This window comes from Adiantum capillus-veneris, chromosome 2, assembly GCF_014529385.1.
Source record: "Adiantum capillus-veneris isolate H3 chromosome 2, ASM1452938v2, whole genome shotgun sequence".
Taxonomy (NCBI): Eukaryota; Viridiplantae; Streptophyta; class Polypodiopsida; order Polypodiales; family Pteridaceae; genus Adiantum; species Adiantum capillus-veneris.
Window position 1 is genome coordinate 49,689,200 of NC_140932.1, and position 144,179 is coordinate 49,833,378.

The 144,179-nt window shown below is 45.7% G+C and overlaps 1 protein-coding gene and 1 pseudogene across 3 annotated transcripts; both read right to left on the bottom strand.

The window, feature by feature from the left end:
- Positions 1 to 4,067: 4,067 nt before the first annotated feature.
- Positions 4,068 to 5,400, bottom strand: LOC147462753 (LOB domain-containing protein 15 pseudogene; annotated as a pseudogene).
- Positions 5,401 to 41,879: 36,479 nt separating this feature from the next.
- Positions 41,880 to 118,458, bottom strand: LOC147462754 (uncharacterized). 3 transcript variants are annotated; one of them, XM_086485298.1, is made up of 8 exons: positions 117,658 to 118,456; positions 68,055 to 68,113; positions 67,417 to 67,513; positions 67,031 to 67,135; positions 66,847 to 66,951; positions 44,410 to 44,577; positions 43,975 to 44,214; positions 41,886 to 43,890 (listed from the first exon to the last, which is right to left on the bottom strand). In XM_086485298.1, the coding sequence occupies exons 1-8, from the start codon at positions 118,027 to 118,029 to the stop codon at positions 43,651 to 43,653; spliced, it is 1,386 nt and encodes a 461-aa protein (XP_086341424.1). In that variant the 5' UTR covers positions 118,030 to 118,456; the 3' UTR covers positions 41,886 to 43,650. The 3 variants fall into 3 exon arrangements, with proteins under 3 accessions (XP_086341438.1, XP_086341424.1, XP_086341433.1); XM_086485307.1 differs by having other exon boundaries at positions 41,897 to 43,890; positions 68,055 to 68,110; positions 117,658 to 118,458; XM_086485312.1 differs by lacking the exons at positions 66,847 to 66,951; positions 67,031 to 67,135 and having other exon boundaries at positions 41,880 to 43,890; positions 117,658 to 118,458.
- Positions 118,459 to 144,179: the final 25,721 nt, after the last annotated feature.

The following is a 144,179-nucleotide window of genomic DNA, read 5'->3' on the forward strand; positions in this document are numbered from 1 at the left end:
TCACTTCTGTCCTCAAATATCAAGGGTGACAAGTGATTACTTGTTCAAATGCAGCTCTACTTTGCATTTTGAAGGCCATGGAGTTTCACTTATGTCCTCAAATGTCAAGGGTGACCATTGACTACTTCTTCATTTGAAGAGTAGTAGCTCTACTTTGCATTTTGAAGGCCATGAAGAACTCCCTCTACGTGTCGTCAATTTAACCTCTATCAACACGCTTGCATAATGAACCTCTCTCAACACTCTTTCACAATGAACCTTCCATGCGGTAAATGATCTTCGATCTCGGCACATTCGTGTTAGTGTGTGTGTGTGTGTGTGTATGGGTGTGTGTGTGTGTGTGTGAGTGAGAGAGAGAGAGAGACCCGTTGCAAGTGTGTGTGTGAGTGAGAGAGAGAGAGACCCGTTGCAAGTGTGTGTATGAGAGATAGAGTTGGCGTGCCATTTGTTGTGGTATTAGAGCGTTGCGGAGGTCTTCCACATTTGTATTGCATTAATGAAGTGCAATGAGCTTGAAAATTCATCCATGGGAGTCTAATAATTTGTTGTGGATGTCTTAGACACATTGTGTGTGTATATGTGCGTGTGCACGCATACGTGCGTACGTGTGTGTGTGTGTATGTGTGTGTGTGAGAGAGAGAAAGAAAGAGAACCATTCTATACTTTTATGTGTGGATGAGTGTGCTGAGAAATAGAGAATGGTCCATGCGAATCATGCTCTGTGTGTGTGTGTGTGTGTGTGTGTGTGTGTGTGTGTGTGTGTGAGAGAGAGAGAGAGAGAGGGATCTCACACCGGAACTAGAGTCAGAGGGAAGGGAGAATAAACATTGATCTGACATCAAGAGTCGATGAAATTTACAATCGAGAATCGAGAATTGACAATTGACATCTACAGAATCAAGAATTGACGTAATAAAAAAAGTTTGATCCACTAAATCCAAAGCAGAAAGCGTGCATACCCAAGGCAGGAGCGGACCTCAACAGATGGCAAAGGCGACAATGGGAGGCAACTCCAACAACTCTTCGATATTTTTGAAGGTTTTTACGCTACATTTTTGTGAGCTTTGTGGTTTCCTTTGGTTCACTTAAAATTTAAAAGTAAATCTTAAAATTTGTAGGTGGGATTACACATAGCTTAGATTTTTTCAACCGCTTAAAGGCAAATTAGAATTTTTGAGGCAAACCATAAAAATTTGTAAGAGGGGTTACACTAAATCGAGTTGAAGTGCAATGTTTTTTCCCAAAAACATGAAAAACTTAGCTATGAAAAATTTTAGGGGTAATTTTATTATATTTGAAGGCTTTTACAGTCAATTTTTTAATACTTTGTACGCATAGAGATAATTTTCTAAATCTGTAGGTGAGATTATACTAAATCTATCCTTTTTCGAGTATTTGTCTATACTATGATTTTTTCCAAAAGAAAATTAGAGGCAAATTTACTATAAAATTTGAAGATTTTTGCACTAAACTTCTTTGCACTTTATAGATTCTCTAAATTTTGATTTAGGTTTTTTGAACTTTGTAGTTTCTTTGAGCTTTGGAGGTGGTCTTTCAATTGAAAAGTTAAGGTTGTGATGTTAAGTGTCATTCTTTTTGCATCCATGGCTCAGTTGGAGCATGGCGATGTTGTATTTTTTATGTTTCTAATTCAGCATCATTGAGTGAGTGCTGTTGAAAACAAAAAAAATTAAAAATTAGAGGTAAATCTTGAAATTTGTGGGTGGAATTACACTAGACCTATGTTTTTTTTGCAATGTTGTGGGTGTCCTAATTTTCAAATTACATTTTACAAGTGTGTGGCCTGTCCGAGAGAGAGAGAGAGAGAGAGAGAGAGAGAGAGAGAGAGAGAGAGAGAGAGATGCCCCTTTCCTTGGCACCCAATCCTTTCTCTCTCTTTCTTTGCCCCCCCCCCCCCCCCCCCCCCCCCCCCCCCCCCCCCCCCCCCCCAAAAGCTCTTTCCTTATGTCACATGGCAGGGGCCTCCAAGGTGCATAAGATATAGTTGAAAAATTTGTAGGTGGGATTGCACTAAACCTAGGTTTTTCTCGAGCACTTGGGTACAGAATAGTTTTCTACTATTAATCAATAGTCCATTATCCATACTCTTTACAATAGTCCAGAGGGCCTCCACATGTCACATTTTTGGTTGATTTGCATGGCCCGTTTTCAACATTTTCAACAACATACAGATTGTAGTAGCCAAAATTGTGCACCTGATAGTTTGCATGTGTGTGTACAAGCTCTGTGTGTGCGTGCGTGTCACTGTTACTCTGTGTGTGTGTGTGTGTGTGTGTGTGTGTGTGTGTGTGAGAGAGAGAGAGAGAGAGAGAGAGACTTTCCTTGGCAACTTGGTAGCCCCCCAAAATGACTATGAAGCATCAAAATTTGTCTACCTCCAACCAAGCGAGGGTCATGAGAAGCCCATATATTAGCAAGCCATGGTTTTGATAGCATGGTGCAATAGTAGCAAGTTGCTAGAAATTTGGTACATTGTCATTGATTGATGAGTGGGGAGATATGACAACTCAAATTTGTTAGAAGGATAAGTTGATCACAACCGATCGACTGAAAGCACTCCATGTGAAGAGAGAGAGAGAGAGAGAGAGAGAGAGAGAGAGAGAGAGAGCGCTATTGAGCAAGTTGAAGACTTAAAAGAATTGAGAAATGGAGGAAAGAAAGTGATAAAAGAGATGTCAAAGACCTACTTGTGATTCCTAAGACTACTATTCCATTGTGTGTGTGTGTGTGTGTGTGTGAGAGAGAGAGAGAGAGAGAGAGAGAGAGATCCAATTACCATGTTTTTCTAGAGAGATAGAAAGATAGAGAGAAGGCGTACATATGCATTGTTATCTTTCTATAGTGATTCCAAGGACTACGTTTCATTGTGTGTGTGTGCGTATGTATGAGAGAGAGAGAGAGAGAGAGAGAGAGAGATCCAATTGCCATGCTTTTCTTGGCCACAGGAACGCTCGGGTCACAAACTAGTGTTATTGATACATCTTGAAAGTATTTGTCAAGATAAAGTTTTGCGATACGTAAACCTGAACTTTAAAAAATAGGTTGAGTGGCAAAAAAAATGTGATGGGACACTCGCACGCACTCTCACACAACACACAGAGCCTATCGAGTTGTTGAGGGTTCAAACTCTCCACTAAGGTCTGACTCTCTAGTGTGCAAGTATAGCATAAGGCCACATAAATCTTCATGTCAAACATACAAGGCATACAAGGCTTTCAGTATATGTTAGAAAACTAAGGGTGCATTCAGACTGCACATCACCCCAGCATCGGGCATTCCCTCTTCCAGTAACCTCCCATTCAGCTGTTGTAGCGAATGTACTTAACATAATATGGCGGAAGAGAGTCCCCTTTACACATGGTGCAAGCTGCGAGATGAAGGCTAGATTCCCTGGACACGCGATAAAGAGGGAGAAGAAGAAGAAGAAGAAGAGAGTTTTAACGTCGTAGAAAACTATCCCAAGAGACCTTATAGATCTAGCCGACGAGGAGTTGAACTCAAGACCTGTTATTCAAATGGCATCCCCAATCTACCACTTGGGTGATAGAAAGGTTATGCTAGAAGCCACCGAAGGCGGCCGACCGTACCAAATAAAACCTCAACGATTGAAGCAGGGAATCTCATTTGCTGCTGTGCAGACGAGGGTAAGAGATCAAACACTTGTCCGTGTTCTACGCCAAAAAGTACTCGGACTTGCCCCTGTTCCGAGGGGGGAAGGCCACCCGTCCTTGTGGAGGGTCCAGAAACTGAGCGCCTTTTCTTGAACCAATGGAGGATCGCCACCTCGATTGAGGGTATGAAGGTCCAGGCAGTCTGAAGTTCTGAACCCCCCTAGTAGCTGAAAATCTTCAAGATGTCCCCCCCGCCCCCCCACCCAAAAAAAAACAATAACACAACCTTCACTTCTCAGAACATGAAGGCCTCTGTGGTCAAATAAAAGAGGCACCAAAATATTCTCTAGTACATTGTAAGCACCAATTCATGCCAAATATTCAGCATTTCTTGATTATCTGTGGCACATTAATAAATTAGCTGGAGGAAAAGCAGGTTATAACACCATTACATCTGTCTACTTTGTTTTGCTGTTTTATGAGAAGCAAAAATCAATGTTGCAATGGCTTGAGTTGCCATGAGTAGGACTCCACAGCTTTACTCTGCTTAGCACATGTCAATCTGCATCGCATGATGCATGCACTTGACCTACTCCACTGCTCCTGTCGGACAAGGCAAAAGTAGAAGCTGCTGCAGAGCTTGTCATGTTGAAAAATGATAGCGTAGACGATGAGAGAGATGGCGATGTCGAAAGCTCTTTGCAATTGGGGAGAGATTTAGACAGGTGAGCAGGACTGGAGAATGTTGATCTCGATGCCGAGTATACCACATCAGTACATGGCATCATGGATGCTTGTAAATTAGGGCTACAGAACGATGGTGTAGCCGAAGCTGTGGGGTTAGGACAGGAGAAAACGGCGGTTATAGGAGAGGAGGCGTGTGTAACAGCTTCTTGTTTTGGTTGGATCAAGCTGGTAATGTAGGGAGAGCTCAATTGATAAAGCTGACTATGATATGATGGAAGAAGATGCTCGGATGGTAGTCTGCATTTTTGAGGTTCAAGAGGATCACTGCCAGCCTGTGCCTTCAATCTGCAAAGCTCAGATCTCGCCGCCATAAGCTCCTCTTGCAATTGCGCTACCCTGCATTGGAGGATGGAGATGGCACCCGCACAGCCGTAGACCGGGTCCTTCATGCGTGCATCGGCCTCGTATGCCAGAGAATTTACTGCATCCTCACGCGCGCACAGAGGCAGCTCGATGAGTAGCTTGCCCACGTTGCTGGCCCCAAAGAGCTTGTGGACATTGGCAAACTTTTGGGGGTCCTCTGGGGGGAAGTAGGGTGCAAATATGCACTCTGCAGTGCATTTTCGTCTGAGAAACTTGCATGCGGCGCACGGTGAACCGGTCGACAAAGCCATGTTGTGAGAGAGAGAGAGAGAGAGAGAGAGAGAGAGAGAGAGAGAGACACAGAGAGAGAGAGAGAGAGAGAGAGAGAGAGAGAGAACAATCTCACCTAGATATTGGCCTTCTGTCTAGTCCATGGCTGGTGTTCTTGGAGCTTAGATGAGCTATAGAAATACTATGACAATATAGGAAAGCAACAGGCTGATGAAGCCTTTCTAAAGATGGGATAAAGTATAAGGAACTGCGAAGGGAGACTCCAAACCTGAACTTTTGAAGCATCACCTGTGAGGCTGTGAGGAGGAGGAACAAGAAAGCAAGGCAACCTGCACTACTCTTGTACAGTAGGTTGTAGGCTAGTACTAGTAGTAGTAGCAGAAGTTAGAACAGGTTTGTTTAAGGGAAGACCCACATGGCCTTTTGATCATGGATTTGACTAGTTGGGGCGGGAAGGGGGGGGGGGGGGGGGGGGGGGGGGGCTCACATGACATCCTCGTCTCAACAGGAAAATATTGGCTTCGGATCTTGATTATTAGCAACATGATGAACCACAATTAGAGAGCCCGCCATCTCCCCCCTTCTCTCTCTCTCTCTCTCTCTCTCTCACCCCTATGGAGTCCAAGGCTGAAGAAATGAACCATAATTAGCCACAAGAAGATTTAGAAATTTTCTCAATTGATTGTTTGTGGCCTTTTCTAGCCACAAGAAGATTTAGAAATTTTCTCATGTAGTGTTTTTCATACAATGTATAACATCATGAGCTTATCCTCAAGAGGCACCACATACCTAGTTAGGTACGATCGTGGACAAGGGGACAATCGGTCCCCCTATCGGGCCGGCAGTCCCCAGCTCCCAATCGTACCTAGCTAGATATACGGTGCCTCACTCACAGAAGCCCCCCCATCGGCCCGGCGGTCCCCTGCCTCCAATCGTACCTAGCTAAGTATACGGTGCCTCCCTCCTCGTCGTCAGTATATGGCACGCACGGCTCCAGTCAGGGAGGATCTATGGTGGGAAAGAGAAACAGGAATCACAATACAATCTCAACGATCTGTCGGCTTGATGAACTAGGGGTGAACTCGAGGCAAAAATGATGTCTCAAGTTTACTCCTAGTTCACTCGCTTCACGGGGTGTGAGTCGAACCCGAGACTTTCGATTGCCACACCAATGCCCTACCACCACGCTAACGCGTGTCATTGCCCATGTTGGCATGGCACATGAGCACACTAGTTTATCCGTCCCTAGTTCATTTCTAGTTCACTGCATGATCCGACGGCTAAGATTAAAGCCACCTCGCCCTCCTAAATTTGGGCCCTAGATCTCCTCTGAGCCTAGAGCCGTGCCATATAGTGACAAGGCTCCCCTGCCTCACATAAGCTCATAATGTTGAGGTAAGTCACAATGTGGGAATAATTGTGAGAATTTATCCAAAACTTCCTTGTGCGCGCACCAACCACCTTCTTTACAGGTAAGTTGCATCCCCTCTGGCCTCTTATGGTTATCTCATTATCATATCAATTTTCTTTGGTGAGTATACTCTTGAGTATAATAAAGAGAAGGGGGTCCTTTGCCCATAGATAAGCTGATTGGTTTATCCAGAACTATAGTCTACACAATAGGCTATAGCATTATTATTAGTGTAGAATATAGTATAGGCAGACTTAATAGTTTATACGTTTCTTAATTTACAATAGAATAGCTGGCCACATAAAAGTCAAGCTTCAAGAGAGAGACAACATAGGTACACACGCCGCTCACTCACACACTTTGATGGCTTCTTTTTCTCTGTTGCTTCTCATGCATGGAAAGTTCTGGTGGGGCTCTCTCTGACTTTCTCTCTCTCTCTCTCATGCATACATGCTTGCATGTCCTTTTGCAATTGCAAGCTACTATCGAGATTGACACAAAGCTGACATAGCATTTTGTATGAGCGCATTCACACCGGCATTGTTTTGCCCTCAAATGCCAACTCTATCGATTTTGGCAGAATTGGAAAAGCCCCTATTCTATTACCACCACATATGGCCCTATATAGCATTCACAATAAAATCGTTCCAATAGGAAACGACAATTTTGATGATGCTCGGTGGGGGTTAACCCTATTTTGTGCGAAACCACCCTATATGACCATATGAATAGAGTCATATAGCCTATAGCTTTACATGCACCATGCAAAGCTCATCCAGCAATTTTCCACACGTCTGTGAATAATTTCATTTATCAAAGTTCAAACTTAGTGAAGAAGTGCTAGCTTATAGTTGATACAAGATAGAGCAAAAGGCTAGAGCCTCTTGGTCCAAGGTCCAGGGTTCAAATCCCCTTGACAGCTCCTTCAAACCCTCTTGATAGCTCATGTGGCATGTAGACCTTAAAAGATTGCTCCCCTAGTCTATATGATGGGTTGGCCTACCTTATCTGGTTGGGATGCTCCACTTCATAGAGTGGGGTGTGTGAGTTGTAGTTTCAAAGTTGCAGGTATCTCTCTATAATTGTTTTTAAAAGTTCAAACTTATCTTGGAATTGATGTAAACATGACAATGATATAATTTTATATTTTAGCTGCCCATTGACGCTAACAACCTAGAATACAATCTCTACGCTTATGTTTAAATTTTCAAAGAAAAAAAAACCTAGAATGCCCTACTCTGCATTTAATAAGATATACTTATGGGTGGGCCGCGGGTGTCCGGATGGATGCCGGATAATTAAGCACCCATACACACATCTCGCCCTCCTGCCTACATTGGTGCCGTTCAGAGATCAAATAATGCAGGTCCGAGAGCAAGAGAAAAAGGAGAAAATTCCCACAAAATAGAGTAGAATTATGATAAATTAGGCCAATTTTGTACAAGGTGCAACTCTACCTCCATCCACAAGAAGATTTAGAAGTTTTCTCATGCAGGAAAATAGTGTTTTTTTCAGTGTTTTTCATACAATGCATAACATCATGAGCTTCTGCTCGAGAGGCACTGCATAGCTAGCTAGGTACGATTGGGCCTGGCCCCCCACCGGGCCGGCGGTCCCCTACCCCGGAGTTATTGTGAGAATTTATCCAAAACTTCTTGTGATCGACAGAAGAGAAGAAAATGCAGTCTTGCCTAATGAAGGAACATGTAGGCAGTTTTTCTCTTCATTTTTCACAAAAGCTCAGCATCTTCAGCATAATTTGCTACCTTAATTTTAAATTAAGGATGCAATTTCCAACGAAAAATTTGGATTGATACTGCAATAATATTCTGTTGTGTACCACAGCTGCATAGCAACAAGGGTACTAGACTACTAGTTTTAAGGTTCCCGGAGTGGGCCGCTAGGGTGGCTTGTAGTACACTCCTTCTTTTGTGAAAGCGTAAAGCTGGCTGAAAGTGAGGATAGCAGCGTGCAGCAGAACACTAGTCTTTCAGAAGCCTCGCTTTCCTTAACTGCGCCGAAGTGACCCTCACAAGAGTCGTCGTTCAAACTTCAAATGCCCTCTTGTCTCGCCCCACGCTATGCATTTATTAGATGCAAATCCTCAACCAGGGAAAACTTGAAAAGGAAAAGTGTGCGCTGTGTCCCCCTGGGGCCTCCGCTTAACTCCTTACAATAGTAAAATGCCATTTGAGAGGAGATTTTGCGAAAAACTGTGAAAATTAGCTCAAATTTATCAAAATTTCCTCTTAGAAATCCAATAAAAAAAGTTTTGTTAAAACTATTTTTCCCAAACACTGCTCTCAACACACCTTTGCCTTGTATGCATGGTGAGCCCCCCCCCCCCCAAAAGACCCTCCAAACGGCTATGTGGCTGTAGAGTCCTTCATACACTCGAAAACTTTGCGTTGCCGCCAACCCGTAGCCTTGAATAGTACAACCCTCAATAGCCAGTTATAATGGTGATCCATTGGTGTAGGGGGTGGTTGAGGCACCCCCCAGCAAGAAAGCAATTGCTTTGTTGTCGTTCATGTAGTCAAACTCTCGCTGTTGCTCCACTGAACCAACGACTAAGGGGCACAAATACTCCAGTTCAGGGCCCTCCCACTGCGCCTTTAAAGGGCCTATGGGGAAGCACTCTTATGCCCGCCCGACGTTGTGACTCCCTTACACTACTCCGTGTCAACTTCACACATGCACTTGAAAGCAAGGTGCATTTTTTAATTTGTCAAGAGCGACTGAATTGGTGGGTTATCTTTATGTGCATGGGGAGGTGGATTTAGGGTTTCAAGATTAATGCCGAGATCAATGGACACACAAATGTTGAAGGAGAAGAAAACTCTCAAGTATACACAATAAAAGAAGTAATATCGCTTTGTGTACCAACACAAAACGATGATTGATGTGTTAGGGCTATGCCCCATTTATACAACTTGGGAAGGAAAAACCTCCTATTGAGGGAAAACGTATCCCAACATTCCTAAGTATGTTCATACATATCACTACCATCATGGCGACAAATCTCCCCTAGGAGTCATGTGATGAACATAAATTGACACTCATATACATCAAGTATCAAGTCCTATGAAATGTGGCCAATCCACAGAGGAAAGTATGCCCAAACCATTATCACAAACTTTAAACGACGCACCAGGCATTTCCATTCAAAAAAGCTCTACAAGGTTGTCTTGCATAGGCACATAGGGTAGAGGCGCCAGTTGTGGTACGGCCCCCAGAAACAGGACAAATAAGTCCCTTTTATATTACGCTTGATGACCAAAAAAGGCACGAAAAAGAGAAGCCCAAACGGCTAGCTGATTTGAAATAACGCCATTCCATTTGCCAGTGCATGGGCTCAAGCCTCCGTGGGTGCATTTTACCTCTTTTGGCCCTGGTTGGTGTTCTTATTCATGCCAATTTTTGATACACTGGATTCCGAAAATCGCGCCGCGACTACCGGTTCTCAAACCCGACCAATCCCAAATTATTTCTCCTGAAAGCTTGTGAAAAGGCGATTAAAATGAGCTAGGGTAGAGAGAGATTCAAGCTCGGAGGAGAGAGATTCAAGCTCCCCAAGTTACCCGTCCCCCTACTAGCTCCTCTACCATAAACCAGGCTAATCTCTCTTGGAGAGAGTCTCTCCACGATATAATGGACCTAATGCATCTCAATGTGCTTGGCATCACCATGAAACATTGGGTTCCTTGCATTTGTCAATGCACTCAAACTACCAGCGATGATAACGGTGGTAGCAACACCTGAATCATCATTTTAAAACTAGCTTTGAAAATGGTCTTGTACTCAACTTCACAATTAGAGGTGGTGGTAGTAGGCTCCTTCTCGACCATGATATACATGCATTATCGAGCATGAATGAAGAACTACTTGTGGACAACGAGTTCTAAGAAACTAGAATCCTCTAAGTTTTTCAAAGCATAAAAAGTTGGTGGAAATGATCCTTCTTTGGGATAAAAACAACCTTGAAGGAGCTACCCGAGTCGTACAAAGGCCTACTTATGGCAGTTGTCACACAAAGCATAGTTATTGGTTACTTTTTGGGATAAGTATGTCTCACGCATGGTCACACATGAATGATTCATTTGTAAGTTATAATTTTATCATAATTGCATCAATTATATCTTACAGATAACTGGTACTAGTGTGAGCATTAGTACTAACTTGTTAATGACTAGACCTTGGACTATGGATAATTCCACTCACTTGTGAGACCGCTATCGTGTCGTGGCACGTGCATAATGTGAAACTTAAAATATCTACCTCACTCTCAATGTTTTTGTTATGTGGGGCCAAATGCTATAATGTATATTGATATATGCGAAAACAGATGCCACGGTTGCAGTTGCGTCTATACCTTGTCGAGACAGCAAGGCCCTGGACATGGCACTATGTAATGTTTTGTCACATAAATATATGTCTAGTTTGATTTTAAAATGTACGAACGTAAAGTGTATCGATGTGGCACACTCGTTTTGCCTAGAAAGCTCAATGCGGGCGATCTCCATAAAAAATAGCAGGTTTTATGCACGGGCATAAGAGATGCATCTAGAGTGCTTTCCAAGTAGATAAATAAGGATCAAGATGAAATTTAAGCCCCAATGGATTTTTCCATAATTTTAGGGATTTTTCCTAGGTCGTTTGCATTTTTACGAGCAAAAAATGGCATTTTTGGGTTAAAAATGGTCATAAAATGGTTAAAAATGATCCAAAAATGGCTCAAAATGCCACATCACTCATGATGCCATGACTATGAGGGTTGAAGAAACTTTTTAGAAGAAGAATATCAGCACTTTGAGCTCCTCTGTGAAGGGAGATAAAGCATGCACCTATGGTCTATTAGTGCAATCCCGTGGTGTTCCAACCCTATATTCGAAGTTGTGAGGCACCAAATTAGGGTTCCCCTCTTCATATACTTACTTGGGAATGTCTAATAAAGTTCTGAAGATTCCATGAAATGGCTACAATGGACAATTGAAGCGTTTGTTTAGGGTTTTTATTAAGGCGTAAGAGCACTACAACTGTGCAGTTGGCAGCCATGATACATCAAATCATGCTACATCAACTGTGCAATTGGCAACCATGCTACATCAAATCATCATACACACAAAGACACAAGTTTGGTGAACCCGACGTGAAGTAGGCTAGGGTGACGATTCAAAAGCTTCATTGAAGGTCTCAAATTACATTTCTAAAGCTATGGATCAACAAGAGCAATAGGGGGTTCAATTTGATCCAATCACAATGCAAATGTTTCAAGCCTTTGCGGTGTTTATGCAACAACGGTAAGCTGCTGAAAGGAGGAAGCTTTCCTCAACCAAAGTGCTTCAATCTGTGGTGAAGAAAAGGGACCAATTTAATGGTAAAGATGTAACAAAGTATCTTTGTGGATATGTAAAGGAGATGGAGCTTCATCAAGTGCTCGAAGCATTGATGGTACAAAGTTTTGAGCTAGCTATGGTTCCTGAGGTAAGAGAACATGTAAGGGGTATTAGAAATGAGCATGGTGCAACATGGGAAGCATTCAAGTTAGCCTTAAAAGAAGATTATTTCATGGAGGACTTCGAAAGGGTGACAAAGAGGACCTTTTTAGAGTGGGTAGTTCAACCAAAAGAGGGACTTTCTCCTACCAACATTAGAAGAAATATGGACTTTGCATGGGTCTTTTAAAGAATCCTAATTTTTAGGGATTAAGGCTAATGTTGTGTAGGGTTAAGGGGATAAGGGGTATTCAAGGAGCTTGTTTTGAGTAAGCTTTTCTAGCCTTTGGGATTTTCTAACCTTTTTTTAGACATATGTAGGATGTGGACATAGGAGGTCGGTTTCTCTCTCTAACTTTTCGAAAGTGAAGGGAGTAAAGGGTGTGGCCACATCATCAAAAACATAGGTCACTAAGGGCCAAAATTTACTTTTTTCAAAAAAGTCATTTTTACTTAAAACTCCTCAACATATATAAATATCAAAAAAACAAAAATTGACCTTTTTTCTAACCTACAAGCGCTGAAGGTCCACTTTTTTGAAAACTTTGTGCCCAAAAAAAAAAACTTTTATTCTCTCCTCCTTCTCCCTCCTCTCTCTCTCCCCTCTCCCTCTCTACTCTCCTCCTCCTCCTCTCTCTCTCTCTCTCCCTCTCCCCCTTGCCCCCTTCTCTCCTCCTATCTCTCTCTCTCTCCCTCCCTCCGTCTCTCTTTTCATCCTTTGTTTCTTCACGCAACAGTTGTCATGGTGCTTGCGTACATGTAGCCGGGCTACAGTGTCACTTCACAGGACATATAGTTGGACAGTGGGTTACACTGGGACTGGTTCACACTGGACGCACCTTGGTCTGGGAGTGACACGTGGTAGGGTACCTACCTACGACCGACGGTGGTCTAGTGGACCTCGTGGCCAGGTCACCACATGGCTGACATTTATGAGCCGTTGGTGGCTCTTTACGGTGGTACATATGAGTAGTAGCGGTTGGTGATCATGATCTTCTTCTTCACCTTTGGTCCAGCATCGTGGGGAGGTAGCGAGTCTTACACAGAGCACTGCTTACCATCCCTGCACATCTGAGCCTCGACACCCCCATTTGTACTTGTGAGTCCTAGGCTGGAGCTGAGTGTGCTGCCACGCCAGAGTCTGTACATGGTTCTTTGAGCTAGTCGAGTCCACATGTTCTGGTCCACTGTTGTGTCTCTGTTGTTATCCATTGTTTCTGTGTTTCATTCTGTTTGAGAGAGTTTTCATTTGTTTGAGTGAGATTGTCACGCACATTGCACTGAGGGGCACCCACACTATAGAGAGCACGACACATTATCCGCGCTACAAGTGCTCTCATTTTGGCGATCACGGTGGGACCTCAACTGAAGTCTCACTCTGTGGAGTAGCTGGGTTCTTCGCTTCGCCTGTGCAACCTGTTGGTCTGGGCCAGTTTCACCCTTGACAACTTAATCTAGCTGGTCTAGTCTCTCGCCTTGTTGGTCTGGTCCTCTCTCGCCCTGGGCCACCCAGTGCTCGTCCTGGTCTAGTCCTTCTCATCCCTGGTCTAGTCCTTCCTTGTCCTAGCCCGGGCCAGGTGGTCTAGTCACTCGCCCTAGAGTCTAGACCAATGTTCAGCCAAGTGAAGGTTGTCTTGCCCAAGTGAAGGTATTCTTGCCCAAAGCTTGGTGGGGTTGGCAGTTACTGCATGACACATACAAGGAGGTCTTTGGAGCGTCAAAGTGCACTACTGAGTCCTCTGAAGTACTACCACAGACGGCGTCAACCCTTGGTGCCTAGTAGAAGCATATTAACCCCATCACCCATACCTACTCATACGGCTACCTCCATTCCTTTGACCGGTTCTACATCCTCCAAGTCACCTTCTCCTGTAAGGCTCTCCCCCATTTTGTTACAGCAAGCTAGTGAGCAACAGACTCAGGAGCAAGAGGCCATGGAGGAGCTCACAAGTGTTCTGGCAAAGGTGAACATCAAGTTCCCTACCTTTAAAGGTCTCTCCGCAGAAGATGCAGACGACCATGCTCGGAGTTTTGTCTCTCTCTGCAGAGGTCGTGGCCTCAACAGAGAAGACGCATACTTGGTGCTCTTCCCGTCCACCTTGGATGGTCTTGCAGATAAATGGTACGGTCAGTTCGCTGAAAACCACTTTACTACTTGGACCATGTTAAGACAACAGTTCTGTGAAGCTTTCCGACCAGGGGATTATCAAGAGAAGATTCTAGATGAGTTGGCCAACCTGTTGCTCCAGCCCAAGGAGACATTTGCAGAGCTCATGACCAGAACAAAGTCCCTGGTCGCCAAGCTGCCTCAGCAACCAGGGGAATTCATGGTGAAGAAATGGGTAGAGAAGGCTCTGCCTAAAACGTCTCAACAAAAGCTCAGAGAAAGTCTCCGTCCTGAAGCCAGTCTGGAGGACTTTGTTGCTACTGCTACTAGAATAGAGGGAGCAAGAAGGCATTTCACTAACTCTCAGTTAGATACTGCCCCTGTACTCGTGGACAGTCCATCAGATCCTTTAACTTCTTTACGCAGGGAACTGGAAGCCCTAAAGTTACAGCGAGCTCTTCAAGAGGAGAGGTCCTTCTCTCTTAAACACGAGAAGCCTCCACATCACGAGGCATTGGAACAGATTAAGCGCGAGCTAGAAGAGCTCAAGTGTCAGCAAGAGACTAAGGCTACGGTTTGGTGTAGCTCATGCCGCTCTCCAGGGCACCCTCCGCAAGAATGCCCCCTTCGGGTTTACTGCCACTTCTGTGAAAAATCTGTACATGAGGACAAGGATTGTTACTACCTAAAGGGATTGCACAAAATACAGCAAAGTCTTGGTCCTTCTCTCCAACAAGGGTTAGCACCATCATCCAACATGGTTTCCCACTACGGCCATCCCAACTACATGCCACCTTTGCTCAATAACCCTGCTATCCAAGGTATGTCAAGTACTTTCCCGACTCAAAGTTTTTATAATGCTAATTCCACCTCAACCCCTCAAAGCTTCTACACTTCAGCCTCCAACTCCATGCAGCAACCACCTCGTCCCCCGTTTCGTCCTCCCAATCGGCCCATACTCTGCTACAGATGCGGAGAATATGGGCATTTTCAAAGCAAATGCCCTCTGCCAGAAGGCTCTTCTCCGTGCCAACTTTGCCCTGAGGCTCAGGATCACTACACTAAGGATTGTCCAAAACTACGCGCCTCTACCTCTGCGAGCCCAAGTCAGAGCCAACCTGAATTCACCTTTCCCAAGATCAATTTGATAGCAGTTAATACCAATCCCAAGCCACCACTTTCTGCCCATATGATTGCCTCTCAAGACAAGTTGGAGCTGGTAGAGGAGCCAGCTGGTGTCCTCACACGAGCTCAGAGGGCAGCCCTCGGCCTCAATCTTCCAGCAGGTACAGCCCTTTCCTCCCCAATGCCTACACCTCCTCCAGCAGCTGACATGCCATCCCCTAGTGCTAAGAAAGGATCTTTTACTATGCTCTCCGATATTGATGGGGCTTTCTTAGAAGCAGTTGCTGACTTACAAAAGATCAAGGAAACTGAGAAGACACTGATCCCAAGAGAAAAACCTACAGCAGAGACTATATTGAAGAATACCTTTCACCAAGTGTCATTGTATGACATGCTTCGACTAGATGCGAGTTTCAGAAGTGACACCCTTGCAGTTATTCAGTCACTTTACCCTGGAGCAGGTCCTAGTGGCGGGCACCTCCCAGTGCGAGAGTGAGAGTCCTATATGATATCCAATCCTGTTTCCCCACTCACTGATTATAGAAGCCCTCGCCTGACAGTGTCTGTTTTGGGTCGACAATTCTCAGAAGTGATAGTGGATGGTGGATCTGGCATCAACCTGATGCCCGAGTTCACTATGTTAGCTCTAGGTCTACAACCTACTCACCCTGCCCCCTTCACAGTTACATTGGCCGACCAGCGGACAGTCTACCCAATGGGTATAGTGGACAATGTGCCTCTGCAGGTACAGGACTTTACTTTTAACTTGGATTTTGTTGTGGTTCATCTTCCACAAGTGGAGGGTGGATTTCCCTTGCTCATCGGAAGGCCATGGCTGCGACACACTAAAGCACTTCATGATTGGGGCAACGATGCCATGTGGATACATACTCCTGGCTCCCCGATGCAACCAATTTGCCTAGAAGGAGGAATGGATCCCGTCGTGCAACATAGTTCCTTGTCTTTAGCAACCAGCCTCGACTTGGAACAGCCTACTCCACCTGATGGGTCAGATGAGGATCTGTTGGAATGGTTGGATGCTACCAAATCTATGCCTTGTTTTGGAGTTTCAATTCACTCTTTGCTTGAAGGTACACCCTCTTCCAATGTTTCCAAGGTAACTAAACCTTATGAGCCACATGAGCCAGCTCAAGAGTTGAAGGTCACAGAAGATACTCCTGATGCGCTCTCGGTGAAAGCCCTCTTGATAAAAGCCGTTGAATTTGGAAAGCCGAGGAAAAAGTATATAAGCAAAAAGAAATCTCCCCTACAGGAGTTCAACCCCCTTCAAACATCAGCCCCATTGGTGTCTGCTTCTCCAACCAGAACGAAGCTAACCTCTGTGTCTAGCCAACTCCCTTCACAGAGCAGGTCCTGCTTGATGTGCCGGATGAATTCCCTACTCCTGCTCTTTGTCTTGCTGAGAATAGTTGGTTCTGTCCTCAACCTGTACTTTCATAATGCTCTGACCTTCCTTGCCCTTACCAACACACCCTCGCCCCTACCCACCCCCTCACACACTCTCGCCCCTACCCTCCCCTACTCGCCCCTACCCACCCCTTCACCCTCGCCCCTACCCTCCCCCTCCCCCTCCCCACTCTCGCCCCTACCCACCCCCTCCTTCACCCTCACCTCTACCCTCCACACCCTAGCCCCTACCCACCCTTCCCCCTCGCCCCCACCCCCTCCCCCTCTCGCCCCTACCCTCTCCTACCCTCACCCCTATCTAGCCCTTCCCACCCTCGCCCCTACCCACCCTTCCCACCCACTCCCCTCCCCCTCGCCCCTATCTAGCCCTCCCCACCCCTCTCAAGTTCAGCAAGTGAAGGCCCTTTCATTCTGCATTCATCATGGAGCTTAACACTATTTGCGGTGTTACTCGGGTTTATGGTTATCCCTCTTTTCGAGAAGAGTGTTGTTGCAAAAACAGTGGCAAGGGTCATCTGCAACTACAAGCATGGCCCAGGCTATGCAATCATACATACTGGGGTTCCTGCCTAGTTAGAGGCTTAAGGCGATTGCAAGCAGTGCAGTGTTTTTAACTCCACTTTTGAGGTATGTAAGGTCATGGGCCTAACACCTGCTTCAGAAAGATGTACGGATGCAGTACCTAGTGGTTTTCCTTCACAGTTTTTTCAGTATTCCTCACCGAGACTGTGAGCGGTCTTGTGGTGGGCAACCTGTAGCCGGGCTACAGTGTCACTTCACAGGACATACAGTTGGACAGTGGGTTACACTGGGACTGGTTCACACTGGACGCACCTTGGTCTGGGAGTGACACGTGGTAGGGTACCTACCTACGACCGACGGTGGTCTAGTGGACCTCGTGGCCAGGTCACCACATGGCTGACATTTATGAGCCGTTGGTGGCTCTTTACGGTGGTACATATGAGTAGTAGCGGTTGGTGATCATGATCTTCTTCTTCACCTTTGGTCCAGCATCGTGGGGAGGTAGCGAGTCTTACACAGAGCACTGCTTACCATCCCTGCACATCTGAGCCTCGACACCCCCATTTGTACCTGTGAGTCCTAGGCTGGAGCTGAGTGTGCTGCCACACCAGAATCTGTACATGGTTCTTTGAGCTAGTCGAGTCCACATGTTCTGGTCCACTGTTGTGTCTCTGTTGTTATCCATTGTTTCTGTGTTTCATTCTGTTTGAGAGAGTTTTCATTTGTTTGAGTGAGATTGTCACGCACATTGCACTTAGGGGCACCCACACTATAGAGAGCACGACACATTATCCGCGCTACAGTACATCACAAATCGTGTGCCTCCACCACCATGTACTTCGCACACCAAAAACGTACATATTCGCTTGTCCACTGCATTTGTACCGAAGGTCGCACCTAAGGGTGAGCAAAGGTCATCACAAGAACGTCGTGCCGTCAGTGAGACAAATGTTGATATCTAGGTGGATGGCCATTTGTACCCTTATGATCCTATGAGCCGCTTCCATCCATCCTTTAATAGCCTTTTGACATTTCTTCAATACCTTGGGAGGGAAGAAGCGGACTTGTTAGGTTATTGCAAGCGGTTGTGTATGGGTGCAGGTGCTTCTTTGCATTCGTGGATGCATGAATGTCAAGCTCTTGTGCTCAAGACAATCGCATTCGAAGAAAATATTGCCTCTTCAAAGAGGGAGGTTGAAACTCTCCAACAACAAATGCAGGAAAAGGATGCCCACATTATGAAGCTTGCCAACACCATCACATATTTGAAACAAATACCCCTTGGTGCAAGAGAGAGAAAGTGCACATTTTCATCCATTGAAACCTTTTCACTGTCAGGACAAGGATCCTAAGGAGCAAGGCTCGACCTAGGGGGTCAGGGACCCGAGCCAAGGGCTCGGACTGGACTAGTGTGGACTGAGGATCCGTATTATGCTAGGGCTAGGAGCCGGCCTATATATAGGGTGGTAGGGCGGTGGATCCAGCATCTCAATCTCCTAGGTCTTATATTCGTATCAGAGCTCAGGAAGGAGGAGCCATGGAGGAGGGGAGAAGGAGATTGGGTGCATGAGGCATGCCTGGTCTTGCTCTCTCTCTTTCCGGCGAGCTCGTCATGGAAGGAAGGGCAGCAAGTTGTGATGCATGAAGCTTCTCTCTTGAAGGATTGCATAGCTTTGCTCTCTCTCTCTCTCTCTCTCTCTCTCTCTCTCTCTCTCTCTCTCTCTCTCTCTCTCTCTCTCTCTCTGTGTCATAGAAGGCTATGGCGCTATCAAGAGGGGGGATTTTTCTCTCTCGGCATTTTTCTCTCTCTCTCTCATGATGTGCTTGCATTCCTTTTCATGCTCAGGAACAAGGGCAAGGCACGACCGTGGCCAGCTTCTGTAGAGGTTGAAAGGAGACGGCTGTGAGAATGATCACTTGCATAGAAAAAAGGGTCGGGATCCAACTCCACGAAACCTCCCGCATGTAGCTTGATGGGCTCACGCTGCAATAGGGAAGGCTTTTTGACATAGGGGCATACACCCTCACAACTTGGAGACGACACCATTGTCTTCAGTCATCCGACGCTGTAGATCCACCATCGCCATGCTATTTTCACATTTATTTTGTTTACAAAGACGATTTGGGCGCCCTCACGATGCCCTAAGGCCACCCTAAAGGGTCGCTCCCACAACATAGCAGCAGAAGGCGGTCTCGGTTGCAGGCATGGATCATGCAAGATGTATAACGTGCAAGGTGCAGCATGACAATGAACGTACATCAATCATGAAAGCAATCAGCTTGTCATAGGATTAGCAGATTTGGCAAAGTGCATAAATTTGACATGCAAGGGAGGTAAGTATGTCACTAAGGTTTAAAATTTTGCATTTGCTTAAAGTTTTCAAGTGAAATAGGAACAAATGATTAATGAATACAATAGTACCCGAAGGTGGACTACAATTGTTACCATATACATGTGGTAGTGATGTGTGTGAACACACTAGGACCGCCGAGGCATTTTTCCCCTCTTTAGGAGGATTTTTCCTCCGAGATTTGTATATACGCCCATCACTCTAGGGCTATCTATCTTTCCATTGCACACTAAGTAAAACACTCTCTATTGTGTGCCTTGAGCTTCCTTCGTCTTCTCCAAGCTGTGGGTGTTTCTCTGCAACCCTAATTCCAACAATTTGTATCAAAGCAAGTTGCATCCTCCCGGGCTCAATCGCCAACTGCTCCAGCACACGCCTGCTCACTTTCTCCCATTTCAGTGAGCTTTGGCGAGCATTTACAGGTCCACAAATATTTCAGGAGATCTCGAAGAGCTTAGTCTGCTCAGATTTTTTATTCGGGCTCATTTCGGCCTCCGTTTCCACTACAGGCAGTACTGCACATGCTATTTCGTCATTTTGTGAAGAATTTCTGTCATTGCCGTTTTCTGCATAACAGGTGCCTTATAGTCTTCTACGATTTGTGCTATATAGCACAGGTTGTTCCCGCTCCATTTCTCCTATTTTCGGGCAGTTTTCACATCAAGTGCAACATTTACCATGGATGACAACAAATGGCTGACAACAACAACACAGATGTGTTCAAGATGTTTGCTGCTGAGGAGAGGTTGGATGGGGACAATTACCCTATGTGGGCTTATATGATGCAACACATTCTTGTGTCAAAGGGCGTCTGGAATATTGTGCAAGGCATTGATGTACGTCTTGGTTCTGAGGATGTAGGCGATGCTGAGGATGTTGCACGTCTTGCTGCAAGGATTTCTACTGTTAGAGTTGTTTTGCCTACAGTAGAACAAGCTCGTTGGGATGTTAAGGATGCGCAGACTCATGCACTGATTGCGTTGTCTGTGAAGCGCACCATTGTTCCTCACATCCGTTCAGCAAAATCTGCAAAACAGGCTTGGGATATTCTAGTAGGTCTTTATGCAAGCCGCAATGAGGCCAAAATTCTTTGCTGCGTAAAGAGCTGGAGTCGAAGATTATGCATGAGGAAGATGATATGGACACTTTCCTTGCTAGTGTCAAGGATATCAATGAGCAACTCATTTCTGTAGGTGAAGTCATTTCAGACAGTTCCCTAGTGTAGACTGTTCTTGATGCCTTACCAGATTCCTACCAGACTTTTGCTAGTACTTGGAGACTTATGACCCAAGGAAATCCAGAAGTTGTCAAGTTTGATTCATTAAGCACATTGCTGTTGTAAGAGTCACTTTCCAAAAAAAACAGGACTAGACAGCGTGCAGTTGAACAGGCTTTTATTGCTTCTCAAAGAAAGTGTGGTAACAGCAATGAAGCCACTTCTTATGGTTCTACTGCGAGTGGCAAAACTTATGTTCCTAATGCTTTTGCTGGCAGCACTTCGTCTGGCAATTTTGGTGATAAGGGCAAAAAGAAGATGTGTTGCCATTATTGTAAAGCTAATGATCACTTGATCAAGTCGTGTCTTAAGTTGAAGGCCAAAGAGGCTAAGAAGAAAGAGGGTGGTTCCACTGCAAATGCTGGTTCCACTACAAATGCAGTCATTGTTGAGTCTTCTATGAAAGGAGACTATGTTGTTGATGTTGATGCAGAATGGGCTTTTAGCGCAGAGTGCACTTACAATCATGATGTCCATGATGCATGCTTGTCATTTGCTGCAGATTCACATGTGTGGTATTTTGACAGTGGTGCTACAAAGCACATTACCTCACATTGTGAATTATTCACCTCTCTCGAGTCTGTCCCTCATGGGAATTCTGTCACTTGTGCCAACAATCCAGTTCAGGGAGTTGGAAAGATTGTGCTTACTACTGCAAATGGCAGTTCCTTCACACTTGTTGATGCACTTTATGTACTTGGGATCAAGAAGAATCTCTTGACTGTATCCGCACTTGCTAGACTTGGACTTGTAGTCAAATTTGTGGATGACAGATGTACAGCTCATGATCTCAGTTTTGGTGATGAAATTGTTGCATCTGGCCTTTTGTGCCGTGGGCTGTATAAGCTCACTTTGTATGACAACTGTGGACAAAATTTTGCAAATGTTGTTGCAGATTCAAGGGCTATTTCAGATGCAAAACTTTGGTATGCACGTTTTGGTCATCTGAATTTTGCCAGTTTGCTGTGTTTGCAGAAATCTGATATGGTTGTTTCTTTGCCGCCTCTTGAAGCACCTGTCAAACATGTTCTAAGTTTTCAAAGGATGGTTCAGTTCGGGCCACATGCAGGTTGCAGCTTCTGCATAGTGATGTTTGTGGGCCCATGCAAACTCCGTCCTTGAGCAATTACCTGTACTTCATGACTTTCATTGATGATTACTCCAGGCATGCATGGGTATTTCCACTTAAAGCGAAGTCCAAAGTTTTTCTATGCTTCAAACAATTTCTGGCTATGGCTGAAAAATGTCTCGAAATGTACTATGGGCACCCTCCGTTCCGATCGAGGGGGAGAGTATATGTCTCATGAATTTAATGGATTTTTGGCTAGTCATGGGATAAAACACCAATGTATAGTGCCTTATACACCTTAGCAAAATGGTGTTGCTGGGAGGAAAAATAGGTCGCTGACGGAAATGGCACGATGTATGGTCAAAAGTCAAGCTTTGCCGCATTCTTTTTGGCTTGAGGCCATCATGTGTGCCACTTATGTACTTAACAAGTGTCCTACGAAAGCTTTGCAGTCTATTACTCCATATGAAGCATGGCATGATAGAAAGCCTTCTATTGAGTACATGCATGTTTTTGGATGTTTGGCATATGCTTTGGTGCCACAAGTGCAGCGCAGAAAATTAGATGATAAGGCTGTCAAATGCATTTATGTTGGTTATAGTGTTGAAAGCAAAGGTTACAGGTTGTATCATCCGTAAAAAAAACGTATTCTCGTTTCACGGGATGTAGTGTTTGTGGAAGATTCTATTCAGCCCTTGTTGTCATGTACTAAAGACAGTAATCTAAGCTCACAGGACATTTATGACACTTTGTTGCCTCTTTTCAGTGGTGGAAATACGAATGTAAATTCCAATGAGGCAAATGTACAGCCTATGGGGGTTTTTGAAAATGTTACAGATCAACCTATTACTGATGCAGATGTACTTGATGAGGAAAGGGCTGAAAATGAGCAGGCTAGAGGCATGCCAAAATGGCTGGTGCACACTTTACGTGATAGTAAATTGGATGCACCTTTGTCTAGTCGTACTCGTTCAGGCTTTCGCCATGCATCTTATGCATCAGATTGTTATGCTTTGGCTAGCTTACATGATGTTGAGGAGCCTCTGTCTTTTGATGAAGCACAAAATTTAGAAAATTTGATGGCTGCCATGCAATCAAAATATGATGCACTTATAGAAAATGACACATGGACTTTATGTGATTTGCCTCCTGGCAAAAAGGCCATTGGTACAAAGTGAGTTTACAAGTTGAAACGCAAGCCGGATGGTGAGATCGATCGCCATAAGGCTCGACTTGTTGCAGGTTATGCACAACAAAAATGTATAAATTATGAAGAGACTTTTTCTCCCACTTGTCGTATGACTACTGTGCATTTTCTATGTGCATTGGTAGCTCATTTTGGTTGGGATGTACATCAATCAGACATTGTTACTGCTTTCTTGAATGGTGACATATTTGAGGAAGTTTATGTAATGCAGCCTCGCGGTTTTGTCATAAAAGGACAAGAGGACAAAGTGTGTAGATGTAAGAAGGATTTGTATGGGTTGAAGCAATCTCCTCGTGCTTGGTATGAGAAAGCTGACACTCATTTGGTCAAACGAGGCTTTCGTAACAGTCCAACATAAAGCACATTGTATGTAAAGCGTGAGGATGATGTACTTCTCATTGTGGTTTTTTATGTCGATGATTTGCTGATCACTGGACCAAATGAGAGACATGTTTCTGAATTTAAGGCTGATTTGAATGCTACTTTCAAGATGAAAGATTTGGGGTTGTTGCATCATTACTTGGGTATACAGTTTAAGCAGTGTGATGGTGGTATTGCCTTGTGTTAGAAAAGTTACATAGAGACATTGCTATGTAAGTTTGGACTTGAGGATTGAAAACCTATTGCCACTCCCATGGAAACGGGTTTGAAGTTGAGTCTACATGATGCTGGCAATCTTGCTGATGTCACTCTTTACCAAACTGTTGTTAGCTGCCTCATTTATGTATGCAACACGAGGCCAGATATTCAGTTTGCAGTCTCACAGGTCAACAGATTTATGCATAGCCCAGGGTCTAAGCATTGGCAGGCTATCAAGAGGATTTTCCACTACCTTAGTGGCACTTTACATCTTGGCTTGTTTTATCCCAAGGGGGGATCATTGCCGCCAGACTTACATGCTTTTTCAGACTCAGATTGGGCTGGTTGTTTTGACACGCGAGTGTCCACAAGTGGTTTTTGTTTCATGCTTGGCAGTTCATGTATATCATGGTTGAGCAAGAAGCAACCTACTGTGGCCACTTCGAGTTGTGAGGCTAAGTACAGGGCAGTCTTCACAGCTACGATTGAGTGTGTATGGCTCGGACGCCTTATGGTTGATTTGGGTGTTGGACAGGACACTGCCAACACTATCTACACTGACAGTCAGAGCGCATTGTCAGTTGCGAGGAACCCAGTTTTTCATGCTCGCACAAAGCACATTGAGGTGCATTACCACTATGTCAAGGAGAGGCTCTCAGCAGGAGAGATCAGCTTGGCTTATGCGCCAACACAGGACAACCTTGCAGATCTTTTCACAAAGGCATTGTCTCGAGAGAAGCTTGAAGATTTCCGCAAATCTTTGGGCTTACTTTCCTTTGTGGACTGATCATGTCCTCAGGGCATGGCACTTCCCTTTACTCATGTGCCAGCTCTCGTTCACCGCATCACTCCAGGGGGGATTTGTTACCATATACATGTGGTAGTGATGTGTGTGAACACACTAGGACCGCCGGGGCATTTTTTCCCTCTTTAGGAGGTTTTTTCCCCCGAGCATTGTATATACGCCCATCACTCTAGGGCTATCTATCTTTCCATTGCACACTAAGTAAAACACTCTCTATTGTGTGCCTTGAGCTTCCTTCGTCTTCTCCAAGCTGTGGGTGTTTCTCTGCAACCCTAATTCCAACAACAATGTCGACACTCATTCTAAATGGTGACATGCAAAGACTTGTGATTTTATTTAAAACGGTCACGAGGTTGCTATCAATTGGTATTGCCATCAATTTGCATTAAGAAAAGTACAAGCAAGGCCTACAGTTGGTAAGGTACAGATGTTGGCATGGTCGACTAATTGTTTTTGTTTACGAAAACGGCAACTCAGGTACACTTTGTTTGTGCTCATTAATGTAATTGTTTATATGCCTTGACTACGACATTCTGTTCACAAAATCAAAAATTGGCGGGAATTACTTTCTGTATAACACCATCATAAGTTGCACGATGGTGCTTCCATCATGTTTTCACAATGGAGCAAGGCTCCAACAAGGCAAAGTTACCTAGCAGTAAGGGCAAGGCAGACATGGCCTCTGACTTGTAAGCCTCCTCGGCAACTTCTCTGGCGTTGATCCAATATGGTCATCGGTTCTTGTTGTTAGTTTTGGTCATGCAATGAGGAGGAGCAAGGCCCCATGCATTTATTAGCCATAGATCTTGTTACCTAACATCTCTTGATACGTCTTGGAGGGGGGAATATGTCAAGGACAACATAATCAAGCCAAGAAGGTACATGGTACATATTTTACAAGTTTTTTTGCTTTTCAATACGTGGTCCAATTCGACAAGGTCGATTATTAGTAAATTCTCAACAAGGTCAAATTTCTTTTGATATGACATTGTAAATTGGCAGGAGTATATGTTAGCTATGAGCACCAGAACTCCATGAGTATTTATGTGAAGCAAGGCTTTCCTTTCAATATTTAGCATCGCGGTTTCTAAAGTTTGGAATATGCTATTAGCCTACGAACTTGGGGAAACTTGCCAAGATGTATGGAGGTTTTTACATCCCACAAGGTGTATATGATATATATGCTAACTCACTCAAGCAGTACGTATGGCTATGATCCGGATTCGAGCGAACTACCAGAAACCTGGCCACAAGTGGGTGACAAGGTTAGTAAATATCAAGTTATGTTTGTTTTGTTTCTTCTTTTTTTTGTTTTTGGAAAAGATATCTCTGTTGTGCAAAGAAAAGTGCTTGGCAGACTCCATAAGAAGTCGTTGTAAAAAGCTGCCCAACTTCATGTGAAGTACGGCTTCTCTTATGCACCACAATCTTCTTGATTGATTTTAGATCAATGATATCGGAACATATCTTTGGCACTACATGGGTATAGCCTCACAGTTTATGCAATTCCACATTGTGATGTATCTATGCCAGTGTGATCGTGCAAGGGTGCACGTATACTAGAAGCTCACATGGTTGAGACTGTCATTGAAGCCACAATGTCTTATTATTCTATTTTTTTCTAGGTATGCATGGCATACTAGTATGATGGATGTACGACACCTATCATTGTGTACGCTTCCCTATAGCACTAGCTACTCAGTCAAGGATGAGGTCAGTTATTGATGTTTTAAAACATTTTGTGTTTATGTTTATTCACAAAAAAAGTTCCATACATATGCACCCTATTACATTCACGATCACATACAAGGTAAGTGAGTCAAGATGTGACTTATGGTACCTCTCTCTATGAGAGTGTGATACAAGTACATTGTTGTACGTTTATAGGATAAGTTACCACTGAAACTAGGCATGATTTTGTTAAAATCTTTCTATGTCAATACGGTGACTGGAAGGGCTAAGAGCGATCTATTTCTACCTATTTTGGAATGGCTAAGAGCCATCTGTTTGTAATCCATCGGTGATTACTTTCAAGATCGAACAATTCTATTCACTTGAGTACCCATTGATTCTAATGGACAAGCAAGAGTCTTTCCATTAGCGATTTTTTGGGTATTATTTTAGCACTACACACTTTAAGTGTGAAGATCAAGGCAAGTTTTTGAACGTCTTAAACTCGTAAGGTTTTATCTCTAGCAAGGTGTATAGATGAAGCCAACATTTTAGACGGCATGGTTGCTCATAAAAATCCACGATTATGGATTTTTGAGTCTGGAAAATATCTAGTTGTGACTACAATTCCAAATTTAATGGATCTCATATTTTATCTACAGCACTAAGAGTGTCTGTATGAGTACCGTGTTGGAGTAAGACCCAGCTAGTGATTATTAAATCACTTATTAAGTGTTGATGATCTATGCTTGGAACCATCACACTTGCACTTTCAAGGAAAGAAGTACACCAACTGCCAAGGGGGATAGTGAAAAATTTTAAGCTTTCCAAGTAACAAGGGAAAACGCAAGGGGAGTCACGGACACAAGCCAAGAACCAGGTGTTAGTTGAGCAGTTTTCTCTGCAAACTTTACCCAAGGGTTTTGACAATGTCCATTTTAACCAAGGCGTTTTGATTGCAAAGGCAATACCCAGGGTTATATGTGCCATACTACTTGAATTTCACTAATTTTCAATTAGTGTTCCTAGGCCTTTGCAAGCGGGAAATTTGGGTAGGTGCGTTTGCCTACAGGTAAGTGAACCATTAGGGAAAATTTGGACTCACAAAGGGGCCTTATAAGGAGTTTGACTTCCTCTCTCATGTCCAAAACGGGCGTGCGGTAAAATTTTTGCAAATCAACTCCAAACTTGGCGGAGATTTGGCAGTTAGAATCTCCTATTCAAGCTCTTTCTAATGATATATAGCACGCCATGAGATTCCTCATATTTTGAAAGATCTTATTTTTTATTCTCTAGATTCTAGACGGAGTTGTCACATCACAAGAGAATCAAAAATAGAATCTTTCAAAATATGAGGAATCTCATGGCGTGCTATATATCAATAGAAAGAGCTTGAAGAGTAGATTCTAACTATCAAATCTCCGCCAAGTTTAGAGTTGATTTACAAAAATTTTACCGCACGCCCATTTTGGACATGAGAGAGGAAGTCAAACTCCTTATAAGGCCCCTTTGTGAGTCCAAATTTTCCCTAATGACTATGTTCAACCTCCAGGTACGCATCTATTTTGGTTTTTTTTCTTTTTTTAATATGTTTTAAATGTTCCAAATACGATGTATAAACTTCTATGTTTTCATCCATTTTTGCTCTTAAGAGAGATGACAAGGTCATGTTAAGAGCCAAGAAATTTGGGTTGTAGTGTCCAAAATAAATTTATGCATACGCAGTTATGTACCCACTTGTAGGGTTTGATTTGGCACATGTTGTCACATAGGATACAACATGGTCTAGAAACTCAAGGAGTTCGGTTTAGCCAGTGTGGAGCATGGCTAACGAGGGTCCCTCTTACGCACGTCGCATGCGTGTTTACAATTACCTCCACACCTAAGTACATCTCGTACTTGAAGGATGTTCTTTTTTCAGAAATCCTTACGTGAGCCATATTCCACATGTGGAGAATATGAGTCGTTAGGACTGACAGTGGCACCGCTACTTTAATTATGTGTTGCGACGATGTCCCTAGGTGCTGGTCAAATCCGTTTTCTAGACCATTTTCAGCACATCGTATCAAGAACAATTTCAGTGGCTAGACATTGTTGGATACTTAGAATCACTTGTTAAGTTACAAGTGTTGTTAAACAACTCTAATGGATGGTTGTTTATGCTTATAGTAGCAAGGCTATGTGTTGTTAATGAAAAAGTTTCATTGTTTATACCTAGAAGTGATTTATGTTTCACCTTCTATTATGGTTCAAACATTTCAATAATACTTTCAAATGATTGCAGTACATACAGTTTAGTTCTTTCTTGAACCATTTACACTCCTCTTTCATGTGTGCTATTGATGAAGGAAATTTGGAATGGCAGCCTCTACACCAAAACAAACTCCATTGCGCCACAAGGGAAATGAGATGAGGGCACCACCTAGTCTTGTAAGCGTGGACTAGGACCGCTACACACACACACACACACACACACACACACACACACACACAGAGAGAGAGAGAGAGAGAGAGAGAGAGAGAGAGAGAGAGAGAGAGAGAGAGAGAGAGAGAGAGCTATCACTATGAATGAAGCATTAACCTTAGTGTGTGTACAAGGAATGGATAACTTCAAGCACTCCCAACACAAATAGCATGTAGATTACTAAACAACAACTCAAGAATTAGCCAAAATCACATCAAGCACTCTCACACATACATAAAATATCTCTCTTAATTAATATAAGTAAGAGGAGGGGAGGTTACTAGCATAAAACAATTTGCACTCTAGAATGTGCAAGAATAGAGTGAATGAATGAGCTTTATGGGCTCATGATGAGTGATACAAAGACTCAATGGGGCTGAGGGAGACTTGAAATTACAAAGGGGGGGGGGGGGGCTCTTTATATAGGAAAGAGAGTGATTAGGAGTGAGGTTAAGATCCAAGTGCAATTTGTACAAATGAAGCTTGATTAGGGACATTCAACCAATGAAGAAGCTCCTTCCAAGTGATTTGTTGACCAATTTGCAACTAATTGGCTCCATCATCACTTGTGTTGTCTTCACTCCTTCCTCCATAGCTTGACTCCAAGAGCTTCCTTATTTTAAAATGTAAAGAATCTACATAAAATCAATGCATATCTAGTAATAATAGAAAGGGGTTGAATGAGAACTTATGAATTACAACAAGATTAAGCATGATTTGAGAGGTGATTAGAAGAGGAATTTGTGATGGTTTTTTGAGCTTGAGAGAGAGGAGGAAGTAGGGGAGGGTGAGAAGGCTAATGGCTGATTTTTAGAGAAGGACTCAATGTGGAAAAGGAAGGGTGTGTGTGTAAAGGTAGAGGGGGTGGTCTCCACCGCAGTTGAAAAAACTGGCGTCCGCCATTTTGGCCATATCTCCTAGACCGTAGATGTAAAAATTATAAAAAAAATATGGTCGGAATCTCCAGCTCATCAGCTACAACTTTGATGGAGACAATTTTTCTTGGATCGGAGTGGAAGTATTTTTTTAAAAATCCAGCAAAATCATGTGTCTGTTTCCTTCCTTTACCAAGTCTTCCACCTGGGTCCCATCTGTTTGAATCATCATATGGCTCCAAAGCCATGATGATATGAGCCACTCATGACCCTTGAATCATGGGTGCATGGCTCCACAACCACATCATATCTTTTCTTTTCACATTTACATATTTTTCCTTCCCTTTACCACTAGGTTCTACCTTTCACCTCCGGTGAACTAGTCAAGGAAAAATTCCCATCAAATCATTTTTTGAATTTTTCCAAGAGGTTGTTCTCACTCTTTCTTTTATTGTAAACCTCTAGAAGCAAGGAAAACCAACAAAATATAGCAAACAAAAATTTGTGATAGGCTCGGATCACTATGAGCAGCACATTCGCCATAAGTATTGGCAAATATGATCATGGATATGCAGTTTTGGATCTTTTTTTGCTAAATGCATGCACACTAGGTGTTATATGCCCTAGTGTTTAGCAAAGGCTAATTTGGAGCGGCATGCGCATTCATCAGATAAGTTGCTTATGAAGTATTTTTCACTCTATGTGCAATATCTCTATGAGATTACTTTTGGATATACCAATCACCAATAGAGGTCATGGTTCGGTTTGGGTGCTTGTGGATCTTTGAAGTTAACCAAGATGGTTATGCATGTCATTTTTGATTCGTCAACAATATAGTGCGACATTGTGATCCCTGTTTACTAGTCATTTTGGAAGACTGTCTGTAAACTATGGGGCAACACATCTCAACACTGTCAGTATCCAAGGGGATAGGAAAATTACACAGTGTAATCTTGTGCTAAAGGATACGGGAAGTGCATACATTAGCACCAAGCAATCCGATTAGAAAGCATTTATGACTCTAGTTGGAGTTTGCTTACCATAAGTTAAAGAATGTTTGTGACTAGGTTTAGTCTCTTCATGTTTAAGTCGGGTTCTCAACCTTGAAAACTAGTTATGGTTGGGTCTTATATGCACATTCGGGTGGAGCACGCAAATGACGAGTGATAGCCACAAGGGGATTTGTTCTTCACTTGCAAGATACATTTTTAATTACTTCACATTATTCGTATCTTATTGGCTGCTAGAAACTTCATCCAGGAGGCATGCAGTGGAACAAGCCAAGATGATCCAGTCAACCTTCTCACTAGTCTCAATACCCATGATGTAATTTTTATCTTACGATCACCTAGGGGAAGCACATTAGGGATGCAGTCACCAAGGACCTTATGCACAAATTGAGAAATGTGGTTAGTGAAGATGATGTACAACAAGCTTGTGATGAGGTTGGGATCAGCACCAAATCCTACAATGCTATTTTTCAACTCCTAAAGGATACCCTCAAAGAGTGTGGTATTGTGGAGAACCTATTTTACATTCCACACAAGGTCAACCTCTTGCAAAGAAGGCCACAAACGAAGATGTGTTCTCCCACATTGGGGCATACCTACACATTGAGGACACAATGCCAGCTTCGCTTTATGCTTCATGCACACCAAAGGCAAGGGAAAAAGGTAGGAAAAGCTCCATAAGACCTTCGGAGAAGGGCTTCCCTTACATAATGTAAAATAATATTTTTGAGGACCTTATTAGAAGGCTTCAACAAGCTATGCTTAGATTCTATGAATTACCTCTAGAAGGTGACACAATATACTTCTTTATTTTGGTTGTGTTCTTCTTATCATAGACTTTGAAGTCTAAGGTCTTGCCTCTACTTATTATGCAACGCTTGGCACAAATGTCTCTTTTGTGCTGAAACTCGATGAATGTCAAAGAGTGACAGGTCGAAGGTTAGAGAGGTTAAGTGTCACTCCAATGAATGAAGCCTTGTTGCAAATCAAAGGTTGCAAATCAAATGAAGGGATTCAGAGGAGCCATCTCCCACCCTGTATTTTAGTGTGCAATCAGCGAAAGACATTTGGTGGTTGGGTGCTATTGAGGTTCCCAAAGAGACTAATGGAGTACTTTCATGGATTTTTGAGAGAATTCCATGGATCATAGAAGTAATACACTCCCAACTTGCAAGTGAGAAGTTGGAGGTTGAGGGTTTTGGTAGCTTTGATGTGGAGTGGCACCTAGGTGGGGACTTGAAGACCATAAAGTGTTTGCTTGGCTACAAACAAGGGGACATTTTCTCTCTTTCCTTGTCCATTTTGCACTCAATAGACAAAAAGCACATAAAAACTATGCAAAGGGCGGTTCAATGCTTCCCCATGGAAAGAAGGATGGAGACGAAGGATTGGACAATCTTGATGTCAGAGATGAAGGCAGAGAATGGGAAGCATCTGTTTCAAGATGTCCCATGCTCAATGCCCCAGATCGTGCACAAAAGGACAAGGCTTGGAATCCAATCTTTCCTTTTCCTCTATCAAATGTACATTTTTGTACATTATACACACTCATGTGCATTTTGATAGGCTATTGAAGCTCCACATTGACTATGCTTTCACAATGAAGCCAATGGAAAAATCCTAGGAAGCGATCAAAAGGGTGGAGGTACTTCTAAATTTCATTGGCTCTCACGGTGGAAATCTGTCAATTGGTGCTGCAAAGAACACAGGGGAGGCCCATGAAATTGCACAACAAGTGTCAATGAGTGGACAAAAAGCCAAACACTTTTTGAAGAAAGCAACCCAAGGAAACCCAGCCTGATATGATGCTCAAAACAGCTCCAACCACAAGGTAGGTAACCCTTGGGAACTCCGAAAGAAATTATGCAAAGCTACTACTGACAATGACTGGAATGGCGAGCTTGCAAACAAGCGCAAGTAAGTCTGGAAACTTTTGATAAAATGTTCAAGGTTACAGGTCTTATCAGCACAACAGAAGAACCACACCAATCATTTCAAGAAGTCTTGGCGGATTTCACCAAGGTCTTTACCCTTTCTTGGGGTGAAAATAACACCACACATTACATGGTAAGCCACATCACATAGTGAAATTATTACAAGAGATTGTTTTCATTTAATAAAGTGCATCGTTTTCTTATGTGAACAACATACCTTGTTTACGCATGGTACATTCTTTTATGCACAAATATGGTTCGCTTGAGGTTTTTAGCACGCAAGGCATGGAGAAGTCCCATTATCAAGCAAGGGGGCTGTAATTTAAAAATATTTGATCAACCTGGTGGTGGGATGGTGCAATCTAAATATTAAGAAGAGATTTTCAACTAGTTTTTTCGCACGACATTTGCTCGTAAGCTCACAATGGAGCGTGCGTGACAATCCAAGATTGCAAGGAAAGTGCACAAATTGAGTCGTCAAGAGCACAACAGCAAGTGGCAAATATCGCAAGGCCCCCGCCAAGCGTGCTGCATGGCGCCAACGCAGAGTGCGGCAAGGATCAAGGTGGATTTTGCGTCAGTGACTACACGTGAACGCATGGTCCAACTCTTCTTTACATAATTTTTTAAAAAGTTTGGGGCACCCTTTTAAGAAATAATAGCTTTTTGTTAAAATTACAGTAGTGTGAACAGGTCCTTTTAAAATGGGACCTTATAAATATTAGATCCACTCGTAAACCACTTATTTCTTCAGCATAAGTGAGCTCTTATCATATCCGATGGCATGCACCAAACAAACAGCCAAAGAGAATCCGCCTACCAGCAGAAACACTCTCCAAGGATGTGAGAAGTCGGCGTGGCTTAAAGTCACAAGGAAACGGCTGCAAACACCTAGCCGTTCTAGGTTCTCTTCAAGCAATGGGCATGGTAGTCGGGCCCAAGAGTCATCTCAGACAGAAGATTCATTGTGTGCACAACAACAGACACCACCACATAGAGTTAAGCAACACGATGAGCACTAGCAAGAAGAAGAGGGCCTAGCATCATCGGAGCCTGATAGGGAATAGTCCCATGCCAACAATCACAAGTAGGACCATCTAGAGCTCGGGTGGTTCATACAGATACTGAGTCAGAGACAGAGCCACCATGGCAGCGTGCTGAGATACCGTGCACACAACGGGTGCCAGTGGCCGGGAAGACACTACCCCATGGCTAGGGAGCTCTCCCTACATCACAAGATCAGGAGAGGCAAGGGGAGAGGAGGATGATAAGCATCCAGAAGAGGCAACATATCCAACATAAAAGCATGTAAATAGGCGCAAGTGAAAACATTTTAAGAAGCCCAAACGCCGCCCACCTATAAACATGCAAGTGTCCCCTAGACAACCTCAGCGGCGTCGCAAAATAGCAAGGGAATTTGCAAAAATCCGGCACTACAAAAAGTCAACCGAGCTGTTGATTCAACGAGATCCCTTTGCTCGCATGATGAGGGAGCTTCTCAAAAGATATAACAATCAATTCAGAATGCAAGTAATGTTGATGGAGGCGATTCAAGAAGCTGCAGATGCCCACATCATCTTTATATTGGAAGATACTAGGAGAGGTGCTCAAAAGATATAACAATCAATTCAAAATGCAAGCGATGTTGCTGGAGGCAATTCAAGAAGCTACAAATGCCCACATCATATTTATGTTCGAAGATACCAATATCTACACCATAAATGCAATGAGAGTGACGATACAACCAAAGAGCATGCAGCTTGCACGCCGATTGCAACAGGACTTTGAGAATTAGGCAAAGTGACGCCTACCTTTTTGTATTACCCACCCTGCTTTTGTACTCAAACAATTTGACGATGACAAAATGATTGAGAGTTTTGTATCTAATGTCTCCAAAATCATTTGACTTTTTGGATTCTAAAGGTTTTTAGGTTAAGCGATATCTATGCATTGAATAAACTTTGAGTCCAAGAGTAAGGCAAAAAGTGCATAGACTGGTAGATGTGTGTGACAACAAAAAATGAAGTCGACTGCTCTAATTCCTCAATGTCAATTAGAGTAATGTCCATCCAAACTTGTCTGGCAAGGGGATACTGTCTTGAGTGCCATAATTTCCCACTAAACACCTATAGCCTGATAGATGTGCCATAGTCGCCCAGTAGGTGGCTAGATGTATGTGACAGTAGAAAATAAAGGCGGTTGCTTTGATGCATCAAGCTCATTTAGAGTGATGTCCATCTGGACTTGTCTGATAGGGGGCTAATGTTGAGTGCCATAATTGCCCACTAGACACCTACAATACACATCATAGTGCTCACCATGGCTTGCAAAGTTCTACCCAAGGTTGAACATTTCACACTAGCCCATAAACTCTCGTAGAGAGAAACCCCAAAAAAATCGGCCATTTCATAAACTTTGCTAAACTATTATTATGCTTCTAGAACTTTAATCAAAGGTGTATGTAAACAAATTTTACAATGGCACTGACCTCAAGGCTTGTATGTAGACATACTTCACAACAAGACAATCACATATGTAAATGTTCTTGTGTTCTAAGGCACACCCCTCAAGGCACAAGGATATGTATTCGTGGACTATTGCAAAAGCCATTCTTGTGCAAAGTACCATCACAAAGCAAAGTACTGATGAGTCAGCATGTTCCCATTTTTTAGCTAAACATGGATTGTTTTGCTCTCTGATAACTCCACACAAGAGAATGGTGCAAACAGGGCGCTAACACTTTGAGTTGATTGAGATTTTTGTTTCCATTCCACTGTGGTTAGCCAGTTCTATAAGTTTTTTTAGGTTGATTCCATATACCATTCCCAAAAAATATGCCCTAGATCAACACCAATAGATCTTGATGTAGGGGATATGACTAAAAATAGCAAGTCATCAAAAAGTGTTTTAAACATGATAAGGCCACTAGCGTGCAAAGCAATGTACAAGTTGCTTTATCTCAAGTATACAAAATTGATTTTGTCCAAGAACTTCCTAATTACTATGATGGTTTTGTTGCAAATGAGTTTCCACCAATAACAAATAAATCTTCCATGATTAGAATATTGGAACAAAAGTATGATAGTCATCTTCGGATAGAGTATGTGACAAGCAACAGTGATAGTTGTTGCAGTACGATGAGGTGTGGTAAATGTTTTCTTCAACTTTGATGTGGAAATCTTGATTGTCCTCACCATCATAGGACAACCATGGCGTAAGGAATCAATTGTGGTTTTGAATTATAGCCATGTTTTTAATATCACTATTGATGGCTCTCTTGCAAAGGGTGTCACTTATTTTGTGACCATTACTAGCTTCTCATGATGCACATGCAAGGAGTTTCAGCTACGTGAGAGCAAGAGGTTCACATATGTGGGATGTAAGCCTTTGTACTTTGTTATTTTGCAGATCCTAGGTATGGATCTTATGGCACGTGAGTTTATGCATCAAGCATCACTTACCAAGCTCGAGTTGTTCCAAGACCTAGAAAGTGCAAGAGCATCCACACAACCATAGAATTCATCACTTAGCTTGTACCTCTTTTGAAAAACATGTAAGGTTTTTTATATATATCTAGTTAGGTCTACTATGTTCTTATCATCTTGTGTGGCATGTTAGACCATCTATACAATCTTGGAGTAGTATTTTGAGCTTATGTAATTGTCTCTTGTTTCAAAATTGCTACTATGTGACCACCACAAGTTTTGAAAGGACTACTTTTTTAATTGTCGCTTTGAATGATAGATGAATGGGTCCAAGAAATTAATCTCATTTTGCTTTTATAAATCCATTTGAATTCTCTTTAGTTATAGCCCTTCTTTGAAAGAACTTGCTTGGCTTTGTATTAACGCGGAAATTTTTGCTCGAAAGGTGTGATTCCTCGAAGTCAAAGCACCCATACACCTCTATACATAGCCTAATTGCAAGGTCGTGATAAGAAGGAATCGCCAGTAACCTCTATCACCAAAAGTGTCTCAACAGTTGAGAACACCCTAGCTCAAGAAAACCTTACGTAGGGCCCTCCAAAGGTTATGCAGACTCAAGAATAGCCATAGTTTCCAAAAGGGCTCTTCTGGTCCGAGTCTCATAAATAGTCAGGTAACTACCAAAAAATCAAGCCAAATTGGCTCCACAGACAACGTACATAGGCAGTAACGACAACTCAACGTACATGAGTAATCGAACACAAATAGGCGCCAAGAACTATTGCATGTAGTAAACAAAGTCCCTGCAAGGATACTCTCTCAAAAGAGCTCACAATAGTACACATGTACTGTTTAAAAAAACCCATAAATCTGATATGCAAAACTCCCACTAAAATTGAGTGGTACTGCAACTTGTACATGTAAACCTGTGAAATCTATAGAAAATTCCACCTGTAATGTCAATGTTGAATCTACACCTCTGAGCAGTGTGCTTAGGAAATCACGTCTCTCGAGTGATCGCTAGCACCGAGGATAACTACTCTCTCTATCCATCTAATTGAGACAGTGTCTGTCTCGCGGTGGGGATTGTAGACTCAGGAAATATCCACGTGTATGCATCAACAATCCACAAAAGACCATATATCCAGTCTCTATCTCTGTCTAAGAGTGATGCCGGTGCCAGAAAACGATGTCGAAAATGTCGAAGTTGGAGAGGATGGTGCCGATGTCAAAAATCCAAAGCGGAAAGAACAAAATCCGGGGATGCACATACACACTATATGTGTCGAAAACAAGGAAGCTGGAGTTAGAATAGGAGAAGCCGGAGACAATGTCGGAGAAGCCAAAGATGTCAGAGAAGCCAAATTCAACGTCAATAGAACCAAAGATGATGGCGGAGAAGCCGGGGATGTCGGAGAAGAAACCGGAGTTACACACACACACACGCGAGGTGTGTTGATCTCTCTCTCTCTCAAAAAGTCTGAAAATCTTAGAGATTCTTGGTTTTCTTCTCGGTTGCAAATTTTTTTATTATCTAGCAAGAAATTACTTTGTCAATTTCAAGCAAAGCAGTAACCTTTATTGTTGCTATTTGTTCGGTTATTACAATTGCTATCATAATCAAGGTAAACGTAATTAGGAAATTGGGGGCTTCTCTTATCTATTCCAAACGGTTATTTAGGAAGAAATTTTAAAGAGATAAAGGTCATTACCGTCACAGTCTCTGGTCGGCTGCTTCTGCAACCAATGACCTGCTACAACAGGGGGACACCAGCGAAATCTGAGCTTAAAATTCTGCCTGCTGACGTGTAAGCAATGCACAACATTCCATTTTCCGCTTGCTGACTTGGCATCCTCCCAGCGACCGTGACGGCCAGGAATGGGCATTGGTCGACCCATTCTGCAGCAGGCTCCCGGCTGACGCCGATCGCCTGACCTGCAGAATGCACCTCCCAATGTCCATTCCCTACACCTTCACAGTTGGGGGTCAGGGGACGTGCAGTCTGCACCGTACATCTCCACGACATTCCTGCGCAGAAAGCAATGCTACAATCGTCAGATTGGCACCATGTTAGCATGCGGTTGCTCCTCGAATCAGGTGCTCCCATATCAGCAGCCGGAATGGGCTTAAGGTGACGACACCTCAGCAGCTGTAATACTGTCGCACTGTGTCGTCAGTGTGCACTACACCTCCTGTAGATTTTCGCATCAGATGGCCCCCCTCCCCGCCAACTGTGAAGGCCGGGAATGGCCCTGCAGTGGCCATTCCTGGGATCGCCCATTATTTCAAGGAATGGCCACTGCAGCCATTCCTGAAATAATGCGCTCCCACCATGGCTCCCGGCCTCCGCCGGTCGCCATGGGGTCGCCCATTATTTCAAGGAATGGCCACTGCAGGGCCATTCCCTACACCTTGAAACCATTCAACACAGATTTGATTTTGGCATCAGCAAATTAAATTTGCACTTGTGGCTTTGATTTGGCATGGCCAATCAACATCTCTATTGCAGTTGCTCTTCTATTATCATTGTTGCTCTTTCTTGCTCACATAGTATTGTTGCACCGTGGATTCAAACATAGACATGCATCATGCTTTTGATTTTGAAAACACTGCGCCTTTCAGCCTACTCTTTCCCCATAGCCAGCCCTCACGACAATTGGCATAGATGACAGCATTGGATTTCTTGATTTGAATGAATCTATAGAGGATTTGGGGATCTGCAAGAATAGAGAAGAAACAAGTCTGCAGAGTAGGAATCAGCAGCCTCTGGTTGTGTTGTGTGTGTGAACACACACTCACACTCACATTGGAAATCAAGGCAATTAGCAATCTGCAGAGCCTCTTGAAGAAGAACCTCAGAGCGCTAGACACCATGCTCAGGTAGCTCATAGGAATCGAGGGCATATTTTGTGAGCATTGAGAGTTTGTGTGCAGAGTTGCCTACTTTGTTTCAGGTAACGAGCAGTGCCAAGGAATGGGAGCAGCATATGAAAATCGGGCAAGGACACAAGGATACACATAGTGTGTGTGATTATGCGCGCGCGTGCGCGCACACACACACACACACACACATAGTGTTGATAATGGGCAACGAGAAGCCCCAAATTTAGCAGTGCTATAGCTAGTGTGTGGAGAAGAAAATCAATACAAAAGAAATCGACCAACGAGCAAGGAGAGGGAGATAGGGTTGTGCGTGTACACACACACTGGCAAACCATAGTTAGTGTTGTCAAATTGAGCTTCGCATGCACACACACACACACGGTGATTTTGTACGCGAGAGAGAGATAGACTGCGCACATGCAGACCTATCCGCAGGAAAACAGTGAGGCTATGAACGGCAGGCCATCGGTCGGCACTTGCAGCACATGCAGGATAGTTGATGACGGTCGATTAGATTTCCAAAGTCAATGAGACCTGCAGAGGGCGTACGCAATCGGCAATGTTCACGCTTCCCCACCGGTGCCAAGCGGCTATAAACGGCAGTGTAGTGTGGACTGCAGTTCCGATAGCTGTGATGGAGAAACGGTGGAAAATGTGCAGGGGCGTGGTGGGTCTGTGGCGGGCTCTGTAGCTGTTTTCCACCGGATGCAAGCCGAGGAGGGTGAAATGTGCATACCTAAGAGACAAGAATCAAAAGAGAATATCAAAGAAGTAGTGTGTGTGTGTGTAAGAGTGTGTTTACACACTCACTATCAAGAAAGAGAGTGAAGAGACGACATCGACGGAGGAAAGATAGAGAGAGAGGAGAGATAGCGTATGCTCTTGGGTGCATATACACACGAGAGTGAGCACTTCCTCTTGGTCTCGGTCTTTGACATCGGCGTCATCCTCTCTTGGGTTTGCGACAGTGCATCGGCTTTGCCAGTCTCTCCCCACGGCGACATCGGGGAGCTAGGACATCCCGGTTGAGAGAGCTTCTTTCAAACGGCTTCTTCTCGGCATCGGCCATTGGCATTGGCTCGACATCAATTTTGACACTGATTCGGTGGCTACAACATCGGTGAGCACTTCTGTCTAGCGGCAAAAGGCAGCGTCGACCGTTTCCTCTCGGCTTTGGCTGAGCGAAAGCGAGTGAGTGATTTGGATCTCCTTCGGTGTAGCCTCGCCATTGACTACTCTCCCACGCACTCATCCAGAGTGTTTTGGCTTTGAGGATTTTCCTTGGCATCCCCATGATCCCCGACCTAATTTTGATAGGAGACAGATGTGAGAGCGGCATCGGCTCTCCTCTAGCTTGCATCCGGAGCATCTCAACTCCACATTGTCTCATCGATGAATCCCCCCCCTTGATGGCGTTTCGGCTTTGACAAGTCCCCATTTTCCAACTTGGCCACACATACCGACACATATGGCTTCAACAAACCATTCCAAAGCAATTTTCCCTCGAGGATGCTTATCTTTTGGACAGCGTTTATGGCCACAAGCGGTTGGTTGTACTTTGTGTCTAGATTCCGGTCGACTTGTTTTTTATTGACGAGGTAGTGTGTGCTAGTTTAGATGTCACCAATGTATCAAACAACCATTACTTCAAATATGGCTCACCTTCAATGTACTCCCAAAATAGCATCTACTCATTAAAGAAATTGGTCATTTTGAACTTCCAAGTATGGAAGTTGTTCTTCTCCAATTTATCACGGACAATACCATTGATTCCACCATTGTTAAGACATGTTTGCAAAAACTCAAACTTTTGCACAAAATATGCAGTGGACCAAAAATATAATGTCTTTGTCAAAACTTGTGATCACAATATGCATACATACACCCAATACAATACTTTACACTCCTTTGTAGTAGTTATGTAAATTGCAACTTCAGTTGAGCTTCCAACTACAGAGAGTGGAAGATTTGTAGAAGCCCAAACCTTTGTGTTATTGCACGTGAACACACTCTTAATTCCAAAATGGAGGTCGAAGCATGCTTGAAATCAAAGTCTGGTTGTAAAAATTCAGCTCTGAATCCCAAGCCACACAATCTCCCACAAAAATTACCGAAATTGGAGATCCTTGTTGACACCTCCCAAAAATCTTAAGGGTGAGTGTAGTACCAACACATGAGGGAGGAGAATAAGAAACCTTTACCTTCAATTGCTTCTTTCGTTGGTCAATGTTGTGACAACTCTCCCTGTAATTCCTTTTCCATATGACATAATCTTGTTGGCAAGAACTCACAATCTTCGTCCCAAACCTCACCACATAGATTTCTCATTTAGCATCATCTTGCCCTATTGCCAAGTCCTTCTATCATAAGGACCACACATATGTCCCACAATCAATATTAACTCCAAATACAGACTTTTGTCCTGACAGGGTAAGATTAACTTCTTCCAACCTTGAAAAAATCTTCTCACAGTTGTCAATATGGTCTCTAGCATGAGCACATGCGGAATTGTGTCTCCTGAGATCAACTCATCAGCCTCCAGCATCAGCATATCAAAGAACTTCATGTGAAACTGTGTCTTGGCATCAACTCATCAGTCTCGAGCATGAGCATATCAAAGAGCTTCATGTCCGTCATCTCTACCTGTGTCTCTAGGGAGTAAATCCGCTCTACCTTTCTTGCACACACTCTGACAACACCTGCCGTATCTCACTAGAGCACTGTTGCTCTCCCTCTATCTCTATAGAGTCTACTCGGACATCCTGTATAGCTAAATGATCTGTGTTCAGAGCATGGTGGAGCTCACCTGCAAAGGATCCCACAAGAAAATTATCCGCATAGATCTACAAAAAACCTGGAAAATCTGTGATTGCATGTAAGTTGTAGCCACTCAAGCATATGCACCTCTCACTCCTACGAGAGTGAGTACAAGAACACAAAATTGTGTCCCAACTACAAAACCTATCAAAAGTGGGAGTCAAACTGATCGCTAAACCATCAGAGAGTAAAACTGCAGATACGCATAGAACATAATGAGAATCTAAGGAAAATTTGATAAATTTTTCCCTAAAAATTAAGCAAAAAACTCACCAAAATCTCATGAAAACAGATACTCAACATCTTAGTAAACAGATCCACAAATGGTAAACATGCACTGCCAAAAGCGTAGCGAACTTGCTCACATTTGAATGAGCAGCTCTATGGACGATTGCACGTGTCCAAAAAAACCTGTAAACTTGTGAATTTGGTAACTATGAGCTATACCTAGCTCAAGTTGTATCCGCAAATGCATACATAACATAAACTGCACAAAATTATGCTAAAAACACTCTAGAATGCCCCATTCAAACTATGAGCAAACTGCATGGATATAATTTTATGGGGTACAAAATTGGGGGACCTTGTCTAAAACATTGTAGTCGATCCGTTTGGACAAGGGATGATAAATGAGATATGGAGAACCCAGTACATACTATGATCTTTGGGATGTTCATATATAAGATTGGCGTGCCACACCAAGTCACTAGAGAGGAATTGAGAGCTATTGTAATTAAGGCACTTACAAGATCAATAGCACATATACATGGCTTCAAATTTATGCTAGATTAGTCCTCAAGTCCTTCGTGCAACTAGACATCGGGAGACTTTAGATGTTGGTGTGGATGGATTTTAACCTGGTTTCAAGTACATGGCTTTACAATGAGCAAATTGCACCCGCTCAATACTCCTTGGCAAACCATCGCTCGCATTCCCACATTCACTGATTAAAAGGACTATCAAACAAGATCTTGTGAAAATTGATATAGATAAGACATGGGTGCTCTACCAAATTTTGGGAAGAATATGGCTTTTTACAAACAGCATTTGCTTCATATTGCCGAGGACGGATTTACCTCATGGCCAAGATACATGGATTTGCAAACCTCGCACGGGCATTGATGTATCATAGGATCATAGGACAGCTTCACACCTCCCATTAGTTGTAGATAAGAGACAGGTATATATATATATATATATATTTCAGTACCTTTGGAGCAAAGGATATTTCAGCTATGCTACTTGGAGCCAGAGACACAAGAGCATTACATATATCCATGCCCAATAGCCTATTCATGGCCTTTTTAGATGATGATTTTGGGTCCCTTTCGAGGGCGATGGATTATACTGATCAAAGATGCCTTGGGCCATTATTGTTGGAGTTACATACGCACATACATGCTTTATAAGGAAGTTCAGCACGATCTAGCAAAAGACCCATTCACAGGCTAGTGATAGATTTCTTCCATAGCAGCAGCTCTTACTATCTCGAAGCCTTCGTCCCTCTTGCGGATCACGCACCAATAAATTTACAATCTAGAGGCCTACAGGAACTCCTATGAGGTTCACCGATATATTTACCATCATTGCATCAAGGCTAAGGGGCATATAGCAACTCTTATGAAAAGGAGGAGATAGATGTCGTGGTGCAACGAACCCTGCGTGTTTATGTGATGTTTACAGGGGCAACCTAAACAGGAGATTAGGCTTTGGGAGACATACTACCAGGTTCCCGGTTGGTTTACTTATTTGTTTAGCATTTGTTACCGTAATCTTTGTTTTTTTGTACAAAACATTTGGAACATATGACAATGATGTACGTTTTTCAGTCTCGATAGGATTTTAGGCCCATTGCAGACGTAAACATTCCATTGGCTCTCTCTCCTTCTTGTTGCTAACATCCTTGCTAAAAGAAAGACATTCTGCAAAATCAAGAATCACATGGGAATACAAACGATTACAAACATAATCTTCACTCAAGAAGATTAGATTGCTAAAAAATGCTGCTACAAGCTACACAGCATTTTCATGAACCTCTCCTTTGCTTGAAGGCCTTATCAGCTTAAGTTGCACAAATCGGATGCACACAGCGACCTCAATTGCCCATCTTTTTTGGAATACCGGAGGCCTGTGGCAACTCAGCCTCAAAGCATAAACACGAGCAACATCCTCAACTTGCAAGGTGCCTCCTGACATCAGCATCTGATCACAGAGTGCTATTGTTAGCTCTGCAGTCCTCCAATATTAAGGCATTGGACCTCCAAAATCGATGAGGCAGACTCTTCCACACCACCAAGCTCTGTTAACGCTGGGACAATCAATGTCTCCATGGCATGAGTTAAGTCCCTGAGTTCTCCGCCCAAGGCCCGAAACTCTCGTACAATCTTTTGCATCTTATGGTCATGCTTGAGCTGTTCTTGCTTGTGCAAAGCATCAAGGTCCCTTATGATGTTTTTGTGGCGCTGTAACATGACCGACAATGACAAAAGACTCACAAAACTGATCAATTGCACACTTTATGTTAGGAAAAAAATCATGAAGCATGCCTGAGCACAACAGGTGAGGTTTTGCTCTTTGTTTTTCCTAAGCTCATCCCGCGTTTGTGCAGCACGTTGGAGAAGAATCCCCATTTCTGTTCGTTGCTTCGCCCGCAAAGCTTGTTCCTTGAGTCCAACTTCTGCTTGATAAGCTGCTAGTGTAGCTTGGAGCTCTTTCACCTCCTTACAATCTGCATGTTTCTTCACTCTTTGTGCTTCTAGGTACTTGCCTTGCTTGCCAAGGAATGTCTGCATTGGCATAAGAGTTGACGCACAATCACTGTGTAGAGAAAGAAAATCTTGGAGCTAAGTGACACACACTGAAGGTCCGCTAGTTAGAACTAGGCAATGTTCCACTTTGTTCCCCATGTTTAGAAATTTGGATTTTACCAGGGAATGAAAATAACAAGTTTTAGATCAAACCTTTATCAATCGCTGACATACCTGCACCTTCCGTTCATTTAGAAGCTCTCGTGACAATTGTGGCTTTTTTGGTGTTCGTGTGTCCATTTTTGTCTTGAAGTTTTGCAATGCTAGGAGATGTTGTTGCTTCAGAAATTGTGCATGTTCGATAACCTCACTCTGAAAGACCTTAAATCTCTCACTCCAAAGCTGAACATACAAAAACCAGAACCCCATATGACCTTCAAATGTTCCAGACTACAAAAACATTAAGTGCGGCTTCCAAATCACCTGTCTTAAGCTTCAAACTGTAACATTCTTTTAATCTAAACAACTATAACACTCAAGCATCAAATTACAGAGCACAAGAAGATTTCAAAATCTACACACTCACAACAACCATGTAGACTCAAAGAACGAGAAAAAAATAACCGAGGGATTGAACTAAAGCAACCCTTAAGTGGGGTAATGCAACCACTCTCCCTCAGCTGTACAAGCTCTGACTGCAATCAGCACCTCTATCTACGTGAAAGCCCCCCATCCAAACTGGGGCCTGGCACTCGAAAGGTATATGCCACTCTGTAGAGAGCTACCCAAATGTCCTGCCACATAGCTAATCGTCCCCAAATGAGGCTCAATTTGTTCGCTTGAGCCTTGTACGTCCTCAATCATGCTATAGAAGCCAACCCACTACCCAAAATTCTATAAGGATCCAGCTGCCATTGGCACCCCAAGCTCATATAGTCTACTGCCTAACATATGTTCATGCTCACAAGGTAGCAAGGGGTTCCAAATCAGTGGCTGGCGAAGTCTCTCCTCCATGCAAGAGGGTCATCGTTGCAACAGGCCAGGTCACCTCTCCCAAAACCTCTACAAGCTCAGAGAAAATCTGTCCTCCAGCTCAAGCAGACCTTGCGCATCTCTGTGAAAAGACATCAAGTCTCTGGGCACTGTAGGCCACCTACTACGAAAACACGAGCCCGGTCGGAAAGAGCTCCTTCCAAGGTTCAGGGTTTTCGTTAAATTTCGGCCTGCTAGCCCTCGTGGCAAAGCAACTGAAGCCGGTTGCCGGTTGTTTTCAACCGGCTGGCAAGGTTTGACCAAAAGGTCAACACCGACTGCACACGGCCAGGTCGAACACAGGACCTCTAGCCCAGGATGAGAGGCCCTCACCGCTACGCTAGATGCGTGCGCTTGCGATGTCAATGACGCCTGCACCTTATATTTTAAAAGCTTGTGGTGCCCCCCCCAAAAAGCGCCGTTACCGGCTGTGCAGGTCAGCTTTACCTACACGCATGCAAGCTAGCCGAAATTTATCCATAGCCCTTCAGCACCCCGGGAGATGTATCACTTTGTCAAAAGAGCATATGGTTGGCCACTACAATCCTTTTTGTTAGGGAGAGTCGAGCCAAACTCTAGTGTAGAAGCTTCTTCTGAATGCTCAAGAGGAGGGGGACAATTTGATGCTCTGGTGTCAAGGCTGACTTGACAGGACATTCCTGATCTAAAGCCTTCTCCAAGAGACAAATACGGATTGGGTGACTGACTGAACCAAATTGCAACTGTCTTGCACCAATGATTGATCAGTACAAAAAGTCTCAAGCGCATGCTGGCTCTTCTAGAGTTTGGCCTCCTCGCCAGCCAAGTACAATGCAGTGTCAGCACAATTCACATCCAAAGCTGCTCCTCACATACACAGGTATATGCAATTCAGTGAGACACAGAAACGCATTTCGCGGCTCTGAAACCCCAGAACCCCAAAACGGGGAAAATGTTTCGATAAAACTGGCGAAACGCAAAACTTGCTGCACGTCATGCGTATTGCAGCTCTGAAACCCCGAACTCCGAAACATTTCAGGGAAACAATTGAAACACAAAACTTGACTTTGAGGTTTCAACCTTTGCAACATGAGCTTTGTATTCAACTAGTATTGGGCAATATTTAGCAATAGAATGATTCAAAAATATAGAGTTTTCGTAGACACAAATTAAAGAATAGATTTGATTTTTTTCTCATGCAAGAAAATTGATATTTGCTTTTTTTTCTTTCTCAAGCTTCCAACAAAGTGGGCACTCCATTTCTCTATCGCTATCTTCCTTTGCCCCTCGAATTGTATACATATCTAAATATTTGAGAGTGGGTGCATAGCTAGCAAGAAATAAATGTATATGTATGTATGTGTGAGTGTCTATACTTATGCAGACACCTATATATGTGTGCACTTATGAATATAGATGTGGGTGTCAGATGTCCACTGTGTACATACACACATACATATATACACACGTATGTGTGTGTAGGCACGTGTATGTGTACATACACACATACATATATACACACGTATTGAGGCGGTCCGGGGCGGGCAACAAGAGAGGCGACCTCTAAACACCCCTCAAGGCTCCCGTGCTGCTCAATTGGGGCTGGGGCAACCACAAGCACAACACAAAAACAAACCCACAGCCAAACCCAAACAAGATAGGGGCACCACCTAGTTATGGTATGCGAACTAGGACGCAAGAGAGATTTTGGCACAACCAAGAAGATGCACCACACAACATACACAAGCAACCTCACACCAAGACACACATGAAATGGACCAGAGAGAGCTAGAGCAAAGGGAAGAGAGAGAGGGAAGGATCTTGCATAATACCTTATTTGTGACTTGCAAATGGAGATGGTTCGTTATGATGCTATCGTAGAACTTGTACAAAACTCACTCAATGCTTAGTGATTGCTAATCATTGCCAAAACACACACACGCTGTCTTAGGGTGTGGGAGACCTCTCACCACAATACCCTCTTACAATGGACACAAAACTGGCAATGAAAAACACACTAAAACACTTTCTAAAATCAAGATCAACCGATAAAACTCAAAATACACAAGTCACCTTGAATTCACCAAACCGTATTGCACAAATGGAAGGACGAAGATTTAAACGTTGAATCACGCCTTTGATGCACCAAACCTCAATTTATTGATGATGAAGGAGCACGTACAATAGTGGTTTTGAGATTTGTGGAACTCACGCTCTCTCACTTGCAATGTGTAGCTTGAAGGCTTCTCTCACACCAAGAGTGAAGCTCACAAGTGGTTGCTACACCTAAGTCTCTCCTCACGCATAGAGTGTTGGGGTGCTATGTGAGATGTTGGAGGTTGTTTTACAAGAAGGAGAGGGGCCTATTTATAGGTTGGAGACCCCTCATTAATATTATTGAAAATCCTAATTTACAAGCTAACAAATCAGGATTATGATTTTTTTGAATATCAAAACATTGCGGGCCTTCTTTGTCTGCTTGAGTCATGGGTGTGGGCACAAAAGAGAGCATTATTGATGGTGAATAAGGTGAAAGTAGAGTTTTAAGGAAAAGGAGAGAGAGAAAGAGAGAGAGAGAGAGAGACAGAGAGAGTTACTTTGTACATGTCTTGAGGTGAGGTGTCTTTTATGGTTAGGCCAATGCTATTTTGTGTTAGTATGTTAGTGGTTAGTGTTGATAATCACTAGAAAGTTAATGATGAATTTACAATGGGTAGAATGAGGTGGATGGTTGAAGTAAGAGGGGTGAATTAAAAGAGAATCATTGAGATAGTGAAGCTTTGAAGAAGCTTGAACTCACCCTTGTGTAGATTGTGGAAAAAATGACCGTTGGTCTTCTTCTTCTTCTTCGCTTCTTTACGCCGCCGCCACGGTTGACCACCACGATGAAAAGAGGATTTGTTGATGAAAAATTCTCAATTTGCAGAAGTTATCATGGTTAAGATGCTGAATTTTAGATATTTTTAGGAGAGGTAAATGAAATTGTAACATAGAAGCAATAGAGAGAGACATGGAGAGGGTTTATGTATGTACATGGAGAGCTCATATGAGATCTATGGAAGTAAGTGGGGAGGTTAATGGTGAAGAAGGTGAGAGAAACCATTGAAGGTTCAGGTTTGAGTGAGGGATTGAGAGGAATGTGTGTGTGTGTGTGTGTGTGTGTGTGTGTAGAAGTGTGGAAAGAGGTGAGAGAAGACTATAGGCTACTTGTGAGAAAAGTGGGCAGACTGGGGTCCACTCTAAAAATCATATCTCACCGTTGGTAGCTCCAAAAATCATGAAAAAATTTGAGGTGATTATTCAGAGCGTGGGCTACATTTTCTCTTTTGACCACCGCTCCAAATTCGGAGTGGAGATAGGTGCCAAAATTCTCACCAAAAAGCCTGTTTTTATGCCTGCAAAAGTCTTTTAGTGGACCCCTCCTTTGTTGAATTTGTACAATGCATCCAAGAGTGAGCCCCTCCTTTGTTATATTATAATACAAAGCATCCAAGTTGCCCTTGACCCATGCATGGAGGAGGATTATTGGTGAATAAAGAAATATATACATGGTGGGACTAGTATATGGACTATTCATGGACTTTAGCTCAATGAGCACATGGTGTTAAAATAATGAGTAAAAATAATAATAAAAATATGGAGGAGTTATGGATATGGAAAGATATTGGAATCATATGATATGGTCCCTCCTTGAATTATTTTGGGTGAAAGAGGAAAAGGTATGCAAGTAAATAATATAATAAAAGTAACCAATGAGTAGAAATCAATTTTTTGTTTTCACGAGGGTGAGGGTGAAAATGTGGGAGTGATTTGTATAAAGGAAATATATGAGGTTAGAGTATGTACATATTGGCAAAAAATATAATTATGGTGTAAGAGGATGAAAGAAGGTGTACATAGGTTTAATAAAACACACACCTAAGTAGAAATATTTAAATAAAATACCAAAATAATTATAAAAAATCCCTATATTTAGGCCATATATACAATGAAATATTTACACACAAAGAAGCCATAATATACTTTTATTTTTTTATTTTTTTATTTTTTTTGGCTCACCTAGCCCAGTGACTAGCTAGCTGAGGGTTTTTTAAGAAGATATGGAAAAAGTCCCCTAATTCACACACGCCTATTTACAGTGAAATGGTAGGGATAGCCATAGTGTTTGGGTGATTTTGGTAGGGTGAGGTAGCTTACTATGGCAATTATGGAGAGCCGAAAAACGGCTATCAGTATGTGTGTAGACACGCGTATGTGTGTGCTGGTCTGAATGTTCGCGAGCAGGTCTGAGTCTGAGTTTTGTCAGCTTGGTCTGCATCTGTGTTTCGCGAGCAGCTTTCTCTGCGTGTTCTGGTGCGTTCGTTTGTGCGCTGTGAGCAGGTGACCCAGAGCATGCTGGAGTTTGTGTGCTGTCTTGTGGGTGTCAGAGTGTTCAGCGGGTGTGTGTCTTTGCGCACGCTAGTGTGTGTGTGTCTGTGTCTGTGTGTTATTTTTCCCTTCTGTGGTGTCTATCTTCTGCCTTGTTAACCTTTGTGTATTTCTATGGAGTCCTCTTCCACTTCCCTTGTGTTTTCTCGCCGGGAGAAATCAGTTGAAGCGAAACGTCAGCACTTAGAACCTTTCTCAGAGGCTTTGCCAAATGAGAAATATGTTTATGATACTCTTCATCAGGAGTTTGAATTGAGCAGGTCCCAATGGGGCAAAGCAATACCCCAAATAAAGTATAAAATGAAATTACCTGCCATAGCTGCCCCTCTGAAAAAGCTACCGCAATCGGCCGTTATAATTTTCTTCCCGGGCAAGCTTCCTTCAGCCAATGATGTAGCTCAATGGATAAAATCCCTTTTGGGTGGGTTCTTTATTGATGGGGTTTACTTTGCTTCAAGGGGGTTTTATGAGGTGCATCTTACAAAGACTCCTTATAAAACAGAAGTTATTGGAAATGTCTCCTCTGTTCTACGGCAAACAGATGGTTCATGTACTTCCTTGGTCTCCTAACAAGATTTACCATAGTTTGATTTGCCATTCCTGTCCGGTATGGGTAGAGGTGGTGCATTTTCCCAGGTCTGGGTCTCTTGGGCAGGTGATATGTCCTCCATGCCCTACTGGTAATAGAAATCGATTTTGTGTCTTATGGGATATGGATATACCTACTGCCACCTCAATAGCAGTAGAGGTTGAAGATCTTGGTATTGGGGAGAAATATTTTGAATTAAAATGCAGATCGCTTGACCCACTATGTTGTGGCGTTTAACACCATAACTTTGGTCTTGCCAAGGTTCACTGACAAGCCTCTATCACTAGCATAAGTGTGCAATGCATCCACATGTTGTCAACTCAGGCGAATCTGAGATCAACACAATATCATCTACATACTGTAGTAATCATATCCAGGTCCCTGCTAGTTGTGCTCCTCTGTCGACTCCCCTCTCAATGTAATGTGAAACCTCATCTACATACAAACCAAACAATGTAGGGGAGAGTGGGCATCCATGTTTCACTCCAATAGTGGAGTGAATATGCTAAGATAACCCCTCCGGAGTACGAACCTGCCCCACGACTGTCCTGTATAAAGCATTACTCCCCATATCAGCTCTATGGGTACTCCCATCTCCTGTAGTCTTTGAAGAGAAAAATGAAATGAAATGTTATATTAAACGTCTTCAAAAGGCCAAAATGACCTAAGAGACCAAACTGATACAATCCTTGTGGATCTAATCCAATGTCTAGGTACAAAAAGAAAATGAAGTGAAGTGAAAGACTAAAAAACTAAAAGACTAAAATCGTCAGCGTGAAAATCATGATCATCATCATCCTTGCCCAAGGATGCCCGGCATCGGGCATTGTCCAAGAAAGTATTGCATCAGTCGCTGAAGAGCTTCATCAATGTCCGCCTCTGTAAATAGTCGTACTGGGTGTCTCCCATGTCGTGCTAGAATAGTCCTGATTCTCTGGTGGAGCCTCCATCGATGTCGTGGTTTCCCCCGTAGGGGTGGGCGTCTAGCTCTCCTGAGCTCAGTGGCTCTCTCCACCAATATACCTCTGGTAGAAGTGGGCTCTGAAGTCTGCTGTGAATCATGCTCACCTGGCTGTTGAGTCCCTGCTCTAAAGAAGTCAGTGATCTCTCGCTGTGAATGTCTCCCACTACCTGATCTCCTCATGAGACTTTCCTTGTGTCTGTGCAGCTCTAGCAAAAACAGCCCGAGGCATCTCTGATCCTGATATCTCATGACTCTAGCCAACGGTCCAAAGCCCTCTCTGAATAGACAGTGAAAGCGCCCTCGTATCTCATAGTATACCGGACAATAACAAATGTGATGTAACTCTGTCTCTAGCTCTGTATCGAAGGCTCTGCGGAAGTCCACAAACCAACAACAGAGCCGTCTCCCACGTGATCTCCCCTCCTCAATAATGGCTCTGAGTGTCAGAATATGATCAAGAATAGAGAAACCTCTCCTGAAACCTGCCTGTCCTGCTGCCCGTACACCCTCTCTCTTTGCCCATCTACTCAATTGTTGCTCAAGGATGGCTGTGCATACAACCGTGCCAATGTGTGTCCAATCATGATAGTGCGGTAGTTCCCAAGCTCCATAGGGTCCCCTGACTTGAAGATAGGTACAATCGTGGACAAACTCCAAGTATCAGGTAGGCCCTCACACATGGCACGGTTGAACATCACTGCTAGAAGCTCTGCAAGCAAATCTTGGGCATGTATAAAAAGCTCTGCTACCATGCCATTGTGATCATATGCTCTCCTAGTCTTCCTCCTATCAATGGCTTTCTTTACCATCTCGGCGGTAAAGAAAGCACATGTGTGTGGGCATGGCTCTATTGGTTCTAGAAGAGTTGGCTGCCTCAAGACACTGTAGAGAGATGATGTATACTGACCCAATACCTCCGTAAAAGTGATGATCAGTGGGGGGGAGTGCTCATGGAAGAGTCGCCATGCCTCGCTTGAATTCTGGCTCAAAAACAACTGATATAAATCCTGCTCTAGCCAAGCTAGAAACACCCTCTTCTTTCGTCGTACCAAACGTCGAGAAGCAATCTGTGACTGCCTGTGAGTAATGACACTTAGAAGTACCTCCCTCTGAAGTCGGGCTCTCATCTCTCTGCACTCCTCATCATACCAGCTATTTTGGGGTGTGCTTCCAGAACGTCGGCGCTTCCCAGGCTCAGTATGGGGGTATGCCTTTGCTGCTGCATCCTGTAGTGTCTCTGTCAATATATAAGTGATCTCTCCTAAAGGTCTCCCCGGATCCTTTGTGCATAAGCGTCTGTAGATACCATCTATGTAGACAGAACCAACACCACTACTCTCCCTCCCTTGTAGAAAGCAATTTTTCCTTTCTCCCTCGCCGCCTTGATCTCTGGCATCAGCTCTTGCATGTGTGCTACCTGTGTTAGAGTGAGGTCATCACCCAAGAATATCCCAGTTTGCTTGAGTGTCGGTCTCTTCTTCAAGAATTCCTTCCTAGCTTCCAGTGTAGGGAAACATATAATGAGTGCTCTTTCCTTGGGCCTTCCTTTCTCACCACTTCCCTTCTTGCCAACTCTCCAATCACCTATGTGTGTGGGTTCAGAAATACCCATACGCTTTTTTTTTTTCACCAAGAAAAAGATCCTTCTATTAGTTAATGAAAACTGCCTGCCCATAGGGCTACATCCACCTCTACAAGAGAGGGCTACAACAAGCATGATGGGGAGACTCTCCCAATGAAGAAACAACATATGTACAATGAGGCTAAATCAAGAGATGGGAGGAGGGAAGAGCCACACAAGTGGACAGTAGTGCCATCTGAGCACCCCCTGGACTATGGTGTAGAAAGGCCCAAGGCGCCAGAGTCGAAGGAAAGCCTCGCGGCGCTCCCGCATGCGGTCGGAGATACCCTGTAGTCCCTCAATCTGTCCTCTGAGAGTATGGATCAGCTCTAGCCAAAAGTCACGAACAGTCTCTGTTGGTGGCACAGGGCGAGCCTCAAAGATGCGGAAACAGCGGGCCCGCCAGATGAACCAAAGTGTCAGGCCACTGATGAGCTCCCAACACTCCTCTCTCACTGCACCACTCCTATGGAGTAAGCTCTATAGCAGGCTGGAGTGTAGGTCGCCCCCCCTGCATCACTATCATCCTGTTGGTGGAAGATGGCTCAAACTGAAGTGCCGGGCCCGTGAGTGTGGACCAGGCTGTTGCCCCCCAAGTGTACTATCGAGCCGTGGAGAGAGTAGGCATCAGCTGAAGAACTCGTATCCACACCCGCTGGGCTGAGAGACAGTCCCAAAGACAATGACGCTGACTCTCCACCAACTGGTCACAGGCTGCACATGCGGCCAAGAGACCACTATGCACAAGCCAACTTCCTACTGCTATGGCTCTGTGTGCAATCAACCACTGAAACAAAGTGACGCGCCTCGGCTGTCTGGAGTCCCACAGCCTCTGCCAAAAGGCTGCCAAGAACTCGACTATGAGGCCCTCCTCCTGCCAATGACGTGCTGCAACGGGGCGGGCCTCTCTCTGTGCTGCAAGTATATGACATCCAAGCCGAACAATGTACTGAAAGAAGGGGACTTCTGGGCGGTCTGCAGAAGAGAAGGGGTCCCTCCATAGCCACTCACCAGGATCCCACTGTACTCGTGCCAGTGGACAACACTCCCAAGCCCATAGCCTCCGGTGTCCTGTCTCAAGAGCTGCTGGGTCAGGGTCTATGACGCAAGTCCTCCCACAGATGCCCACAACTCGGATCCTCTGGAAACAGCACTCTGCTACCTTCGGGGCCTCTACTGCAACTCGCTGTAATCGTCCCCCACCCTGAAGCTCGAAGAAGAGAGCTGGGACAGTCTTTGAGCAGGCCCTGACTGAAATGAGAACCTCCAGTCGTGTGAAGGCTCCCATCCACCGGGGTGCTACTGGCTCGAGAGGCGTGAGCCACTCAGCTGGAACTGACTCTGAGATGTCCTGACACATGCTCTGCACCCCTCTCATGCCCTGTAGCTGGAAACCCTGCACCTCCTCTGACAAACCTGTGAACTCTAGCCAGTCACCTAGAGAGCGCGCTGGACCTGCTCCCATGGGACCCCAAGAAACATGAGGCCGACTCCCAACCAAGTGGCCTCTCTGAGTGCTAACCATGGGGTTCCAGACGAGGGGCTGCTGTAGGCGCTCCTCCGTGCACGTCGGCTGTCTCTGCTCTAGGCCATGCCGTAAGAGCTCCCAAGATCGAAGCAAACTCACATCGAAGCGGTCCTCCAGTCTCCTGCTCAAACCAACTCGGCGCATCTCTGTAAAGATCCATCTGGTCGAAGGTTGCCAAGGGCCTCCTGACTAAGGCACCCTGGCACAAAGCCTCTGCAGCAAGAACTCCTTCCAGGGCTCCTCTCCTGGAAGAAGTCCTCTGACTACGAACTTCCCAAGAAGGGCTCTGCTCTGCTGTGCTGGATCAATGATCCCAAGCCCTCCCTGAGAACAAGGAAGTGTCATGACCGACCAAGCCACCTTGGCTCGGGCAATCTGAGTGTCACATCCTGACCAAAGGAAGTTCCTGATCAGCCTCTCTACCTAGCTGATACAAGAACTCGTAAAGATCCAGCAAGAAGTGATGTACCACATAGTCGCCAACAACACCTGGTTGGCAACTACTACTCTACCAGCCAGCAAAAGTCGTGTTGAGCTCCAATGTAGCAGCTTTCTCCTGATGAACAGGAGAAGAGGAGCAATCTGCTGCTCGGGGGATAAGTCCAAACCAACCTGACAACCCAAGTACCGAACTGCAGTCCCTTGGGAGATCCACCTGAAACCCTCTCTGAAACCCTCTCCTGGCATCCAATCTGGCACAGGAGCACTGCCAACCGAGAAAGCCACTGTCTTTCTCCAGTTGATCAGTGCGCCCGATGCACAACAGAAGGTCTCCAAAGCCTGCTCACATCTGTGTAGATTGGCCTCCTGGCCCTCTAAGTACAAGGCCGAGTCATCGGCAAACTCAGCGTCCAGTAGCTCATCTCCCCGAATAGGGAGTGCTAAGCCCCTCAGACCAACCTGCTGTGACACCAAAAATCTGTTCATCGCCTCCGCATAGAACAGAAAGAGAAAGGGGGAAAGAGGACAACCCTGTCTGACCGAGCATGTGAGAATGAAGCACTCACCTCTACCTCCTGCCAAAATCACCTGTCTGTGAGCCTGTCTGTACAAAGCTGACACCCCTTTGATCCAAGCATCTGAGAAGCCCATCCTGTGCAGAGTGCCCTCTAGAAAGTCCCAGTCAACTCTGTCGTATGCCTTCTCAAAATCGAGAAGAAGAATCACAAGGTCCTCCCCACGGAGCCGTGCCAGGGCAGAAGCCTCCCAGAAAGTGAAGATGTTGTCAAGGATACTGCATTCCTTGACAAAACCTGTCTGAGTCCCATGTATAAGGCTCTCCAAAAGTGGCTGAATCCTCAAACTCAGAGCCTTGGCAAGAATTTTGTAGGCTGAGTTGAGGATGGTGATGGGGCGCCACTGTTGAATCTCATCCAAGGAGCCACCCTCCTTTGGAATGAGGTATTTCAGGCCCTCACTCATGCTATCAGGCATCACTCCTGTGTGCAAAATGTACTGAAAGGCACTACACAGATCTGGGCCAAGCAGGTCCCAGTACTCCGAGAAAAAGCTGGGAGTCAGCCCATCCTCACCTAGACAGCTACCACGAGGGAGGGCCCTAAGAGCCGTGTGCAGCTCCTCAAGCTGAAGTGGCATCTCTAGCCTCTGGCGCATCTCCTCAGTCACAAGACAAGGCATATGTGCCCAAACCTGCTCCCTGCATGCATCCTGCCGCTTTGATTGGGGCTCAGCCGACAGTAACTTACGGTAAAAGTCAGTAGCAATTGCACGCATCTCCTCGGGCTCACAAACAACTGACCCATCGGGTCTCCCCAACTGATTGACATTGGCGTGCGAGTGCCGAGGTCCCACTGTCTCAAAAAAAGCACCTGTCACTCTGTCACCCACCTTCACTCTGTCACCCACCTGAGTCCACTGAGATGCCTGTCGGTGAAAGGCAAACTCATGACGCCTCTCCTCTGTGCTAGCAAGCTCCTGTCGAGCCTGCTGTAACTGCTCCTCCAACCATGGACTGTCTGGATGCTGCTCCTGCATCCTCTATAATGAAGCAATGCCTCGTCTGAGACGCTGCTCCTCCTCTCTCGCTGCAGCCCGGCGAGCCAGAGACTCCTGGAGAAAAAAGTGGCTAAGCTGAGCTAGGCCTAAGGCCACTCTGTCTGCAGGTAGAACCTGGCTGTCCATGCCCTCTGTCCAGGGAGCCTCTACCCTCTCTCTAAGTGCTGAGTCCAACAAGACCCGCTCTGGGATGCGAAGCATCGTGCTCCCACTCCTCTGCCTGTCTGCCACTGTGAGGATCACTGGTGCATGGTCCGAGAAGGATGTCCCTGCCAGGATGCCCACTGATCCCCCCAAGTCACTGAAGTGGTCACTAGTTGTAGCGCGGATAATATGTCGTGCTCTCTACAGTGTGGGTGCCCCTCAGTGCAATGTGCGTGACAATCTCACTCAAACAAATGGAAACTCTCTCAAACAGAACGAAACACAGAGACAATGGATAACAACAGAAACACAACAGTGGACCAGAACATGTGGACTCGACTAGCTCAAACAACCATGTACAGACTCTGGCGTGGCAGCACACTCAGCTCCAGCCCAGGACTCACAGGTACAAATGGGGTGTCGAGGCTCAGATGTGCACGGATGGTGAAGCAGTGCTCTGTGTAAGACTCTCTGCTCTCGAGAACGATGCTGGACCAAAGGTGAAGAAGAAGCTCCCGATGACCCATCGCTACTACTCCTATGTACCACCATAAAGAGCCACCAACGGCTCATAAATGTCAGCCATGTGGTGACCTGGCCACGAGGTCCACTAGACCACAGTCGGTACCTGCCACGTGTCACCCCCAGCCCAGAGGGTCCGTCCAGTGTGAACCAGACCAACTGCACTAACTGTGTCCTGTGAAAGTGACACTGTAGCCTGCTACACTAGTGTAGAAGCGATCTATCCTCGATAGATTCACTCCTCCCACTCTGCGGTCCGATCTAGAGAAGGCAAGACTAGCTGGGGGCCTCACAAAGCCAGAGTGCTGCCATGTATCCGAGACCCTCAAAGTCATACACAACCTCTCCCAAGCTGCTAACTCGACTCCATGCACAGTAGCATGGCTGCCTCCTATCCTGTCAGAAGGGTCCTCCAACATGTTGAAGTCCCCTCCTACACACCAATGGTCAGCTTGCGGCAAAGACTCAACAATCTGTGACCAAAACTCTGCAAGAGCACTCGCCACATTGGGCGCATAGATGTTCAGGAAGCCCACAATGCCACCCTGAACCTGCATAGTAATCCACTGAGCCCTGCCTTGCACAATAATCCCTCTACCCACAATGGCCTGCTGCAATGAATCCGCAATAGTCATACATACCCCACCCTGGATGCCTCCAGGTCCAAAACCAGCTGACCAAAAGGTATCATATCGTCCACACAAAATCTGACCACATCGCCGAATGCGGCTCTCACACAGATGGTGCTCCTGAAGCATAAGGAGATCAATCTCTCCTCCCACAAGGCAACGCTGAAGTTCCTGACACAATCGGCCCCGCTGGCCCACCTAGTCCCTGCACGTTCCACGAGACGATCCTCATGGGGAGCGAGAGAGAACAGATGCTGCCACAGCAGCAAGACGGGCTATCTTCGAGGCTGGCTTGGATGGGGAGTAATCCGCATCCGAGCGTCCTCTAGATAGGCGAGACTGCAGTGAGTGCCTAGCCCAAGCCCAAGCCCAAGCTGAGCGAGCCATGCGTAAAGCAACCTCCTCTGTCCAGGAGTCCTCATGAATGTATACATAGCACGGCAAACACTGCGTATCAACAAAGAAGTACACCACAATGTGCCTACATTCTGCTGAGTCTGGGGGTGTCACCGCAAGCTTAGCCAATGGCCACAAAGTCTGTAGCAAATCTGTAACTCCAAGTTCTCCCATGTGATGAGAGAACTCGAGAACCTGTGTATGTAGCCATCCCACAACTGAGTCGAGGGACCACTCTGTCTCGACCCTACCACAGAGGGGGAAGGAGAAACCAACTACTGAGTCCAAGGCCTCTGTCCCCCTAGCGGCGAGCAACAAGCATGGCCTGAAGCAGGCTGCCTCGTGGTCTGCTGCGGAATCGCCGAGAAAGCGAGTGAACCCGTAGTCGAATAAGTCCCAGCGGCGTCGGAGGTCAATGCTCGTCAGACCACGAGGGATAGCTGCAAGGGAAGATGTCTGAATCTGCAGAGGGGGCCGCAAGAAGGGCTGACCCTCTCTCGCTAGGCGACTCGTGGCAAAGGCGTTGCCAAGAGATCTCCTGGCCGCCGGCGAGGGACCAGTCTCCTGAGCCGACTGTGGAACTGGAGCAGGAGGGGGGGGGAGAAGGAGCTGGGGGGAGCGGGGGAGAAGAGGAGCGGGGTGGGGCGACAGAGGTAGAGGGGCGAGGTGGAGAGGCAACGGGAGCAGAGGGCGGGTGGGAGGATGATGAGGAGGAGGGGAACTCTGAAGGGGGGGCGGCTGTCGAGGGTGAAGCGGAGATGGAGGCTGGCGTAGGGGACTCCTCCTGCTCAAGAGGACCAAAGCGGTTCCCCGTGGGAACCCACTGCTGCTGAGTAGGCACCTGAGGGCCACTCTGAGTACCAGGCTGTCGCTGTGGCCCCTGGCGTCGACGGCCACGGGCCTGCTGCCACCCCTCCTCCGCTGGAGCCACAGGCTCGGGGGGTGGCTCTGAATCTTTGCGCTGTGCCGCTGACTGAGGCTGCGGCCCAGCCTTGGCAGGCTGAGGCTGAGGCTGAGGTGCAGGTCGTGGCCTCCTCCATGGACAGGCGTTCGCAAGGTGGCCCATCTGTCGGCAAATGAAGCACTGGTTCGGGAGGCCCGAGTACTCCACACTCTGTCTAAACCAACCCCCACTCACCCGAGGCAGAAGGATGACCTTCGGGAGCGTGTGGGTATCTCTGACCAAAACTCGAACTGAGGGGATGGGATGTCAGCTGCCTTGGCAGCTACTGATGCTGCCGTACGAGGTGACTCCAAGATAGTCCCGATGGCGGAGCCAATCCTGGAAAGAAGTGGTAGGTACTCCCTCCGTAAACCCGGAAAGCAGACTGAGATGGGGATGTCTGCCTCCTCAACTAGAACATCCGAAGTCGGGTCAAAACCATGTCGCCACTGTCGAAAGTGGGCGCGTGATGCTCGGATGGCCAGTGGACTCATAGCTATGACCTTGGAAGCCATCTCGGAGGTCTCGAACTCGATCTGATAGTAGCCCCGTCCAAGAATTGGACATCCAAGATCTTGCCCACCTTTGCGAGAAGGCGGGCCTGGAGAAGGTCTCGCAACTCTCCTCTGCTAGGTCGGGTGCCGAGAACCTTGGAGATGACCGAAGTCGCCTGCAAACGCTCCACCTCTACGGCAAGGCTCGCTTGCTCTATCGGCGAAAGAGCAAGTCGAATGGTGGGCTCAGCGGGGTCGGGCGAGGGGGCTTCGGGCGAGTCCCTCTGTGGCGAAGCTGGAGCCTCCATTTATGTCTACTGCTGTGGTGTAAGAAGAGGACGGCGGGCGGAATCTGCAACTTGGCATGCAAAGCACTACCCCAAAACGGACTCAATGTTGTAGGTACCGATTTGCAGAAAGCAACTAGGAGGAAAAAAAACAGGCGGGCCGGGGGCGGGGGGGGGTAATGCGGGAGCGCTGGCAGCAAAAGGCGGGGGCGGCAATGGCGGGAGCGACTGCAACAAGGGGAGGGCAGCTGGCGGCAGAGGCGGCAGGGGCGGAAAAGGCGGGTGGGGCTGCAGCAGCAGCAGCAGTAGCGCGAGCTGCTACAGTAGGGGAGGGGCAGCGCGTGGACGAGCTCGAATCCTTTGCTGTAGCCTCCTTCGAAACTGTGTAGCTCCTCTTCTCCATCGGGGTCGTCTAGATCTCCCTAGCTCCAATGCTCGGTCTATGAGAATGCCAGTAGTGCGGGCATACCTCTCCACTGTTGGCTGCTCCTCTGTCTGTTCTTCAAGGTGTACAATATCTAGTGTAAAGCAATATGTGATCTGTCTCTGGGGTTGTCTCTCTTCAGTTCTCCTCAGTAAGGTTTCTCTATGCCTGTGTAGCTCAAGTAGATATAGCCCAAGACATCTCTGATCCTCATAACTCATGACCCTAGATAGAGGCCCAAAACCTTCTCTGAATAGACAATGAAAACGGCCTCGTATCTCATAGTACACTGTGCAATGACATATGTTATGTAACTCTGTCTCTGGCTCTAGATGGCATAAGCGGCATATCCTACTATCTGTTGGTGTCCCTCTGAATCTGCCAGTTTGAATCTCGAGCTGATGTGAGGACGTGCGTATCTGGCCAATGGCACAACGCAAACCATGAGAAAGATGCATGTCCATATAGCTAGGTCGAATCACAAACCCATCCCCCGTGAGGTGGAGAAGATGCTCTCTATAGAAAGCCATCTTTGTGCCCAACTCCTGTAACGGCTCTATCCATGTCCTCCTCGTGTCCAGCTGGATCAGATCCTGATGAACGAGTCTATTAATCTGTACACGCGTCAGAGACCTCAAGGGTGCCTGTAGAGAGTATTGAAAAGGAGGCAACCTGTCCATGGTGAAACCATGTGTCTGAAACCATGATGCTATCTGTGCATACCAGCATGATGTATCCCTATTAAGAGCTAATTATCTGGAGGACTCTAGAGCCACCCTGGCATATTTGTCTCTGGTAGTATCCCACAGACTCTGTACAAAGGAGACTGATCTAGTAAGCGCCTCAACCTCCATAGGGGGGGCAGCTAATTCCGCTCGGATGATATCATGCGGTACGGAAGCCTTGGCTCTAATCAGCCGAGAGATCATAGATACCAGGGGCTTCTCCATACGCCTCCAACCATCCTGGCCTACAAAGGTCCCCAAACCTGCACCCCATATAACATAGTAGAGGCAACCAAAGTATCAAAGAGCCATAACTTTGTCCTAGGTTCCTGGAACTAACCTGCGAACACATCCTCTCCATTCCTCCCAGAGCCGCACCAACTCTAGTTAGTCTAGTCTCTGCTGCTCTTCTCAAAGAAAATTTCGGCCCAGTAAGACTACCCCCAGGTAAGTGTATGCATCTGTATACTCCACAATCTCCTGACCATATTTGAAAGTAGGTACTGATCTCCTGACCCATTGCGGTGTGGTGTTAAACACCATAACCTTGGTTTTACCTAGGTTTACACACAATCCACTATCCTCTGCAAAACTGCGTAGTGCATCCAAATGTCGTTGCATACCTTCTGGTGAGTCAGATATCAACACAATATCATCAGCATATAGCAACAATGGGATCCACGTCCCTGCCAATTGGGCACCCCTGTGTCAATGTAATCAGACACCTCATCAACATACATACCAAATAGAGTAGGAGACAATGGGCAGCCCTGTTTCACTCCAATAGTAGAGTGAACTAAATCAGATACCCCTTCCGGAGTGCGTACATGTCCCATCACTGATCTATACAAAGCCATAATCCCCCAAATCACCTCTATGGGCACCCCCATCTCCTGTAGTCTGCGCATCAATCGAGCTCTTGGTACCATGTCAAATGCTTTGCGAAAATCCACAAAGCTACAATAGATCCATCTCCCATGTGCTCTGCCCTCCTCAATGATGGCCTTGAGTGTCAGAATATGATCAAGAGTGGAGAAACCCCTCCTGAAGCCGGCCTGACCCTTTGCTCGTACACCCTCACCCTCTGCCCAATTACTCAAGTGTTGCTCCAGAGTAGATGCATACAACCGTGCCAAGTGTGTCCAACCATAATAGTGCGGTAGTTCCCAGGCTCTGTAGGGTCACCAGCCTTGAAGATGGGCACAATATTAGACAACCTCCAAGTCTCAGGTAATCCCTCACACATGGCACGATTGAACAACACTACGAGAACCTCCATCAGCATATCCCTGGCATGTATAAAGTGCTCCGCTACTAGACCGTCATGATCATATGCCTTCCCGGTCCTCATCCTGTCGATGGCCCTTTGTACCATCTCAGAGAGAGAGAGAGAGAGAGAGAGAGAAATGAAATGAAATGAAATGTTATATTAACGTCTTCAAAAAGGCCAGAGTGACCTATGAGACCAAACTGATTCAAAAGTGGTGAATCTGTTACAATGTCTGAAAAGTGTGAGTGTGAAAATAAATGTGAAAAACTAAATACAAAGTATTAGATAGACTTCTTAGGAGCATTCTGGGTGTCTGGCTAGAATGCTTCTAATCCTTTGTTGTAGTCTCCTCCGGTGAAGTGTGCTTCTGCATCTCGGTCGTGGTCGTCTAGATTTCCTAAGCTCAATCGCCCTGTCAATGAGGGTGCCTTTGGTATGAATGTGGGTACTCCTTTGTGCTCGCTGCTGGCCTCTTGCTTCTCCTTCCATTCCTGCTTCTCTCGATCCGAAGAAATCTGTGATCTGCCTCTGAGGCTGTAGTGCTCTTTGTCTTCTCATTAGATTATCCCTGTGTCGATGTAGTTCCAGTAGGTACAAGCCTAAGCACCTTTGATCTTGGTATTGCATGACTCTATCTAGAGGTCCAAAGCCTTCTTTGAATAGGCAATGGAAACGCCCACGTATCTCATAGTATACGGTCAAATGGCATATGTAGTGTAATTCTGTCTCCGGCTCCATTCCGCATAACTTGCAAATTCTGCTCTCAGTGGGATTCCCCTAAATCTGCCAAATTCAGTTTCCAGCTGGTGTGAGGATGTATGAATCTGACCAATAGCACATCTCAAACCATGAGACAGGTGGCTATCCATGTAGCTCGGGCGAATCACAAAACCATCTTCAGATAGCTGTAGGAAGTTTTCTTTGTAGTCGGCCATCTTCGTGCCCAATTCTTGTGTAGGGTCTACCCATGTCCTCTTAGTGTCTAACTGTATAAGATCCTGGCGGATGATTTTATTAATCTCCATTCGTGTGATTGCCAGTGATGGAGCCTCAGGAGAGTATTGGAAGGGGGGTAATCTTTCCATACTGAACCCGTGTCTCTGAAACCACGAGGACAGTTGCGCATACCAGCATGATGTATCTCCTTTCATTGCTAATTGTCGAGAGGATTCGAGGGCCAAACTAGTATATCGGCAATTATTTGTATCCCATAAACCATGTATAAAGGACACTGATCTGGTAAGAGCTTCAATTTCTATCGTAGGGGCAGCTAGTTCCGCTCGGGTAATCGCGTGTGGTACGGAGGCCTTGGCTCTAATCATTCGGGAAATCATAGATACCAAAGGTCTCTCCATTGACTTCCAATTATCCTGATCCACAGATGGTCCCCAAATCTGGACCCCATAAAGCATAGCCGAAGCCACCACAGTATCAAAGAGCCAAAGTTTTGTTCGTGGTTCCTGAAACTGCACTTGTGAACACATCCTCTCCAACCCTCCCAAGGCCGCAGAGGCTCTGGACAATCTAGCATCTGCTGCTTTCTTAAGAGTAAACTTCGGTCCTGTAAATATCACACCAAGGTATGTGTATGCATTTGTGTACTCTACTATATCCTGACCATATGCAAATGTAGGTGCCGATCTCCTAACCCACTGCGGTGTGGTGTTAAACACCATAACTTTGGTTTTACCCAAATTTACCGACAGTCCGCTGTCCTCCGCGAATTTATGTAATGCATCTAACTGCCTCTACATTCCATCTGGTGATTCTGCTATCAATACAATATCATCTGCATATAACAACAAAGGGATCCATGACCCTGCAAGTTTAGCACCTCTGTCACCCTCTCTATCAATGTAATCTAATACCTCATCTATATACATATCAAATAAAGTAGGGGACAGTGGGCATCCCTGCTTTACTCCAACGGTGGAATGAACAATGTCGGAATCCCCTTCTGGAGTACGTACATAACCAGTTACTGACCCGTATAAGGCCATGATCCCCCAGATAATCTCTTTGGGGATCCCTAACTCTTGCATTCTGCGCATCAATCTGGCCCTTGGTACTGTATCAAAAGCTGTCCGAAAATCCACAAAGCAGCAATACATCCTTCTCTCGCTTGCTCTTCCTTCCTCAATAATGGCTCTGAGCGTAAGAATATGATCTAAAGTGGAATAACCCCTCCTGAATCCAGCTTGTCCTGTTGCCCTTATGCCCTCATTCTCTGCCCATCTACTCAATTTTTGTTCCAGAATGGATGCGTACAGTCGGGTCAATGTGTGACCCACCATAATGGTACGGTAGTTCCTGGGTATCATAGGATCCCCTGACTTGAAAATAGGTATGATAGTAGATAATTTCCAAGATTCAGGTAATCCTTCACACATGACCCGATTAAACAGACGAGCAAGGACTTCTGAAAGTAGATCCCTTGCATGGATAAGATGTTCTGCTACTAAACCCTCATGATCATATCTTCTTGTCTTCATCTTATCAATGGCTTTTTCCACCATTTCCGTAGTAAAGAAAGTACTAGTAGCAGGGCATGGCTCTAGCGGATCTGGTAATGGAGGCTGTCCAGATACCATATATAATGATGTTACATATTGACCCCAAATCTCAGGAGAAGTAATTGTCGGAGGCGATGAGTGCTCGTGAAATAAACGCCAGGCCTCATGTGAGTCCTGACTCAAGAAGAGCTGATATAAATCCTTCTCCAATTTGGCTAAAAATTCCCTTTTCTTGCGACGTACTATACGCCGAAGAGCAATCCGAGACTGCTTATATGTGATGATCCCAAGTGTAAGCTCTTTCTGGACCTGGGTTCTCGTCTCTCTGCATTCCTCGTCGCACCAATTGTTTTGAGGCATGTTCCCAGATCCTCTCTTCTGATCAAGCTGAGTATGTGGGTATGCCTCTTGTGCTGCTCCATGTAGTATCTCTGTTAGCTGAGAAGTAATCTCCTCTACAGTATATACTGGCTCGGCTGCCCACATCCTATTATAGATCTTTTCCACATAGACTGAATCACTCTCTGGCGTGAAAGTATATCTTGTGTGTGTCTTCTTCCTTTGTACTTGAGAGGCATTGTATTGGAAGGAGATTGATAAGGTCAAGAGAGCATGATCCACTGCAATCCCAACCGGTCTGGGTCCCACCTTAAAGTCCTCGATACTAGAAATAAAGCTTGGTGAAGTCATGACATAATCCACTGTACTGGCCCCATGCCTGTGCGGGAAGCATGTGAATCCCCCAGATAAAGGGAAATTCTCTAGACCATTAAGTATGGCCAAACCATATGTAGTTGCCATTTCCATGAGATGTCTCCCATATTCAGTGTGTTCTTTATCCTATGAGTTTCTAGTAAGCCCCTCCTGTGATAAATCCACTTCTCTGAGCATTTCCTCAGAAGTATCATAAAATACTGCTTGAGAGTTGACTGTTCTGGCATTAAAGTCTCCTAGGAGAACGATCTCCATCTCTAGAGAACTCCCATATGTCATTATTCAATATGGAGAAAGGGGATTGTCCTTTAGGTGAGGAGTAGACTGATGTACTTGGAGGGAAGTAGCATATAGCGATATATAGAAATCTACCTGTCTCGGCTCTCATTCTCACCCACATATACCTTGCTTGTTCATCTTTCCTGATAATCTGTAGTAGTGGTTTCAGCTCCTCTTTAAATAAGACTGCTACTCCTCCTGAACCCCAGCTACCTCGCAGAGATCTCTTGTCTGGTCGACCAGCTGTTTCCCATAAATACCCCTTCACATGTGGCATAAGCTGTCCCGGTATCTGGTGTGTCTCTGAGTAGAAAACTATGTCTTTGCCCCTAAAGCTGTCTTCAAAGGCACCTACATCTAGCCTATATGATCCATTACAATTCCACGCCGCTATCCGGAGCGTCACCCCATAGGTCTCGCACCGTCATGATGAGCGCTTTTCCAGAACCACTACTTTCCCTCCTCTATAAAAGGCGATTTTCCCCTTTTCTCTTGCTGCCCTGATCTCTGGCATCAACTCTTGCATGTGTGTAACTTGTGCCAATGTAAGGTCATCTTCTAGGAAAATACCGGTTTTCTTAAGAGTTGGCCTCTTCTTTAGAAATTCTTTCCTTATTTCTATATTCGGGAAGCGGAGAATAAGTGCCCTATCCTTTATGTTTCCCTTCTCGTCGATTCCTTTCTTGCCCACTCTCCATGCACTTGTGTGAGTAGGCTCTGTGATGCCCATGCGTTGTAGCAGTTCCCTCACTTCTTCATCTACATTCTCTTTGTCTTTGACTCCTGTGACCCGCACATGCAGAGCCCGATTCTTCCTTTTCTGCTCTTCCTCAATGGTCATATTAATAATGGTGGAGGTAGGTGTGGTCTCAGGCATCTGGGCCTTTCCTTTCTTCGCATCCTCAATCCATTTCTCTGCTTCATCAACCTTTTCTTGTGTCTTAACAAGACGTTCCGCCCATGAAGATGCCGTTTTCGATTTCTGTTCATCTCCTTCCTGTAGAGCTTTCATCTGACCCTTCATGTCCTCCAGCTCCTTCAGCACCGAAGGTTGATCGTCTCCCTTCTCCTTCGTTGCAGATTTGCAAGCCGCAAGTTCTCCTTTTAGCTCCTCGATTATTGCATTTAGAGAGAGAGAGAGAGAGAGAGAGAGAGAGAGAGAGAGAGAGAGTACCCTATTCTTTTCAGAAAGCTCAGCTTTGTATGCAGCTTCAGCAGCTTCCGTTTCTCTAGCATGAGTTTCTGTCATTGTTGTTCTTTTCTTATTTTCCAGAAAAATCTGTGAATGGACTTTTTCAGGCATTAAGCATCTCCAGACATGACAAAACAAATGCCAAAGATGGTTGAGGGCAATAGACCTTCAGAGCCTGAATTTGCTTAGCTACAATTGATGCCTGCACATAGTTACCATCATTCTCCCATCCCTTTCTGCAATTCTCAAGGCCCTTAATGATGTCCCTCAGCTGTATACAACAAATCTTGTAAGAAATAAAGTCTCATGTGCAAGCTTTCAGGTCACTAAGCTTTGCTTATATTAGATGATTACTTGAAAGGAAATGCACGCACAGGTGCACATACACAAAACAAAACAAGACTAGCTACTAATCCTTCCAGACTTTATTAGAGATGCATTAGTACAAATTAAGCAAGACAATCTACAAGAATTATTTACAACAGGCTGTTACAAAGGAATTCAACCTTGAGTGCGAGTTTCATCAACCATAATACATCAGTGCCCATTCACCTGTTCTTCATGAGTCACGACACCAGCCTCGTATACCCACTTACGACCAGGACTCCTTTGCATGCTCCTACGAGAATTTGTTGAGCTGCCACATGGACTGCAAAATAACCACGCAAAATTTTTGGCCCTTCTTTCTGTGCTCAGAGGAATAAGAGCTTGCATAACCTTTTCATTAGCTGATGCATGCAAACAGGATAAGCCAAAACTTTGCAAATGATTTCTCATCTTGCCCATGGTAAGACTAAACTGCAATACACAAAGACTGTTCCCAACAAAATCTAATCATGCTTGGAACTTTGCTGTCTAGAAACTGTCAAGGTTTCCAACGGGTCACAGCACAGATCATTTTCTTTTACAAAACAAGTCCACCATATGAGTAAGTTTCTCCAATGGGAAGCAGATCATTCCTAAATTCTAATATCTTGCACATGACAAGACAAAATGGTCTTACACTCCTTGAAAAACAAATATTTCCCTATTTGTCAGAGCTCAAGGTCTCTGGAAAAGAACTTTTTAGAGGAGCTCAGGGTCTCCCAAAAAGGGGAAAAATTTTTCAAAAAAGATCCAAATTATGTATGAAACATTTCAGAAACAAAGACACTTTTAAGGAAATGCGGCCCAGGACATGTTTGCAATACCTTGGACTTGCAATAGATGTGTTTCTATTCAACTTCTGGGCTGACTGCAATGTTAACTGCTTTACGGTACATGCAAGAAAAATAGCCATACATACATGAGAGATTATTTTTTCAAAGATTGAGGCAATTATTCACTAATATTACTTGCAGCTTGAGAAATCATAGCCATGTATTTTAGGACGCGGATAAACCAGGTAATGTGTCCAGTGAAGCTCAAACTAACAATCTTCTAGGCTTAATTGAAGTAATATTTATTTGTTTCAATATATGCTCAAATAATGATTAGTAGCGAATAGCATAGAGAAATACAACCTCTGCTTTGATGTAATACTTTTCCAAACAAATGGAATTACAATAATAAAAATGCCATCAATCAAAATTCTTAAAGGAAATAACTTATTACTTACCTACACAAGTCAATCAGCATTTAAGAATCTATAACTCCGCTTTGATTTCCAAAAGAATATAAACGGTGGTCTATACAGGTAACATGGAGAGAAATCCACGGTGATAGTCAGTGAGCTGTTAAATTTATCTTGGCAGAAAAGGAAATTTACTGAAATAGGGCGAGGCCCAGTGACAAACATGTACCACTTAAGCGCCCGTGCCTAGAAAGAATGTGTGTCCAACCCAGAACTCAAGGCCACTGGAGCAAAGGAAGGAATTACCAGTACAAGACATTTAAAAGGGGAATCTCTAGCATTTGATTGGTCAGACCATAATTTTCATTTAACATATCACTTAATGGATTCACGGGGGGCAAAGTGTAGAATAAACAATAGATAGTCCATCACAAATCAAACGTCTATCCAGGATACACATCTTGTAATCACTTCCGGCGAGTAACCGGATGGAAACACAGAGATAACTGCAAACTTTACACTTGGCAATACTCTAATACTTCAAAACACTTGAATAACTAAGAGAGACGACATGACTCGGCGGAGTTCCGAGCCAAGACACACTGGCCCCAAAGACTGGTGCCCCTTTCGGTATTTCTTCATTATTAGGGTTCGCAAAGTACAACTCCCAAGGGTCCGATTCTCTCTAAGAATCTACGTCCAGATGCTCTCAAGGAGTGGCCTTTTGGGCACTTATAAAGAGTACAAGGGATGCCAAAATTAGAGCCCCATAAGCAGCAGATACAAAAGCACTTAATCCTCAAAGCATCTGCACCAACAACTGGTGCTAAAATCTGCCAAAAACAGCGGCACGATTTGCGGAAATCTATACAGTTGCCACGTGGCATGTCAGGGCGAATCACGGAAAGGTCCGTACAGTCTGCCACGTCATCATGTTAGCATAATTTGCGGGCTGTCTGTATTACAACTGCCATATCATCAATTTTTATGAAGTTTTTGGTTTTTGTGTGTGTGTGTGTGTGAGAGTGAAATTACGCGAGGCAAATCTCTGCACTCTGTCGCGAGCCTTTCTGCGCGCTGCTCCAGCCCACTACGCATGCGTCAGCAGGTGTGTGAGTGTGTGTGTGTGCCCTTCGCAAAAGCCTGCTCGCCTGCCACTCTGCCCAGCCTATGAGGGCCTGTGTGTGTGTTCGCGTGTGTGTGGGTGTGACAGTGTGTGAGTGTGCGTGTTGCAGTCAGCGGCAGCGCGAGTAACAAGGCTGCACCATTGTAACCCTGGCAGTGAACAAGTTCTGTGCACGATTCTGTATACTGCGCGCAGACAGTAAGTGGAGACAGCCTGCTACCTAATTGCGTTCTGCAGATTTGGCCTAATTGTATCTGCTCATTGCTGTCAAAATTTAGTTCGAATTGTTGCAGTATCAGTGCTAGACAATTTACAATTACGCACAAATTACAATATTACAGGCAAAGTTTTAGCAGATGTATGAGTTCTGTGGGAGATGTACATATCTCTGAGGTCTTTGTAAATAGATAAAGTATCAAATTACCAAAAAAAAAGGGAAAAACAGTATTTGCTTTAGTTCTCGGTCGTGGTCCGGTTGATGCAGTCAGAGTTCCCGTGCATCTTCAAGCGTCGTAGAGCCATGGAGAGTGTTTCGGAGAGTGCTTCCGAAATCAAAACTTGTCTGTATGAAGACTTCGAAGAGGCCCGAAAAGCCTGGAATGGTTAGGAACCTCCCTTGAGGTGCGAATTCCAGTACAGGACCTGATGGATCCGGTAGCGCAATATGCCATGAATGCGGTCATTTTGTTTTTCCCTGGCAAAATGCCTGTTGCACAGGATGTCGGACAGTGGGTTGATTTCCTACTCAAACGCCAGGCTGTCCGAGGCGTTTATTTTGGTGCTCGGGGTTTCTATGAGGTATTATTGGCAAATAATGAGGCTAGAAACCTCTTGCTGGAGATGTCTCCTTTTTTTGGCACGCAGATGACTCGTGTTCTGCCTTCGGCACTTACGAAGGACTATCAAAGTCTTATTCGTCACAAATGTCCTGTGTGGGTGGAAATTGTTGATTTTCCCCGCACGTGGAGGCATTTTCTTCCTTTGTTGGCTGCTCAACTTGGCAAGGTCATTTGCCCGCCAAAATTGGACGCGAACACTAACAGGTTTTGCATTCTGTGGGATACGGATAAGCAAACCCCGGATGGAATTATGGTGGATTGAAGGGATCCTTGGGTGGGCAAGCGCCCTTTTAAACTTAAACGGGGCAAATTTGCTAACTCGGCCACATGCAATCTGAATGTCCTGAACCTGTTTTGCAGCCCCCTCTTTCGGCTGTTCCTTCCTCTGCCCCTGCCCCTATAGGCAAATCAGTTGGTGAAGCTAACTTGAATGGAATCCCTGCAATGAAGGTGGCTTCTAATGCAGATAAAGGGAAAAACAAAAATCCGCCGTCTGCGAATGTTGGGAATGTAAATGCAGGGAAAGGAAAAAATGTTGCGTCGACTGATGTTGGCTCGTGGGCGATACCTAAAAAGACAGTAAAAATTCGTACTCCACCTTCATCCCGTAATTATGTTCCTCTGGTTAATGCCAATAAGAATGTATCATTTAAGCAGCTTCCCTGCAATGACAATCGCACGTTGATTGACGCTTGGGAAAAAGCGATGCACTCTTATAAGGATGTACTTTTGGACGAGGCTTCCACTTCTCAGGCAGTCTCTATGGACAAGTTTCCTGCTTTGACTCAGCGGATGGGTTCTGGCATGGATGTGGTGGATGGAGATGTCCATATGGGCATCTCGACTTGATCCTTCCATTTCGTGCCGTTGTAAATATGGTTTTAATGCATAGTCGCATTAAATGCATTTCATATAATGTGCGTGGGTTACGTAGCCTGGACAAATGGCGGCTGACCTGGCACTATGTGCATACATGTAAGGCAGATATCGTGGTTTTGCAAGAACACAACTAGGATGACTTTGTTGATCAGTGTTCTATTTCGCAGGTTACTGGATTGCATATGCTGGTTTGCATGATTACTCAGGTTTATTGATGTTGGTTCGGCATGAGCTTCAGCCAGTTCTCTTGTATAATGATCCGAATGGCCGTTGGATGGTGATTCAATGCTTGTTGAATGGTCAGGTGTATGAATTTGGAGGTGTTTATGCGTATACACCATCTGGACAAAGGGCTGCTCTATGGCGAGACATCTCTTCTCGCTCATGGACCTCGAGTGCATTCCTTTGCGGTGATTTTAATAATACCCCTGAGATGGATGATAGTACCACTGGCAATTCACATATGTTGTTTGCGGAAAGGCAAGAATGGGATAATCTCTTTGCTGTTACTCAGATGATTGATATATGGCGGCATTTATATCCAAATGCATCTGGTTTTACTTTTCAGCATGTTGCCCATTCTTCTTATCGAGCGCAGTTGGACAGATGGTATTTGCTTAATTTGCAACAATATGAGGAATTTGTATGTGAGGTCAACATCGATTACACCTTGCAGTTATCGGATCATTAACCCTGTTTTGCTGTATGTGAGTTTTGGACAGACTCGTTGTGATCGGGCTCTTCCCAGGAAACGTATGCTACTTGTCAATAATGCTTATCTCACACATGAGGTTTTTCGGGGAATGATCTCTGAGGTTATTCCCCCTAAGCTGGTACATATGCATCTTGATCTTGATGCCGCTTGGTATCACTTTGTTATGAGGGTGCAAAGTGTTATTTGTGACTATGGCAAGCATTACATGCAGTGCACTCGAGGGGAAGTCAAAGATGCGAAGCATGCTTGTCAACGATTGCAAGAGTTGGCTGATTTGCGGCCTCTGTCTAATTCTGAGATGTTGGAGCTATGTGAAGCTTCTGTGTGTATTCAACGTAATGACAAGCGAAAGCTTGCTAAATGGCAGACGCGTGCTCGTCAACAGGCTTTCATGGATAAAGGCTGTGCTTCAAAGCAATTTTTTCTCATGTGCAATCAAGCGCGTTATGCTTTCCTCGAGTGTTTGGACTTCTTCAAAGCAGGAACTTGCGAATGCCATGGTTTTGCATTATCGACAGGTGTTTGCTGCTCCTTCTCAGACATCTTTGGCTGCTTGCCATGCGCGTCAATTGATGCTTTCCTTTTTCACTCCGATTATATCCCCGCAAGATGCATGTGATCTTGAGGACCCCTTCACTGCTTCAGAATTGCATAGTGCGTTGCTTGCTTTGGGCCGTTGGCGGTCTCCCAAATGGGATGGCTTACTGTGGAATTTTTCCTCTCCTTCTGGGAGGATCTTGAGCATCCACTGCTTTACATGATTAATGCGGTATGGGAGAAACAAGATTTGCCGATATCTTGGAAAGAAGGTTTACTTAAATTGCTGCCTAAGCAAGCGCTTTGTGAGCGATTCTCTCATTGGCGTCCGATTACTTTGATGCCGGTGGTTTATAAGATATTGGCTAAGATGTTGGTGCACCGCGTTAAGGACCATCTTTTTGCAAGACTCCATCAAGCTCAATATGGTTTCATTCCACGTCGCCAGATTATGGATAATCTGGCTAATGTTTTGATTGGCATGGAGTACGCTAAGTACACTCAACAAGATGTGTTGGTTATGCAAGTTGACATTGAAAAGGCCTTTGACACTGTACAGTGGGACTTCATTGCCGCCACCATGATGTGTTTAGGGTTTGGTCCTGAATTCGCCAATGTGGTTTATTTTTTGTATGCATGTAGCACGTTTTCAGGGATATTAGAAGGTGACTTAACTGAATCTTGGCCTCTTGGTTGTTCGGTCAGGCAGGGCTGCCCTCTTAGTGTTGCTGTTGCTACTCACCCATTGTTGACTTATCTTGATCACTTGACCTCTGTTCAGAGTCTGCATGGTCTACGGTTACCTTCGGGTCGTACATTCGTTGGCCAGGCTTACGCTGATGATTCGTTGTTTATGCCTCGTAATCAGCAGGCGGATGTCAAGGTGATTATGGAAGCCTTGGAACTGTTTGGCATTGCGGTTGGGCTTAGAGTCAACTTTTGTAAATCGAAGCTTCTGCCTCTCCGTTCTTGTGATTGGCATAGTCTGTTGTGGCCAGGTGAGATTGTGTCTTCAAATGTGATCACTAGGCATTTGGCTTATCCAATTGGATGGAATGTTACTCACTCTCAGAAAGTCGATTGGGTCATGCAACGCTTGAATGTCAAATTGCATTACTGGAAGCTTTCTACTTGGCCCTTGCATGTTCATCTGCGAATTGTTCAGAGTATCCTGTTGGCATATGTTCAGTTCTTTTTCCACTGATGGATTGGCCTCGCCGATGACTTAATTCTCTTATGTCGGACATTATGTCCCATTTGTGGCGGACTCATGCAACGAAAAAAGGCTTACTCTTGATGTCGATGGAGAAGCTTTTCACTCCTAAACGTCTTGGTGGACTTAATATCTTAGATTTGCGCAGGCATGTGTTTGCGCGGAAAGCTATGTTGTTGCCCACTCTTGTGCAACAAATTCAGCCTTGGACTTTGATGTTTGCATTCCTCGGTCAGCACGTTGTTACTCCTGCTTTTGGCCATTGGCAACCCTCTCTCTGGGAGGTGGCAATGAAGTCCCATTCCTAGGGTTGTCTTTCAAAAAAGGTTCTGGGCATTTGGCATTTTCTCACCGACGTTGCAGCATTTTGCGGTCTTCTTCATGTGGGTCAGATACAGGGCTTTCTGGACCGTGTGGAGTCAGCGTAATGCTTACATGTTCCATCGTACTCATGCGGATCCATTCCCTCTCTTCAGGATTTCTCTTAGGCAATCGTTATGGTTTGCTTTGGAAGTTGGTGATATCACCTTAGAGATGCATCAGCTTTCATATGAATGTTTTTAGCTATGCTCTACAGATGAGGAGTTTCCCACTAGTAATTTAATCAATCGATTTACAAAAAAAAAGTGTGTCCCTAGTTTTAGGCCCCTCGGCAAAGCTTTATAAGTTGGGAAACTTCTATTTCTTCTAAATTTTAGGCTTCTCAGCTGGTTCATGCAGAACTCAGTCAAGTTAGTCCAAGACCGAAAGGCCTCTCAGAAGTCCTAACATCATGTAAATGGCGTTCAAATGCAACTGTTTCCTAGAAAATTGATCACAGCTCAGAGGATTCCGGTTTTAACCAAGAGATGAACCACCTTTCTAGGGGGAGTGAGTCTGGGGCGCACCAAACGAACGCATTGATCCAATGCATCTATGACCTCGACGCAGAAACCCTAACCCTAAAACCCATCACATAGCGCCTGCTAAAATCAAGCAATCGTCCTCAATTGTGGGTTACAGTAAAAATGCTCACTCTTCTAACATTCACGCAACTTAAAATCTCACAATCAGTCATGTATTCTTGTGTCATGCTGGCCATGCACACATAAAAGCTAGCTGCAAACACCTCGGGTGCATCTGAAAATCTGCCTTATGGCTAGTTTCTTAGCCAATGCCTATAAAGGTCATTGGATCTTGCTTGGATGTCGATCACACCCCTAAGATCTTAGCCAATGCCTATAAAAGGTCATTGGATCTTGCTTGGATGTCAGTCACACACCCAAGATCTTAGCCAATGCCTGTAAAAGGTCATTGGATCTTTGCTTGGATGTCGATCACATACCCAAGATCAGAGTTCTTAGTCATAACCATAATCTTTCTTGATCGTAAATTCGTACAAAAAAAATCTTTGTTCATCACTAATCTTTATTCATAGTTTCTTTCCTTGATCTGCCGTCGCTCCTTGTGTAGTTTGATTACCAAAGTTCAACACCAACTCTTTGTTCTTGTGCTTCAATTGGATCATTCTCTTGTGTCAAATTGGGCATGATACTCATAAAACCAAGGCATGCCCAATAAAACATCACATCCTCCCAAATCCATAATGTAGAAGTCAACCGGATTTGTAAATGTTTGAACTTGTAGTCGAAGTGATCCGATCAATGGTGTTGATGACGTGTAGGTTCCATTAGCCATTCGTGCTTCAATTTGTGTCTCGTTGGCATATTCCTCAATATCAAATCTTGCAACTAATTCTAGAGAGAGAATTTTGTATGGAGCCTAAATCAAAGAGGATAAGGGCATCTTGATCTTTAACCTTTCCCATATCTTAAGATGGTTCATTGGACGGGTCGACGATAGGAACACGTATCAAATCAGAAATCAATCCAAGTGAGTGTCGAAGTTTTTTGTTTTCTGTGCTTTCATACATGGCTGATCTTTTGTTATTGGGGTTTTCCGGGCAATCCCAAACAATATGGCCGTGAAGGCCACATTTGTAACACCTCCTAATCGATACTGTGCCATCTCTGCAGGAGTCCATCGTCCATCAAATGTGTTGGCAACTAAACTAGTTCGCAGTTGTGTGGTATCTTGGGTGGAGGATTGAGGATTTGGGTTTCTCTTCTAGGAAGGGGCGGTAATGTCAATGAATACCAATTATTTCTTCATAATGTGATAGCCCACTCTTGCATGTGACATAAGCCGTCATATATTTGATACCACTTTTCTTATGCAGTGAGCTTGCAGTGTAAGGGGTAGGCCAACAGCGTACTTCTAATTTGTTATGCAAAAGTAATGTCTCAAAAGGTGCAAAATGGCAGATAGGTGTTCCAAAATCTTTGGTTGTAAATTGGAAGAGTGTCCAAAGGGTACATCCTGAGACCAGACCATGCTAGAATTATATCTACTTTGAATGTCTCATCAAGGAAGCTTGGATAGAAAATGAGCTTGAAGTCATGCCAAGTCTTTGGACTGTCTGGTTTCTTGGTTAGGGCAACCCACCATGTCAAAGCTTTATCTTTGAGGAAAAAAAGTGACTCATAGCAACTTGGATTCTTCTGTAAAATTTCCATTATTGAACAAGACATCAAACTGTTGTAAGAACTTGAGAGCATTGTGGGAATCTTGGACACCTAAGGAGGTGAGAAAATTTCCCCTCGTGTTTGTAGATCAGGTAGCGTGTTCCAACTTTCCCTTGCTGTAGGTGGAAACAACACCTATAGGGAAATCAAGGTGGTGAAACGAAACACCACCAAATAAACTAAAACATTTCAAGATTAAAGAAAAGATAAATGATGTCTACTTTTGACTCAAGCTGCCCGATACTTGGAAGATTCACAATGCATTCCATGCGAGTCTCTTGAAACCTTTCAAAGGTGAGGTGCCAGTTCATGGGGAGCCTGATGAGCAACCTGAAGTGGAAGAGAGCGAGGAGATACTCGTTCCTGAACAGATTTTGGCACACAAGGAAAGAAAGATAAAAGGTAAAGTGATTCGGCGGTTCTTGGTTAAATTCAAGAACTTTCCGGCATTAGATGCGAAGTGGATGGAGGAGGAGAACCTAGCAGATACTCCTCAGATTTTTGAACTTTACCTTGTAGGGCCTCTACCATCCTCAGCTGGACAGCTACCATGGGGAAGTGCTCTAAGGGCCGCGTGGAGCTCCTCTAGCTGAAGAGGCAGTTCAAGCCTCTGGCGCATCTCCTAAGTCACAAGACAAGGCATCTATGCCCACACCTGCTCTCTGCATGCATCCTAACGCTCTGACTAAGGCTCTGTTGACAACAGGTCACGGTAAAAGTCAGTAGCAACTGCACGCATGTCCTCTGGCTCTGAAGCAACTGACCCGTCAGGCCTGTGCTGGAAAGCTCCTGGCAAGCGTACTGCAACCGCTCCTCCAACCAGGGACTGTTTGGATGCTGCTCCTGCATCCTCTGCAAGGGAGCAATGCCTCGTCGAAGACGCTACTCCTCCTCCCATGCTGCAGCCAGGCGGCTGTAGCCTCTTGGAGAAATAGCCGACTAAGCTGAGCAAGTCTAGAGGCCACTCTGTCAACAAGAGATTCCTGCATGTCTAAGCCCTCTGTCCAAAGGGCCACCACTCGCTCTCTGAGCGCAAAGTCCAACAAGACCCTCTGAGGGATGCGTAGCATCGTGCTCCCCCTCCTCTGTCTATCTGTCACTGTGAGAATCAGTGGTGCATGGTCCGAAAAAGAAGTTCTGGCCAGAATGCAAACTATCCCACCCAAATCACAAAAATGGTCGCTAGTGTAGAAGTAATCTATCCAAGATAGATTCACTCCTCCCACTCTGCGGTACGAGCGAAGCTAGAATGCTGCCACACATCTGAAAGCCGCAGAGTCGTACATAACCTCTCCCAAGCTGCCAACTCAACTCCATGCGCTGTAGTGTGGCTACCTCCAATCCTATCAGAGGGGTCCTCCAACATGTTGAAGTCGCCCCCAATGCACCATTGCTCTGCTTGCGGCAAAGACTCTACAATGTGAGACCAAAACTCTGGACATGCACTTGCCACATTGGGCGCATAGATGTTCAGGAAACCCAAGAGTCACCCCTGAACCTGCATAGTAATCCACTGAGGCCTGCCAGGCACAATAATCCCTCTATCCACAATGGCCTGCAGCCAAGAGTCCGCAATAGTCATACATACCCCTCCCTGGATACCACCAGGTCCAAATGCAGCTGACCAAAAAGTCTCATATCGTCCACACAAAAGCTAACCACAACGTCTAATGAGGCTCTCACACAGATGATGCTCCTGTAACATAAGAAGGTCAATCTATCCTCCCACAAGGCATCGTTGAAGCTCCTGACGCAGTCGGCCCCTCTGACGTTGAAATCGGGGCCCACCTAATCCTTGCACGTTCCATGAGACGATCCTCATGGGGAGCGAGGGAGAATTGATGCTGTAGCAGCAACTAACCATGCTATCTTCGAGGCAAGCTGGGATTGGGAGTAATCCGTATCCGAGCGTCTCCGAGATAGCCGACTGCAAAGAGTGTCTAGCCAAAGCCCAAGTAGAATGAGCCGTGCGCAAAGCAACCTCCTCTGTCCAAGAGTCCTTACGTATGTGTACATAACATGGAGGGCTCTGCGTGTCAGCAAAGAAGTGAACCACAATGTGTCTACATCCTGCCAAGTCTGGAGGTGTCACAGAAAACTTGGCCAACGGCCACAGAGTCCGAACCAAGTCCGTAACCCCTAGGTCTCCCATGTGATGAGAGAACTCTAGGGCTGTGCCTACAGCCACTCCAACACTGAGTCTAGAGTCCACTCAGACTGGTCCCTGCCGCATAGGGGAAAAGGGAAGCCAACCGTTGAGTCCAAGGCCTCTATCCCCGTAGCTGCAAGGAACAATACATGAACTCTGAAGCAAGTTTCCTCAAGGTCTGATAAGGGGTCGCCGAGAAACCGTATAAAGTCGTAGGAAAAGAAATCCCAACGACGACGAATGTCGAAGCTCGTCAGACCACGAGAAACTGTTGCAAAGGGGGTCGTCTACACCAAGAGAGGGGGTCGCAAGAAAGACTGTCCCTCTCTCGCCAAGCGACTCGTGGCAAAAGCGTTGCCAAGAGATCTCCTAGAAACCGAGGAAGGTCCTGCCCCCTGGGATAGCTGTGGGGATGGAGCGGGAGGAGATGTGGGAACAGGGGGCTCAAGGGAGAAGGGGGGAGCGGGGGAGCGGCAAAGGGAGGAGGGCGAGATGGAGAGGCAGAGGGAGGAGGTGGAGGAGGAGGGGCAGGAGGGGGGAAGGAGGGGTTGTCGAGGGTGAGGCTGAGGTGGAGGCTGGAGCAGGGACCTCGTCCTGCTGAAGAGGGTCAAATCGGTTCCCTGTGGGAACCCATTGCTGCTGGACAGGAGCCTGGGGACCACTCTGAGTGCTACGCTGGCGCGGTGGCCCCTGTCGATGTCGACCACGAACCTGTTGCCAACCCTCCTCCGCTTGAGCCCCAGGCTTGAGAGGGTGGCTTTGCCTGCGTACCCTGAGACTCTGTCTGCTGTTGCTGGCCAACCCTTGAAGGCTGTGGCTTAGCCTGTGGTGTAGGTCGGAGTCTCCGCCGTGGACAGGCCTTCGCAAGATGGCCCATCTGTCGACAAATGAAACACTGATTCGGGAGGCCCAAATAATCCACGCTCTGTCAGAACCAACCACCGCTCACCCGAGGTAGTAGGATGACCTTCGGGAGAGTGTGGGTGTCCCAAACTAGAACACGTACTGTGGGGATGCCGGCCGCCTTGGCAGCTACAGAGGCTGCCGTGCGAGGTGTCTCCAGGACAGTCCTACTCCCTCCTCAGGCCGGGGAAGCAGACTAAGATGGGCAGGTCTGCCTCCTCGACAAGAACGTCGGTAGTTGGGCCGAAACCGTAGCGCCACTGTCGAAAGTGTGCTCGAACTTCGCGGATGGGCTCATCATAATGACCTTGGACACCATCTCGGGAGTCTCAAACTCTATCTGGTAGTAGCCACGTCCGAGAAGCTGAACATTGAGAATCTTGTCTACCTCTGCGAGAAGGCGGGCCTGAAGGAGATCGCGCAGTTCCCCTCTGATGGGTCTGGTGCCGAGAATCTTGCAAATAACAAAGGTGGCCTGAAGGCGCGCCACCTCTGCCTCTAAGCTCGCTTGCTCTATCGGCGAAAGAGCAAGTCGAATGGTGGGTTCTGCAGGGTCGGGCGAGGGGGATGCAGTGGAGTTCCTCTGTGGTGGAACATAATCCTTCATCTGTGTTTGTTGCTGCAAGGGCGAACAAAGGGGTGTCGAAGGCGACGAAACGAGCGTTGAGAGTCGAAGCCGCTGTGAAACCGGTTCTGACAACGACAGAGACTCGAGGCGGGGGGGATGGCACAAGCAGGAGGAGCAGGGGGAAGGGAGCGAGATGATGGGCAGAGGCAGCGGGATAGGGAGGGAGGGGGGCAGCGCGAACAGGGTGGGAGGGGACAGCGAGGGACAGGGTGGGAGGGCCAACGGGACAACGGGAGAGGAGGCAGCGAGGTGAGGCGATATGAGGAGAGCAGCCAGGGGCAGCAAGGCGAGGGGGGAGCGTTGTGAAGGGGGGAGGGCTGGGCCGGGCTGGCGATGGCGGGCAGAGCAGGCAAGGCGCGCGAGGGAGCAACGGCAACGAGCGCGCGTTTTCTTTACGAGCCAGGACACAACTTATGCTTCAAGCAGTTGGAAGCCTCGTTATTGCTGTCATCTCCAAAGGATACAAGACAATTGGCCACTTCCATGAAGAAGGTTAAATATCTGTCTCGATTCATACCTTTGGCATCACAATTATTGTATCCATTGTAGCAAGATCTTGAGCACGGGATGGATGCAAGACATAAAGAACTGGTTTGGGAGATGGGATGCATTACACTTGCTACATGATGCTTCAATTGACTCCCAAGTGAATGAAGCTTTTCTACAACACCAATGTATTACGGCTTGGGAGAAATCCGGTGGGTCACGCTTCATACATTACACCACCCATATTGCCCCCAACTACAAAACTATGTTCTTCGCTGAAAGAGGAAACCGTACTCACACTTACAAGCTTGAACCTATCTCCTTGTCGGTGATACGCACTATCGCAGCCATTCGACTTAGCTCCCACTCCCTTCGATGCGAGACACGGCGTTGGGGCAATGGAGAAGAGTCAAATCAATTGTGCACATTATGCTCACTGCAAGTTTGAGGGTCTATGTATCACACACTACTAGAGTGCTCAGCTTTTGGTCACATCCGAACTTGCTTCTCTCACATTTTTAGCCATGACTTAGACCTACACACTTTCCTCTCCCAGCCATAGTGTGGGCTCTCCATTGCAACTCTCATCACCACAATTTTGGAGCATCAAGTCACTCATCAGCCATACACATACTACATCACATGTAACTTTGATCCCATAGGTCATATTTGACCTCCGAGGACGATACTAAAATCTCTCTCTCTCTCTCTCTCTCTCTCTCTCTCTCTCTCTCTACAGATATGCTAGATTGGCCCTTGAGTCTTCCAGACAGTTAGCTCTACAGGGGGACACTTCATGCTGGTATGCACAGATGACTTCATGGTTTCAGACGCATGGCTTCACCATGGACAGGTTGCCCCCTTTCCAGTATTCTCTTCAGGCACCCTCGCTGTCTCTTACACGGGTGGAGATCACTAGACTCATTCGTCAGGACCTGATCCAGCTCGACACCAGGAGGACATGGATAGAGCCGCCTCAGGAGTTGAGCACGAAGATGGCTTTCTATAGAGAGCATCTTCTCCACCTCACAGGAGATGGGTTTGTGATTCGACCCAGCTACATGGACACACATATGTCTCATGGTTTGCGTTGTGCCATTGGTCAGATACGCACATCCTCACATCAGCTCGAGATTGAGACCGGTAGATTCAGAGGGATACCAGCAGACAGCAGGATATGCCGATTATGCCAGAGAGAGCCAGAGACAGAGTTGCACTACATATGTCATTGCACAGTGTTCTATGAGATACGGGGGCGTTTCCACTGCTTATTCAGAGAGGGTTTTGGTCCTCTATCTAGGGTCATGAGTTATGAGGATCAGAGATGTCTTGGACTATATCTACTTGAGTTACACAGGTATAGAGACACTTTACTGGGGAGAGCTAGAGAGAGGCAGTCCCAGAGACACATTACAGATTTCTTTTCACTAGATATGGGACAGCCAGAGGAGCAGCCACCACTGCAGAGCTCGTCCCACACTCATTCGACCACTACTGGCACTCTCATCGACCGAGCACTGGAGCTACAGAGATACAGACGACCGCGACTGAGGAGAGGAGCTACACAGCATCGACGGAGACTACAACAGAAGATTCGAGCCATACTCTCTCGACATCCAGAGTGCAGATGAGGATGGATCCTCACCATTTCTTCCATCTTTGTTTCACACACTGTTACATCCAGTTTACCGGGTACCTATTGTATCAGCTGCTACACCCACGTAGTTTTAGATTGTAGTAGTAGTAGTAGTATTTTGTTCCACTTCTAGTTCTTTTGTACCCAGACATGGTATTAGATTCACTATTTTGTAACTGATTGGTCTCATAGGTCATTTTGGCCTTTTGAAGACGTTAATATAACATTTCATTTCATTTCATTTCTCTCTCTCTCTCTCTCTCTCTCTCTCTCTCTCTCTCTCTAGTTAAAGTGATTTTGCAGTTTCTATTCATGTGTTGCTGATGATTTCTCGCTTGGAGCCTCTAACAGCATGTACGGACAGTAGGTATCATTTTTAGTGCCAGTTTTTGGAGAGCAAGTACTTTTAGAATTGAGATGCTTTTGGGGCTCTGCTTTTGGGCATCCCTTGTACAATTTATAAGCATCCCTTGGGGCCATGCTCAAAGAGCATATGGACGTTATCACGATTGTGACTATGTTACAGTATTACATCTACTCCTAGTTGCAGATACGCAAAGTGCCATGCCAAGGAGGACCCCTACGCTTGGATGGTCACAACCTTTCGCTCAAGAGACATGCCTCTTCGCCAAAAGCCACACTCCTTTGAGGACTAGTCACACCCCTTAGCTCTACGGTTGCGAATCTTCGTCCAATGGTTGCAGTTCTTCGCCGAAAGGATGTGTCTTTACGTCTAAAGTCGTGTCTCTTCACCATGAGACATGTCTTTCATTTGTGTCTCTTCGTCTCCTATATAAGGAAACTATTGTACTCAGTTTTCAAGCATTCATTCAATCAATCAAACACACATTCAGTCTCTTGAGTCTCAATTTGATCTTAAGTATGAAGTCTTAAGTCTTAATTATAGGATTAGCGCCACTAATCCTCACAATGGTATCAGAGATAAAAATTTTCCCGGGACCCGAAGGTTGTGAGCCTCTCACCCTCGCCGCTTCCCTCTCCCCCCTCTCCCGGAGTTGCATGGAAGCAGAAGACAGGTGGTACACACACCCAAACATACAATGAGGTAACTTAAATTTGTTTCTGTTCCTATTAAATAAATACAGAACAAACTACAGATGTGTGTGTGCGTTGTACCCAGAGAAGCCCTGCACCATGACATTGGGTTGCACCCTTTCACGCTTCGATGCTCATACCCATTCATGTGAAAGGGCACTACCTGGAAACCCTTTGCCTGGCTCGCATCCCTTCCGGCAAGTCGCGACTACCCTTTGTGCAATCGCTAAGTGTTGGCTGAATGTAAGGTGCAGTGGAAGTGAATGTTGATCTTGCTCAAGATGAGTGCTCCGAATTGTGCTCAAGGGTTCCTTTTACTTACGGAAGGGAGAGCCTTTTGTCCTTTAGAGAGAGAATGCAATGATCACAAACAAAGTGAATGCTACTGTGAGTGGAAGTGCTGAGACTGAGAGAAGATAGAGAAGAATATGACACCAGGCGGTTCTCAAACCCTCCTCCAAGGGCCCATCTCTCGATGGCGAGAGAGGTCTATGCTATTGATTGCACAAATCTGGTACAATGGTGATGATGCAATGACTTTATTCTATGATGCTAGAAAAAGGGCTAAGTCGATGTTGACGGCAACGAGGGCGGTGACGACTAATGGTTGGAATCTGGCTGCATTCAGAGGCTGAAAACGCTGTTGATTCTTACTGAAAAACGTTGTTGAAGCTGGCTGAAAACGCTGTTGTGATCAGGCTAAAAGTAGACCTGCTGAAAACGCTGTTGTAGACAGGCTGAAAACGCTGGTGTAGACCTGCTGAAAACGCTGTTGTGGACAGGCTGAAAATGCTGACTCAAAATGGTTGGAAATGCTGGCGCTGAAGGGCTGATGGTACTTGCTGAAAACGCTAGGTCTTGCTGAGGAGGAACGCTAGAGGGCCTGCTGCAAGAGATTGCATGTGCTCTCTTTGTTTCTCCTTCTTCTACTAAGTGACTGCCAGGTTTCTTTTATATTTCCTTAGAATTTTCCCTACTCACTTTTCCAATAAAAGTCACTTATTAATAAATAAGTGAAAAAAGTGTATTTTGGGAGAATGGGCTCTATGCTCTGTAACATGCTCATGATGGGTATTGAATGCCATGCTAATGATTATGAGGTGTGCAACCAGAGGATATGCAACTAATCTAAGTGCCTGGACATGCACGGCCTGCTCACAGGCTCACAAAGGTGCCAGAACACTTCCGAAGCTGACCTAAACCCTAGACCAGAGATAGCTTGTCCACATGCACATAGGGTTAGATGTGCACGTGACATTGAACCCAATCGTTGGCCACCTTGCACCCCTTCAGGCGTCGTGGGCAAGGCGTTTCCACATGCACATAGGGTTAGATGTGCACGTGACAATGAACCCAATCGCTTGCCACTTTGCACCCCTTCACGCGTTGTGGGCAAGGCGTTTCTCTCTCCCAAGCGGCAACGCACGGCTCTTTTGCGTTAAAATTTGTACATTGGAGTATTTTAACGCTGATGGCAGCCCACTTACATTTAAATTATTAAAGGTGCCCAACTTGGCCGGTCAGTCCCAAACTTTTTAAACCTTATGTGAACTCACCCCTTCAATATTCACACACCATACGTAAACATGCCTGCCAGCCAGCGATCGCAACACGTAGACGGTTTGAAGTAACAGATTTACCTTTGGGAGAAGGCCAAACAACTTACAATTTAAAGAAAGACCTGATTGGGAGGAAAGTAGATTGTACTTTTGGATAGTTGATGAATATGGTGCCCAAACTTAAGAGGTAGTGGAAGTCATTAGTGAATCCAGAGAAAGAGCCGAAGCATGGTTAAGTCAAAGTGTTGGCTGTGGGAGAGTTACCTAGCATCTGTCATGTGGTGAACGCTTGGCACAAAGGTGTGGGCATGGGAGAGGCCTACATTGATGGAGGTGCTCAAGTTTGTGTGATTACACAGTCATGTGTCTAGAGACTGGGTCTCATTACATGCGGAAGCTCTGGGTTCAAGATTCGACTGGCAAACTATGCCAAAGTGAAGTGTTTGGGGCTGATTAAGAATTTGGAAGTTGAAGTCTTTAGCGTGAAGTTTATAGTAAACTTTCATGTTATGCCAGCTGGCTTGAGAGCTTTTCCTCTCATTTTGGGACGACCTTGGTTGAGAGTCGTCCGTGCTGTGCAAGATTGGGGCAAGGGCACAATCTGTGTGTATGGCAAGAAGGGTGAGAAGAGGGTGTTTGATATGACTATCAACCAACCTTTGGCACTAGAAGATATGAGTGAAAATGATGAATCCGAAGTCACCAGTGAAGACAGTTCTGCACTACTTCTAGTTCCAGTGATGAGGGTGAAGTGTCATTCTTGTTGTTGGACGAGGAGAAGAGAGAAATTGGTGAAGTACTGCAAGTGTCAGAAGATATAAATGCGTCAAGCCGTTTAGAGAAACTTGAGGAGTTGATTGTCGCCTAAACAGGAATTTCCAGTGAAGAAGGGGTTGATTCAAAACATGTTGAGTACTGATTTGACACAAGGAGAAAGAAGGGAGTACTTAACAATGTTGGACAAGTTTCCAAATCTTTTCATCACTTCATATCAAGAAATAAGGGGTTTTGTTGGAGATCCTGTGAAGATTGAACTAGTTGAAGGGGCAAAGCCAATAAGACAGAAATTGAAAAGGATGGGTAAGGAGCAAATGAATGCTTTAAAGGAAGAAGTGGATAAACTTTTGGATGCAGGGTTCATTGTGCCAGTTGATAATGTTGAATGGGTGAGCCTTGTAGTGGTCACTCCAAAGAAAGATGGGCGTTGGAGAGTTTGCGTTGATTATAAGTCATTAAATGCAGTGACTAAGAAAGATCCTTATCCCTTACCTTTCATTGATCAACTTTTGGATGTCATGGTTGGCTTTGAAAGATACAGTGTCTGTGATGGTTATTCAAAGTATTTTTAACTTATCCTTGCTCTTGAAGACCGGAAAAAGACTACTTTTATCACTCCATGGGGTTGTTTCTGCTTTTGCTGCCAACCTTTTGGGTTAACAAATGGGCCTGGAGATTAAAGAAAAGTGGGTTGGGTCCTTACCCCAATCCTTAGGAAGTTTGTCAAAGGGTTCATAGATAATTGTGTGTATACAGTTCAAGGAAAGAGCATGTTCAGAAGCTTGAAATGACTTTTGCAAGGTATGATGAATGCGGGGGTCAGTTGAACCCTAAGAAGTGTCATTTGGCACAGCCAAGAGTGAAGCTCCTTGGACATGTAATTTCAAAAAATGGGATTGAGGCAGATCCAGAGAAAGTAGAAGCCTTGTTATTTTTTATTTTATTTTTTGAGAAAACGATCCTTCTATTAGTTAATGAAACTGCCCATAGGGCTACAACTTCTACAAGAGAGTGCTACAACAATCATAAAGGGGAGACTCTCCCAATGAAAAAACAACATATGTACAATGAGGCTAAATCGAGAGATGGAAGGAGGGAAAAGCTACACAGGTGGACGGTAGTTCCATCTGAGCACACCCTGGACCATGGTGAAGAAAGGCCCACGGCGCCAGAGTCGAAGGAAAGCCTCTCTACGCTCCTGCATGCGGTCGGAGCTGCCCTAAAATCTCTTGAACTGTCCTCTAAAAGTATGGATCAGCTCTAGCCAAAGATCCCAAACTATCTCTGCTCGTGATATAGGGCGAGCCTCAAAGATCGGAAGCAGCCCGCCAGATGAACCAGAGTGTTAGGTCGCACATGAGCTCCCAACACTCCTCTATCACTGCACCACTCCTGTGGAGTAAGCTCTGTAGCAGGCTGGAGTGTAGGTCAACCCCCCTGCATCACTATCACCCTGCTGGTGGAGGATAGCTCAAACTGAAGTGCCGGACCCATGGAGTGGACCAAGCAGCTGCACCCCAAGTGTACTGCCGTGCTGTGGAAAGAACTGGCATCAGCCGAAGAACACGAAGCCAAACCTGTTGTGCCAAAGGACAGTCCCAAAGACAATGGCGCTGACTCTCCACAAGATGGTCACAAGCTGTGCATGCTGCCGAGAGACCACTATGTACTAGCCAACTCCCAACTGCTGTAGCTCGATGTGCAACCAGCCACTGGAACAAAGTGACTCGCCTCGGCTGTCTCGAGTCCCACAACCTCTCCCAAAAAGCTGACAAGAACTCAGCTATGAGACCCTCCTCCTGCCAATGAGGTGCTGCAGCAGGACGAACCTCTCTCCGTGCTGACAGTTTATGACGTCCCAGTGGAATAGTGTACTGAAAGAAAGGGACACCTGGATGGTCGGATGAGGAGAAAGGGTCTCTCCAAAACCACTCTCCAAGATCCCACTGCACTCATGCCAGTGCACAACTCTCCCAAGCCCACAGCCTCCAGTGGCCAGTCTCAAGAGCTACTGGGTCGGGATCTATGACACAAGTCCTCCTGCAGATGCCCACAACTCGAATCCTCTAAAAACAGTACTCTGCCACCTGTAGGGCCTCTACTGAAACTCGGTGTAAACGTCCCTCACCCTGTAGCTCAAAAAACAGGGAGGGTATAGTCTCTCAGCAAGCCAGAACTGCAATGAGAACCTCCAGTCGCGTGAAGGCCTCCATCCATCTGGGCGCTGCTGACTCCAGAGGTGTGAGCCACTCAGCTGGTACTGCCTTTGTGATGTCCTAACACATGCTTTGCACCCCTCTCATGCCCTGTAGCTGGGTGCCAAGCCTGAGAACTGTAGCCAGTCACCTAAAGTGTGTGCTGGACCCTCTACCATGAGACCCCAGGAAACATGAGGCCTACTACCAACCAAGTGGCCTCTCTGAGTGCTAACCATGGGGTTCCAAACAAGGGGCTATTTCAGGCGCTCCTCCATGCAAGTAGGCTGACGCTGCTCCAGGCCTCTCCGCAGCTGCTCCCAGGAGCGGAGCAGACTCACAACGAAGCGGTCCTCCAGTCTCCTGCTCAGGCCAACTCTGCGCATCTCTGTGAAAATCCATCTGGTCGAAGATCGCCAGGGGCCTCCAGCCTGAGGCACTCTAGCACTAAGCCGCTGAAGCAAAAACTCCTTCCAAGGCTCCTCCCTTGGAAGAAGTCCTCTGACGACAAACTTCCCTAGAAGGGCTCTACTCTGTTGTTTGGGTCTATGATCCCCAACCCTCCCTGAGAACAAGGAAGAATGATGACCTGCCATGCCACTTTGGCCCGGGCTATCTGAGTGTCACGCCTTGACCAAAGGAAGTTCCTGATCAGCCTCTCTACCTGGCTGATGCAGGAACTCTAAAAGATCCAACAAGAAGTGATGTACCACATAGTAGCCAACAACACCTGGTTGAGCACTACAACTCTGCCTGCCATAGAAAGTCGTGCAAAGCTCCAATGTAACAACTTCCTCTTGATGGACTGGAGGAGGGGAGCAATTTGTTGCTCAGAAGTCCAAGCCAACCTGACAGCCCAAGTATCGAATTGCAGTCCCTAGGGGAATCCATCTGAAACCCTCACCTGGCAACCAATCAGGCGTAGGAGCACTACCAACCGAGAAAGCCACTGTCTTTCTCCAGTTGATCAGTGCGCCTGATGCACAACAAAAGGTCTCAAGAGCCTACTCACACCTGGAAGGTTGGCCTCCTGGCCATCCAAGAACAAGGCTGAGTCATCTACAAACTCACCATCCAGTAGCTCATCTCCCCGAATAGGGAGCGCTAAGCCACGTAGACCAACCTACTGCGAAACCAAAAACCTGCTCATCGCCTCAGCATAGAACAGAAAGAAGAAGGGGGCAAGAGGGCAGCTCTGTCTGACCGAGAGTGTGAGCATGAAACGATCACCTCTACCACCTGACAAAAGTACCTAACTGTGTGCCCGTCTGTAAAGAGCTGACACACCTCTAATCCAAGCATCGAGAAGCCCATCCTGCGTCGAGTTCCCTTCAAAAAGTCCCAGTCAACTCTATCATAGGCCTTCTCAAAATCGAGAAATATCACCAGATCCTCACCACGGAGGCATGCGAAGGCAGATGCCTCCCAAAAAGTAAAAATGTTGTCAAGGATACTACACTCCTTGACAAAACCTGTCTCTGTCCCATGTATAATGCTCTCTAGAAGTGGCTGAAGCCTCAAACTCAGAGCCTTGGCAAGAATTTTGTAGGATGAGTTGAGGATGGTGATGGGCCGCCATTGTCAAATCTCATCCAAGGAGCCACCCTCCTTGGAAATGAGGTAAATCAGACCCTCACTCATGTTGTAAGGCATCTCTCCTATGTGTAGGATATACTGAAAAGCGCTGCAGAGATCTGAGCCAAGCAAGCCAGGTAGAAAGGTACGTAGTGTACGGTACGGTTTAGGTACGTACGGAACGTACTTCCGTACTAAACCAACCTTTAGGACCTAGGTACGTGATAGGTACGTACCATTTGTAAAAAAAGAAAATTACACTAAATTTAAGTTCACAGACCTTTCAAAAGAGAGATTGTAATCCTGGTCGATTAAAAAAGCCTAAGGGTCTCTCCCTTTCACCCTATTATCCCAATCTGAAAGCGCCTCTAGCGCGAGTGGTCCGTGGAGAAAATGGCCCCAAAAAAAAACGAAAAAACAAAAACAAAAAAAACACCCCCAAAAAAAAAAAAAAAAAAAAAAAAAACTTGCCGTACTGTACCGTACGGAATCGTAAGGTACGTACGTACGGATTCCACCTTGCAAGCAAGTCCAAGTACTCCAAGAAAAAACTGGGAGTCAAACCATCCTCAGCTGGACAGCTACCATGGGGAAGTGCTCTAAGGGCCGCGTGGAGCTCCTCTAGCTGAAGAGGCAGTTCAAGCCTCTGGCGCATCTCCTAAGTCACAAGACAAGGCATCTATGCCCACACCTGCTATCTGCATGCATCCTAACGCTATGACTAAGGCTCTGTTGACAACAGGTCACGGTAAAAGTCAGTAGCAACTGCACGCATGTCCTCTGGCTCTGAAGCAACTGACCCGTCAGGCCTCCTCAACTGGTTGACCCTGGCATACGCACGTCTGGGCCCCACTGTCTCAAAGAAAGCCCATGTCCCACTGTAACCTACCTGGGTCCACTGCGATGCTTGTCGATAAAAAGAAAACTCATGGTGCCTCTTCTCTGTGCTGGAAAGCTCCTGGCAAGCGTACTGCAACCGCTCCTCCAACCAGGGACTGTTTGGATGCTGCTCCTGCATCCTCTGCAAGGGAGCAATGCCTCGTCGAAGACGCTACTCCTCCTCCCATGCTGCAGCCAGGCGGCTGTAGCCTCTTGGAGAAATAGCCGACTAAGCTGAGCAAGTCTAGAGGCCACTCTGTCAGCAAGAGATTCCTGCATGTCTAAGCCCTCTGTCCAAAGGGCCACCACTCGCTCTCTGAGCGCAAAGTCCAACAAGACCCTCTGAGGGATGCGTAGCATCGTGCTCCCCCTCCTCTGTCTATCTGTCACTGTGAGAATCAGTGGTGCATGGTCCGAAAAAGAAGTTCTGGCCAGAATGCAAACTATCCCACCCAAATCACAAAAATGGTCGCTAGTGTAGAAGTAATCTATCCAAGATAGATTCACTCCTCCCACTCTGCGGTACGAGCGAAGCTAGAATGCTGCCACACATCTGAAAGCCGCAGAGTCGTACATAACCTCTCCCAAGCTGCCAACTCAACTCCATGCGCTGTAGTGTGGCTACCTCCAATCCTATCAGAGGGGTCCTCCAACATGTTGAAGTCGCCCCCAATGCACCATTGCTCTGCTTGCGGCAAAGACTCTACAATGTGAGACCAAAACTCTGGACATGCACTTGCCACATTGGGCGCATAGATGTTCAGGAAACCCAAGAGTCACCCCTGAACCTGCATAGTAATCCACTGAGGCCTGCCAGGCACAATAATCCCTCTATCCACAATGGCCTGCAGCCAAGAGTCCGCAATAGTCATACATACCCCTCCCTGGATACCACCAGGTCCAAATGCAGCTGACCAAAAAGTCTCATATCGTCCACACAAAAGCTAACCACAACGTCTAATGAGGCTCTCACACAGATGATGCTCCTGTAACATAAGAAGGTCAATCTATCCTCCCACAAGGCATCGTTGAAGCTCCTGACGCAGTCGGCCCCTCTGACGTTGAAATCGGGGCCCACCTAATCCTTGCACGTTCCATGAGACGATCCTCATGGGGAGCGAGGGAGAATTGATGCTGTAGCAGCAACTAACCATGCTATCTTCGAGGCAAGCTGGGATTGGGAGTAATCCGTATCCGAGCGTCTCCGAGATAGCCGACTGCAAAGAGTGTCTAGCCAAAGCCCAAGTAGAATGAGCCGTGCGCAAAGCAACCTCCTCTGTCCAAGAGTCCTTACGTATGTGTACATAACATGGAGGGCTCTGCGTGTCAGCAAAGAAGTGAACCACAATGTGTCTACATCCTGCCAAGTCTGGAGGTGTCACGGAAAACTTGGCCAACGGCCACAGAGTCCGAACCAAGTCCGTAACCCCTAGGTCTCCCATGTGATGAGAGAACTCTAGGGCCTGTGCCTACAGCCACTCCAACACTGAGTCTAGAGTCCACTCAGACTGGTCCCTGCCGCATAGGGGAAAAGGGAAGCCAACCGTTGAGTCCAAGGCCTCTATCCCCGTAGCTGCAAGGAACAATACATGAACTCTGAAGCAAGTTTCCTCAAGGTCTGATAAGGGGTCGCCGAGAAACCGTGTAAAGTCGTAGGAAAAGAAATCCCAACGACGACGAATGTCGAAGCTCGTCAGACCACGAGAAACTGTTGCAAAGGGGGTCGTCTACACCAAGAGAGGGGGTCGCAAGAAAGACTGTCCCTCTCTCGCCAAGCGACTCGTGGCAAAAGCGTTGCCAAGAGATCTCCTAGAAACCGAGGAAGGTCCTGCCCCCTGGGATAGCTGTGGGGATGGAGCGGGAGGAGATGTGGGAACAGGGGGCTCAAGGGAGAAGGGGGGAGCGGGGGAGCGGCAAAGGGAGGAGGGCGAGATGGAGAGGCAGAGGGAGGAGGTGGAGGAGGAGGGGCAGGAGGGGGGAAGGAGGGGTTGTCGAGGGTGAGGCTGAGGTGGAGGCTGGAGCAGGGACCTCGTCCTGCTGAAGAGGGTCAAATCGGTTCCCTGTGGGAACCCATTGGTGCTGGACAGGAGCCTGGGGACCACTCTGAGTGCTACGCTGGCGCGGTGGCCCCTGTCGATGTCGACCACGAACCTGTTGCCAACCCTCCTCCGCTTGAGCCCCAGGCTTGAGAGGGTGGCTTTGCCTGCGTACCCTAAGACTCTGTCTGCTGTTGCTGGCCAACCCTTGAAGGCTGTGGCTTAGCTTGTGGTGTAGGTCGGAGTCTCCGCCGTGGACAGGCCTTCGCAAGATGGCCCATCTGTCGACAAATGAAACACTGATTCGGGAGGCCCAAATACTCCACGCTCTGTCAGAACCAACCACCGCTCACCCGAGGTAGTAGGATGACCTTCGGGAGAGTGTGGGTGTCCCAAACTAGAACACGTACTGTGGGGATGCCAGCCGCCTTGGCAGCTACAGAGGCTGCCGTGCGAGGTGTCTCCAGGACAGTCCTACTCCCTCCTCAGGCCGGGGAAGCAGACTAAGATGGGCAGGTCTGCCTCCTCGACAAGAACGTCGGTAGTTGGGCCGAAACCGTAGCGCCACTGTCGAAAGTGTGCTCGAACTTCGCGGATGGGCTCATCATAATGACCTTGGACACCATCTCGGGAGTCTCAAACTCTATCTGGTAGTAGCCACGTCCGAGAAGCTGAACATTGAGAATCTTGTCTACCTCTGCGAGAAGGCGGGCCTGAAGGAGATCGCGCAGTTCCCCTCTGATGGGTCTGGTGCCGAGAATCTTGCAAATAACAAAGGTGGCCTGAAGGCGCGCCACCTCTGCCTCTAAGCTCGCTTGCTCTATCGGCGAAAGAGCAAGTCGAATGGTGGGTTCTGCAGGGTCGGGCGAGGGGGATGCAGTGGAGTTCCTCTGTGGCGGAACAGAATCCTTCATCTGTGTTTGCTGCTGCAAGGGCGAACAAAGGGGTGTCGAAGGCGACGAAACGAGCGTTGAGAGTCGAAGCCGCTGTGAAACCGGTTCTGACAACGACAGAGACTCGAGGCGGGGGGGATGGCACAAGCAGGAGGAGCAGGGGGAAGGGAGCGAGATGATGGGCAGAGGCAGCGGGATAGGGAGGGAGGGGGGCAGCGCGAACAGGGTGGGAGGGGACAGCGAGGGACAGGGTGGGAGGGCCAACGGGACAACGGGAGAGGAGGCAGCGAGGTGAGGCGATATGAGGAGAGCAGCCAGGGGCAGCAAGGCGAGGGGGGAGCGTTGTGAAGGGGGGAGGGCTGGGCCGGGCTGGCGATGGCGGGCAGAGCAGGCAAGGCGCGCGAGGGAGCAACGGCAACGAGCGCGCGTTTTCTTTACGAGCCAGGACACAACTTATGCTTCAAGCAGTTGGAAGCCTCGTTATTGCTGTCATCTCCAAAGGATACAAGACAATTGGCCACTTCCATGAAGAAGGTTAAATATCTGTCTCGATTCATACCTTTGGCATCACAATTATTGTATCCATTGTAGCAAGATCTTGAGCACGGGATGGATGCAAGACATAAAGAACTGGTTTGGGAGATGGGATGCATTACACTTGCTACATGATGCTTCAATTGACTCCCAAGTGAATGAAGCTTTTCTACAACACCAATGTATTACGGCTTGGGAGAAATCCGGTGGGTCACGCTTCATACATTACACCACCCATATTGCCCCCAACTACAAAACTATGTTCTTCGCTGAAAGAGGAAACCGTACTCACACTTACAAGCTTGAACCTATCTCCTTGTCGGTGATACGCACTATCGCAGCCATTCGACTTAGCTCCCACTCCCTTCGATGCGAGACACGGCGTTGGGGCAATGGAGAAGAGTCAAATCAATTGTGCACATTATGCTCACTGCAAGTTTGAGGGTCTATGTATCACACACTACTAGAGTGCTCAGCTTTTGGTCACATCCGAACTTGCTTCTCTCACATTTTTAGCCATGACTTAGACCTACACACTTTCCTCTCCCAGCCATAGTGTGGGCTCTCCATTGCAACTCTCATCACCACAATTTTGGAGCATCAAGTCACTCATCAGCCATACACATACTACATCACATGTAACTTTGATCCCATAGGTCATATTTGACCTCCGAGGACGATACTAAAATCTATCTCTCTCTCTCTCTCTCTCTCTCTCTCTCTCTCTCTCTCTCTCTCTCTCTCTCTCTCTAGTTAAAGTGATTTTGCAGTTTCTATTCATGTGTTGCTGATGATTTCTCGCTTGGAGCCTCTAACAGCATGTACGGACAGTAGGTATCATTTTTAGTGCCAGTTTTTGGAGAGCAAGTACTTTTAGAATTGAGATGCTTTTGGGGCTCTGCTTTTGGGCATCCCTTGTACAATTTATAAGCATCCCTTGGGGCCATGCTCAAAGAGCATATGGACGTTATCACGATTGTGACTATGTTACAGTATTACATCTACTCCTAGTTGCAGATACGCAAAGTGCCATGCCAAGGAGGACCCCTACGCTTGGATGGTCACAACCTTTCGCTCAAGAGACATGCCTCTTCGCCAAAAGCCACACTCCTTTGAGGACTAGTCACACCCCTTAGCTCTACGGTTGCGAATCTTCGTCCAATGGTTGCAGTTCTTCGCCGAAAGGATGTGTCTTTACGTCTAAAGTCGTGTCTCTTCACCATGAGACATGTCTTTCATTTGTGTCTCTTCGTCTCCTATATAAGGAAACTATTGTACTCAGTTTTCAAGCATTCATTCAATCAATCAAACACACATTCAGTCTCTTGAGTCTCAATTTGATCTTAAGTATGAAGTCTTAAGTCTTAATTATAGGATTAGCGCCACTAATCCTCACAGTGGTATCAGAGATAAAAATTTTCCCGGGACCCGAAGGTTGTGAGCCTCTCACCCTCGCCGCTTCCCTCTCCTCCCTCTCCCGGAGTTGCATGGAAGCAGAAGACAGGTGGTACACACACCCAAACATACAATGAGGTAACTTAAATTTGTTTCTGTTCCTATTAAATAAATACAGAACAAACTACAGATGTGTGTGTGCGTTGTACCCAGAGAAGCCCTGCACCATGACATTGGGTTGCACCCTTTCACGCTTCGATGCTCATACCCATTCATGTGAAAGGGCACTACCTGGAAAGCCTTTGCCTGGCTCGCATCCCTTCCGGCAAGTCGCGACTACCCTTTGTGCAATCGCTAAGTGTTGGCTGAATGTAAGGTGCAGTGGAAGTGAATGTTGATCTTGCTCAAGATGAGTGCTCCGAATTGTGCTCAAGGGTTCCTTTTACTTACGGAAGGGAGAGCCTTTTGTCCTTTAGAGAGAGAATGCAATGATCACAAACAAAGTGAATGCTACTGTGAGTGGAAGTGCTGAGACTGAGAGAAGATAGAGAAGAATATGACACCAGGCGGTTCTCAAACCCTCCTCCAAGGGCCCATCTCTCGATGGCGAGAGAGGTCTATGCTATTGATTGCACAAATCTGGTACAATGGTGATGATGCAATGACTTTATTCTATGATGCTAGAAAAAGGGCTAAGTCGATGTTGACGGCGACGAGGGCGGTGACGACTAATGGTTGGAATCTGGCTGCATTCAGAGGCTGAAAACGCTGTTGATTCTTACTGAAAAACATTGTTGAAGCTGGCTGAAAACGCTGTTGTGATCAGGCTAAAAGTAGACCTGCTGAAAACGCTGTTGTAGACAGGCTGAAAACGCTGGTGTAGACCTGCTGAAAACGCTGTTGTGGACAGGCTGAAAATGCTGACTCAAAATGGTTGGAAATGCTGGCGCTGAAGGGCTGATGGTACTTGCTGAAAACGCTAGGTCTTGCTGAGGAGGAACGCTAGAGGGCCTGCTGCAAGAGATTGCATGTGCTCTCTTTGTTTCTCCTTCTTCTACTAAGTGACTGCCAGGTTTCTTTTATATTTCCTTAGAATTTTCCCTACTCACTTTTCCAATAAAAGTCACTTATTAATAAATAAGTGAAAAAAGTGTATTTTGGGAGAATGGGCTCTATGCTCTGTAACATGCTCATGATGGGTACTGAATGCCATGCTAATGATTATGAGGTGTGCAACCAGAGGATATGCAACTAATCTAAGTGCCTGGACATGCACGGCCTGCTCACAGGCTCACAAAGGTGCCAGAACACTTCCGAAGCTGACCTAAACCCTAGACCAGAGATAGCTTGTCCACATGCACATAGGGTTAGATGTGCACGTGACATTGAACCCAATCGTTGGCCACCTTGCACCCCTTCAGGCATCGTGGGCAAGGCGTTTCCACATGCACATAGGGTTAGATGTGCACGTGACAATGAACCCAATCGCTTGCCACTTTGCACCCCTTCACGCGTTGTGGGCAAGGCGTTTCTCTCTCCCAAGCGGCAACGCACGGCTCTTTTGCGTTAAAATTTGTACATTGGAGTATTTTAACGCTGATGGCAGCCCACTTACATTTAAATTATTAAAGGTGCCCAACTTGGCCGGTCAGTCCCAAACTTTTTAAACCTTATGTGAACTCACCCCTTCAATATTCACACACCATACGTAAACATGCCTGCCAGCCAGCGATCGCAACACGTAGACGGTTTGAAGTAACAGATTTACCTTTGGGAGAAGGCCAAACAACTTACAATTTAAAGAAAGACCTGATTGGGAGGAAAGTAGATTGTACTTTTGGATAGTTGATGAATATGGTGCCCAAACTTAAGAGGTAGTGGAAGTCATTAGTGAATCCAGAGAAAGAGCCGAAGCATGGTTAAGTCAAAGTGTTGGCTGTGGGAGAGTTACCTGGCATCTGTCATGTGGTGAACGCTTGGCACAAAGGTGTGGGCATGGGAGAGGCCTACATTGATGGAGGTGCTCAAGTTTGTGTGATTACACAGTCATGTGTCTAGAGACTGGGTCTCATTACATACGGAAGCTCTGGGTTCAAGATTCGACCGGCAAACTATGCCAAAGTGAAGTGTTTGGGGCTGATTAAGAATTTGGAAGTTGAAGTCTTTAGCGTGAAGTTTATAGTAAACTTTCATGTTATGCCAGCTGGCTTGAGAGCTTTTCCTCTCATTTTGGGACGACCTTGGTTGAGAGTCGTCCGTGCTGTGCAAGATTGGGGCAAGGGCACAATCTGTGTGTATGGCAAGAAGGGTGAGAAGAGGGTGTTTGATATGACTATCAACCAACCTTTGGCACTAGAAGATATGAGTGAAAATGATGAATCCGAAGTCACCAGTGAAGACAATTCTGCACTACTTCTAGTTCCAGTGATGAGGGTGAAGTGTCATTCTTGTTGTTGGACGAGGAGAAGAGAGAAATTGGTGAAGTACTGCAAGTGTCAGAAGATATAAATGCGTCAAGCCGTTTAGAGAAACTTGAGGAGTTGATTGTCACCTAAACAGGAATTTCCAGTGAAGAAGGGGTTGATTCAAAACATGTTGAGTACTGATTTGACACAAGGAGAAAGAAGGGAGTACTTAACAATGTTGGACAAGTTTCCAAATCTTTTCATCACTTCATATCAAGAAATAAGGGGTTTTGTTGGAGATCCTGTGAAGATTGAACTAGTTGAAGGGGCAAAGCCAATAAGACAGAAATTGAAAAGGATGGGTAAGGAGCAAATGAATGCTTTAAAGGAAGAAGTGGATAAACTTTTGGATGCAGGGTTCATTGTGCCAGTTGATAATGCTGAATGGGTGAGCCTTGTAGTGGTCACTCCAAAGAAAGATGGGCGTTGGAGTGTTTGCGTTGATTATAAGTCATTAAATGCAGTGACTAAGAAAGATCCTTATCCCTTACCTTTCATTGATCAACTTTTGGATGTCATGGTTGGCTTTGAAAGATACAGTGTCTGTGATGGTTATTCAAAGTATTTTTAACTTATCCTTGCTCTTGAAGACCGGAAAAAGACTACTTTTATCACTCCATGGGGTTGTTTCTGCTTTTGCTGCCAACCTTTTGGGTTAACAAATGGGCCTGGAGATTAAAGAAAAGTGGGTTGGGTCCTTACCCCAATCCTTAGGAAGTTTGTCAAAGGGTTCATAGATAATTGTGTGTATACAGTTCAAGGAAAGAGCATGTTCAGAAGCTTGAAATGACTTTTGCAAGGTATGATGAATGCGGGGGTCAGTTGAACCCTAAGAAGTGTCATTTGGCACAGCCAAGAGTGAAGCTCCTTGGACATGTAATTTCAGAAAATGGGATTGAGGCAGATCCAGAGAAAGGTGCCCAACTTGGCCGGTCAGTCCCAAACTTTTTAAACCTTATGTGAACTCACCCCTTCAATATTCACACACCATACGTAAACATGCCTGCCAGCCAGCGATCGCAACTCCCCCTTTCTTCCAGTGCTCGCAACCCTTTGCTGTCTATGCCATGGCCACCGAGGAATACGTACACATACCCTTCCTCTCGTACATAGACGCAGTTCCGAAGGAACCCCCCCCCCCCCCCCCCCCCCGGCACCCGAAGTGATAAGTATTCCAAATTTCCCCAATTCCAGAGGCACTTTTCGCTCACGAAGCACCTATCCAAGAACCTGTTCTTGAGCCAGAACCTACTCCTACACCTGGTCGTGTTCCCTTTGAGACGTAACCATGCCGAATTCTCACGACGGAGGTGGTCAATCTGAAGACGCCCTTACTCTTATCAAGGAGCAGATGGCCACACTTTCCACAAGCTTCGCATCACTTCACACTCGCTTGGATCAGATGCAGACGCAAAACACTTCACGAAGTCATCCTACAACTTCTCGGACGACTAATGCCGCTTCTTCTACACCTTCCAAAGCTTCAGTAAACAAACAAAACGAACCAAATCCAACTGATGAAGTAGACAATAGCGAACTTTAATTACTTTATAAAAATTTTAATGCTGCACAAAAGAAGGAGCTTGATGTTAAACTGCCGAAACCATATAATGGTCGCCACGACAAGCGCATGCTGGACCAATGGCAATTCAAAATGGAGGTCTACTTGTCCAACACGGACTTAGTAGAGAGTAAAAAAGTTGCACTTGCTAGTTCTTTGCTCAAGGATACAGCATTTCTTTGGTGGCAATGATGGGTTATTGATGGTAAACACACACCTTCTTGGGATAAATTCTGGCGGGCTATTCGCAAGGCGTTCGAACCTGCCAATGCGGATTTTCATACCCAGTCCTCTCTTCGCCGCCTGAGCCAAACTGGTTCCTTGGCCGCGTACATCACAAAGTTTCAGAGATTTACTCTAAAGATAGAGGATCTCAGCCCCTCTCATAAACTACACAGTTTCATTGACGGACTTGAACCGACCTTGAAGGACGATGTGCACAAATACGACCCTACCACCTTGGGTGCTCGCTTTTCACAGCGCGATCGCAGAGAAAGCTATAACCAAAATCAGTGTAGCAAACTCCAGTGTCACTTTCACAGAACACACAGTTAGTACAGTTGGTCTGGTCTGGTTCACACTGGACGGACTCTCTGGGTTGGGCAATGACACGTGGCAGGGATACGGACAGTGGTCTAGTGGACATCGTTGCCAAGTCACCACCACCACTCAGTTTGGGGATAGACTTAGATGGCTGACATTTATGAGCCGTTGGTGGCTCTTTATGGTTGTACATATGAGTAGTAGTTGTTGGGTCATGATTATCATCTTCTTCATATATGATCCAGCATCGTCGTCTAGAGTAGTGAGTCTATACAAATAGCACGTCTGCACCATCCCTGCACATCTGAGCCTCGACACCCCCATTGTACCCTTGAGTTCTGGGCTTGAACTGAGTGTGCTGCCACGCCAGAGTCTGTATCAATTCCTTTGAGATAGTCGAGTCCATATGTTCTAATTTGCTGCTATGTCTCTGTGTTGATTTACTGTTATCTATTGTTTCTTGTGTTTTCATTCTGTTTTGAGTGAGATGTCACGCACATTGCACTGAGGAGCACCCACTGTAGAGAGCACGACACACTATCCGCAATACAAGTGCTCTCAATTTTGGCACACCCGATGGGACCTCAACTGAAGTCTCACTCTCTGTTGAGGTACAAATCGAGGAGCTAGCTGGTTTACCTAGCCTCGCCTACTTTGCCTTGCCTAGTGCAGCTTGCTGGTCTGGTCCAATTTCACCCTAGACAGCTTAGTCTAGCTAACCTAGTCTCTCGCCCTGCTGGTCTGGTCCTCTCTCGCCTTGGTCCAACTAGCTCTCGTCTTGGTCTAGTCCTTCCTCGTCCCTGGTCCAGCCACGTGTCTAGTGACTCGCCCTGGTCTAGTAGAGTCTAGACCGGTGTTTAGCCAGTTAAAGGTCTTCTTGCCCAAAGCTTGGTTGGGTTTGTGGTTACTGCATGACACATACAAGGCGGTCATTAGTTACAGCGTCAAAGCGCACTACTGAGTCCTCTAAAGTACTACCACAGACGGCATCAACCACTGGTACCTGGTAGAAGTCCACCAACCCCATTACCCATACCTCCACATACGGCATCTTCCATTTCTCCATCCGGTTCTACATCATCCAGGTCACCTTCCCCATTTAAGCCCTCTCCCAATTTGTTTCAACAAGCTATTGAGCAACAGGCTCCTGTGCAAGAGGCCATGGAGAAGGAGTTGACCAGTGTTTTGGCCAAGGTAAACATCAAGTTTCCTACTTTCAAGGGCCTCTCCTCAAAAGATGCAGACGACCATGCAAGGAGGTTTGTATCTCTCTGTAGAGGTCATGGTCTTAATAGAGAAGATGCTTATTTGGTGTTGTTTCCATCAACCTTGGATGGTTTAGTAGACAAATGGTACAGTCAGTTTGCAGAAAATCACTTTCCAAGTTGGGCAGCTTTAAGACAACAGTTATGTGCAGCATTCAGGCTAGGTGACTTCCAGGAAAAGGTTTTGGATGAGTTGGCCAACATGGTGCTCCAGCCAAAGGAGACTTTTGCAGAACTCATGACTAAAACCAAGTCTCTGGTTGCCAAGTTTCCTCAGCAACCAGGGGAATTTATGGTCAAGAAGTGGGTAGAGAAAGCTCTTCCAAAGACGTCTCAACAGAAACTACGCGAATGTCTTTGACCTCAAGCATCTCTGGAGGAGTTTATAGTGGCCGTTACCAGGATAGAAGGAGCAAGGAGGCTATTCAAGGACCCTCTTCAAGTGGAGACTGCCTCAGCAGTCACGGAAAATTCCTCTGACCCCTTGTTGTCTTTACGCAGGGAGTTAAGAAGCACTGAAGTTACAAAGAGCACTTCAAGAGAAGAGGTCCTTCTCTCTTAGGCCGGAAAAATCTCCACAGCAAGAGGCTTTAGACCAAATCAAGCGGGAGCTAGAAGAGCTCCGGGCACAGCAAGACACAAAGCCGTCGATGGTGTGGTGTTCCTCCTATCGCTCTACAGGGCATCCTCCTCAGGACTGCCCACTTCGAGCCTACTACCATTTCTCTGAGAATCTTGGCCATGATGACAAAGTGTGCTATTATCTGAAGGGAATGAGGCAGCTACAACAGAGCCTCACCCCCAACCTTCAACAAGGGTTGACACCTGCATCCAACATGGTTTCACCCTATGGCCATCAAAACCCTATGCCACCTCTGCTGACAACACCTATACAAGGTATGCACAACAACTTTGCATCTCCCAGCTTTTATCATGCTAATGCTCCTTCAGTTCCCCAAAGCTTCTACACATCAGCATCCGTCCCCATGCAGCAAGGTCTGAGACCACCTCGCCCCTCCAATAGGCCAATTTTGTGCTACAGGTGCGGGGAGTATGGACATTATCAGAGCAAATGTCCGTTGCCAGAAGAGTCCCCTCCTTGCCGACACAGCCCTGAAGCTAAGGATCACTATAGTAAAGACTGCCCAAAACAACGCGCATCCACATCTGCAAGCACAAGCCAAAACCAGCAGTAGTTTACATTCGCAATTATTAACCTAATCACAGTAAGCACCACTCCACAGGCCCCGCCTTCCACTCTTGTAGTTGCCTCTCAAAATGGGTTGAAACAGGTGGAAGAGCCTGGTGGTGTGCTCACACGGGCACAGAGAGCTGCTCTTGGTCTTAGCCTCCCTGACAGTCCAACTTTTTCATCTCCAGTCACACAAATGAGTCAAACTCTCCTAGTAGCTGACAAACCAGCAAGTAGTGCCAAGAGCCAACCTGCCTCTCTTCTCTCGGATATTGATGATGCTTTCATGGAAGCAGTAAAGGACTTGCAGAAGCTCAAGATACCAGAGCAAGCACTAATCAAAAGAGAGAATCCTACAGCAGAGACTATCTTGAATAACACCTTTCAGCAAGTGTCATTGTACAACATGCTTCGACTTGATGCCAATTTCCAAAGTGACACCCTTTCCATCATTCAATCTCTATATCCTAGTGCAGGGCCTAGTGGCGGGCACCTAACAGTGCAGCCCTTAGAGTCCTACATGATTTCGTTGAGTCAAACTCCCCTAGTAGCTGACAAACCAGCAGGTAGTGCCAAGAGCCAACCTACCTCTCTTCTCTCAGATATTGATGATGCTTTCATGGAAGTAGTAGAGGACTTGCAGAAGCTCAAGATACCAGTGCAAGCACTGATCGAAAGAGAGAATCCTACAGCAGAGACTATCTTGAAAAACACCATTCAGCAAGTGTCATTGTACGACATGCTTCGACTTGATGCCAATTTCCGAAGTGACACCCTTTCCATCATTCAATCTCTGTATCTATTGCAGGGCCTAGTGGCAGGCACCTACCAGTGCAGTCCTTAGAGTCCTACATGATTTTGTTTCCCGCTGCTCCGCTCACTGATTTCAGAAGTCCTCGTCTCACCGCGTCTATTCTAGGGCGCGACTTCTTCGGTGTCATAGTGGATGGTGGTCGGGTATCAACTTGATGCCCGAATTCACTATGATGGAATTGGGTCTCCAGCCTACCCGGCCCGCTCCCTTTACAGTGACTTTGGAAAACCAGAGAACTGTCTACTGTCACGAGGACGTGGCAACTGCTAACCTTAGTTGTTGGTTTCTTTCCAATGATTTTTGTTTAATTTTTGAGACCCTCTTTTTGAAGTTGCAAATGGTCGGACATTGTATGGCCAATGTGAATGGTAGTTTCACCCGTAGACGGAAAGTTGGTCGGCATTGGAACTCGTAAAGTAAAAGGATGTCTAGGCTCAGTTCAAGATCATGTAGGTCCACCCGTCGCACTTAGCAAGCTGGTGGATACTAGGAAGTGAACTCAATAAAGGCATAAAGTCAAGGTGGGATCACCAACAAAAAGTTCACAGGACACACAGTTAGTACAGTTGGTCTGGTCTGGTTCACAATGGACGGACTCTTTGGGCTGGGCAGTGACACGTGGCAGGGATACGGACGATGGTCTAGTGGACATCGTGACCAGGTCACCACCACCACTCAGTTTGGGGATAGACTTAGCTGGGTGACATTTATGAGCCGTTGGTGGCTCTTTATGGTTGTACATATGAGTAGTATCTGTTAGGTCATGATTATCATCTTCTTCATATATGGTCCAACGTCGTCGTCTAGAGTAGTGAGTCTATACACAGCACGTCTGCACTCCTTTAACTGAGGCTCTCATTTTAAATGGGAGGGAATGTCACTATTGTGACTATGTTACAATATTACATCTACTCCTAGTTGGATACGCAAAGTGCCATGCAAGGAGGACCCCTACGCTTGGATGGTCACAACCTTTCGCTCAAGAGACATGCCTCTTCGCCAAAAGCCACGCTCCTTCGACGACTAGTCACACCCCTTCGCTCTACGGTTGCGAATCTTCGTCCAATGGTTGCAGCTCTTCGCCGAAAGAATGTGTCTTTACGTCTAAAGTCATGTCTCTTCACCATGAGACGTGTCTTTTCATTTGTGTCTCTTCATCTCCTATATAAGAAGCCTATTGTACTCAGTTTTCAAGCATTCATTCTTTCACAAACTGTTGACGTGTCAAAGCCTAAAGAATGGAGCCAACTAACACAGATGCCGGCCGAGGGGCCTAAACCCTAAGAAGAACAAGTAACAGAAGAAGAAGTCCTACCAACTTATGGGGAGCCCATTCGATGGGGCCCCAAGTGACAAAGGATTAAAATAAAGCAGCACCTGCACACACGTAAAAATTGATGACGTGGCAGATTTCCAAAAATTGCGTTGGCATGATGACATGGCAAGCTGTACGGATTTCCACATTTTGCACTGGCTGATGATGTGGTAGCTGTACGGATTTTCGTGATTTACGCTGGCAGCTTTTTGGCTTTGCTTTTGGACCAGATGCTTTTGAGTTTTGAAGGCTTTTCATTGTAAGTGCTTTTCAGGCCTAGGGCCTTTAAATATGCGGTTAGGGCTCATTCTCTGGCATGCTTCCTAGAGAAGGTGCGGAGTCTGGAGTACCGGCTTGTACTGTGTTGATGCAATATAAAGAAATACCGAAAGGGGCGCCAAGGTTTGGGGCCAATACTCTCTGGGGTGGAATTCCGCCACTCCGTGTCGTGTGTCATCTCTTTCTATCAGCTATGTTTTTATTGAAGTGCTAAAAGTCTTTTCAGTCTGTTCTTTTCTATTGGCACGTGGTGCCCGTCTTGTGACAGTGGTATCAGAGCATCAGGCGTGTGCTTTTCTGAAAGCATACCGGTCCTACATAAGAGCAGACAGAGCTATTGGAATTTTATTTGAGGTATCTTCGGCGCCTCCAACCCCGGGCTTATTTGGCACTCCCACCCTTACTTCATCGCGCATCGGACGCACTCCCGTCTTCACCGTTCATGTCTTACAGGGCATAAGCCATTAAGATCACTTGCAAGAGAAGGATCCAAGATTTGTTTCGAGCTGCTGTTTTTCTCAGAGACGGTACCATGCAGATATCTATGGCTACCAAGCTGCACACTTCCAAGGACTTGGCAAGCTTTCAAGAAAATTTTTGCCCGAAGTTATATGGTTTTTTGCATCTTCCTTCGGAGTGCAACTTTTGGCAGAGTGGGGTATGTTGAAATGCTTGCCATGGAAGCCCTAGCAGATAGTTTCTCAACATCTCCTAGTAGATGTCTCTTCGCGATCAGATGACCTTGGAGATCCAGTGCGATTGCTATATTGGGACTACCATCGCTGCCAAAGAAACATTGTTTGTCTAAGAGCTGATGGACCATGTTGTGCTCGGATACGACCCTATGGAATGAACCTAACCCTAATTTTTGGTACAGGTTTCAGGATGGAAAGTCAGTCGACTTTTCGAGCTCGAGTGATGTCGAGATTGCTTTTTAAGTTTGAAATCTGTTTGAGAACTTGTTTGGTGATCCTATTTGGAATTTGTTTGAAATGAATGGTGTAGCCTGCTACAGTGTCACTTCACAGGATAGGCAGTTGGACAGTTAGCTACAGTTGGTCTGGTTCACACTGGACGGACCCTTTGGCTGGGAGTGACACGTGGCAGGGTACCTACGGTGGTCTAGTGGACGTCGTGGCCAGGTCACCACCACCACTCAGTTTGGAGATAGACTTAGCTGGCTGGACATTTATGGGCCGTTGGTGGCTCCTATGGTTGTACATATCAGTAGTCGTTTTGGGATAGTTCCATCTTATCTTGCACGTAGTCGTCTAGAGAGTCTTACACAGAGCACTGCTTCACCATCCCTGCACATCTGAGCCTCGACACCCATTTGTACCTGTGAGTCCTGGGCTGGAGCGGAGTGTGCTGCCACGCCAGAGTCTGTACAAGGTTCTTGGAGCTAGTCGAGTCCACATGTTCTGGTCCACTGTTGTGTCTCTGTTGTTATCCATTGTTTCTGTGTTGTTATCCGTTGTTTCTGTGTTTCATTCTGTTTGAGAGAGGTTTCATTTGTTTGAGTGAGATTGTCACGCACATTGCACTGGGGACACCCACACTGTAGAGAGCACGACACATTATCTGCGCTACAGGTGCTCTCATTTTGGCGACCACGATGGGATCTCAACTGAAGTCTCACTCTGTTGAGTAGCTGGGTTCTTCGCTTCGCCTGTGCAGTCTAAGTCTCTCGCCTTGCTGGTCTGGTCCCCTCTTGCCCTGGTCCAGCTTGCCCTCGTAGCTGGGTTCTTCGCTTCGCCTGTGCAGTCTAAGTCTCTCGCCTTGCTGGTCTGGTCCCCTCTCGCCCTGGTCCAGCTTGCCCTCGTCTCTGGTCTAGACCCCCTCGACCCTGGTCTAGCTGGTCTAGTCACTTGTCTGGTCTAGTCCTACTCGTCCCTGGTCCAGCTGGTCTAGACACTCGTCTGGTCTAGTATGATCTAGTAGAGTCTAGACCAGTCTTCAGCCAGTTCAAGGTTTCTTGCCCAAAGCTTGGTTGGTTTGGAGGTCACTGTATGACACATACAAGGAAGTCAGTTGAGCGTCAAAGCCCACTACTGAGCCCTCTGAAGTACTATCACAGAAGACGACCTTTGACACCTTGTAGAAATCCTTCAACCTCATCACCTATACCTCCACATATCACATCACCCATTCCTTCATCAGGTTCCCCATCTTCGCGATCACCTTCTCCGGAAAAGCTCTCTCCTATTCTTCTACAACAAGCTACTGTGCAACAGACTCAGCAAGGAATCATGGAGCCACTAGCTAGTGTTTTGGCCAAGGTGAACATCAAGTTCCCTACATTCAAAGGGCTGTCTTCAGAAGATGCTGACGACCATACAAGAAGATTTGTATCTCTCTGTAGGGGACGTGGGCTGAACAGAGAAGATGCTTACTTGGTACTATTTCCATCCACCCTCGATGGCCTAGCAGATAAATGGTACAGCCAATTTGCAGAGAACCATTTTGCAACTTGGGCAGCCTTAAGACAGCAGTTCTGTGCAGCTTTCAGGCCAGGTGACTACCCGGAGAAGGTGTTGGATGAGTTGGCCAACATGGTGCTCAAACCTGAGGAGACTTTTGCGGAGCTTATGACGAAAACTAAGTCGCTGGTGGCCAAGCTTCCCCAACAACCCGGTGAATTCATGGTTAAAAAGTGGGTGGAGAAGGCGCTTCCCAAAACTTCTCAGCAAAAACTCCGAGAGAGTCTCCGACCCGACGCCACTCTCGACGAGTTCATCGCAGCTGCTACTAGAATAGAGGGAGCTAGGAAGCTCTTCAACAACTCTCTTCAAATAGATACTTCCTCTGTGTTCTCGGAAGGTAGTCCTACTGATCCTTTAACTTCTTTACGTAGGGAACTGGAAGCCCTAAAGCTACAACGAGCTCTTCAAGAGGAGAGGTCCTTCTCTCTTAGACAAGAGAAGCCTACACATAATGAGGCATTGGAACAGATTAAGCGCGAGTTAGAAGAGCTCAAGTGTCAGCAAGAGACTAAGGCTATGGTTTGGTGTAGCTCATGCCGCTCTCCAGGGCACCCACCACAAGAATGCCCCTTCGGTTTTACTGCCACTTCTGTGAAAAAGCTGGACATGAGGATAAGGATTGTTACTACCTCAAGGGATTGCGTCAAATACAACAAAATCTTGGTCCTTCTCTCCAACAAGGGTTAGCACCTGCATCCAACATGGTCTCATCCTACGGCCATCAAAACCAGTTGCCTCCTCTGCTGACAACACCCCCTATGCAACAAGGTATGCACAACAACTTTGCACCCCACAGTTTTTACCATGCCAGTACTCCCGCAGTTCCCCAAAGTTTCTACACCTCAGCCTCAAATTCCATGCAGCAACCACCTCGTCCCCCGTTTCGTCCTTCCAATCGGCCCATACTCTGCTACAGATGCAGAGAATATGGGCATTATCAGAGCAAGTGTCCTTTACCCGAGGGGTCCCCTCCTTGTCGTCATTGCCCTGATTCGAAGGATCACTACAGTAAAGATTGTCCCAAGCAAAGGGCATCCACGTCTTCAGGCTCGACTCAGAACCAGCCCGAATTCACCTTTCCGAAGATAAATTTGATTACTGTGAACATCGTGCCTCAACCTTCACCTGCTACTCATGTGGTTAAGCCTCTGCAAGTGGAGGAGCCTGCTGGTGTCCTTACTCGGGCACAAAGAGCAGCTCTTGGTCTCAGTCTACCCACAGGTCCACCTCGCCAGTCTCCACTTCCTCACTCTGGTCTACCTGACCCAAAGGACAAGTCCTTCCCAATTGCTCAGAGCAAACCAACTTCCTTGTTATCTGACATTGATGGAGCCTTCTTAGAAGCAGTGGCTGATTTGGAACAGATTAAGGTCACAAAAGGAGCCTAGTTCGAAGGCGCCAAGCCCACAGCAGAAGCCATCTTGAAAAATACTTTTTAGCAGGTGTCACTATACGACATGCTAAGGCTTGATGCAACACTTAGAAGTGACACCTTGTTAGTCATTCAGTCTCTGTACCCGGGGGCTGGGCCTAGTGGCGGGCACCTCCCTGTACAGCCCTCAGAGTCCTATTTGATTTCCTATCCATCTGCTCCCCTCACCGATTATAAAAGTCCTCGCCTCACTGTATCTATTCTTGGGCACCAGCTATCCGGCGTCATCGTTGATGGAGGATCTGGAATCAATTTGATGCCCGAATTCACTATGATGGCCTTAGGTCTAAAGCCTACCCGACCTGCTCCTTTCACTGTTACATTGGCTGATCAGAGAACAGTCTACCCAGTGGGCATAGTCGACAAGGTGCCTCTGAAGGTACAAGATTTCACTTTTAACTTGGATTTTGTGGTAGTTAATCTTCCCCTGGTAGAGGGAGGTTATCCCTTGCTGATTGGTAGGCCATGGCTGCGACATACGAAAGCACTTCACGACTGGGGAACCGACGCCATGTGGATACATACTCCTGGCTCTCCAATGCAACAAATTCGTCTCGAAGGAGGTATGGATCCGGTCGTTCAGCATAGCTCTTTGTCAGTAGAGTCCAACCCTGACTTGGACCAGCCGGTCCCTCCCGATGGGTCCGATGAAGACTTACTGCAGTGGTTAGAGGCCACCTCTTCGATGCCATGCTATGTAGTCTCTCTTCAACCTTTGCCAACAGATTCACCCTATCCCCCTGATCCTACATCTGAAGCTACACCTGAGACCAAGAATCCCAGTCAGCCAAGTGAGTCAGAACCAAGTGGACCGGTCTCTCCAAGTGGACCGGTCTCTGGTGCCCATCCTTCAGAGGGTCCCTTGATGGAAACCGTCGGCCTGGGTGAGCCTATAACCCACCATAGAAGGGGAAAAAAGTCTCCCTTGCAAGAGTTGGCCAACACCCCAGCTCCCTCCTTAGCCTCTACTCCATCTGACTCTCCACCCATGCCGGAGCACTTTGAGGTATCTGAGGATTTACCGTTTGCAGAGCTTCCATCAGGTTGGTTGCAGGAAGAGTATGCTGATTTCAACATTGATCAGACGCCAGCTCATAATGTCCAAAGGCTAACAGAGGCGGCACAATCTTCTCCACCTGACGCAGCCTCGACCACTGCACCGCCTGACCCAGTCAGAGAGGTCAACCTAGGAGGCCCTGACAGCCATCAGCCCATCTTATTAGCCACTTGGTTATGGGATCACCCCGCTCTACTCGACCTGGTAATCTCCTTCGTGCGCTCTTTCAAAGATGTGTTTGCCTGGTCTTACCACGATTTAGAAGGAATCCCAGCAGAGCTAGGAGTCCACACAATTCCTCTGGTTGAGGGGGCTAAGCCGGTCAGAGGACGTGCTTACAAACTGAATCCCAAGTATGCAGAAGCAGTCAAAATCGAGTTGGAAAAGATGCAAGAAGCAGGTATTATTGTACCAGTAGAGCACTCAGAATGGTTGTCTCCTATGGTTATTGCCCCAAAGAAGCAGTCCAACAAAATTCGAGTTTGTGTCGACTATCGGGCTCTGCATAAGGTCACAATCCCGGATGGATTTCCGACACCTTTTACTGAGAGAGTCCTCGAAGATGTCGCTGGCCATGTACTGTATAGTTTTATGGACGGGTTCAGCGGCTACAATCAGTTAGGAATACATCCTGACGACCAAATCAAAACAGCTTTTGTGACTCCCTGGGGTATTTTCATCTACACTAGGATGTCTTTTGGGCTTAAAAATGCACCGCCTTCTTTCAATCGCATAGTATATCTCATCTTTTGTCCTCTGCTTACTGATCACCTTCGCATATTCATGGATGACTTTTCCACCTTCTCGGGTGCTCAATGTTCGACCCCAGTAGAAAATCTAAAGGAGCATCTTGCTCAGCTCTCTGCAGTCTTCCTCAGGTGCAGAGAGGCACGTTTGAAGCTCAATCCGAACAAATGTCATTTTTTGGTCACAGAGGGCACACTGTTGGGCCATGTGGTGTCTGCTCAAGGTTTGGCACCGGACCCAGAGAAGATAGTGGCCATCTTGAAGTTACCTCCTCCCATAAATCCCAAAGGTGTTCAGAGCTTTGTGGGCCACACCGGCTATCATCGCAGGTTCATACGTATGTATGCACAGGTGGCTCAACCATTGACCCGGCTCACCAGTGCTGTTGTTCCCTTCCGGTGGTCAACACCTGAGGCCGAAGCATTTGCATACCTCAAAAAACGTCTCACTGAGGCGCCTATTCTAGTTGCCCCGGATTGGGCCCTACCTTTTCATGTGCATACAGATGCCAGTCTGCTGGCTGTGGGTGCTGTGCTGACTCAGCCTAGCAAAGAGTTCAACTTGGATCGCCCTGTACATTATGCAAGTCGCCTGCTCACCAAAGCAGAGCGAAACTATAGCACCACAGAGAGGGAAGGATTGGCTATAGTGTATGCTCTACACAAATTTCGTCACTATTTGCTAGGGGTCCACTTCACAGTTATCACTGATCACCATGCCTTGCGCTATCTGCTTAATAAGCCACAGGTTGCAGGTCGAGTATGGCGATGGCTCCTCCTATTCCAGGAGTTTGATTTTGAAGTGGTACTCCGTCCTGGTAAGCATCATGTAATGGCTGACCACCTCTCTCGCATTTACACAGGCGAAGAAGCTACCGGGATTGCGGATGACTTTCCAAATAGCAGTCTTTTTAAAATAGATACAACACCGGAATGGTACGGCGAGGTCCTATATTTTCTATCTACTGGGCTGTACCCAGAGAGGGCATCCCCACTGCAAAAGAGGAGATTGCTGTTGAAGTCCAGGCCTTTCACTCTGATCGGGGGCCAGCTCTACAAGGCGGGACCAGATGGTGTTCTGAAGCGTTGTGTCTCACCTCATGAGGTGGAGCATATTCTGGAGGATGCCCACAATGGTCCCACTGGTGGCCATTACCCTGGTCACATCACTGCTCAGAAGATACTACAGAGTGGTCTGTGGTGGCCCTACATTTTTAAGGATGCAATAGCATATTCTAAGGTTTGTGATGTGTGCCAGAGATGTGGGCCGAAGCCGAGTAAGCAATCCAACCGCCCTTTGCAGGTCTCGATGGCGTGGCTACCTTTTGAGAGATGGGGTTTGGACTTTGTGGGACCAATATATCCCCCGGCTCAACCAGGTAATCGCAAATATCTGCTAGTGGCTACAGACTATGCAACAAAGTGGGCAGAGGTACTAGCGACAGTGGATTGCACCAGCAATACAGTGGCCAAATTTTTATATGAAAATATTTTATGCAGATTTAGATGTCCCTTAGAGATCACCAGTGATAGAGGCACTCATTTTGTCAATAACATGATCTCAAATTTGCTGGCCAATTACAAGATTTTTCATCGCAAGTCGTGCTCTTATTATCCTAGAGCCAATGGACAGGCCGAGAGCACCAACAAGGTTCTGATAGCTCTACTGAGGAAAGCATGTCATCTCCATCCAGCATCGTGGGCTCAGGCTGTGCACGGCACTCTTTGGGCATACCGCACATCTTTCAAAGTAACAACGAATCAAACGCCTTTTCAACTCGCTTTTGGTTTGGAAGCCATAGCTCCATTTGAGTTCAACTCCGGTTCCCCTAGGGTGGGCAGTCTGCGTGCAAGTGGGGGCATGGAATCTGCCTCTATCTCCCGTCTCACCTTATTGGATGAAAGCCGCCTTTTAGCTTCTCGTGCTCTGCAAGCGGAACAACTTCGTCGCAAAGCGTGGCATGATCGCCACCTCAGAAAGCCAAAAATAACGCAGGGCACATTGGTGCTACTCTATCAGGCAAAATATTTGAAAAAAGCAAAGAAGCTGGTTCCAGCTTGGCAAGGGCCCTTTAGAGTAAGGAGGTTTTGCCACAGGGGGCTGTCCAGTTAGTCACCTTGGAAGGCGTCCCTTTGCCACTGGTAAATGGCTCCAGAATCAAGTGCTATTACTCCTCTGAGTAAAGGGTATGCAACTTTCCGCCATCTGTAGGTTCGATGGCCCATTTCTCTCCTCCCCTCTAGCTTTCCACCAGAATAGATGTTCTGTTACTGTCTCAGTTTTTGTTATGTTTGTAAGTTTCCACCTCTCCTCTAAGATATCTTTTCTCCACTCAGTCCTCCTGGTAATTGGGTATTATCGGAACTTCAACAGTCCAGTCGCTCCTCTAATTGTTTCTATCCTAAGTGTTATTTGCAGTCAAATATTAAGGTCCTTCCAAACTGCTGCTATCAGTCAAGCTTCTAGTCAGAGTGTTTTTTTGTTCAGTTTGAAAAAAGTGGCATCTACTTGGGCATTCTGCTTAGACGACTGCTTAGACGACGATTGAGGCTATCTATATATAGAATATGGCAGAGTTTTGGCAAAGAACTTTTGATTCCAATTGCTGCAAAAAAAAAAACCTTTGGTGCAAATAAACTTTCAGCTTTGCTGTAGAAAGAAAGAAAGGGGGAAAGTACTCTTTGGTGCTCCAAAGCTGGCTATTAATGATCAGTGCAAGCCTTCATACCCTTCTTTATCTGAGTCCTCTCTTCGTACCTGCTCAAAATTATCCTATCTTTGTCTCTGCTAGCACTTTGCTACTGTTGTGCTAACTCCCATTAGACCTTAATAAACCCTAGTCTCCCAACCTTCGCCCCTACCTACTGCCTCCTACCCTTACTTAAACCCCCCTAGCCCCTACCCTCTCCCAGCTTCCCCTCTCGCCCCTACCCTCTCCTCTCGCCCCTATCCTAAAACTCGCCCCCTACCCTCTCATACAACCCCTCTCGCCCCTATCCCCCCTCTCTCGCCCCTACCCTCACCTCTCGCCTCTACCCTCACCTCTCGCCCCCTACCCTCTCCCAGCTTCCCCTCTCGCCCCTACCCTCTCCTCTCGCCCCTATCCTAAAACTCGCCCCCTATCCTCTCATACAACCCCTCTCGCCCCTATCCCCCCTTTTCTCGCCCCTACCCTCACCTCTCGCCCCCTACCCTCTCCTATCCTCCCCTCTCGCCCCTATCCTAAAACTCGCCCCCTACCCTCTCCTACACCCCCTCTCGCCCCTATCCTAAAACTCGACCCCTACCCTCTCCCACACCCTCTCGTCCCTATCCTCACCCCTCGCCCCTACCCTCTCCTATCCTCCCCTCTCGCCCCTATCCAAACATCTCGCCCCTACCCTCTCCCGCACTTCTCTCGCCCCTATCCCCCCTCTCTCGTCCTTATCCTCCCCTCTCGCCCCCTACCCTCTCCCGCATCCCCTCTCACCCCTACCCTCTCCCAGCACCCTATCGCCCTAACCGCCCTCTTTCGCCTGGTTCGAATTTACCCTACCTTAAATTACTCGCCCAGCCTAACGAGTTAGCCGGAGAAATCTAAATTGTCTGCATCCTACTACTTTTCCATTGGCTACAGCTTTGTTTGTCATCCTCTGTTTGTCATCAGACCTCACCTTGGCAGGGGTAGCAAGAAAAAGGTAGAGATGACGAGGAGAAAAGCTCGGGTTGAACAATCAGAGAGCGAAGCAGATGAAGTATCTGCAAACGGCAGCAGCCATGACATAGATGACTTTACTTTCAGTGACCCAAGTGATGAAAGCTACAAAGCTGACTCAGCAGCATCTGAGGATTCATATGTAAATTCAGAGTCAGGTGCTTCCAGTGATCCAGAGGAACAATCAAAGGTGGCTCAGAAAAAAGAAAAGCCGCAAATTATCACTCATGAGATCAAGAGGCCTGCTTCTTCAAAAAATCGCACAGCATTTTCATTACATTTTCATATGCAGCAACCTCGACCATCTCTCAGTGAGGTGTTTTCGACTGCTCAGCTACGGACTCTGGGTCTCACAGAATTGGCTGATGCAAATCTACCTGATACTATTCCAGCAGAACTGATACATCAACTGCTGAAAAACTTTCCAAAGGTCCGAGGCCACAAGCTAACAGCTACAAGGCTTGGCCATGCCATGGGTATGACCAACTTTCCAGCTGTGAAGTCTACTACTCGCACTTTCTCTTTGTTGCCCAAGGACGCGACAATTCAAGCATGTAAAGAGCTATTGAGCTCGGATCACCCAAATTATGAGCGAAACAGACGGCTTCTCGCAATCTTCAGGTATTACTTTCTGGCTCGGGATGCCAAAGAAGACAAGGTACAAACAGATATTCTCACTACATTCTCCCACTGCGACGGGCTATACTGTTTAATCCACACTATCCCATGTGGATTCCACCAAATTCTCTTCAGCTCTCTGCAGTCTAAAGCTAAAAGATTTCGGGCCCAAGTGCAGTCTGTGCAGTTAACTTTTAGATGTTTTGCGGCGCCTCTCTTGGCATGGGGTGGATCTACGAGGCTAAGGGCTGAAAGCTGATCGTTCAAAGACGCTCATGATGGCGAGGTAAAAATGCTGATGCAATGGGTGGCAAAAACGATGGACAACCACTGTGCTTGAGAGGCTCCTCTGCTCTGCTCTCCCAGCGCTAGGGTTTCTTTTATAAGCATTAAAGTTTTCCAACAAACTCTCGATTTTTAAAAAGAATTCCAAAAGTCACTTATAAATAAATGCCCTATAAGAGGTGGTTCACGCAGTAAAATGGTGGTATGTTGAAATGACTATACTATGCAAGAGAGGTTATACAACTATGACCGGCTTGGGCATGCATGTCCTGCTAGAGGCTCACAAAGTGCCAGGCTAGGTCCTAAGCTAGAGGATTGACGCTATACTGTAGCAGAAACATGTCCACGTAGCGCAAGTGAAGTGCGCACGTGACGTGTGTGGGCTGACACAAGCTTCCGACGCCTAGCGGACACCGCTGCGCACTTACTTGTCATTGGTGGATAAGATTGTCTATCTTGGTGCCCTACGGTGTTCTGTAGAGAGGTGTGCTTGCTGTAGTGGACTTGGTGTAGTGGTGGACTGGACTTGCACATTTCTTCATCACTCTTGAAGACCTTGAATTCGTAGTCTTCTTGAGTACCCGAGTTCTGAGGGGGGTGTTAAGAGTTTTGGAGGTCATCTCTTCAGTTTTTCCATCTCTACCTTGTAAGGGCTTCATTGTGGCTATGCTTGGCGTTCTGAGGCTTTTCTAGAGTTTAGACATCTTGGGGGATTTTCCCCACTTGTGGCCTTTTTGGTGGGACCCCTTTTTTTATGCTTTTTGACCCTTCATAATCCATTTATTTGAAATGGGTTATTAAGGTGTGGGTCGGGCCTTTTTGTTACTTCCCTATATAGGGAGGAGGGAGGCACCCCATTTAAACATTGTATTGTGCAGAGCCTTGTGTTCTCTTGTTAGCACGCTGTGCATGCCCTGTAGGGCTCGTCCACTCTCTAACGTTTTTCTCTCTCTTCTCTTGTCAATCTCCCACACGTTCCCTTATTGTCACCATGCCTTTCGCTACACTTTGACAAGTGCCACATGCACAATGCCACATGGGTGGTCTACATAGAGAGTGCCACATGGTGGTCCACAGACATTGCCACATGCAGTGCCCTATAGGTGCATGGGAGTGCCACATGGGTAGTACCACATAGGCAGCGACTAACTCTCATTCCATGTCCTCTCATATCATAATATCTACTCCAACATCATGGCACCACATGGTGCTCTTTTGCGAACCGTATTGTGGAAAATCTGTTACTCTTCAAGTTTCACTAACCAAAGAACCTTCCACATGAACTGATTTTTGATAATTTGTTTGTATATAAACATTGTTTACTGATTGCAATTTGCTGAAGTTGTTTAATACTGATTTGAACTTGTTTGGGTTTGTTTGGAATTTGTCTAAACTTGTTTAGACTTTATGGAAATATGAAACCTTTCACACCCGCTCAAAGCAGTTCTAGACCCAAGGCAACAGTTGAATAGAGTCCACGGACCCCTTGTAACAATTTTCTTGTACAATCGGCCAAGAGTCCCCGGCCCCGTACACCGGCTAGCGGTCAAACAGAGTCCTTTGACCCGCTACAACGCTTACATAGACCCAGCTTAATGGTTGCATCCGTTAGGACCATTTTCATTGGACAGTTGGACAAGAGTTCCCGGACTTGCTTTACGCAACACATTTGACACTTAACATTTAATTGCATGTACAAAATTGATGCATAGCTTTGAGCATAAGCATTTTGCCCGTAGCACACTAAAGGTTTCGACTAAAAATTGGACCTATGTTTATGTACACAAGTGTATGGTTCCTATAGAGGCGCCACAGGCTTCCAGAAGATTGCTGTGTAGCATTGAGCATGAGCATTTTGCTTATAGCATACTACCAGTTTCTACTAAAAATTGGTAGGAGGGACAGTACAGAAATTGCCTGGCAGTTTGTATCCCACCACCTTGCATACCACGCAACAATCCTACCAATGAATCATGAATGGAGCGAAGAGTATCTGCTGAAGTCTAACCGCAATGACAGCACCATCAGAATCCATGATAAAGACCTCCAAGAATGGCACTAGAACTTAAGCAATCCGGGGATGTAAATCAATGGTGACCTAGTGGGATTTCCTACAAGAACAGAAGCTTACTGGAGTCTAAACCCAGGAGTCTGGGTCAACCAGAGTCCAGTCTACAGCCAGTCAACAAGGCAATTCTCCCAATAATAGTATACACAGATTCTCTATCCTCACCTTGTCAATTCCCAGCCCCGAGTCACGTGATGAGAGCAAAGAGGCTACGGCAATGCCGAACCTGCAGGCTCTGGGCAGCTGCAGCAGGACAAAGGGCAGATGGCTGGCATGGGGAAAAGCTGACATGGAGGGTGCAAAACACAGATGGATCGGCGGGCAGCAAGGGCTGGAGTGAGAGAAAACAGATGGGTAAGGTGCATTGTGCAGGCAGACAAGCTAGCAGAGAGGGAGCGTGTGATGCATTGGGTATAACCACTGGTGCCGAGGGGTAATGCAAGCCTATTTAAGTTGAAGCAGGCTTGGGCAGATAATAAGGAGAGCTCTCCGGTCAGACTACTGATCATGGAGGAGATTGATCCGCCAGCGACCGATGCTGGATCTCTTGTGATCTAGCTATCCCAGCTAGTTGCTTAGTTCACACCTAGCAGTTTAAGATTCCATAGTGTTTTATTTTGTCATTTTGTCATCTTGTTACTCTGACTTTCTATCAGATCCACCACATTGTAACTTTCTGGTCTCATAGGTCACTTTGGCCTTTGGAAGACGTTAATATAACATTTCATTTCATTTCTTTTCTCTGTGTGTGTGTGTGTGTGTGCACGCGCGCGCATGCATGCAACTGCCACACACTGAACATAAAAAGAGCAAAGCTGTATCCAATGTCACAATTAGGAGAATAAGTACCATGGCGACATCCTTTCCATCCTTGTGATTAACACGCTCTTTAATGGAGAAGTACGTGAGTTTGATGGCTGTAGCAGGGGGGCGTTTGAGCGCATCACGAGTTAATTTGAAGCCAGAAGGCCAAGCAGCACCAACAACAGATCCAAAGAGATTGTCCATGCTAGAATAAGGAGAAAGGTTGCCATCTCTGCGCCGATAAGGGGAACTGTGAAAGTCGACACTCCATCTTGAGTCCAAATCGAGTGGCCGAGCACGGAAGGGCCGAACGGGACTCACGTCTCTCTTGTGAGCAGGATGGAGTTCCATTCGAGGAGACAGACTTCTTGCAGAATTAAGGTTCTCTGCATCACTTGTGTATGGCATCTTTTGCATCAGATGGGTACAAAAGTAGCGGACCGATCGCTACCCCCAAAGAGGCCTTCTGCGTCTTTAACTACGGCAGTTTCTTGTTCAAGACGATCATTAGTTTTGGACACAGAAATCTGTTGTTCAAATCGTGCATTTTCCTGTTCTTATGCTGCAGCAGTCGGCATCTCGCTTACAAGAAGATGCAGACTACGATTTGCTGCATAAGACGATCCTCAAGAATCACTGTTCATTTTCCCCTGAGAAGCTAGGGTTTGCAGAGAAGAGATAGCTTTCCTTCAACAAATAGCAAGGGCGACCTTCAAAAACCTGTCTTTCGAGAGTATGCTGCGAGACTGCAAACCTGGAAAGATGGCGGGGAGAAGGCCAAGTGAAGCGATCACGCGATCTTTCATTTAAACTTCGAAAGATGTCCATTGGTGTGTTTTGAGAGCAGAAACGGTTTCCCGTGAAAATTTGCACTTTTTGAATCAAAATGACGCACTTACACTCTTACTTTCGCTTGTCGAGTGGAGCCCATTTTGATCAATGGCTCACGATCAAGAGGTGCGCACATGGAGCTCATCTTGAACCGCAACGACAAGAAAGAACGACATGGCAAGAATCTCCATCCCGCTGCGGCAAACCCGTCAAAGTAGGGCTTGGGACGTAGTTAGCCGCTGCGGCCCACCAATCTCGCAAAAAGCAAAGGGGAGAGAGAGCGTGTTCCATGGAGATGGGGTCTATTGTGTGCGCAAAGAGGGCTTGGCGGCAGTGTGCTAAATTTTCGGCTGCACAGAATGCCTTGCTGGTAAATCGTCATGTGCGCACCCTTTCACCGATCACCGGTTGACTGTGATCGTTAGATTGCCTATGGAATGCAAAAGATTCCCTGTCATAAAAATTAATATCTATCCAACCCAAATGATTTTCTCATGTTAAACTAATCACTTAATGTGGGAGAATACACGGGAACAAGGGTTAAGATATAGACATGTGCTTATAGATGTATCTCAACACGGGGCCAATGGTTAAGGGGCCCAAATGAGAGATGGTCTATCAAAGAGCAAGGCTAACCAATGGAGCATAAGACCTTAGGGTTAGCTTCATTGAAGACCTCCAATAATGTGTGTAAAAGTCCTTTGACCTTAGGCAAGCTAGGGCTGACCTTGAGGTGGGAACCCGGCCTAAGCTCGAGGTGCTTGTCCTGCTTAAGGTGCTTGTTTTGCTTGAGGTGCTTGACATGCTTAAGGTGCTTGATTAAGATGCTTGAGGTGCTTGACTGGCTCCATGCTTGAGGTGCTTGACTTGCTACATGATTAAGGTGCTTGAGGTGCCTTGAGATGCTTGCCTGAGATGCTTGTGGGAACACCCCCTAGTTCAAGTGCTTTGTCATGCTTGATGACTAAGGGGCTTGCTCATCCAAAGTCAAAAAGATCCCTACAAGGAGGGGGGCGAGCCTACAAGGGGGGGGATGAGAGAGAACACACACACACACACACACACACACACACAGACACACAAGGGAAGCCCCAGCTTGAAGAGGCAGCAAGGACACTTGTCAAGTTCCTCCCCATGTTGCCCTCATGGTGTGCCTGAAGCCTATTGGTTGGCCACCCAAGGGGTCCAATGATAATTTAGGACATTTAATTAATTGATTTTGCATTTATCAAGTCCTCTCTCTCAAAGGGGAAAGGGGGACACTTGTCCCAAGGCTACCCATGTTGCTTGTAATGGCTCCTGCTTGTGATTGGCTAGGCCTGGAGGGGTCCAATGAGCTTCAAGCATGAGCTACAAGGGGGGGTCGACCCAAGCAAGCTAGGGGGGTGCTTAGGGGGTATACTCACCCACACACACTCACAAACACTCTCATTGTGTGCTATGCAAAGTGCAAGAGCTCCATCTCCTTCTCCAAGCTCCTTGAGAAGTTGAGAGCCTACACCAACTCTCTTGGCTATGGAGTGCAAATCCAACCAAGAGCTATGCTTCAATGCTTAAGCTTGCCATCTCCTCCTTCTTCATTACTATGCTATTATGTATGCTAGCAACAAGAGTATAGTGAGGAACTACTTCTTTCTCCTATGAAATGTTTTTTCTTCCTCTTCCCTACCCTCATTCCCTGCTAGCTCTCTCCACCTTCGAAGGTGTTTGAGGTCTTGGGATTGAGGCTTGGGATAGTTAATGCTTTCTACAAGTGCATGTTATGCTTATTGCAAGAAGGCTAATGGTTTATTACAAGTAGATTAATTACTTAATGCAAGTAGATTAATTGTATTGCAAGGTAGATTAATTATTGCTTTAAGCACAAGTTGATGCATAAAAAGTATACATCTTCATGCACTCAAATGATTTAGGGAACACAAAGATTAATGATGTTCACAAGTTCTTGATTGTTTCCAAGCTAAGATTGATTGTTGAAATTATGCAAAAGCTTGGTGTGTGAACCTTCCATCTTCATATTGCCAAGGAGGTCTCAAGGAACACAAAGATTGTATTGTACCAAGTCTCTCTTAATGAGAGAATCTATAATACAAATGCCTTTTGGAGGGGGGACCGGCTCCACATAAATCCGGTCCTCAACTGTTGTCATATTCTCTACACTCTCTCTGTTGTAAAAGTATTGTTCATGCCTAGTTAATTAAGTGTTATGATAGAGTTGCTACTACCAATTAAGTTCACCCTCTATGCTCTCAAACTTGCTCACTCTAATTCTCTTAATTCCGCTATTCTCTAAGTTCATAGGCCATTCCCATTACATTCCCACTTCCTTGGATCCGGAGCTTGAACCCGCTTCCCTCCCCCCCAAGGAATTGACTCTAACCACTAAGCTATCGCACATTCATTGAAAGGTGCGTGTGTGGTAAGTTTATACATCACGGCATCGCAGACAAGTTTACACCTAGTTTACACCGAGTTCACACCAAATTTGGTGTGGTCTGCAAACCCTCCCCAGTTCACACCAAGATCACACTCTATTCACGTTGAGTTCACACCGAATTCGGTGTGGTGCACATACCGCCTGAGTTCACTCTTAGTTCACACCTAGTTCAAACGGCAATCGGACGGCCCAGATTGCACCCCCGCCTCCCTACGCCTATTGTGGGCCATTGATCCCACCTCCCTAAGGAGGTGTCAACTAGTGACGAGGGCCGTCGAGTGTCTTTCTCTCTTTGAGAATTCAAGAAATCTATAAATATATATGTACAAGAGGAGAATTCTCACTCTTACACGTGGGGGAGATTGCACCCAGTGTCTGTACTTCTTCTCTCCTCTCCTCTCTTCTCTCTTGTCGTGCGGGTGTATCACTCCACTTTAGAAGGTGCACCTGCACGCTCTCTCTCTCTCTCTCTCTCTCTCTCTCTCTCTCTCTCTCTCTCTCTCTCTCTCTCTCTCTCTCTCTCTCTCTCTCTTCGTTCTCATAGCTCCGATTATGTGCAAGTGTGATTAGCAGGTATGAAAATCTATTGTTTTATGTCGTGAAGTATGTTATTTTTAGTATTTTGCATGACCTTCCGCGGCTCCGTTTGTAGTAGTTGCTTATATAGATATTGTTAAGAGGAGCAAAACAATTCTTGAAACCCATATTGCACACTCAATGAGATTCATCAAAAATTATCACGTAGGCTATCTGAGGTAGTTATTAAAGTGGTTGTCTTTCGTGGTACAGATGTATATTCCCAAATTTTATAGTTCTCTATCTCTAATGGAATGTGGCCTTTAGATATTTACGTGCGTACCTCTAGATATCGTTCTTAGTGAACACTTATAAGAAGATTGTGTGCTAAGATTAAAATATAAAGCTAGTGTGTGTGTGTGTGTTTTTTTTTTTTAATAATCAAACAAAATTGGCCATAGTGATAGTCCTTTTAATTATGGTACTAGAGAACATAGATGAGTACAATTTATTGTATGAAGGCCTTGAGTAAAGCTAGGCTTCACAAAATGTACATTACATATAGTAGGTTGATGCTAAGCTTTCTGAAATCCCTGACGATGGCAAGGGAGCTCGATAGAGCATGAGGATAATTGTCCTATGAGTCAATAATCCCAATACAAATATGTAGATACTAGCTTGCAATTGCCTCAGTTCTTGTGCAATTTCATAGCCAAGTGCATCGGGCTTGTGATAATAATTGTACTTGAGAAAGTTGTATTGTTGATCTTCAATGCAAGAGATAATATAATGGAAATGGCCTATGAACTTAGAGAATAGCTAAATTAAGAGAATTAGAGTGAGCAAGTTTGAGAGCATAGAGGGTGAACTTAATTGGTAGTAGCAACTTAATGATAACACTTAATTAACTAGGCATGAGCAATACTTTTGCAAGAGAGAGAGTTTAGAGAATATGACAACAGTTGAGGACCGGATTTATGTGGAGCCGATCCCCCGTCCAAAAGGCATTTATATTATAGATTCTCTCATTAAGAGAGACTTGGTACAATACAATCTTTGTGTTCCTTGAGACCTGTTTGGCGGTATGAAGATGGAAGCTTCATACACCAAGCTTTTGCTTAATAGCAACAATAAATCTTAGCTTGAAAACAATCAAAACATGTGAGCATTATCAATCCTTGTGTTCCCTAAATCATTTGGGTGCATGAAGATGTAAACTTTTATGCATCAACTTGTGTTTAAAGCAACAATTAATCTACCTTGCAATACAATTAATCTACTTGCATGAAGTAATTAATCTACTTGCAATAAGCATACCATAAACTTGTGGAAAGCATTGACTATCCCAAGCCTCAGTCCCAAGACCTCAAACACCTTCGAAGGTGGAGAGAGCTAGCAAGGAATGAGGGTAGGGAAGAGGAAGAAGAAGTATTCCATAGGAGAAAGGAATAGTTCCTCACTTATCATCACTCTTTTTGCTTAGCATACATAATAGCATAGTAATGAAGATGGAGAAGATGGAAAGCTTAAGCATTGAAGCATAGCTCTTGGTTGGATTTGCATTCCATCTCAACTTCTCAAGGAGCTTGGAGAAGGAGATGGAGCTCTTGCACCTTACATAGCACACCATGAGAGAGTTTGTGAGTGAGTGTGGGTGAGTATACCCCCCTAAGAAACCCCCTAGCTTGCTTGGGTCAACCCCCCCTTGTAGCTCATGCTTGAAGCTCATTGGACCCCTCCAGGCCTGACCAATCACAAGAAGGAGGCATTACAAGCAGCAAGGGTAGCCTTGGGACAAGTGTCCCCTTTCCCTTTGAGAGAGAGGACTTGATAAATGCAAAATCAATTAACTAAATCTCCTAAATTATCATTAAACCCCTTGTGTGTCCAACCAATAGGCTTCAGGCACACCATGAGGGCAACATGAGGAGGAACTTGACAAGTGTCCCTTTTGATTTCTTTGTACCATGTATGCCTTGTGTGAATGTGTGGGTGTTCTCTCTCATCCCCCCTCATGTAGGGCTCGCCCCCTCCTTGTAAGGATTGAATATTTGACTTTTTGACACCTCAAGCCCCTCATGCATACGCCCACTTCCCACCACAAGCTTGGCCCTTAAGTACTTTAAGCTTGGGCTGGGTTCTCACCTCAAGTACAACCCTAACATCTCAAGCATCTCAATCATCAAGCACCTCAAGCATCTCAAGCACCTCAAACACCTTAGTCATCAAGCAAGACAAGCACCTCGAGCTGGGTTGGGTTCCTGCCTCAAGCCTAGCCATAGCTTACCGAAGGTCAAAGGACTTTTAGACACATTATTGGAGGTCTTCAATGAAGCTAACCTGAAAAATGATATATACGAGCAAGTAGTTGGGCAACTTTAATTGATAAGCCGTCTTATGGATGGACTTAAAAATTTAGAAGGGGCCATTGTAAGAACTAGGGAAACTAGACCTGAGATCCTCCTCCCAACCTCCCTTTATATAGGCGGGCTCCTAGCCCCTTGCCCTAGACGGATACCCTGTCCACACTGCCTAGCCCGACCCTTGGCCGTAGTCCATGAATCCTAGTTATTAGGGTACAGGACCCTTGTCCTGACATTACTCCCCCTTAAAGAAGATTTTTCGTCCTCGAAAACAAACGTGGGAAACTTCTTCTTAAGAACACTAATGTTTTCCCAAGTGGCACCTTCTTCAGGTCGGTCTTTCCACTTGATTAAGGCTTGTTGTCGTACATGATGTCGTGTATGCAACTCATGATAATCTAGAACACGTTCCGGTTTATGCGGCAAAGTAGGAGGTTCAATGTAATCGACCAAAACCTGTTGGTCAATGACGTTGTCGTCCCCATGTAACCGCTTTCGTACACGGCTTACATGAAACACCGAATGAATGCGAGAATGTGATGGTAGTAAAAGTTTGTAGGCACGATCACCAACTCGCTTGAGTATTTTGAAAGGCCCACAATATCGGGGAGATAATTTAGGTGTTGGTCTAGTTTTCAGACTTTTTGAATGTTCTGGCACACGTAAAAATACTTCCTCCCCTTCTTAGAAGGTAACTTGCCGACGTTTCTCATCAACGTATTTCTTATACCGATCTTGTGCTTGCCGGATGTCATAATAATCAATATCTAATTCTCCTAAATGATTTTCTCATGTTAAACTGATCATTTAATATGGGGAAGTGCCAGGGGAGAAAAAGCTAGAATATTGGTTAAGCTAGCAGACCGGCCATAGTAGGGAGCCAAAGGAGGGAAAATAGGGGGGGGCCATCTGTAAAAGAGCCATGTGCAACAATGGGCTAAAAAGACCCTAAGGTTCAACCCATTAAGACTTCCAAAATGCTAAGGTTCCAAAATTCAAAAGGTTGTGTCCAAAGGTCAACCATGGGGGGAATTGGATGCTTTGTGTGTGTCCCAAAAGTCTTTACAAATCCCTACATAGGAGGGGGTGAGCCTTGCTTGTAGGGGATGAGAGATAAAGTCACACACACACACACACACAAGCTCCCTTTACACAAAGGGAATGAGGGACACATGCCAGCTCCCTAGCCCAGATGCCCACGAGGTGTACTCAATTCCTATTGGATGGCCTTGGAGGTGGACCAATGAGAATTAGGCTAGAGTAAATCTAGTTTAATTAATTTAAAAACACTTAATAAAAGAACCAATGAGAGTTAAGCCCTCTAGAAGACTATTGGACAGTCTCCCAAGGGGTCCAATGAGCATTCAGCAGCCCAATGGCTTGCCTGATTCCTATTGACCAGGAGGCAAAGGGGTCGAATGAGAGTTTAGTTACATTTATTAATTACATTAAGCTCTCACAAAATGGGAAAGGGGGACACATGTCAAAAGGCTATGACTTATACTGCTTAATTATCATTGGCTAGCCCTAGGGAGGTCCAATGAGAGTGGAGCATGAGCAAATAGCAAGAGGGGTCGACCAAGAGAGAGAGGGGGGCTGATTTTTGCAAGGCATTATCACACACACACTCACATAATCTCATGTGTGAAGTAAAGAAGACTCTCTCTCCTTCTCAAGCTTTAATGGAAAGCTTACCACCTACTCCAAGCTTGTGAGAAGGGAGGCCTACACCAACAACTCTTGGCTTTGTGATGTAAATCCAACCAAGAGCCAAGCATCAATGCATACTCATATCCTCTACCATGCTAATTACTAAGCTAAGCTATGCTGACGGGAGCAAAGCGAACCCCGACGGCCTCTAAAACACCGGGGACCGAATGGCGCGCCTCGAGCCTGTCATGGTAAAGCAAACAGGGGGCACCACCTAGCTTCAGCGGCTAGGACGCAAACAACACACCACCATAACAAAGTTTTCATACAAGAGAGATGGATGCTTGGGAGTAATGATGAAAAGGAAAGGGAATGAGATCAAGTGAGAGAGAGAGAGAGAGAGAGAGAGAGAGAGAGAGAGTGATGGAGGGGGTATAGCGGCTTATTACTTAGGCATCACAAAAGGATGGCGAATCCGCACACCCTTCACACATACACAAGCTCACTCCAAAACACAAGACTAGGTGGCGATTCCGCACACCTCACATGGGCAAAACATTGCAAGAAAACATACTCACAAAACCTCAAGCTTTATTTAGAGAATTAGGCGATGAAATGGGGAGCATAGGGTAGGGGAATGAGAAGGGAGAGAGTGGTAGAGCACATGGCGGATAGGTGGGAGTTGATGGCGAAGACTCGCACAGGGATTATGGCCATCATCCTTCATTTAGTTGCCCTTCATCTTCCATAGCCAAGGGTGTAGAGGTCATGCTCAAGACAAGCATGGTGATTGCGGTGATGGTGATGGTGTGGGTGTGTGTGTGTGCACTAGGCACACACAGTGCATAGTGTGTTCTTTGGTGATGTTGTGTGTTTTTTGTGTGATGGTGACCCCTCTTTATATAGGGGAGGAAGGGGGGGAGAAATTCTAGAATTTAGAAATGAAGAAATCATTATCTACATAGGCCATGTGACTGTGGGCCCCACTTGTTTGGCTGTGTGTATATGTGCCAGAACAGCAGTCTCATAAGAGAGAGACTAAGAGAGAGAGATGGGTTGATGAAAAAAAGTGAGAGGTGACATGGAGAATAAAGTAATTACAAGAGGGGAGAGAGAGGAGTGTGTTCAGAGTGAATCTGTGTGCAGATGTGTGTGAACACAAGAAAAATCAGGTAACCACCGGGTGGGGATGGGTCTGTGGGCACCTTTTTTAGTGAAACTGAGTGTGTGTGAGTGTGGGGGAGGTTATTTAGCTACAAGACAAGAGACATGGCGCCCTTTAGAGAGAGAGGGGGGTATTTGGGTCATGGGATATGATAGGAGAGAGAAAGGGGGGGTGGGGTATACTATTTTGGAAGATAGGGTAAGTTGCATGTGAGTTAGGGTGCATTATTGGTGAGTTGGAATGCATTATTGGTGAGAGGTGGGGTAGCTTGAGGGGAGAGAGAAAGGAGAAAGGACAAGGGGAAGAGAGAGGGGGTTGACCTTTTGAGTGGAGGAGAGGAAAAGGGACACACGACGGGACAACAGTGAAGAAAAAGGAGGCAAGGTGGGGATGGGCTGCCCCGCAGGCATGAGGTGGCCTATTTTACCTTTCTCATATATTTACATAATCATACTTTATTTTTTTCTTACTTTTTCCAATGTCTTTTATCACTCCCTCCCTAAGAGGGGTTTTTCATGGGGTGGGGACGAGAGAAGAGGGGTATGGGAGCTTGGCTTGTGAAAAGCCCCCATCATTAGCCCTCCCCTTTTGGCTAGAGGCATTCATGTCTCTAGCTCATCTGTTTGATCATTATCGTCAGAGGTGGCGGCTGATGGTGTGTCCTCATCTGGAATGTCAATAGGTGGAGCCTAGTCAAATCAAAGAAAATAAGGTTTAAGTCGCCAACCATTTACCCTGGTTTTATGAAGTTTTCCATCAACCTCCATAAGCTGGTAGCTTCCATTGGCATACTTTTTCCTGACGATGAAAGGACCTTCCCATCGGAGTAGGAGTTTCTTATCCTTGCGCGTGTCGAAGCGATTGTCGTAGCGGAGCACCAACATTCCTTTCTTCAATTCTTTTTTCCGGAGATGCTCGTTAAAGCTAAGCCGTCTATGCTCTGCTTGTGCTGCATAATAATTTATTGCTTCTTCTCTGTTCAGCTGCAGTCTTTCCAAGTTGATGATGTGATCTCTCAAATGCATGTTGGGCTGTTGAAGCTGGCTTGCCATTACTCTGAGACTTTGTAGTTGCACTTCAATGGGCAAGATTGCTTCCTTACCAAATACTAGATGATACGGTGTGAATCCCAAGGATGTACGAAATGAAGTTCTGTAGGCCCATAAAGCTGGTAGTAGATACTTATCCCAGTCTCCAGGATGATTGTTTACCTGCTTGGTAATAATTTTAGAAACCATTCCATTTACCTTTTCAACTAGGCCATTACATTGAGGGTAATATGGTGAAGAGTGCCTCCTTGTAATGCCCAGTTTCTGCATTAATTCTCCTACCAAGTCTGCTCTGAAACCTGGCCCTCTATCAGACATGATCTCTAAAGGTGTGCCAAACCTACAGCATATGTGCTCGTAGATAAATTTAGCTACCTCTACCGCTGTGATTCTAGTGGTGGCTGTAGCCTCTGCCCATCTAGTCATGTAGTCGGCCCCCATGATAATGTAGAATTTTCCTGAGTTGGACCTAGGTAATGGCCCAATGGCATCGATACCCCATTTTTCAAATGGGCCATATGAGAGAATAGGTGTCTGTGGTTCAGGAATAAGTGACCTAGTGCCAGCCTTTTGACACAACTTACATGTTTTGCACCAGTGGTGTACATCACGGTTGAGGCTAGGCCATACGAAGCCTGCCTGCAAGATTTTCCTACTTGTTATGTCTAGGGCAAAGTGACCACCACAAACCCCGTCGTGACAGCTAGCAATTACTCCCGTGATATCCTGAGAGAGAGGGACCTTCCTGAGTATTTGGTCCTTACCCTTACAGTACAAACCGTCATTGATGAGTCGATACCTTGTGGCCTTCCGCGTCAGCCATTGCTTCTGTCCCTTTGTTAAATCTGATGGGCATTCCCCTGTTTCCAAAAAATGCATGATGTCAGGCAAGGCATCACTTCCTTGAAATAGAGGGAGCTTTAGTTTTATTGCTCCAACCACCACTTCCTGTAGTATTTCACTTGCTAGGGCATCTGCTTCTTGGTTTTGAGCCCTTGGGATATGGTGTATTTGAACTTCTTCAAACTTACCCAAAAAGGTTTTTACACCACTTAAGTGAGTCCTTAAACTAGGATTCTTGCATGTCCATGCTCCATTTACTTGCCTTACCAGAAGTAGAGCATCCCCAAATACATTAAGGCGTTGTACACCTTGCGAGACGCACCATTGTAGACCCTTGGTTAGTGCTGCATACTCAGCTTCATTGTTAGAATGTGAATCTAACAATTGGCCCAACGAAAATACCTTTGTCCCTTTGTCATCAAAGACATAGGCCTGCAGCTGCTTTGTCGGACGCTCGCTTGTAGGCTCCATCAAAGTAGAGAGAGTATGCTCCTTCTACCATCGGTGGTACTGGAGGTAATCGGACTTCTCCTTCCTTAGATTGCTTCTCCTTCCTTTCAAAGACTTGGTAGGTCATGAGTCCCCCCAAACTTGCCCTTGTCGTGCTTTCTACCTGTACCGTGTAGTCAAACTCTTGCAGACGAACTAGCCATTTAGTAATTCTAGCAGACACATCCATGTGTTGTACAACATAGGGAAATATTTCATCCGTGGTTAGAATCACAAATTTCTTAGGCAGCAAATATGACCTAAACTTTGTAGTTGCAAATCTAAGAGCTAGGGCTAAGTGTTCCACATGGGTGAAACCTTTCTCTCCTGCTGTCATCATTCGACTAGAGAAGTAGATTAGCCTCATGAAAGATGTCGTCGTATCCTTTTGGAGTAGCACAGCCCCCAATGAGTCATCACCAACACTTGAGGTGACATAGAATTTTTCATCCCACTTAGGTGGTGATATAGTTGGCAGAGTGGCTAAGACCTCCTTTACCTTGTTGTAGTGATGTTCGCTTTCCTCGTCCCAAGTGAAAGTTGATCTTTGAGTGAGTTGTTGCAGTGGTAGAACAAGTTGTGATAGTAGATGTATGAATCTACTTAAGTACCTCACCTTCTGTAGAAAAGAGACTAGATGACATGCGGTCGTTGGTGAAGGTAGGGCTATGAGTGCGGACACCTTACTTGGGTCGGCGTTGATACCTTTTGCTGAAATTTCATGGCCTAGTAGAATGACTTTACTCTCCCCAATGTGGCATTTATCCACATTTAATTGCCCACCTAGGCTCTGCAACCTGGCCAAACCTTCAGTTACCTTTTCTAAATGTGAAATACGGGAGCTATATATACAAAAATCATCAATGAACACTCTTATGGATGTTCCAAAGAACGGTTGAAAAACATATGTGACATATCTTTGGAATGTGGCAGGTGCATTTGTGAGACCAAATGGCATAACCCTGTATGCAAAACAACCCCATGGCGTGATAAAAGTGGTTTTTAGCTGATCTTCCAAGGCTATGCGTATTTGAAAGTATCCAGAATAACCATCACAGACGGTATTGCATTCAAAACCCGCTACTTCATTCAGAATTTCATCCAAGAAAGGGAGAGGAAAGTGGTCTCTCTTTGTAGCTGCATTTAGTGGTTTGTAGTCAACACAGACCCTCCACTTACCATTCTTTTTAGGCGTCACCACTACGGGTGACACCCATTCTGAGTTTTCTACAGGATAGATGAATCCCGCCTCCAGCAGTTTCCTTACCTCGGCCAAGAGTGCCTTTTCTTGTATGACCCCCAATCGTCGTAGCTTTTGCACAACTGGTTTTACCCCTTCCTTCAGCTTAATATGATGTTCCACCATTGTAATGCCTGTGATTCTTTCATAGTTGTCAATGAACAGGTTAGGAAATCCCATCAACATTTGCAAAAAACTATCTTTCTCCTCAAGTGTTAATTCCGTAGACAACATACCCTTCAACCTACTTCCTCCTAGGCCAGGTGATTTTCTCTCCTCTTCATTGGGTTTCCCTTTTGGTGATGGATCACCAGTTGTGCTTACCCTTTGTGGATCCTTCATAATGATACCCATCACATCAATGGAACTGTCACTTTCATCGGTGGATGTGGTCTCCTCCTCAGAACTGGAAGATTCGCTAGTGGTTTCATCTGCCGATGTTTCCAGATTCATTTGCTTCTGCTTGCCAATCCTCATGTCGTAGTAGATTGTCTCCCCTTTCTTACGGGTCATGCGTAGAAGGCCAGTACCCCAGTCCTGTTTTGCCTTCATGGCCATCAACCATGGCCTTCCCAAAATTAGTGGATAGCCCTCCCCCTTAATAGGCATTACAAAAACATCTACCTCTACCTCAGTGTTGAAAGCTTTGATTTTCACGGCACTTACCACACCCACACACTTTACTTTTGCGTTGTTTGCCATCTTTGCCTTGCATGGAGAAGGCCTGTCAACCTCGAGCCCTAATCGAAGCATCATAGCTTCGCTCATTACACAGATTTGTGCACCTCCATCAATGTAGGTGTTTCCAACCCTCTTTCCTTTTATGTTTACGTCGACAATTGGAAGGATGTCATCCATGTTGCATCCCGAAATTGCTCCGGCTACCTTTGTTTTTAGCGTCTTGTACTTACCATTTTAGACCATTGTCGCCTTACTTTTGGTGCAAGATGTAGCAGCTGTGGCCATGTAATCTTCGGTCCTTGCTCTGCCACATCCAATGTTAGATCATAGGGCTTAGAACTTTCCCCTAGATGGAAGTCGGTGATGCCCAATTTCCGTCGTGGCCTGGATGGCCTCTTGCTAGTTTCTCCTCTCATGCTTCTCTCATCATCTGATTGTGTAGCTTTCTCCCTCCTAGCTCTTTTCACAGTCATGGCTTCAAGTGGTTCTAAAAAGGTTACCTTCTCCTTACCCTTGTCCCTCTCCTTTGCTTTGGGTGGATCCACTACTATGGCTTTTCCTTTCTCTTCTAGCCTTATGATGTTTACAAGGGCGATCAGGTGGTGGGGCTGGTGGAAGAGGTGGGATGGATGCTTGTAGTGGTGTCTGGGGTGGACGTAGAATTTGTGTTGGTGGGGGTGGTGCTCGGGGTGGGGGTGTTCTTTCTCTAGGGGGTGACAATTGGTTCCTCCTACCTCCTCTATTATAGTTTTGTCGTGGTTTGGGACAGTAGTACATAACGTGACCGTCTTCTCCGCAGTTGTAGCAATGATACTCCCTGTTTTGTCGTCGTGCTCTTCCTGGGTCTTGATCTCTTTCTTGACTCCTCCCTTGTTGTATTAAGTGGATAGACAAATTCTGCAGTTGGTCAGTAATATGGGCCAACATATCTTGTTGGTCATCTCTTACCCCAAGAGCCGGTGGTGGTGGTGGAATGGTGGTTGTCGTAGTTGCTGGTCGACGCGATGTTCCTGATTCTGTTGACTCGGTTTCTTTGGCTTTCATTCATAGCTTCTTGTCTTTAAGGCGAGCAATCTCAACGGCTAACTCGTACGTAGCCGGGAATCTACCTTTCACCTTCTCCTTGAGAAGCGGCCATAAGCCATGCGTGAACCGATCTTTTTTTAGGAAATCGGGTGCAGCTTCCCCCCTAGCCAGTGACTCAACCCACCGTTCCCACAAATCCACAAATTTGGACTCATAGGTGGCATATTCTAAAAGACCCTCTTGGTTCAAGTCTCTCAACTTGTCCCACAACTTTTCTGAAGTGGTATCTCCCCCAAAGCGCCTCTTAAAAGCGGTTTTTAAGGGTTCCCAGTCATCCTTGGTTGCTTGTGGAAGTGCATTGTACCATGATCTAGCTTCTAGCTTCATGAGATGCTTAAAGATTCTAACCCGGGATTCATCCGTATCTTTGTTGCTCACTACACATGATACTTCAAAGTCATCTAGGAAGTCTGTTACCAAATCCTCCCCCTTCTTTCCTTTAAATGTTGGAAATGCTACACTTGCCATGATTACTGAGAGAGAGCTAGAAAGACACACTGCTTAACTTGCAAAAGTTTTTTTCTTCTTTACAAGGAGGCGTGTATACCCTCTTATACTAGGACATAGATTAAAACTTCAAACGGTACATTGCCTTGTACCAAAGGTAAGACAAATGGTTGATCTGATGCCAGAACCTCCAAAAACCGCTCCCCACCCAGCATGGTGTCAATGACGTGCTGGTAGTGAGCCTTCAAATCCAGTATTACCTTGATTGAGCGTACACGTGTTTGTATGTGTGATCTGTCTTGAGGTAGGTTGTACTGATTCATGTGAAGCTTAGAGGTGCTTAGTAGCTGTCCAAGCTTGTGGGAGAGGGTGGTGTTCTTTCCTGAAACAAACTCAGTAGATCCCTAGTTTCTCTAGTGAGAGTGTGAGCCAATGCTTCCGTTATCTGTGCTGCAGCATCAGGTGCGACTTGAAAACTGACTGTGATAATTACCTCGGTGACTTGAGTTACCCGATTCTCAAAGTAGAATAGTGTTGATTCTCTATTGTGTAGAGCTCCTTCCATTTTGTTGTTGTGGGTTGGTTGTAGGTTGCGGACATGGGTTCGACCTTCTCCTTCTTCTTCTTGGCACTTGGCCTATGTATATCCACTGGGCTTGGCGTGTTGGTTGACTCTCCCACTGCAAATCGATTACCGTTACACCTGGCACTCGAGCTTCGATGGAGATGCGGAGTTCGTCTAGTTGTGCTTGGAGCTCTTCTTCTTCTGTCATCCAATTAGCAAATCCTGCTAGCCATTCATCCATTCACAATAGTTTAAGGGTTTCAGTCTTATAAACTGAAGGGTTTCATGAAAAGATTCCTCAATGGGGGCACCAAATGACGGGAGCAAAGCGAACCCCGAACCCCGACGGCCTCTAAAACACCGGGGACAGAATGGCGCGCCTCGAGCCTGTCATGGTAAAGCGAACAGGGGGCACCACCTAGCTTCAGCGGCTAGGACGCAAACAACACACCACCATAACAAAGTTTTCATCCAAGAGAGATGGATGCTTGGGAGTAATGATGAAAAGGAAAGGGAATGAGATCAAGTGAGAGAGAGAGAGAGAGAGAGAGAGAGAGAGAGAGTGAGGGAGGGGGTATAGCGGCTTAGTACTTAGGCATCACAAAAGGATGGCGAATCCGCACACCCTTCACACATACACAAGCTCACTCCAAAACACAAGACTAGGTAGCGATTCCGCACACCTCACATGGGCAAAACATTGCAAGAAAAAATACTCACAAAACCTCAAGCTTTATTTAGAGAATTAGGCGATGAAATGGGGAGCATAGGGTAGGGGAATGAGAAGGGAGAGAGTGGTAGAGCACATGGCGGATAGGTGGGAGTTGATGGCGAAGACTCGCACGAGGATTATGGCCATCATCCTTCATTTAGTTGCCCTTCATCTTCCATAGCCAAGGGTGTAGAGGTCATGCTCAAGACAAGCATGGTGATTGCGATGATGGTGATGGTGTGGGTGTGTGTGTGTGCACTAGGCACACACAGTGCATAGTGTGTTCTTTGGTGATGTTGTGTGTTTTTTGTGTGATGGTGACCCCTCTTTATATAGGGGAGGAGGGGGGGGAGAAATTCTAGAATTTAGAAATGAAGAAATCATTATCTACATAGGCCATGTGACTGTGGGCCCCACTTGTCTGGCTGTGTGTATATGTGCCAGAACAGCAGTCTCATAAGAGAGAGACTAAGAGAGAGAGATGGGTTGATGAAAAAAAGTGAGAGGTGACATGGAGAATAAAGTAATTACAAGAGGGGAGAGAGAGGAGTGTGTTCAGAGGTGAATCTGTGTGCAGATGTGTGTGAACACAAGAAAAATCAGGTAACCACCGGGTGGGGATGGGTTTGTGGGCACCTTTTTTAGTGAAACTGAGTGTGTGTGAGTGTGGGGGAGGTTATTTAGCTACAAGACAAGAGACATGGCGCCCTTTAGAGAGAGAGGGGGGGTATTTGGGTCATGGGATATGATAGGAGAGAGAAAGGAGGGGTGGGGTATACTATTTTGGAAGATAGGGTAAGTTGCATATGAGTTAGGGTGCATTATTGGTGAGTTAGAATGCATTATTGGTGAGAGGTGGGGTAGCTTGAGGGGAGAGAGAAAGGAGAAAGGACAAGGGGAAGAGAGAGGGGGTTGACCTTTTGAGTGGAGGAGAGGAAAAGGGACACACGGCGGGGCAACAGTGAAGAAAAAGGAGGCAAGGTGGGGATGGGCTGCCCCGCAGGCATGAGGTGGCCTATTTTACCTTTCTCATATATTTACATAATCATACTTTATTTTTTTCTTACTTTTTCCAATGTCTTTTATCACTCCCTCCCTAAGAGGGGGTTTTCATGGGGTGGGGACGAGAGAAGAGGGGTATGGGAGCTTGGCTTGTGAAAAGCCCCCATCAATGCTAATATGAGTGATTATGTGAGGATATGTACATCTTTCTCGTAAGAATACTCCTTCTTCCTCTCAATCTACTCTCATACCCTGCTAGCTCTCACCATCTTTGAAGGTGTGTGAGGTCTTGGGTCTGAGACCGGAGATAATTGATGTTGTGTTTGATAAGTGTTTTGCTTAGTGCATGAAGCTTTCATCTTCATTGCACTAGCTAGTCTTGAAGGAACACAAAGAATTGTATTGTACAATGTCTCTCTTGATGGGAGAAACCATAATACAAAGCCTTTTGGAGGGGGGACCGGCTCCATGTAAATCCGGTCCTCAATTGTTGTCAATAGCTTAATTTCTCTCTCCTTTGAAAGTATTGTTCATGCTATCTAACTAGGTGTTATGCTTTTTGTTGCTCTCTCCACCCAAGCACTCTTGTAATTCTCATTAGGAATCTATTCTAATGAAATGCCCACTATGTTCATGCTAATTTCTCCTACACACAAGTTTTTAGGCCATTAAATGTTACATTGGTATCAGAGCACAAGGTTTCTCTTTTCTTGCTCAAGAAGGGAGGTCGTCAAGCTAGCTATAAATGGTTGGTATTATTAATTACCTGTGAGTAAGTAGAATAGGGATTTTTCAGTCTTGCAGTGCGCCTGCCTTCGTGCAGCTAACGGGGCATCACCATCGAGAGCTATGGTCTTAATAGTGGAGTCCTACGGGGCTTGCCTACGGCTTAACCACTATTGAGCTATTAGAAGCTTGACAGGAGCCGGTGTTGTTTTGGTGTTGAACGACCCTCTCTTCTATTCCTTGCAATTAATGGTATTTGAGCCACAGGTACAGTAGCTTGAGTGCTTTTTCTAAAGGGGTAAAGAGGAGTAGCAACTAGGGCTTGAAGTGCCAAAGTACACTTAAAAAGTTTACACCTAAAAGTTGTTAGAATGGCTGACAATAGTAAAGAGAGTGAAATTAATGTTGATAACTTTGATTTTGCTAATGAGCAAGTTACTCATGATGCCCCGATGCTTGTTAACTATCTTGTTTCTAGGCTTCAACAAGCCATGGGCAATCCATCTCTCCAAAGTGAAGTGCAACGGTAGCTCCGTGCTCATGGGATTCTCCAAGCTCACCACCATGACGAGAGAACACCTAGGAAGCCTCCTTGTGAGACTTCCAAAAGAGGTCTCTCTCCGATTCGGGAAGAAGAAGAGAATCCATACGAAGGGCTCAAGAATTTACTTCTTGATGATGCATCTCCTTCTTAAAGGAGAACTCAAGAGCCTCCACCGAAGGAACGAGAAAGAAGTGAGTTTCCCGCCACCTCGACAGAGATGGCTCCACGAAGACGGCGGGCTAAACACTCTCCATCACCTCCAAAATGGAGAAGACCATTGCACCCTCTCCACACCATAATTCAAAGAGGGATGACAAAAAGCAAGAGAAGAAAAAGGCGAGAAAGAGGACACCCTCTTCTCCATCTTCTTCATCCTCTTCCTCTTATGAAAGTGATGGTGAAGATGACGAAGATCAAGACAAGAAAAAGGCGAGAAAGAGGTCACCCTCTTCTCCACCTTCCTCAATTCTTCACCTTCTGAAGAAAGTGATGGTGCAACCTTTGAACTAGCAAAGAGAAGAGGCCATAGGAAATCCTATGCCGCATGGAAGAGGTCGTCCAAGCTCAAGAAGTTCAAAGAGGGAGGGAAGATCATCTCTTTCCTTACCTATGATGGCACCTTTGGTGCTACAGACAAAGTCTTGGCCTTTATCCAACAATTTGATGCGGCGTTCGGAGATGAGGGCTTCACGGAGTCCTCTAAGCTATGCCGTGTAGCTATGCACTTTCAAAAGTCCGCCAGGAAATGGTGGTCTAGCCTACGACCCAACGGTGAAGCTCCACGAACATGGAAAGCTTTAAGAGCTTCCATTATGAAGCAGTTTTTGGCCACCGATGCCAAAGACAAATTACTCACTGAATGGCGAAGCTTAAAGCTTTCTCCTTATGAATCCATTCACAAATATGTAGACAAGTTTTGGGACCTACAGCTCAAAGACACTGTCTTCAAAAAGTTGGATTTTGGAGAGCAAAAACAACAATTTTGTGCGGTCTTAACCGAAGAAATGGCGTAGTATGTCAACTCCCAAAGGCCACGTACCATATCAGCGGTAGTACACCATACTATGGTGGCCTCTCAAATCAATTTCCAAACGGGGGCTAAAAGAAATAATAAGCTCACGGAAAACAAGGGTTCCAACGAGCCTAAGGGGAAGGACAATGTCCAAAAGTCTCCTAAGGGCAACTCCAACAAAGCTAAAGAGAAGGGAGTTTACAAAGGTAAAAACAAACTCTCTCCTGAAGAGCTTGAGCGTTATCGCAAGGATAACCGGTGTTTCAAGTGCGGCGAACAAGGGCATGCGTACCACGCTTGTCCCCAAAAGAACAACCACCAAGATCCTCCTAGAGCTACCTTGGTTGAAATCCAAGAGGAGGAGACTCACCAAACTCACCACAAAGGATCTCCTCTATGCCATGCTTGGGGAAAGGTAAGAGAACATCATGCTTTTATTCTCTTTGACCCTGGTTCTACTCACAATTTTATATCTATAGAGTTGGCCACCAAGCTAGGCATACAAGCCTACAAGATGGTCCTACCCGCAGACAGTGCTTTCAAGGGGCAAGAAGCTTCAGTCACTCCCTTAATCGGTAAATTGAGGCTTCATGTCCAAAGCTATGTGGACAAAGAGGACTTCTTTATCTCTCCTCTCAAGCATGAGGATGTAATCCTAGGGGCACCATGGTTTGATCGCATGGCTGCCAATGTTAAATTTCCTGAAAGGAGAATCTCCTTTAAGTTCAGGGAAAAAGATATGTATATAGATGCTAAGGAAATGGGTAACACTATCCCCATTGTACATACACCAGCTTTCAACAAGTCAATAAAGAGCTCTATTTCCGTGTACATGATTTTTGTTAAAGATTCTCAAAACGAAACTAATGCTTTAGCAAAAGAAAATAAAAGCAACCAAAAGGAATTAGAGTTATCCAATTTTCTCAAGGGGTTTCAAGATGTCTTTATTGACGACATCCCTTGTGAGCCACCTCCTAAATGAGGTAATGATGCAATTGAACTTCTTCCAGAAAGTTCACCGCCTAACAAACCTCCTTATAGAGTTAATTTCTCAAGCTCAACAAGAGGAGATTATGCGGCAAGTGCATGAGTTAGTTGAGAAGGGCATGGTTAGGCCTAGCTCATCTCCATTTTGCTCACCTGTGCTATTAGTGCAAAAGAAAGACGGCACATACCGCATGTGTGTCGACTATAGAGCACTAAATAGGATCACTATCAAGAATAGGTTTCCCGTTCCACGGGTAGAAGACCTATTTGATAAGCTACAAGGATCGACCTACTTCAGTAGGATTGACCTAAAAAGTGGCTATCATCAAATAAGGATAGTTGACCAAGACATTGTAAAGACTGCATTTCGCACCACATTTGGTCTTTACGAATACATTGTCATGCCTTTTGGCTTGACCAATGCACCAGCCACTTTCAACCGCTTGATGGAGAAGCTGTTCAGGCCTCATCGAACCTTCACAGGAGTGTTCTTTGATGATATTATCATCTAATCTTTCATTAGACAAACACAAGAAACACCTCCAGGTAATATTTCAAGTTTTAAGAGAGAATAAACTTTATGTAAATCGAAAGAAAAGTGAATTTTTCTTGCAAGAGATTCGGTATTTAGGTCACATTATCTCTCAAGATGGCATCCAAATGGATCCATCAAAGTTAGAGGTAATAAAAGGATGGTCTAAACCAAAGAATCTTCATGAACTAAGAAGCTTCATAGGTATGTGTGCATACTATAGACGCTTCATAGAAAAGTTCACAAATTGCTGTACCATTACATGACCTAACAAAGAAAAGCGTTAGGTATACATGGTCTGCTAAGGAGAACAATGCTTTCAAAAAGCTTATCTCTCAACCTGTGCTTACACTACCGGATCTCTCAAAACCATTTGAGGTCCAATGTGATGCTTGTGGTGATTGCCTTGGAGCTGTTTTGCTTCAAGAAGGGCACGCCATAGGCTATGAAAGTCGAAGGCTCGACCCTGTTGAGCAAGCTCTAGGCATATATGAAAAGGAACTCCTTGCAATTCTACATGCCTTAGACTCATGGAAGCACTATTTATTGGGAACTCCTTTCATTCTGCGAACGGATCACCAAAGTCTTAAGTACTTCATGACGCAAACCAAGCTCTCCGATAAACAAATGAGGTGGGAAAATTTCCTTTCGCAATTTCATTTTCATATTGCTCACATTGCTGGCAAGCATAATCAAGTAGCAGATGCATTGTCAAGACGGCCGAGAGTGAATGCGGTTTCCATAACAACTCACAATGATCTATCTTCAATGATAGATGAGTATGCTATTGATCCCGATTTTAAGATGTGATTTCAGCCCTTGCATTAGGGAAAAAAGAAGAACCATTTACTTTACAATATGGTTATCTTCTCTGTGGCAATAGAGTATGCGTTACTAACTCACTACGTGAGAAAGTAATGTATGAATGCTCCTCCTTATGCGGGGCATAGAGGGATTCAGTCTACCTTAAAGGAATTTGAAACATATTTCTATTGGCCTACCATGAAAGTGAACATACAAGAGTATGTTTCTAAATGTGTGGTATGCCAAAAGACAAAATTTGATAGAGGGAAGAAACTTGGATTGCTTCAACCCTTGCCAATCCCTAATTCACCATGGGAGAGCATATCCATGGATTTATCTTTGGATTGCCTAAGTCTATCCATGGGAATACGGGAATATGGACGATAGTAGACAGGTTCAGTAAACAAGCTCATTTTATACTTGTCAAAAAGACTATCAAAGCCCATCAAATGGGAACCCTCTTCATTTCACAAATTTTCAAGTACCATGGCTTGCCAATGTCCACAGTGTCGGATAGAGATCCTAGAATGACCAGTAATTTTTGGAAGGGTCTCTTTGAGAATTTAGGGACAAAGCTAAACTTCTCTTCGGCCTATCATCCACAAATGGATGTCCAAAGTGAAATAGCTAACCTAACAATTCTCGATCTACTAAAAGTATATGTAACGGAAGTAGATCAAAGATCCCAATGGGAGAAGTACTTACCCTTAGTGGAGTATACTTTCAATAACACTGTACATACTTCCACGGGAAAAGCACCTTTCGAGGTAATTGAGGGAAGATAAAAAAGTCCCTTGCTACTTAAGGTACATGGGAAGATCTTCGCTGCAGATGAGTATAGCCGAGACCTACAAGAATCTTTTCAAAAGATTAAGGATGCTATCTCTATCTCACAACAAAGGCAAAAGGCTGCTGCTGACAAGCAGAGAAGAGCCCAAGCCTTAAAAGAAAATGATTGGGTCTTATTAAAATTCCCCAAGGCTTGATTAAGGCACACGACGGGCAAGAATCATACGGGACACCAAAAGTACTATGCTAAACTAGCAAAAAGGTACTTTGGTCCCTTCCAAATTCTTAGGCCAATCAATGCGATGGCCTATCAACTCAAGTTGCCCAATCATTGGCTTATACACAATGCTTTCCATGTAAGCCTATTAAAGCCTTACAAAGGAGAGCCACCTCAAGAACCAACTACTGAAGACCCACTGGAGATCGAGGACCAAGAAGAGGTGCTGCAGCCCGAGTCCATTATCCGACATGAAGACAAGGTACTAAGAGGCGGTAAGACTATCCGGACGATATCTTATTAAGTTTAAGAATTACCCTTTTGAAGATGCTAGATGGATGCAAGGCATACAATTAAAGGATAACCTAAACCTTGTCAATGCTTACAATGCTTCCCAAGAGTAAGCAAATGTACAAAATGTTAAAAATGAACAAAGTTTTTGTCTTATAAGACTCTCTTTTTCTTTATTGTTCACAAAAAAGAAGTAGTATGCATGCTTAGATCAAGTTTGCGGAGACGACGTCTCCCAAACACCAAGTAGATCTTGTCACTCTACTATGGAAGATTGATAGGACTAATGTGCAGACATGCTTGCGGCAGCCTCAGGCTCTCAAGCTCCAAATGGACTAGTCATCCATTGTGGAATGATGTTGTAGGTTAACATAGGGATCCTCTACCTGCTAAGAAAAGGACTAATAAATATGCTTTATCTTCTCTACCCCATAGTCGAGGACGACTATGATTTCAAGAGAGAGGTAATGTCATAATAATCAATATCTAATTCTCCTAAATGATTTTCTCATGTTAAACTGATCATTTAATATGGGGAAGTGCCAGGGGAGAAAAGGCTAGAATATTGGTTAAGCTAGCAGACCGGCCACAGTAGGGATCCAAAGGAGGGAAAATAGGGATCCAAAGGGGGGGCCATTTGTAAAAGAGCCATGTGCAACAATGGGCTAAAAAGTCCTTAAGGTTCAGCCCATTAAGACTTCCAAAATGCTAAGGTTCCAAAATTCAAAAGGTTGTGTCCAAAGGTCAACCATGGGGGGAATTGGATGCTTTGTGTGTGTCCCAAAAGTCTTTACAAATCTCTACATAGGAGGGGGCGAGCCTTGCTTGTAGGGGATGAGAGACAAAGTCACACACACACACACAAGCTCCCTTTACACAAAGGGAATGAGGGACACATGTCAGCTCCCTAGCCCAAATGCCCACAAGGTGTACCCAATTCCTATTGGATGGCCTTGGAGGTGGACCAATGAGAATTAGGCTAGAGTAAATCTAGTTTAATTAATTTAAAAACACTTAATAAAAGAACCAATGAGAGTTAAGCCCTCTAGAAGACTATTGGATAGTCTCCCAAGGGGTCCAATGAGCATTCAACAGCCCAATGGCTTGCCTGATTCCTATTGACCAGGAGGCAAAGGGGTCCAATGAGAGTTTAGTTACATTTATTAATTACATTAAGCTCTCACAAAATGGGAAAGGGGGACACATGTCAGAAGGCTATCACTTATACTGCTTAATTATCATTGGCTAGCCCTAGGGAGGTCCAATGAGAGTGGAGCATGAGCAAATAGCAAGAGGGGTCGACCAAGAGAGAGAGGGGGGCTGATTTTTGCAAGGCATTATCACACACACACACTCACACAATCTCATGTGTGAAGTAAAGAAGACTCTCTCTCCTTCTCAAGCTTTAATGGAAAGCTTACCACCTACTCCAAGCTTGTGAGAAGGGAGGCCTACACCAACAACTCTTGGCTTTATGATGTAAATCCAACCAAGAGCCAAGCATCAATGCATGCTCATCTCCTCTACCATGCTAATTACTAAGCTAAGCTATGCTAATATGAGTGATTATGTGAGGAGATGTACATCTTTCTCGTAAGAATACTCCTTCTTCCTCTCAATCTACTCTCATACCCTGCTAGCTCTCACCATCTTCGAAGGTGTGTGAGGTCTTGGGTCTGAGACCGGAGATAATTTATGTTGTGTTTGATAAGTGTTTTTCTTAGTGCATGAAGCTTTCATCTTCATTGCACTAGCTAGTCTTTAAGGAACACAAATAATTGTATTGTACAATGTCTCTCTTGTTGGTAGAAACCATAATACAAAGCCTTTTGGAGGGGGGACCAGCTCCATGTAAATCCGGTCCTCAATTGTTGTCAATAGATTAATTTCTCTCTCTTTTGAAAGTATTGTTCATGCTATCTAACTAGGTGTTATGCTTTTTGTTGCTCTCTCCACCCAAGCACTCTTGTAATTCTCATTAGGAATCTATTCTAATGAAATGCCCACTATGTTCATGCTAATTTCCGCTACACACAAGTTTTTAGGCCATTAAATGTTACACCGGACATTGTGACGAGCAAGTTTCAGCATATCCATGTGGTCTTGGAGAAAATCCTTAACTTGTTGGAGTTTTTCGGTTGCCAACCCCACCGTAACTGGTGACCTAGGTTGAAACCCGTACATGAGCATGAAAGGACTAAAACCTGTTGTGACATGCTTAGAACTGTTGTAGGAAAACTTGAGAATAGGTAAGTATTCTTCCCAGTCTGTCTGTTTTTTGCTGACGTATGCTCTTAGCATATCCTCTAGCACCTGGTTAACCCGTTCCGTTTGGCCATCTGTTTCTAGATGATCAGCTGTACTGAGGTTGAGTTGAGTACCCAATCGTTTAAATACAACTCTCCAAAAGTGGCTGTTAAACTTGGGATCATAGTCACTAACAATGTTACTTGGCAACCCATACAATTTGTATAGATTGTCCACCAATAACTTTGCTAATTCCAGTGTCTTAACCGTTGATTTGGTCGGAATAAACTTACATAGTTTAGTCAACCTGTCTACGACCACCCATACTGAGTCATGACCTTGTGTAGTGGTTGGTAAACCTACAATGAAATCCATGGAGATACTTTCCCATTTTCCATTGGGAATTTCCAAAGGATGTAAGAGTCCTCCTACTTTCAGGCGCTCTGCTTTGTTAACTTGACATTTTTGGCAATGCAAGACATAATCTTGAATAAAGCCATGTAGACCTGGCCAGTAAAACTGTCGTCGTACGAGAGAATAAGTTTTTCTAATCCCCAGGTGCCCTGCACTTGGACTATCATGACATTCATAAAGAATTTGGCGCCGAATGTCTATGTCCGTTGGTACACAAACTCTCCTCTTGTGGAGGAGGTACCCATTGTCGATGGTAAAATGCTTCCATCGCTGAAATTCATCACTTGATAAAGGAGAACTAGGTGTGGAGGTTAACTGTACACTACCTGCATTGGAGTGAGAAGGATCCCTCTTTTGAACATGGATCCACACTTTGGAATATGTTTCATCTTGCTCGTATTTGCCCTTGAGAGACTCCAAAAATTCACTACGAAGTTTCGTAAACAAGAGCGAATTGATCTCTGGCATTCAACTAAGAGCGTCTGCTACTACATTGTATCGGCCTTTGCGATACCTTAACTTGGCGTCATATTCTTGAAGGATCTCGGCCTACCTGGCTTTTCGTCCCTTTAAATCTGTTTGTTGTGTAAACCATTTGATGCTTTCATGGTCAAACACAATCTCGAACTGAGCACCATACAGATAGTGCCGCCATGTCTTTAAGGCAGACACTATTGCATAGAGTTCACGTTCGTAAGCAGAATAATTCTGCTGAGCTGCGTCCAGCTTCTTACTTTCAAATGCAATTGGCCGTCCGTCTTGTAACAGGACTGCTCCAATAGCACGATCACTGGCATCCGTTTCCAAAACGAATGGTTACAAAGGATCTACAATAGCCAATATAGGAGCTGTAGCTAATGCGTCTTTGAGTGTTTCAAAAGTGTGTTGTTGAGCGGAACCCCACTGAAAAGCCTTACCTTTGCTTTTT

Coding starts and splice junctions, on each gene's coding strand:
- LOC147462754 (XM_086485298.1), bottom strand. CDS start 118,029: ATGCAAAAGATGCCATACACAAGTGATGCAGAGAACCTTAATTCTGCA. Junction 44,578..66,846: donor AGCTTTCTGAAAAGAATAGG/GTACTCTCTCTC, acceptor TTGTATGTTCAG/CTTTGGAGTGAGAGATTTAA. Junction 43,891..43,974: donor ACCTCACCTGTTGTGCTCAG/GCATGCTTCATG, acceptor GTCATGTTACAG/CGCCACAAAAACATCATAAG.